We start from the raw sequence: 121,896 nt of genomic DNA on the forward strand, positions 1-121,896 counted from the left end.
GAATCTGACTTTGTGCAGCTTCCTGCAACCCCGTGTCCCAGACTATCCCACCGACACTGGCTTATTACTTCTGCAATTCTCTTCCAAAAACCTTTTTGCTTTGCAATCTTTCCGCCGTGAGAATAGTCCTTAAGATCCATCTCTTTTACCATGCCTTCGGTTCCCTACATCCACCGTTTCCTCTTTTTAAGAGCCTCGACACACTTAATTACATGGAGAGCAGTGAGTGCAAGTTGTTATTGATTAGAGGGGGATATGGGAACAGCAGGAGCATCCTGTAACTCTGGATCAGTGGCTTGGAATCATGGAATCTGTCAGTAATTCATGGAATTCCTTTTGTACGAGCACTAGGGATGCTTTAAAATAAATATTATTACTGTTTCAATTGAGGTTAAAAAACTGTTGTTTAGTGCACAGTACCATCCTTGTGTTGTCATGGTGCTGTGCAGATGTTACCATGTGTAACCATTCCCATATGGGAATCAGCATCTGCCTTTTGAAATCAGCCTCAGTGAAATCTGTTGGGTTTTCTCAATGACTGCGGTTCCCACAAACACTGACATTCACTTCGGACATGTAACTTGGAGCGTCTCGAGCACAAAACACGCTTCGGTTCCAGACAGACACATCCCATTAAGGATAAACACCCCTTCCTATAACATCGTTCCAACATCTGGGGAGGCTGCTTTATCCACACTTCTTGACGGGATTCAACAAAAAGCTTGTCGTCTGATAAACAATCGTCCTCTTATCTCTGGTCCCGATCTTTCTCTCTCTTGTACCCCTTTTTTCTCTTTTTTTCCTACCAATATCACCATGGCCATTGGTCCTCTGAGTGTTATTGTCTTGAGTCTGTTCGGCATCATGACTCTTGGGAGAGGCAAGAATCCGAGGCCAATTCAGGGAGGGGGGGGGGGGAGGGAAGGAATACTGGGGAAGCCCTCCCCGACCCCTGAACCCAGGAAAGCATAAGCCCCAAAGGTTAACAACGACCCCTGAGGTTGATCATCCAATGCGGGTATCTAGTGCAGTGATGATGCTGCCTCAATGTCAACACAGGGGTCATGAGTTCATCTGCAGTACGTTTTGAAAATGAATGTCATAAAATCTGGGCTGGTGCCAGAAAAATCAACAATTAAAGTCGTAAAAACTCAAATACTTGGTCTTTAGCCTTCGTGTGACTCTAGTGGTTGACTCTTAGTGCTGGTACAAACTGGGAATAGGCGATAAATGCAGCTCTGCTCCTGTCCCGAGAACAAATTAAAAATATGTACAGACTTTTAAAACCCAATCACTTAACCAGTTGTTCTTAATTTATCTCATATTGCCTCCACATTTCAACTGGGTTTCTCAATCAATAAAATCCACTTCTTAAATCACTCCCAGACCCTTTCTTAATTTCAACCTCGGTGGATGCCCTCTGACCCCCTCCCTGTGGAATTTTGCCTTTAGTTCTCTATCATCTTTGACGAGTCTCTTTTTTTTTGTTGTAAAATGGATCTGGTTTTAATTAGGTTCTGCTGCAAGTTCCTTTCGATCAGTAAAAGTCATGGAGAAAACCAGAATGGAATCAGGGCAAGGCTTCCGATAGAATGAATGCCTTTTGGAACTGATCATAGCCTTCGTCCTGTTGACCAAACTTTGTGTTATCATCTACTCCTTACTTAAAGCCAGAAAGGACTGAATACTTGAGCGAGGCAGGGATTATATCCCTGAGCGCTCTCTTGAAGAAACACTTAAAAAAATTGCAAATTGCTGGGCTGGTACCATTTGGATTCACCCAGTTTCTGTCGTAAGATGGTGAAAATTGGTGGACAATTTATCGGTCCCTGCTGGAGAATTGAACAAAAGGACAGAAATTGCAAGAGTCTGAGCACTAAGAGTGTTGGACTTTTAAAGAATAATTTTGGGGGTCTGTGGGCAGACCCAGCAGGATGTGGGCATGAGGGGGATTTGGGGGGGGGTGGGGTGGAAGGGGGTTGGTGGGGACAGCACCCTTAAAGAACTGTTGACAAGGGGGTCAAGAATTGTGTTCGCTTTAAAAAGGCTGTAAGGGTTTTTAATGCATATTTGAACCGTTTGAAAGGCAGTTTGGGATGCACCAGCTGCTGGCGATACTCAATGGCTGACACAGTTAATGTGGAGGCAGAATCCAAGCCTGTGGGCTTAGAGAAGGATCAGCACAACATTCAAACCTTTGTTTGCTGGTTGGTGAAGTAAAGATGCTGTTGTGTGAAAGGAAGAAAGGCTTGCAACTTATATAGCACCTTTCATGACCTCAGGACACCCCAAAGTGTTTTACAGCCAATGAAGACCTTTGAAGTGTAATCACTGTTGTAATATGGAGACGTGACGGCCAATTTGCGCACAGCAAGATCCCACAAACAGCAATGAAATTAATGGCCAGATGTGATGGGATAAATATTGGCCAGGACACCGAACTCCCCTGCTCTTCTTCCGATAATGCCTTGGGATCTTTTACGTCCACCTGAGGGGGCAGACAGGGCCTCGGTTTAATGTCTCATGCGAGAGGTGGCACTTGCGACAGTGCAGCACTCCCTCAGTGCTGCACTGCAAGTGTCAGCCTCGAATTTGTGCTCAAGTCTCTGGAGTGGGACTTGAACCCACGACCTTCTGACTCAGAGGGGAGAGTGCTGCTAATTGAGACCCAGGACGGGCGGACGCCTGCCACTGTGAACCTGCTCCTTCAAGTTATAACATGTCGAGACTCCTTCCTAGCTTGCACAACAAGATGGCACCTAATACAAGGGAATCGGACATAATCGGAAGGGAGCTCAGAAATTACCAGCCGTTGGAGGAGGCAAGCTGCCTATAAGAGCTTTGAAGGGGTAAGAGATTGTGAAACTAATGCCCTCCGCCCAGCTATGGATTAGTTCCATCCGGTTCTTACGTCTTGTCCCTACTTCTCACTCCCATACAGGCGTGCACAGGAACAGCATGTGCGTTTAATATCTTATAATGTAGGCTCTGTCCAAAGATGTTTCTTGCATTGTAACATTCGTCACTTTGCATGCCATGTTTTACCTGGACTACCAACCGACCAGTGAGCCAGAAAAAGACACCTCACGATACTGGGCTTTGCCCCCTCACCAAACTTTAAAGAATCAGAAGCTGAGACTTTGATTAGATTTCGAAGACATTTAAAATAAGCCTGATTTAAATTCGGATTATTTTCTCTTCACCTGAAGGTGCCCATTCTTGCTGGGGCATGAGTCTCAACGGTTGATATTGGCAAGCTGTTCCACAATGGAGGGCAGCACACATGAACCCTGTTGCTGGGGGGAAGGTAAGATTTCCTTTGTGCAGCAAGACCATAAACTAGTCCTTTATAAACACTGCATCTAGCACACAGAGAAAAACTCCCCCCAGTGTCCATAAGTGCGGTTAAAAATTGAGAAAGTAACTCCATTAACGTAGTGCCTTATCATATCTCTCACCTGTGTCCCAAACCACTTCACATACAATGAGTTACTTGTGCAGTTACTGTGGTTATGTGGGTAAATGCAGAAGCCGTCATGTGCACAGCAAGATCCCACAGTGAGGTGAATGACCAGTTAATCATTTGATGTTATTTGTTTTAAGGAGGAATGTTGCTAATGCAACTTGGATATAAATCATAATTTGGATCTATGTTGGTGTAAAAGTGCATCTATATCCTCAAAGAGTTAAGCCCGTCTAAATTGTTTGGATCTCAATTCACACATTGGCTGCTTTTCAGCTGAAACCACTTATCACAGTTCTTTCTATTAATTCACTGGTACTTAAACCCACAAAAAGCTTTTTACATATCCCCTCTAATGCGTTCTCTGCATAGTGTGAGGACACTTCAATAAGCTAGGATGAGGCAAATCACCACAAGAAAAAGGCTATCTAGGTCACGCAAGCTCTCGCTCCTGCAAGTGCACGCAAACAGGGCCTGCGTTTTCCACTGTTGTTTTTTTTCACAGTATATGTTGTTCTCCTACTTTCTGACCTACCGGTTTTCTCCCCTCCCTCCTCCTTTTTTTGAAAGGCTTTAGCTCAATTTCTCGATCATGGGCACCATCTGCCCACTCGTTCTTCACCCAAGTGGCCGTCCCTCAGACAGTGAGTGTGCGCAGGCTACTCCAGCGAACTGGAGGACTCATGACCAAGCTCCAGGCCGGGGTGGGGGCGCCGTTCCCGTCCTTGCTATCTTAGGCGAGGAAGCGTTTGCCACGATGTCAGGAGAAAGTGCCAACACACAACTTGCTGCAGTGAGCATCCATAAAAAAAAGTAGCTGAATGAGCTACAGAAAGTGAAAGGCCATTTCTTATTTGTTAACGGCCATGTGTCATCCCACAGCTGCATGGTCAAAACTGATTGAAAGTTTCTGCAGGTCACCCGAGTGAGTGAGACCAAGAAACGGGAAGATTTCAGCAGTGAGAGAAGTCAACACTGCTGTTAGTGAAATCTCTGGCTGTAACGGCCAAACAAACAAACAAAATGGCCAACTCCTGAGCTGTGACACAAAAGTTGACAATTGTAAACAATTTTACAACACCAAGTTATAGTCCAACGATTTTTATTTGAAATCTAACAATTTTACAACACCAAGTTATAGTCCAACGATTTTTAAATAAAAATCGTTGGACTATAACTTGGTGTTGTAAAATTGTTTACAATTGTCAACCCCAGTCCATCACCGGCATCTCCACACAAAAGTTGAGCGCAGTAGTGACCAACAATAGAATGGAGCAGGAGGATAAGGGTGGCCTGGAAGGGTAGAGCGCCAAAGAGGAGCATGAACCAGGCTGCAGGTCCACCTCAGCAGAATCAGCCAGCTCCCTGGGATGCTGGTGGAATAATAAAAGAAAGAACATGCATTTCTACAGCACCTTTCATGACCTCAGGACGTCCCAAAGCGCTTTACAGCCGATGAAGTACTTTTTGAAGTGAGGTCTCTGTTGTAATGTATGAAATGCAGCAGCCAATTTGTACACAGCAAGCTCCCACAAACAACAACGAGATACATGACCAGATAATCAGAAGTGACTGATAACAGCCTCAGTTGGTAGATTGTCATTATATATTTGGTCAGAGTACTGATGACTCCGACTTAATGTCGTCAACAAGCCATGCAGTAGCTCCACTGTACAATTCAGCTTTTATTATTTGTTCTTGGGACATGCGTGACACCTGGTAAGACTATTTATTGACCATTCCTAGTTGCGCTGTTAATCATATAGTGAGGGTCTGAAGTCACATGCAGGTCAGACCGAGTAGGGATATTAGGTTTCCTCCCGTGCAGGGACGTGAATGAACTGTTTCCTACATTACAACACTGACCACACTTCGAAAGCGTTTCATTGGCTGTGAAGCACCTTCGGACGTCCTGAGTTGTGAAAGACGCTGCATAAATGCAAGTTGTTGCTGTAGTTGGGTTTTTTTCCAACAAGCTGGGCAGCTGCGTGGTCACTTCTGGTCCCAGCCCACAGATCGGCAAATTTATCGAACTCACTTTCACAACTTGTTGTGGTGGGATTGCGAGCTCGCAGTCTCTGGGTTGCCCCGTCCATTACCATGATCGTTAGCCTACCGCATCCTATCAGAACAAGTCAAAAATCATTCGCAGGAATTAGATTTTACTTTGCGTTGATGGTCACACTCGGAGCGGAGCTGAGCTGAGCTCAATATTTTGGGAAATGGAGAGGTTGGCAGCGAAACACTGGACAGTGATCATTGTAAATATCAGTGGAACTGTGTGATCTCTAGAAAGTTACCAAAGAGCGAAAGAAAGAACTTGCGTTTATGTACTGAGCAGAAGACTGTTGCGTCCGTCCATTGAGAAGCAACAAATACAGGACCATCTGACACACTTTTTAGCAGTGGAGATACATGCAATTTGATCTATTGAATCATGAATTATGCCACTCATATAAAACCTTTTATCTGCATTTTTGCAGCCCTGCTGCACAGTCTCTGACCCATGCAGAGTGCTTTCTCCTCTCTCCCAAAAAAAGAACCTTTTAAAAGAGTCTCATGCTCCATGTCTGTAACAATCATCGTCCATTAGTTTCGAGGATAATTACCGGCAACCACAAAAGTGGCACCTCACAAGTAGCTGAAAATAAAGAAATTACACTAACTGCTTTGTGAAGATAAATGTCCTGATAAAAATGCAGAGTGCTCTCAAAGTTCTCTGAAATGACAGTAATTCTGATTGACGCAAGTATAGATCATAATGACAGCGACAACTGCACAGGGAGAGATGTGTGCGTAATCAGTCCCTGCCCAGACAGCTCTCCAAAAAAAAAGGCAGAGATTTAGATACTGATATGTTTTTAACAATTTTTGTTTTTAGTTCAGATGTGATGTCTCTTGCATGCAAATTTCCTCATCCAGGTGATAATGAGATCAAAGTGAGTCCCACTTTGGCAACCATTCACAGTTTTGAGCTCTTGCTATTCTGCTGTCGTACGGGCGAGGTGGAGTCCAAGGAGCCTTTTGTTTTATATATATTATTGACTTCAGTGGAAATAAAAATGGGGAAAGATGTAAAACGAGCTGCGGACTCGCTTTCACCCGTTTTACACCATCGCACAAAGTCACAAGCTACTCTGATATTTCCCAGAAATAGGGCAAATAAGGGAGAAAAAAAAACAGACAATTGCCAGGTTGGTCCAATTTGTCCCAAAAACTAGGGATTTCCCTCAAGGCCAATGGAAACTCAAGTGAGATTTCCTGACCTGACTTCACTTCGAGGATCGTCATTGATCATTGCTGATTAGAGATCAGTATCAGAACTATCCGAACTGAATTCGAGGTCAGCAAAATTAACCACTGTCACATTTTCAACACTCATGCAAGACATTTAAAGTTGTAATCGCACAAAACACTCAGCACTCATGTCAATTTAACAGAGACCTTTAGTTCAGTGACTTTGCTGTGAAGTGATCTCATTCTGAACCAGAGGTACAATAGATTTGTTTCCTGCTCCGAGGAGGTGGAGTGATTCAGGGATCAGTGACTGGAGGCAATCTCCTGTGTTGCTCATTTAACTTTCTATTCAAGGTGACGCATTTGGTTGGTTGGGCCTCACGAGTGCAGAGTAAATCACTTTCAGATTTATTCCCCAATTCCACAGAGATTGTGTTTAAGGGAAGCTATCAGATTTATGCATCAGAATACACTGTGAATATCAAATAGATTTCTCAGCCTCAACATTTATATTCCTTTCAATTCACTAAACACCTCAGAAGCCTTCTCCACAAATTATGCTTCAAGATTATTTATTTTCAATTTCTCTCCTTTGCTGAAAGCACGGAATCGCCCGGGATATTGTCCCACAGACACGACAGATCCGCAGTGCTTTGTTGGAGCTGCCATTTTTTTCGTGGATGAGCCCAGACAGTGAATGCCAGCAGGCTATTCAACCACTCAATGAATCACAGCTAAGCCCGATCCTTTCTTCGCCTGGGCATCCACACAAGCGCACTTTCCAACTGTACATTTTTGTTGCTGCCTGTGGAAGGGAAGGGAAGGGAAGGGAAAGGAAGGAAAGGGAAGGGAAGGGAAAGGAAGGGAAGGGAAGGGAAAGGAAGGGAAGGGAAAGGCTTCTCTGCTGAAATGAGTGATGGAAGTAAAAAAAAAATCAATCAAATTCCCAAAAAGATTCAGCACCTTCAGCAAAGAAGGAGAAAAATTTTGAAAGAAATAATAATGTTGAAGCAATGATATGAAATATCGACCCATCCAGGTCGGGGTAGTGAGGAGCCCTCACTGCCAGATTTTGCTTCATCCTTCACCACTGCCAAGCCTTATTTTGGTTAGAATCTCAGAGGAGAATCCAGCCCTCAGTGTCCATATGTCAGTATCCTGTGGTGTATTCCAGGCTCTGCTTTCAAACCGGTGCCTGCCTAGAGCAAAATAATGCCTGTCTACAGCAAACTGGTGCCTGTCTAGAGCAAACTGGTGCCTGTCTAGAGCAAACTGGTACCTGTCTAGAGGGCTGGCAGATCCGAGTTATACTCTCACCTGCACTGGCCATGGAAAACAAAGTTTTGTCTGTGCACGTGCTTTTGATGTGTGTGTGAACGGGTATGCATGTGTGCATACTAACCCCTGGACGTAATCTTTTATCTCTTGGCTAAATTTGATTTGGGAGACTTCGCACCTCAATGACGCTACATAGTTTACATCGTTGCGAGCTGAAAGCGCCTCGCACCAGCACATACTCTGTAATTGGTGGTTCTCCGCTTTAGGATTCTGTGCATTTTTTTTCATTCATTCATGGGATGTGGGCGTCGCTGGCGAGGCCGGCATTTATTGCCCATCCCTAATTGCCCTTGAGAAGGTGGTGGTGAGCCGCCTTCTTGAACCGCTGCAGTCCGTGAAGGTTCTCCCACAGTGTTGTTCGGAAGGGAGTTCCAGGATTTTGACCCAGCGACGATGAAGGAACTGCGATATATTTCCAAGTCGGGATGGTGTGTGACTTGGAGGGGAACGTGCAGGTGGTGTTGTTCCCATGTACCTGCTGCCCTTGTCCTTCTAGGTGGTAGAGGTCACGGGTTTGGGAGGTGCTGTCGAAGAAGCCTTGGCGAGTTGCTGCAGTGCATCCTGTGGATGGTACACACTGCAGCCACTGTGCGCCGTTGGTGAAGGGAGTGAATGTTTAGGGTGGTGGATGGGGTGCCAATCAAGCGGGCTGCTTTGTCCTGGATGGTGTCGAGCTTCTTGAGTGTTGTTGGAGCTGCACTCATCCATTTCAGAGCAAAATTACAGGTCATTGTGATCATGGGCTATATTAAAAATTCAATAGTTTGATGGAGGATGGGGTGATGGATGTGCAGAAAATTAGCATAAGAGCAGGAGAAAATTAACTGAGAAGAAAATAGAAGGATCATGTCTCTACCTTTGTCACTATTGCTATATTTTTATTTAGTCGTGACATGAGATTATTTTATTCTCCATTTTAAAAAAAAACTTTTCTTTCCCCCGTGTGCCAACTGTTTAAAGTCAATTATCTGCGTGGGAATGAGGGAAGGAGAATGTTAACGTGGTTGCCGTTCTCTTTAGCAGGAGAATCTCAGCACCACTCAGCAATCCCCTGTAAGTAGAACCCTGTTGTTGTGCTGTTCAAAGTAAGCGTTTACATCAGTGACATTAACGAGAGTCGCTGTGTGTGGGCATTGTTGTATAGTTCTGTTCCAACAAGGAAAGGGAACTCATGTCGGATTTTGTGTTGCCCCTGAAGAGATTCAAATAGATTTATTCAATGATTCGAGATCGGAGGCATTGAAGCAAACCCTTTAGAAAATGATACAAGATGATGTCAGATCATTGAATCTTTTAAATAAATACTCACCAGATGATTGCTGTGTAAAATTGATCAAGAATATTTAATTATTCGTGTTTTTATGTATAAAAGTGTTCCCCCAGTATCCTCCCCTCCTCTGACCTGTGCAGGAATACTGTTCCTTTCAGTAGCTCAATCAAGTGATCATTCCATAGGTGTGATCCCAGATACATGTATGAATAGGGTGGCAGCTGTGGGTCAGTGGTGGCTCTCTTACCTCTGAATTAAGAAGGTTGTGGGTTCAACTCCCACTCCTGAGACTTGAGCACATAATCTAGGCTCACACTCCAGTGCAATACTGAAGGAATGCTACACTGTCGGAGATGCTGTCTCTCAGATGAGATATCAAACCGAGGCCCCATCTGGCCTCTCAGGTGGATGTAAAAGGTCTCATGGCACTGTTTCAAAGAAGAGCATGGGAATTCTCCCAGTGTCCTGGACAATATTTATCCCTTCACCAACACCAAAAAAACAGATGATCTGGTCACGTTGCCGTTTGAGGGAGCTTGCTGCATACAATTTGGCTGCTGCGTTTCCGACTTTACAACAGCGACTGTACCTCATTGGCTGTAAAGTGCATTTTTGGGACATGTTGAAAGGTGAATGCAAGTCTTACTTTTCTTTTACTGAATCGGGGGGATTGGAGAATCACAACCAAACACAATCCTCTCCGTAACCGCACACCGCCCTGCAGGGGTCAGTGGACAGTAATCAGGAGCATACAGGGTTTCCAGTCCTGCAAGTGTTCATTTTGGTTAAATCACAGGTTCAACCAAAGGAACACTTGGATTATTTGTTGCGATGGACGGGATACCATTCTATCAGCCTGATTATGGGATGTTTGCTGGTGGCGCTGTTTTATAAACCGTGCAGCACCTGAGTCCATGGTGGGATGGGGACTCACATAAAGAGTTGTTCAACAACAGCAACTTGCATTTATATAGCGCCTTTAACGTAGTAAAACGTCCCAAGGCGCTTCACAGGAGCGTAATGAGACACAACACCGAGCCACATAAGGAGATATCAGGAAAGGCGACTAAAAGCTTGGTCAAAGAGGTAGGTTTTAAGGAGCGGATTAAAGGAGGAGAGAGAGGCGGAGAGGTTTAGGGAGGGAATTCCAGAGCTTAGGGCCCAGGCAGCTGAGGGCACGGCCTCCAATGGTGGAGTGAAGGAAATCGGGGATGTGCAAGAGGCCAGAATTGGAGGAGCGTAGAGATCTCAGAGGGTTGTAGGGCTGGAGGAGGTGACAGAGATAGGAGGGGTGAGGCCACGGAGGGATTTGAAAACAAGGATGAGAATTTTAAATTTGAAAGAGCTGCAGGACTGGAAGCCAATGTAGGTCCGCGAGCATCGGGGTGATGGGTGAGCGGGACTTGGTGCGAGTTAGGATACTGAAGGCAAAGCACTGACAGAAAACATCAGCATCTTTTTTTTATTCGTTCATGGGATGTGGGCGTCGCTGGCGAGGCTGGCATTTATTGCCCATCCCTAATTGCCCTCGAGAAGGTGGTGGTGAGCCGCCTTCTTGAACCGCTGCAGTCCGTGTGGTGAAGGTTCTCCCACAGTGCTGTTAGGAAGGGAGTTCCAGGATTTTGACCCAGCGACGATGAAGGAACGGCGATATATTTCCAAGTCGGGATGGTGTGTGATTTGGAGGGGAACGTGCAGGTGGTGTTGTTCCCATGTGCCTGCTGCTCTTGTCCTTCTAGGTGGTAGAGGTCGCGGGTTTGGGAGGTGCTGTCGAAGAAGCCTTGGCGAGTTGCTGCAGTGCATCCTGTGGATGGTACACACTGCAGCCACAGTGCGCCTCCAAGCAACCATTCTATGCACTCAACTCTTGGCAATCTGAGGCATATTCTAGTGCGGGGCACAGCGGGATCACAGCCGAGCTCCATTCTCTCCTCATCTCACATCCACCCAAATTTCCTGGCACGTGATCACTGAAGAGTGACCAGGAGTTAGAACTCAGGCTGATTTTTCTGACTGTACTGAGAGGCACTGAGACCAACTGTAGCACCCACCACCAACCTTCCAACTGAGACCAGATAACTTAATACCAAATGTGGATCAAACAAGCACCTTCCTGGTTTGAATGGTTGATGCTACACCATCCAATGCACTCTCCCACTGACTGATGAGGGGAGCTCTGAGCTTTTACTATCCCAATGGAAATTACCGGAAGGCTGGTCAATGCTCATGAGCAGCCTCTTGGTGTCTCCAGACCTCATAGACCGGAATGATACTGCAGAGAAGGAGGCCATTCGGCCCATCGTGTCTGAGCCGGCTGAGGCACCGGGGCTGAAATTTCTTTAAAATTCAGCTTCCAACAACTCGTCATGACAAAATGAGCTCCTACGAACCTTCTGATAAGAGACAATGAGATACGTCACTGTGAAAGGATTCTTTATTTTGCCACAAATGTGATCTCTGACCAAACTATTATCATGAGAACTTGCAGAGGTTTAAGCCTTTGACCTGCTCCATGAATTAAGCTGTTACCCTGGAGGGGGGTGGCCACAGGTTGTGGAGCTGTCCAGGGAGCCAGCACTCCCCTGCTTACTACCTTCAGTAATTGACCCTGATGTTCAGGCCTGGCTTTCTGTTCCCACTGAACCGGCATGTCAATCAGCTCTATGAAGCCCTGGTGATGCTGAACGCATTCCGATCCGCCATTATCTCGAAGGCAGAGGATGGAGCATGTTCTTTATTGGAACCGAAGGCCTTTGCCTGTCGGGGGCTGTGCTACAGACTCCCATTGGTGTTGTCACATGTTCCATGGTGGACTACAGTGCACTGATTGCATCCTTCCCCCTCTCTACAGACACGGCCTGCTCCTTCTCCGCAGTGGCCTTCAGCTGTCACGGGTTGATGGGCACAATTTCCACTGACTATCGCCCGTCTGTACGAGCAGGTCCTGTGAGCTCGGGCATCGCTTGGCTCCTCAACTGAGAGAAACGAGAGCCGGCTCTTCACACAGCGGGTTCCTGCTCCTCCTCTGACTCCGCCACCAACTCCTGCTCACCTTCACTGCTGTCACTAAGGAAACTCCCCCAGGTGCGTGTGCCTGTTCTGGTGCTTGGGGGAGTGCTGCCGGCTGCTGTGAAGTATTTGCGGGGTATGTTCAGGGTGAAATTGCCCCTTTTCTATACCTAGAGAAAGAAACAATATATTACAACAGTTGGATCACATGGAAAACAAGTAATTAAGTTCTATGAACATTTATGACAATTCATTCTACTGTATGAGTACCTGTATTAGTGGCAGTAAGGTTTCCTCACCTCCTGTGTGGGTCTGTTGTAGACTAATGGATAGAAATTGATTGCTATGATTAGTCAATAACTCTATTATCATTATAACTACCAGGGTGTGAGAAGGTGAACTAGATGGACTGCGGTCTTTCTTCATCTGGCAATTCCTATGTTCCTAATGGGATCAGTGAAAAAAAAGAGGGGGATGAATGTGATACCAGCCCTCAACTTTCATCTACATTATGTCAAGTAGCCCGAGCGCTTTGGCTTCAAAGGAAGTGTGGAGCAGGCGATTGCGTAGCCCTCCTGCTGTACGGCTCTGTTCTCGTCCTGCAAGGAGAGGAGCAGAGGTGAGAAGATTACATCGTTGGGAGGATATATTGTCATAAGTCAAAGGCAACAGTTGGTATGATTACATGGACATGCGTCACGCAACGACATTGGTGAAGGCAGCATTGTATGCACCTGACCTTTGAGGCTGTCACGGTGTCCTGTGGTGAAATTGTCACTCAATGTAAACATTGCTCTGAGTGAAAGACAGTGTGAGGTGATGAAAGAGTAGAATGTGCCATGGGTTCCTTGGTGTCCTAGTTAAGAGATTGTTTGTGGACTTTGGACCCACCTTAGCAGACCAACAGAGGCCTCTGAACTTCCTATGCCCTTGAAGTCACATCCCTTGGGAGTTGCTCTGTGCTTTGACATGGGCCGCCATAACACTCTGGGTCACTCGTCAATAGGACCTGTGACCATGGAAGCCAAAGATAACTTCCCACCTGAGACAATCTAGTAAATCTCCTCTGCACCCTCTCCAATGCTGACATCGAAGAACCTTTAGGCCCTTAGTGGCACTCCTTCACCTTCTGCAGTTTTGCAACCTGAGTCACATCTCCACAAACCCTTCCCTCTTTTCAAAGCCTGAAGCACACTAAGATTGCCTGCTCACAAAGTCACGAGCTCCCAACATGGGCGTTACACTCACTGGAAGCTCACTTGCCTAATTTTAATGACACAGGCTTCAGAAGTCTGAATGGGGCCCATCTCCAACCAAATCATTGGGCCTGTAACACCTTGTGCCTGCTTCACCTCCAGTCCATGCCCAGATTGAAAGGATCTCCCCAACTTTGTTCAATCCTCGTTCGTACCTCAGCCGCTGAAAATAATTAGACACTCTGCTGGAACCCTGGGCCTGGAAGCATTTCGACAATGAAATAAAACCAGAAAATGCCGGAGATTCAAGGCAGGGCTGGTCAGCACCCAAATAAAAAAATAACGGGTTACGATCCAGGTGTGACCAGCGGAGCTCTCCTGCTTTCTTTCCTCTTCCAGATGTGCACAGGCCTGTTGGACATTTCTGGCAACGTTGATTTGTATTTCACATTTCCAATATTCTTTTGATGTTGATGCAAAGGGAATCGTATTCGGAATGAGGAAGGGGCCCAATAAGGGCCAAAGGAGGGGTGGAGAGTCAATCCAAATTAAAAATAGGGCTCAACAAAAAAAATAATAGAAAAGATGAATTGTGATGAGTTTAAACGCCATTTTGCAGCCACAGCTGGCGGAGTGTCACTTTGGTCCCTGTCATGTCCACTGACAAAATGATCAAAGCAATTTCAGAACAGCTGTCAGAGACGAACCCTTTGGTATTCAGGCTGGAAGCACAGGTCGATTAATCACTGTGTGGGCAAAATGAAATCGAAAAATAATAATAGACAAATGAACAATACAAAAACAGACAAGAAAGGGTTCATAAAGCAATTTACTCGCAACAAATCAATGTTTGTAGCTGTATGAAAAATAAAATGAATCACATGGCACTGAAACAATGAGGGCATCCTGCCAAAAAAATGTAATCAATTAAATTGGATATTTGCTCAGCTGTTTTAGCAAATCCAGAGAATATTGGCTACTTTTCTGTCACTACTAACATGTGCCAATTATTAGCCAAGAGCCAGGGGAGCAGCGAAAAAGAAGACGTCTTGCATTTATATAGCGCCTTTCACAACCTCAGGACGTCTCAAAGCGCTTCACAGCCAATCAAGTACCTTTGAAGTGCAGTCACTGCTGCAATGTAGGAAACGCAGCAGCCAATTTGCACACAGCAAGATCCCACGATGTTACCAGATCATCTGTTTTTTAGGTGTTGGTTGAGGTGATAAATGTTGGCCAGTACACCGGGGAGAACTCCCCTGCTCTTTTTCGAATAGTGGCCGTGGGATCTTTAACGTCCACCTGAGAGGGGCAGACGGGGCGTCGGTTTGACGTCTCATCCGAAAGACGGCCCCTCCGACAGTGCGGCACTCCCTCAGTACTGGCACTGGGCGTGTCAGCCTGGATTATGTGCTCCAGGCTGTGGATTGGGACTTAACCCATGACCTTCTGACTCAGAGGCGAGAGTGCGACTCACTGAGCCATGGCTGACACCAGTGAAGCAAGCAGCTGTCCTGGAAAGAGCCTCAGAACAGCAACAATGGACAAGTCGGGAAAGTGGAAGGGAGCAGGACTCCCAGGCAGCGGCAGCCCAAACTATGTTTTGTGGGGCCCGGAGAAGCAGTTCTGATCCACTGATGTTTTTAGTCACCGTGGAGGCGCCTCCACTTCTGGTCACACAACTTCAACTGAGCAGAGTGACCACAGCGGACACTCCAATCCCAGTAGGTCGCGAAATGGCTTCAGCGTCTCCTCTAGGTAATAGAGCCTCGATTAGCATAAACTCATTAGGCTCCCGCCTGAGTCAGGCAGGGACCTGGCTTTAAGATATCCGCAGGCCGAGAAACGATTTTAACTCCCGTACTGCCTGGTTTCCGCCAGGTAGACGGAGTTAAAATATCCCCTGAAGAGTTTATATTTGCAAAAGACAAGGCTGAAGCGTTTGCAACCATCTTCAGCCAGAAGTGCCGAGTGGATGATCCATCTCGGCCTCCTCCTGAAATCCCCACCATCACAGAAGCCAGTCTTCAGCCAATTTGATTCACTCCACGTGATATCAAGAAACGGCTGAGTGCACTGGATACAGCAAAGGCTATGGGGCCCGACAACATCCCAGCTGTAGTGCTGAAGACTTGTGCTCCAGAACTAGCTGCCCCTCTAGCCAAGCTGTTCCAGGACAGCTACAAAACTGGCATCTACCCGACAATGTGGAAAATTGTCCAGGTATGTCCTGTCCACAAAAAGCAGGACAAATCCAATCCGGCCAATTACCGCCCCATCAGCCTACTCTCAATCATCAGCAAAGTGATGGAAGGTGTCGTCGACAGTGCTATCAAGCGGCACTTACTCACCAATAACTTGCTCACCGATGCTCAGTTTGGGTTCCGCCAGGACCACTCAGCTTCAGACCTCATTACAGCCTTGGTCCAAACATGGACAAAAGAGCTGAATTCCAGAGGTGAGGTGAGAGTGACTGCCCTTGACATCAAGGCAGCATTTGACCGAGTGTGGCACCAAGGAGCCCTCGTAAAATTGAAGTCAATGGGAATCAGGGGGAAAACTCTCCAGTGGCTGGAGTCATACCTAGCACAAAGGAAGATGGCAGTGGTTGTTGGAGGCCAATCATCTCAGCCCCAGGACATTGCTGCAGGAGTTCCTTAGGGCAGCATCCTAGGCCCAACCATCTTCAGCTGCTTCATCGATGACCTTCCCTCCATCATAAGGTCAGAAATGGGGATGTTTGCTGATGATTGCACAGTGTTCTGTTCCATTCGCAACCCCTCAAATAATGAAGCAGTCCGAGCCCGCATGCAGCAAGACCTGGACAACATCCAGGCTTGGGCTCATAAGTGGCAAGTAACATTCGCGCCAGACAAGTGCCAGGCAATGACCATCTCCAACAAGAGAGAGTCTAACCACCTCCCCTTGACATTCAACGGCATTACCATCGCCGAATCCCCCACCATCAACATCCTGGGGGTCACCATTGACCAGAAACTTAACTGGACCAGCCATATAAATACTGTGGCTACGAGAGCAGGTCAGAGGCTGGGTATTCTGCGGCGAGTGACTCACCTCCTGACTCCCCAAAGCCTTTCCACCATCTACAAGGCACAAGTCAGGAGTGTGATGGAATACTCTCCACTTGCTTGGATGAGTGCAGCTCCAACAACACTCAAGAAGCTCGACACCATCCAAGATAAAGCAGCCCGCTTGATTGGCACCCCATCCACCACCCTAAACATTCACTCCCTTCACCACCGGTGCACAGTGGCTGCAGTGTTTACCATCCACATGATGCACTGCAGCAACTCGCCAAGGCTTCTTCGACAGCACCTCCCAAACCCGCGACCTCTACCACCTAGAAGGACAAGAGCAGCAGACACATGGGAACAACACCACCTGCACGTCCCCCTCCAAGTCACACACCATCCCGACTTGGAAATATATCGCCGTTCCTTCATCGTCGCTGGGTCAAAATCCTGGAACTCCCTTCCTAACAGCACAGTGGGAGAACCTTCACCACACGGACTGCAGCGGTTCAAGAAGGCGGCTCACCACCACCTTCTCAAGGGCAATTAGGGATGGGCAATAAATGCTGGCCTCGCCAGCGACGCCCACATCCCATGAACGAATAAAAAAATATATAATGTACAGAATAGATAGTAATATTTAATGTACATAATATATAGTAACATTTAATGGATAATATATAGCAACGTTTAATGTGTAGCATATATAGCAATATTCAATTGATATAAGAAATAGTAACATTTAATATGTAGAATGTATATTATTAGTCAAATGCTCACCCTTCTTCAAAGACCAACACCTACTGAAACTTTATTCTCCGCCCCCTCCCCATGTTCTCTGCTCATCTCTCGATCAATGACTGACACTGGGACATGATTGAAAGGCTGACAGTCATATGGGGCCTGGCATAAGTGGCCACATTTCATTTGTGAGCCTGGACAGTGAGTGTCAGTAAACTGCTCAACCGCAGAGGATCACCACGGCCGAGCCTGAACTCTCCCCTCACCTGTCCGTCGGGTGTCACGAAATTACAATCAGGAATGATGAACCCTGGTTGATTTTTTTATCCGCCTCTGGTTGAGGGGCACTGAAGCAGATTGTTGTGTTCCCACCAGCTCAGCTTTAGTTTAGAAAGAGGTTCACAGAAAAGGATTAAGGGCGGAGGATTTTCGGTTTCGGTTCTTTGAGCGTTTCCGTGTTTTCGTTTTATCGGCAACTCAGCCCGTTTCCTTCCCAGCTTCACAGTTACGACCTGTCCCGGAGAGATTATGATGGTAATGGAAAACGTGTAATCGGGATGCAAGCTGGCAGCACAACGTTCTGACTGCCCATTAAATTAGTCCGATGCTTGCTGTGGGGCACCGCTGCATAAAAGTAACTGTGATTATATCGTGATTCTGCGTCAAACATATTAAATTCTTGCTGTGTTTGCAACTCATGGGGTGAACAAGATCAATAGGCAGCCAGGCGAGCGGGGTCATCAAACAAATTGACTCCAAGTCAGAAACCCCAAATACTAAATTAGTTGCCTCCAGTTGGGTGATTTTTGCTTTTAATCAGTTTGTTTCACCTTTCATTTCCCCCCCGCCACTCCACCTCCACTCCCAGCTCCTTTCCTGAGGTAACAACTATCCTGACCACCAGCACCCCTCCAGTATATTGACTGTTGGCGGGCTATTCTACAGAGGAAGGCATCACAGTTCCATTCGCACTCTCTGTGTGTGTACGCGTGTGCGCTTTCTGGCAACGGTGGTGGGGCAGTAATCAGGAACAGGAACCCTGCCCAACTTTTCCGCTGCCAATGTCCTGGCAGATATCACCAAACTGAGCACAGTCCAGGAATAAAACCTAGGATTAAAAGTAAATAAAATTCAACCACTCAAACGCAATTAATGGAACCATTGAGTTCCATTTGCACTGACACTTGAACCTCTCTCTGCTACTGACCGAAGATACCACAAACAAAAAAATGTTCACTGGATTCTTATCGAATGTCTCTTGAACCTGATTGAATAACCTTACATTAACAGCATTTGTTGAGCAAGCTTAAGATGTTAGTCCTGTCATTTTTTATCAAAAGGAATAACCCACTGAGCGAATCGAACTGAACTGTTCCCTGACCCTGCTTCCAATTATAGCACTCAAAACTAAAAGTGATTCTTCCCATGTACTTGAGCTGAGTGCTATGGGTTTGATATTTGAACATAAGCTACCTGTAAAATCATACCCAGTGTGAGTCCGTGTGCATGCACCGACACGTGCATGGATGGGTAGTCGTGCGTGCATGGTGCGCATCTGTATTGCTTATTCATTTTTTTAAAAAAGAGACTGGAATTCGTGGAGCATTTTATTCTGACCTGTTCAGCTGGATTTTAACCTGTTCTCTCCGATTACGTTTTCATGCAACATGTAAGTTACCTGTGCAGCAGCCAGAGGAGGATGCAGCAGTCCCAGAACATTCTTGAAGTGACATTATTAATCGGGCACGTTAACGTGAATTGCGATGCAAAGGAAGCGCCTTGATCTGTGTCACCCACCTGACAAATACATTTTTGTAACGCTGAATAAATCGCTTCACTGCTTTATAATTTCCCGAGATTAATACATTATTATGAGAATCATAGAATCGTACAGCAGGAGGCTATTCAGCCCATCGTGCCTGTGCCGGCTCTTTGAAAGAGCTATCCAATTGGTCTCACTTCCCCCCGCTCTTTCCCCATCGCCCTGCAAAATTTTCCTTTTCAAGTATCTAATTCCCTTTTGAAAGTTACCATTGAATCTGCTTCCACCGCCCTTTCAGGCAGCGCGTTCCAGATCATCACAACTCGCTGTGTAAAAAAAAAATTCTCATCTCCCCCCTGGCTCTTTCGCCCATTATCTTAAATCTGTGCCCTCTGGTTACCGACCCTCCTGTCAGCGGAAACGGTTTCTCCCTATCTATCAAAATCCCTCAATTTTGAACACCTCTATTAAATCTCCCCCTTAACTTTCTCTGCTGTACGGAGAACAATCCCAGCTTATAAATAGTTTATATGATTCTTGATGCCTTGGCATGAGACCACAGAAATGATATCGCATTGTTTTTTTTTTGGAGTGTACAGTGTACAGTTTTGAAGTATAGGGGTGTACATCTAAATAATGGCAGTGCAACCTCCCATTAAAATTTCCAGATAATGCTGCATAAATAACAGTAATTCATCACTCCATTAGCGACCGGCAGTGGCTAGGGGCCACTTAAAGCAATTTGCTATTTTACAGCGATAATCCATTTGTAACCATGGCAATGGAGTGAGCATTCAAGTTCAATGTTTTGTTTTGGTCATTTAAAAAAATGAATAAATAAAGGATTAATTAGAACATTTCTGCCCTGGAAAATGATAATGAAGCTGGTCACTGCAGTAAGTTTCATGAATTTCACTGATATGTTACCGGCAGATAGACAGTCGGGAGTTCAATTTGAGGTTTTGGATGACATCATCAACAACAAGGGCTCATTACAGTTTTTGTACATCAACTTAACACAGTGACTTGTGTTTCTATCTTCAGTTGAATCATACTTTAAAGAAAAATGCAATTTTCTTTCCATCTGTTCAATTTGGGAACTTTTCCCGAAAGTTCCACAGCTTGATTTTTTTTTTAGGTTTATTTTTGCCCATTGGTCATCTCTTCCCATCAAACATTCGGCTGATGTACGGCAGACGGTGCGTAAAGACCTTTGGTCTGCGCCGACGGAGCTGATCTGAGCCACGGTGGTGTCAGAAATGATACAGCTGGCTTCAGCTCTGCTGGGTAGGGAGCGGAGAAAGGCGAGCTCGGCTCGAGTGCTCTTTCAGTGAGCCCCACTGAAAAGTGGATGTGCATGAACACGAGGTGAGAACGGAATCGGGCTCAGGTGTGAAGACAACTGCATCAGATATTCTGCTTACACATGAAGACTCACCCGATGGGTATAGGACTGGATAGCACCCGGTGCCTGTGGGGTCGCACCCCAGAATTGGTCTCGGACTTCAGGAAAGAAGGAGGGGAGAAATTTGGTGACAGAAGTCTAAAGAGACAGTTTGGCAAGTTGGGTCGAAATCTAAAGCAGTTTGCATTCCATATCATAAACCTGGGGATTTCACACGTGTAATTTGTGGTTTAGTTGTTAAGTTTTCTGTACTGTATTAGTGGCCGGTGATCTCGTGTTTTAAGTATCGGTCATACGGTGTAGCAAGGGCTGATTTTTGTACTTGTTTTATAAATTTTGCAGAAGTTTACACAATTTCTCAGGACATGGTCTGATACAGTACTTCCTATTGTGCAGATTTCACAATAATTGCAGATATATTATCATACTTGTGAGTTTCTGTCCCAATTTTTGCATGGCTTCATGTGCGAGCCTGGACGGTGAGTGTCGACAACCGCGTGTGTTAATGGGGAAGAGGGTTAACGGAGTGTCATCACAGCCAAGACTGATCCTGGCCTTATCCAAGCTGCAGTGTCCCAACTGAGGTCAGTTCACCCAACCAGGGGTTGTAAAGTGGATGGCAATCACTGTCTAGGCCCAGTTGGGTGAGGTGCTCGAGAGCTCCAGGAGCTTTTACAGTCCTACGTCTCATCAGCTTTTTTTGGAAGTCGGGGAGGGGGGGGGGAATGATAAGTTCCAGATTTCCACTGCCCTTTGTGTGAAGAAGTGCTTCCTGACATCACCCCCTGAACTGCCTAGCTCTAATTTTAAGGTTATGCCCCCCTGTTCTGGACTCTCCCACCAGAGGAAATAGTTTCTCTCTATCTACCCTATCAAATCCTTTAATCATCTTATACACCCCAATTAGATCACCCCTTAATCTTCTATACTCATGGGAATATAACCCTAGTCTATGCAACTTGTCCTCATAAGTTAACCCTTTTACCCCGGTATCATTCTGGTGAATCTACACTGCACCCCCTCCAAGGCCAATATATCCTTCCTGAGGTGCAGTGCCCAGAACTGAACACAGTGCTCCAGATGTACCGGCCTATTAGATTTTAATGATCTCCATACATGGACCCCTAAATCTCTTGGCTCCTCCACAGGTCCTAGCTTCTTACCATTTAGGAAATACTCTGATCTATCTTTCTTAGGTCCAAACTGGACGAGAGAGGAAATTTTAAAAATCTGAGGGTAAAGTACGCAAACTTGTTTTTGGGCAAATTGGACAATGTGATAGTTTGCAGAAAGTTACTAAGAGGCAGTCAGGAATGCTTAAAAAGGATATCATTTTTTAAATTTGGCAACGGGATTTCAAACAATTCAGCACATTTTCACAGAAAACAGTGCACAATTTGCAAACAATTTCAATTACATTTAAAAGGAGTTTTCTAAAATGTCCCAAAGAGCAACACAAAGACAACTTTAGCAATCCCTGACAATACATACTGCTGTGGAAGGTGGAATGATTCCTACTGCTCAGTGACATGGATTCAGCAAAGTTCATCTCGGGCAACTCACTCCTTGTACCCCCTTAAACCCCTAACCTCCCATTACTTACTAGAAAGGAGCTGTCTCATAGAATCATAGAAGTTACAACATGGAAACAGGCCCTTCGGCCCAACAGGTCCATGTCGCCCAGTTTATACCACTAAGCTAGTCCCAATTGCATGCACTTGGCCCATATCCCTCTATACCCATCTTACCCATGTCCAAATGCTTTTTAAAAGACAAAATTGTACCCGCCTCTACGACTGCCTCTGGCAGCTCGTTCCAGACACTCACCACCGTTTGAGTGAAAAAATTGCCCCTCTGGACCCTTTTGTATCTCTCCCCTCTCACCTTAAATCTATGCCCCCTCGTTATAGACTCCCCTGCCTTTGGGAAAAGATTTTGACTATCTCAGTCACCCCATGTTACCATATTTTTTTTTGTTGATTGACTCATTCAATTAAATTTCTATTTTATATTTGCCTTTTGATTCTTTCCCTCCACCGCAGTGCTAGCTGATGTTTCTGTAATCTCTCTGTTTCTGAGGCCTTATTTGTGATCCTCCTTCCACTGGATGGAGCTCCTTGCCACATCAGAATTCCCATTCTTGCTTTCTTCTGAAGGATCCTGAGCCAAAATACTAACCAGCCTTTTCTCTTTGAATTAAAGCCAGTAGCAATCATTCCCCTCAAACCCAACCCAAGCTGAGTTGTACCTCATGCTCCATGTAGCACTTGTCTAAAAGGGACACTTAAAGGTCATGCACACCTCCCTGAATTTCCTTATAATCCAATGTGTTGCCTACGTGATCTATTGCCTCTTGTTGCTAAGTTCTATGGCTTGATGTGTACAGAATTTAACAGTGACTTAGTGTTAGTTATTGAATTATCTTTAAAAATAAATAAAATGGTTAATGGGCCAAATACCTCTTTCTCACCTGTGGCAATCTATTATTTGCTTAATGTATGTGGTGTTGACATTAAAATTTCTCTCAATGCAACAAGAAAAGCATCATTGTTTTTCCTCTGATATATTACACATGTCTTTTATGTTCACAATCTACCATAGGTGAAGAAGCCAACATGCTTGAAAGGAAGGAGGGATGTAATTTTAAAGACTAAAATATGATGCTGCAGGTAGGTGTCCAGCATCATAGAATCGTAGAATTTTACAGCAGAAGGAGGCCATTCAGCCCGTCATCCCTGTGCCGGGTCTTTGAAAGAGTCCAATTTGGTCCCATAACTCATTTTTGCCTAAGGCGCTCTGAAGTTATGCTGTTAGTAAAGGAGGAAATCAATGCAATAGTGAGAAAGGATATTGGCTCGGAAAATCACGATGTGGAATCTGTATGGGTGGAGCAAAGAAACACCAAGGGGCAGAAAACGTTGGTGGGGGTTGTCTATAGGCCCCCAAACAGTGGTGGAGTTGAAGGGGAGGGCATTAAACAGGAAATTAGAGATGCATGCACGAAGGGTACAACTATAATCATGGGTGACTTTAACATACATATAGATTGGTCAAACCAAATTGGCAATAATACTGTGGGGGAGGAATTCCTGGAGTGTGTACGTGATGGTTTTCTAGACCAATACATTGAGGAACCAACTAGAGAACAGGAGATCCTAGACTGGGTATTGTGCAATGAGGAACGATTAATTAACAATCTTTTTGTGCGGGGTCCCTTAGGGAAGAGTGATCATAACATGATAGAATTCCTCATTAAGATGGAGAGTGAAGTAGTTGAATCCGAAACTAGAGTCCTGAATCTAAACAAAGGAAACTATGAAAGTATGAGGTGCGAGTTGGCGATGATAGATTGGGGAACTTTACTAAAAGGGATGACGGTGGATAGGCAATGGCTAGTATTTAAAGAACGTGTGCAGGAATTACAACAATTATTCATTCCTGTCTGGCACAAAAATAAAACAGGAAAGGTGGCTCAACAGTGGCTTACAAAAGAAATTAGGGATAGTATTAGATCCAAAGAGGAGGCATTAAAATTGCCAGAAAAAGCGGCAAGCCTGAGGATTGGGAGCAGTTCAGAATTCAGCAAAGGAGGACAAAGAGATTGATTAAGAGGAGAAAAATAGAGTATGAGAGTAAACTAGCAGGGAACATAAAAACTGACTGTAAAAGCTTCTATAAATATGTCAAGAGATAAAGATTAGTGAAGACAAATGTAGGTCCCTTACAGTCAGAAATTGGGGAAATTATAATGGGGAACAAAGAAATGGCAGAACAATTAAACACATACTTTGGTTCTGTCTTCACAAAGGAGGACACAAATAACCTGCCAGAAATGTTGGGGAACCAAGGGTCTAGTGAGAGGGAGGAACTGAAGGAAACCAGTATCAGTAAAAAAATAGTGCTTGGGAAATTAATGGGGCTAAAGGCTGACAAATCCCCAGGGCCTGATAATCTACATCCCAGAGTACTAAAGGAAGTGGCCCTGGAAATAGTGGATGCATTGGTGATCATCTTCCAAAATTCTATAGACTCTGGAACAGTTCCTACAGATTGGAGGGTGGCAAATGTAACCCCACTATTTAAAAAAGGAGGGAGAGAAAAAACAGGGAATTACAGACCAGTTAGCCTAACATCAGTAGTGGGGAAAATGCTAGAGTCTATTATAAAAGATGTGATAACAGAACACTTGGAGGACATTAACGGGATTGGACAAAGTCAGCATGGGTTTATGAAAGGGAAATCATGCTTAACAAATCTACTGGAGTTTTTTGAGGATGTAACTAGTAGAATAGATAGGGGAGAACCAGTGGATGTGGTGTATTTGGATTTCCAGAAGGCTTTTGATAAGGTCACACACAAGAGGTTAGTGTGCAAAATTAAAGCACATGGGGTTGGGGGGAATTAACTGGCATGGATTGAGAATTGGTTGACAGACAGGAAACAGAGAGTAGGAATAAATGGGTCTTTCTCAAGGTGGCAGGCAGTGACTGGTGGGGTACCGCAGGGATCAGTGCTTGGGCCCCAGCTATTCACAATATATATCAATGATTTGGATGAGGGAACTAAATGTTACATTTCCAAGTTTGCAGATGACACAAAGCTGGGGTGGAATGTGAGCTGTGAGGAGGATGCAAAGAGGCTCCAATGTGATTTAGACAAGTTGGGTGAGTGGGCAAGAACATGGCAGATGCAGTATAACGTGGATAAATGTGAGGTTATCCAACTTGGTTGTAAAAACAGAAAGGCAGATTATTATCTGAATGGTGATGGATTGGGAAAAGGGGAGGTGCAACGAGACCTGGGTGTCCTTGTACACCAGTCGCTGAAAGCGAGCATTCAGGTGCAGCAAGCAGTTAGGAAGGCGAATGGTATGTTGACCTTCATTGAAGAGGATTTGAGTACAGGAGCAGGGATGTCTTACTGCAGTTATACAGGGCCTTGGTGAGACCACATCTGGAGTATTGTGTGCAGTTTTGGTCTCCTTATCTGAGGAAGGATGAACTTGCCATGGAGGGAGTGCAATGAAGGTTTACCAGACTGATTCCTGGGATGGCAGGACTGACGTATGAGGGGAGATTGGGTCGATTAGGCCTATATTCACTAGAGTTTAGAAGAATGAGAGATGATCTCATCGAAACATATAAAATTCTAACAGGACTAGACAGACTAGATGCAGGGAGGATGTTCCCGATGGCTGGGGAGTCGAGAACCAGGGGTCACAGTCTCAGGATACGGGGTATGCCATTTAGAACCGAGATGAGGAGAAATTTCTTCACTCCGAGGGTGGTGAACCTGTGGAATTCTCTACCACAGAAGGCAGTGGAGGCCAAGTCATTAAATGTATTCAAGAAGGAGATAGATATATTTCTTAATGCTAAAGGGATCAAGGGATATGGGGAAAAAGCGGGAACAGGGTACTGAGTTAGACGATCAGTCATAATCATTTTGAATGGCGGAGCAGGCCCAAAGGGCCGATTGGCCTACTCTTGCTCCTATTTTCTATGTTTCTATGGTTGCCACCTTGTGGCTTATTTTGTGTTGAACACCAGTCTTCCCAGTGCATCTTCCAATTATACAATGGGACGACAGGTTATAGGGAGCCTCTGGACAATCAAACAAAAAGTCTGTTTGCTTCCCAATTGGTGTGGGAAGGCAGTGTGCCGCGAAGATGGTGTGTCAGGTGGGAGCGTCGGGGCGGGCGGTCATGTGATGAAATCTCCCAGGGTACGTCCAGCCAGAGCTGAGAACCCTAAGTAGAGACCCTCCTGCTCTGACACCAGTGCACTCTATTCCAGTGATGATATGACCAGGGAGCGCTGCCCACAGCCCTACCATTCCCATTGATGGCATCACTGGGTCAGAGCGGCAGAAGGTGAGACGAAGAAGATCCCTCACAAATAGGTTTGTGCCCTGGTTAAGTCTATTACTCAGTTTAAAAGCATAAAGCAATGGTAACAAGAGGTATCTGAGTCATGGTGTTAGCCTTGGCTCAGTGGGTAACACTCTCACCTCTGAGTCAGAAAGTAGTGGTTTCAAGTCCCACTCCAGGGACTCGAGTACAAAATCTGGACCGACACTCCAGTGCAGTACTGAGGGAGTGCTGCACTGTCGGAGGTGCCGTCTTTTGGACGAGACGTGAAACTGAATTATCATATTTATCAAAAATAATAAATTAGTAACCCACAAGGAACATCTAATTGGAAGATTGGGACGAGTTCCTCTGTTAGGGTTTTGTAGTGAAATTGGAAATGCAAGGTGTGAGGAAAATATTCAAGGTTAAAACAGTGAATGGAGAATCTTCCCCCTCTGAGTTGTGACTGATCTTAAGAGGTGATAAATGTTCTTATCATTTAAAAATAATCAAAGTGCTTCCATTACAAAGCAGTGGAAGAGATGCATGCAACCTTTCTGCTTGGGTCTATACCCCCTGAATGCTGTCAAGTGAACTGCACAGGAACAGGAGGAGGCCATTCTGCTCCTCAAGCCTGTTCCACCATTTCCACATCGTTCACCTGAGGAAGGAGGTAGCCTCCGAAAGCTTGTGAATTTAAAATAAAATTGCTGGACTATAACTTGGTGTTGTAAAATTGTTTACAACCATTCAATTAGGTCATGGCTGATCTGTATCTTAACTCCATTTACCCCTCTTGGTTCATATCCCTTAACACCCTTACCCAACAAAAATCTATCAATCTCAGTTTTGAAATTTTCAATTGACCCCCAGCTTTTGAGGGGGAGAGAGTTCCAGATTTCCGCTACTCTTTGTGTGAAGAAGTGCTTCCTGACATCACCCTTGAACGGCCTGGCTCTAATTTTAAGGTTACGCCCTCTTGTTACTCTCTTATTGGCGTCTCAGTCATTCCATGTTACCGTGTTTTCGTACTTCGGAACTACTGATTGAGGGCAGCTGTGAGACAAGAGCTTTTGTGCGGATTTCACTCCCGATGTGACAGGAGAGGGATTTGTTCCAGTGAACTCATCAGCAGGGAATGCTGCCCATAGCCCCACCATTCCCATTAATGAGGTTACTGCACAAACAGGCCTCATATGACACCAGGGCGAGTCTGCACAAAATGTCTGTCCCCAGGCTGCCTTTATCCAGCAGCGTTTAAGCGTTAAAACATGGCAACACGGAGCTTCTGACACACCATTAGGTGAGTGCGCACAACGTCAAGGTAACTTCCAGTGAATTTGCTGGAAATTCTATGGACCGAACAAACTCGAAATCTAATGGGGCGACAGAAGATGACCAGAAATGGTCAAATAAATAAACCCATTAAGGGAGCTTTGCAATCAAATATCTCCATTTATAATTAGAATTATAAGTAACTGGATTGATTTTTAATAACAACAAGGGAGATGAGGAGAATTTCTTTATCGCAGCAAGTTTTTACGATCTGGAATGCGCTGCCTGAAAGGGCGGTGGAAGCAGATTCAATAATAACTTTCAAAAGGGCATTGGATAAATACTTGAAAAGGAAAAAATTTCAGGGATATGGGGAAAGAGCAGGGGAGTGGGACCAATTGGACAGCACCAGACTGGTGTCACTGCAAATCTTTACCCAGTCAGACTCATCCAAAATCGACAACAATCTTGAAACAATCTCATAATGCCCTCAAAATTCAAGCCAAAACTTTCAAAAAATAAATCCGGGAAAGCTCCAAATGACGTGAATGGGTGACAACAACTTGCTTTTATTTAGCGCTCCTCACACACAAGAGTGTCTCAGGGGGCGTTCTGAGGGATGGGGATACCAAACAGGAATTTGGCAGTGAGAAGGGAAGACCACAGACATGGCCAAAGGGACAGATGCTCAGCAGGCTTTGGAAGACCAGGGCAAACTGGCTTGAGGAAGAGAACTTCAGGGGGCAATGAGAGGACAATCAACCTCCAATTCCTCCCAGCTAGTCCGATAATTCAAACGGGTCCTGATGGTAACAATCCCTTCATTAACTCAGCTATTTAACGAGCACTAACTGGGAGAAGTACACTCCCCATGGCACGAACACAATCATTGACTACTGAAGAATTAACTTCAGTGATATTAGTGACTAAACACACATTGACAAGATAGTTTCCAATATGACAACAGCGACTACACTTCAAAAAAAGTACTCAATTGGCTGTGATGCGCTTTGGGACATCCTGAGATCGTGAATGGCATTATATAAATGCACGTCTGTCTTTCTTCTTGATGCTGTGATCCAGACTCCCTGAGTAACTCTTTGAGGTGCCAGTTGTGAATTTGTAGTCTATTCAAACAAAGCAAACCAACAGAAAGCCAGAAATACGCAAGTACGCAAAAAGTAATCATAATCCTTTGCAACTGACTTTTAAAAGTTCTGAATACACTCATCCTTAATTCAAATACAGTGGGAAATAAATCTCAATTTAAAGCTCTTGAAAATGCCATTTGTACAAGTGGGAAAAAAACAAACTAGTAACTTTTATAACCTCCAAATGGAAGTGAGTTTGGACAAATTCTCAGGAGTCACAAGGATACTGAAGGCTGCCCAAGAGTCTGAAGAGATTCTTTTATCATTCCCTGTATACAATGCATAACACACTGCTGGATGTATTGTGTATTACTGTGTTACAACAATGCTGTGTACCATGATTGGGGTCCCCAGCTCGCCGGTTTTATGAAGATGAGGCCCGAGGCCCAATTTCCAGCAAGCTTCGGGCGAATGTCTTCGATGCCCGTTCCGGTCACAACGCCCGTTTTGTGCCACCTGCCGGCGCTACGCCGATTTCTCCCCCAAAGTCTTTTTTCTCAGCTCTGAGAGCACTTTTAAAATGAACGAGTAATGTTAATGCAAAGGGCCCAACCTCATCAGACACAATCACATGGGAGACAGAGATTGTCTTGGACCCCACCAATTGCCATCAAGTCTTCACTTACGACAAGAAGCAGAGAGCGAAGGTTCCCTCCATTTTAGCCACATAGATGACAGGTTCCTGGACTCCAAGGGCGCTCGATTGGAGCAATGGGGGGGGGGGTGCAGTGCCAGGTAAATGCCTCATGTCCCTGTATAAACAGCCCTCACCCAACACCTCTAATTTAGTCAAAGTGCCTGTGACGCCCAATGTGATTTGAGTTTGGGCCATTGCAAGTCAATTTTTTTTTGACAGGCATGAGTTTGGTGCATAAATAATGCTTCACAAATTGGCCTTAAATTGACAGTCTAAATCAGAGAGGCTGCAAAGATGGCTACCATCGAAACTGGAAATGCTGCAGGGGACACTCATTTCAAGTTGACATCAAGGAATATCATTGGGCACATGCAGCAGGTTCTCCACTCTGCAGCAAGAGCATTGTCCACTTGATCCAGGAGTTCTCCATGACAACACTCGGACAGTGTCCCACTTTTTATTCACGATGTCCCTGAATTATGGACAGATTTCCATCTGCTTGGGACTGCACCAGATTAATATCCAGTAAGAACCCTTACAAGCCAAGGAAGCAAACTTTCATCTCCAGAGGCGAGGCTGAAGTCCGCCGCCCGGGTCTTGCATCTGCAATTTTCATCCCTCCAGCAACCAGTAAGAGTCAGGCAATGGATCCAAGCAACTGCTCTCCAATTATCTCAATAGTCCAGAAGAGGCAATTCATCCAATTGTCCCTCCTGTGCTCCTCAGGGGTTCTTCAGCTTCCATCTAGAAACAGAAATACGAAAGAGTTGAAATTATTTCTTCATCCTTTGGAAATATATAAACAAAAATCCATAAACTGACCTGGGAGCTGCACTGAATGTTTTTATTGTCAATCGTGAGAAAAATGGGGACAGAATAAAATTGTCCACTGGATCTTCCGAGGGGATGGGCTGCAAGGGAGTTCTAAAGTGTTGATGGCCAATCCAATCTGTGCGCAAATGAAATTAATTGTATTGCAATCCTTGCAACTATAATAGCTCGTGCAAGAGGCTCCTATTGTTTTGCAAACAGACAATTATTTTACTTCACAGTTTGCACAATACAGTTGCAAAATAGCATCTGGAAAAATAAATTGTCAAATTTGATATTTTGATAGCTTTATGAAATATTCCTACACTGCGGCTTCCCATTGCCAATGAACAGGAAGAATTCACAAACTAACAAAGGCTGACTCCATTCAGAATTCAGCGGGTGTAAGCATTTTTTAAAAAATCTATCTACTGGCACAGAATATCTCAATAAGAATCAGAAGAAAATGGATGAGTGAAGAAAAATGTTATTGAGGACTGTAAAATTAGCTTGGCTATTGGCAGCAGTTACTCGGGGCTCAATTTTCGGACGTCCGAGCCGGCGGGTTCGTGGCTGGGGGGGGGGGCTCCGAAAATCGGGGATTCCCGGGGCGGGTCCGGAGCCCGGCTCCAACCCGCCCACTTCCGGGTTCCCCAGTGACGCACTTAGATGCGCGCGCAGCCCCCGCATGCGGGACTCCCGCCGGCAATTAAAGTCGTTTGCAGACCTGATTGACATGATATTTTAGGAGGGGTGGGATTTTCAACTAAACTGAGACTGTTTCCCGTACTGGGGGAAACACTCCCAGTTCAAATGGACGTGTTGCAGCCATCAGTCTGTGGCAGCTGCAAAGGTCCATTTGACAGGTGGTGGGGGAGACCCTCACTCATTGCAGGAGGCCACTCCGTCACTTGGGACAAAGTTTGGCCTCCACCACCCTCCTCCTAACAATAAAATTCACAAACCTGCAACCTGAACCCCGGTGTCCAGACACATTTACCTACCTTGCGGACCCCCTCAAACGTACATCTTCCGGATGGGGGCCGCCGTAGCTGCAGTCATGACCTCCTCGGAGGGCGAACAGCATCACCAGCCTCGCCAGCCACGCCGTCCACCTCTGACACGTGGAGCTCCACAACACAGTGCTGTGACACATCCACCTGCACAGCAGGAGGGAGGGCAACCACAGAGAGAGATGCGTCGCAGAGGGCACTACCCTCGCCACAGGGTCTACAGACCGAGGCTCAGCTTCCTGAACCTCTCTGAGCAGCAGTGCACACGGAGGCTCAGAGTCACTCGACATGTAGTCGTGGACATCTGCAGCCTCCTTCATGCCGAGCTGCTCCCGGCTGGCCCGAGCACCATCTTCTCACCTGTCGCTGTCAAAGTCACCACTGCCCTCAACAACTTCTCCTCCACATCCTTCCAGGGTGCAACCGGGGACATCGCCAACGGCTCTCAGTCGTTTGCACAAAAGAGCCCTGCAAATACACCTATATCCAATCCGCAGTGACACAATGGGTGGCATCAGTTGTGGGTCTTCATTGTGATTCTCAGGAAAGGGCATTATTGCGCAAACCAGACAAGATTTTCAAAGACGTGGCAGTAGTGGTGATAACAATTTTTTATGATTTTTTGCAAAACAAAGGAAAATAAATGAAAAACATGACGTTTCATCTTTCACCCCTGTGCATCCCCTTTGTGCTCACAAAACCTTCGCCATACGTTTACGGGAACCCCTACGTGGTGCTACCCTTGTGGCTTCAGCAGAGATAGTGGCAGGTTGCTCTTGTCCATGCCCTGACCAATGAGATGCTTTGCACGAACGCCCTCTGGGTTTCGGTGCCCGTGAGGGCCCCTCCAAAGACTGCTCCACCTGCACCTGTGCAGGGGCAGACTCGGCCACCTGGAGAGGGGGCAGCATTGCGGGTACTGGTTGAGAGGGGGGCAACGGGTGAGACGTGGGGGCACTATGAGTGGCGTCCCCACTTCTATGTCCCCTTTCACCATCATCCCTCTCCTGGCCCAGGCCCACATCACTCCTTCCACCCTGCTGGACGACAGTTTGGGGGACCTGTGTGAGGCCTTGGAAGGCCAGTTATAATGTATCTGTCAGCCTGTTTAAGGCGGCAGAATGTTGCTCACCCTGAATCCGAACGGCCGTTGTCAGGGATCGAATGGACTCATTGTTGAGCTGTGCTTGACACTCGATGGAGGCTAGCCTTTCCTCCATCGCAGACATTCCCACACCGACCCGCGACACTATCTCAGAGATGCCTTCATGTCCCTGTGACAGTATTTCACTCATGCAGGAGTTGGACTCCTCCATCCTCTGCGCGATTGTGGAGAGTGCACGTGGCACCTGTTCCAGCACCTCGGCAATGTGCTGCTGCCCCTCGACGACTCTCCTTTTCACGGCTGGCCCCCAGGGTTCAGCATCTGGGTCCAGCTGAGCAGAGCCTGGAGAAGAGTGCTCCCACCGACGCGGACTCTCCACGGCTGCCCCTGCCACCAGGGTCTGCTTGTGCTCACATGTGCGTGGTGACTCACCATGTGCAAGCCCAACTAAGGGGGGACGGGGACCCACCAAGGTGTGTGTATCTGCGCTGGTGGATGCATGGCTCGGATGTGACGATGGACCCTCAGAGAGCGACAGGTCCTCTGAGGAATCGCCCTCCACGGTCACGGTGCTCGCAGATGGGCCTGCAAGAGAACAGAAAGCAATATTAGGCACGTGGACAGATGTTGAGGTGCTGCAGGTGCCAAGTGATGGTAAGATCATTCGCTATCACGAGTGCTGAGTGTTAGCTTTCTGTCACCAGCCGCTTGTGCAATCCCTGTCTCGGCGTCTGTCATGGACAGGCTCTCCAGTGTCTGGCTTATTTCGAGTGCCTGCTGCTCCGCATCTGTTAATGCCATCTGGTGTGGCGGGCCCCCTCCGGTCCTTGCCCTCTCCCGGGCGTTCTGGTATCTCTTCTCCTATCAAGGCAAAACACAGAAGCGTAATTGAGTGACGGTTGCATGGTGAGCCGCTGCATGCATTGGTGTGGGTGGGGGTGACCGTGAGGGAGATGCATGGGAAGGTGCGTATGAGACAGAGCCATGAGATGGTATGAAGATTGGGTTGCATGGTAGTGTTCGAATGGGGACAGGGGCGGTGAGTACGTGCAGGCACGGTGAGGATGATCGTTGAGTGGATGTGAGGAGCGATGCGAGAGCGTTGTGGTGGCAGTGCAGAAGGAGTTGATGTGGAAGACAGAGTGTGCGAGAATGCGTAAGTATACTCACTTTGGCTGACCTGGTTAGGTCATCAAATCTCTTCCTGCACTGCACCCAGGTTCTGGACACATTGCTGGTGACCTTCTCGGCCACCTCCAGCCAGGCCTTCTTGGTGGTGGAGGGAGGGCACCTCCTCCCATCCGATGGGAAAAAAATTTCCCTCCTCCTCCTCCTGACCCCATCGAGCAGCACCCGGAGTGAGGAGTCCAAAAACCTTGGAGCAGCCTTGCCTCTGGCCTGCTCCATGCTCCTAAATTGGTTGTTTGCTGCAGGAAGAGCTTTGGAGGACTGCCCCTTTAAATAGGGCTCCTCCTGCTGACAGCTTGTGGTGCGGGTGCGCAGTGCGCCCGCTGCGCAGGTCTGCAACGGGAAACCCGGAAGCCGCGGTAAGTGCCTTCAATTAGGCTGCGAACGGGTGCGGAGCACCCCGAATTCACTGGGTGCGTGACCCACGCGCCCTGTCGACCCCCCCCCCCCCGCTGCCAACCCACCTCCCTCCTAAAATCGAGGCCTCGATGTCAATTGTGTCTGTTTACGCTCCTGTGAAGCCCCTTGGGACGTTTTGCGACGTGAAAGGCGCTCTATAAATGTAAGTTGCTGTTGTCCGACATTCTGCTCCCGCCCATCGGCCAGCTGTCGCTTTGCCACCAGTTTTAGGCAAGAGACTGATGCGGACCTTGCAGATGAGGTCGGGACTGTTTGCTGCCTGCCTCGCATGGAGTCAAGACCTTCGGCAGAGGAGCAGGGGAAGCGGGTATTCCCTGAACCGCTGCACCAAGCAGCCGCCCCCACCCAAAAATGTATTTAAGTGGCATTCATCGGCAAGGGGAGTGAACTCTTATTCCGTCCGATCGTTCCAGAGATGCTGAGGTGATGTGAGCTCCAAATCGCTGTTTGTACATTTTTGACAGGCATAACTTCACAGGAGACAGTCTTCAATTTTTCGATGGAAAAAAAATCGAACAGACCCTGCTGTCTGAACACAAGCTCTAAGGAATTTACTGATCTACAAAAAAAAAATCAAGATCTTGAAAGTCTTCTGTCAGATTGTGAGAACAGAAAGATATGCGGAGTCAATAGAAATGATCAAAGCAAGATGCAACCAGGACCCAACTGATGCAAGAGTGAACCTGACAAATTGGGAGCAGGGGGTTGGGAAATTAAACATTATTTTTGGACAAAGGTTGCAACAAAAAAAAGATTCATGGTACGAGATCGCTGAAAAGAGAGTGACGTAGTTCATGTTAGAAAAACATCCCTGCCCATCTTGACAACAATTGATTTGTTTTTAACGCAGGCAATGGCATCGTGAGCTGAAATTTGCACCCATGCAGCCTCAAGAAATAATCCTCATATAAAGAAAAAATGTTAATGCCCTGTAACACTCAAATATCCGCTTTCCTCTCCTCTCTTCTCTGCTGTGCCTTTGAACTCATAATGCTTAGACATGGCCTTTTATCAGACAATCAGGTGCATTCGAAACCCCACCTGCTTTATAATTTTTCACCGATACGCGGCAACTATATTTGCAAATGGTGTATTAACGGAACATATTTTTCATATCTTGCATTCATTCTCAATGATCCTCTGAAGCTGAGCTATTGTAAACTGCAGCCTGATGTCAATTAAGCACAAACTCTTATGACAACCACTGCAACTGTCCAATTAAATTCCTCATACTCACAGTCCTCTCTGTTCACTGTACTGCTGCCAGTGCATTGAGATCCTCTTCATTCCTCTTCTCGCTCCTTGGTTCAGAGGTCGGAATTCCGGTTTGATCTTCCGCTGGGGCTGCTCTGGCCGATGGTTCATTCTCTTCCTCCACTGGGTCCCGACTGCTCTCCGCAGTGCCAACGATCGCCACCTTGCTGAAATCTTTACAGTTCTCTCACATCGTTCTCGTCACTGCTACCGTTACGCCTCCTGATAAATCAACTGAGTTTAATCCAGCAAAAGACAAATGCCCGTTACCCTGCTCCCATTCAAACTCACCCACCTTCCAATCCACATTCCTCTGTTTAACTGCACAGAGGGTGCAGCATGTTTTATATATAACGGTGAATTAATTAGTACCATTGATTCTGTCAACATGTGCACATTGAATGGTGTCAGTGAAATCGAAAATTTAGATCATCCGGATATTTACCTGTGATCTGGTACAGTGTGTATCTGTTCAACTATATCCAATCAGGCTCCAGTTCCCATCTACCCCCTGACATTGCCGCACTGTTTTCTGAATATGTTAAATTCCCAGTGCTTGCATTTCGCTGAGCAATTGGATATTAATTATACTATAATATAATAAATTATAGCTTGGAACAGCTTACCACCGGCCACTGGCCGCTTGTCAGACATCCCACGTATATTACCAGGGTGTCTGCCTGTGATCTAATTAGAACCTGCCAGTGAATCAGAAATGTATGTTCTCCGGATATTCATTGACTATCCGGATTGATATTTCCATCTTTGAATATATTCCACATGATTCCCCATCAACAGATTTCTCAGCTTCGTTGTTTATTGAACCTCAGCGTTCAGCTGCTGTGAACTCAGGGTTGTCCCATAAACTCGGAGTGTGCCCACCCACTCGAATACAGCAACCATCTGAAAATCTGTCTCCGACTCACAGTCACCGTCTTCGTTCCGGCAGTGATGCCCGTGTCGGAGATGAAAGCAGGATCTGGAAGGCGAGGCTCCCGGTTTATCAGCAGGACTCAATCTTGCATTAATTTCAAATCCTTAACGGACGGTTACAGCTCTTTCAGATCAGGCAACTGGTGCCTGTCTGTGGGGTGGATCCTCTCCTCCGTGCCGCTGCCCTGCTCACTGCTGCCCCTCGCTGCTCTCCTCTGCACCTGATAAGACCAGAATACACGCCTGCTATCTGGGTCTACGGTGCACACCACACAGGATCAGCTGAAATCTAAAATACACATTATCCAGATATTCCCCTACTATCCGGTACAGTGTGTGACGGTTTAACCCATTCCAATCAGGCTCCAGATCCCATCCACCCCCTTGCAATGTAGCACTGTTTCCAGAACACGTTACATCCCCAGTGCTTGCTTATGGTGAGCCATTGTATCGTCTTTATATTATTACACAATAAATTCAGGCTGGACACAAAGTTCCACTGCCCACGAGCTGCTTGCCGTACATCCCATCTATATTACCGGGGTGTGTGCCTGCTCTCAGGGCTATAGATGCACGTTGATAGTGTCAGTGAAATCTAAAGTTCCCAATATCCGGATATTCACTTACTGTCCGGTACAGATTATATCTGTTTGGGCAAATCCTGACAGACCCCAGTTCCCACCTACCCCCTAACACTGTCATAAGAACATAAGAACATAAGAAATTGGAGCAGGAGTAGGCCAATCGGCCCCTCGAGCCTGCTCCGCCATTCAATAAGATCATGGCTGATCTGATCCCAACCACAAATCTAAAGAACACAAGAAGTCGGAGCAGGACCCAGCCACATAGCCCCTGGGCCCTCTCCGCCACCCACAGGGCATTGACCGATCCGAACTCAGCTTCATGTCCAATTTCCTGCCCGCTCCCCATAACCCCTAATTCCCTTTACTTCTAGGAAACTGTCTATTTCTGTTTTAAATTTATCTAATGATGTAGCTTCCACAGCTTCCTGGGGCAGCAAATTCCACAGACCTACCACCCTCTGAGTGAAGAAGTTTCTCCTCATCTCAGTTTTGAAAGAGCAGCCCCTTATTCTAAGATTATGCCCCCTAGTTCTAGTTTCACCCATCTTTGGGAACATCCTTACTGCATCCACCCGATCAAGACCCTTCACAATCTTATATGTTTCAATAAGATCGCCTCTCATTCTTCTGAACTCCAATGAGTAGAGTCCCAATCTACTCAACCTCTCCTCATATGTCCGCCCCCTCATCCCCGGGATTAACCGAGTGAACCTTCTTTGTACTGCCTCGAGAGCAAGTATGTCTTTTCTTAAGTATGGAGACCAAAACTGTATGCAGTATTCCAGGTGCGGTCTCACCAATACCTTATATAACTGCAGCAATACCTCCTTGTTTTTATATTCTATCCCCCTAGCAATAAAAGCCAACATTCCGTTGGCTTTCTTGATCACCTGCTGCACCTGCATACCAACTTTTTGATTTTCTTGCACTAGGACCCCCAGATCCCTTTGTACTGCAGTACTTTCCAGTCTCTCGCCATTAAGAAAATAACTTGCTCTCTGATTTTTCCTGCCAAAGTGCATAACCTCACATTTTCCAATATTATATTGCATCTGCCAAATCTCCGCCCACTCACCCAGCCTGTCTATATCCCCTTGCAGGTTTTTTATGTCCTCCTCACTCTCTACTTTCCCTCCCATCTTTGTATCATCTGCAAATTTTGATATGTTGCACTCGGTCCCCTCCTCCAAATCGTTAATATAGATTGTAAAGAGTTGGGGACCCAGCACCGACCCCTGTGGAACACCACTGGTTACTGGTTGCCAGTCCGAAAATGAACCATTTATCCCAACTCTCTGCTTCCTGTTCGATAACCAATCCTCCACCCATGCCAGAATATTACCCCCAATCCCGTGATTTTTTATCTTAAGTAATAATCTTTTATGTGGCACCTTGTCGAATGCCTTCTGGAAGTCTAAATACACTACGTCCACTGGTTCCCCTTTATCCACCCTATACGTTATATCCTCGAAGAACTCAAGCAAATTTGTCAGACATGACTTCCCCTTCATAAAGCCATGCTGACTTTGTCCTATTAAATTATGCTTATCTAAATGTTCCGTTACTGTCTCCTTAATAATAGACTCCAAAATTTTACCCACCACAGATGTTAAGCTAACTGGCCTATAATTTCCAGCCTTCTGCCTACTACCCTTTTTAAATAACGGTGTTACATTAGCAGTTTTCCAATCTGCCGGGACCTCTCCTGAGTCCAGGGAATTTTGGAAAACTATCACCAAAGCATCCACAATCCCTACTGCCACTTCCCTCAAGACCCTAGGATGGAAGCCATCAGGTCCAGGGGATTTATCCGCCTTGAGTCCCATTATTTTACTGAGTACCATCTCCTGAGTGATTTTAATCGTATTTAGCTCCTCCCCCCCGAGAGTCCCCTGTTTGTCCAGTGTTGGGATATTCTTAGTGTCCTCTACCGTAAAGACTGAAACAAAATATTTGTTCAGCATTTTTGCCATCTCCATGTTTCCCACCATTAATTTCCCGGTCTCATCCTCTAAGGGACCTATGTTTGCCTTAGCCACCCTTTTTCTTTTTATATAACTATAGAAACTCTTGCTATTTGTTTTTATATTTTTTGCTAATTTCTTTTCATAATCTAACTTCCCTTTCTTAATCAATCCTTTAGTTACTTTTTGCTGTCTTTTGAAGAATTCCCAATCTTCTATCCTCCCACTAAGTTTGGCTACCTTATATGTCCTTGTTTTTAGTCACACTGTTTTCAGAATATGTCACATTCCCAGTGCTTGCTTATTGCTGAGCAATTATACATGTCCTAAATCTAGGCCACTGGCTGTTTCCAGAACACGTTACACCCCCCCAATCCTTGCTTATGGTGAGCCATTGACTATTCTTTATACTATCACACAATAAATTCAGGCTGTATACCATACTACTGCCCACAAGCTGCTTGCGATACATCCCATCTCTATTATCAGGGTGTGCCTGCTATCAGGGCTATCGATAGTGCCAGTGAAATCGAAACTTCACATCATCCGGATACTCACTTACTGTCCGGTACAGATTATATCTGTTTAGGCAAATCCTGACAGACCCCAGTTCCCCCCTACCCCCTGACACTGTCGCACTGTTTTCAGAATATGTTAAATCCTCAGTGCTTGCTTATGGTGAGCGATTATATATTAATTATACTATTATATAATTAATGCAGACTGTACACAACTTACTACTGGCCACGAGCTGCTTGTCAGGCATCCCGTCTACATTATCGGGGTGTGTGCCTGCTGTCAGGGCGATAGATGTACATCGATAGTGCCAGTGAAATCTAAACTTCCCAATATCCGGATATTCACCTGCTATCCAGATTCATTCATCTCTTTAAATAATTTCTCATGAATCAGTTACCATTACTGACAATCTGTGAACTTGTTTTTCATTCCGTGTTACAGATCAGATTCCGTTGCAGATCAGATTCCGTTGCAGATCAGATTCCGTTACAGATCAGATTCCGTTACAGCCTTTGATTCTGTCTGCATTGAACAGTGTCAGTGAAATCTGACATTTCCATATCCGGATACTCACTGACTATCCGGTGGATTATATCTGTTTAGGCAAATCCTGACAGACCCCAGTTCCCACCTACCCTCTGACACTGTCGCACTGTTTTCAGAATATGTTAAACTCCCAGTGCTTGCTAATCGCTGAACGATTATATATTAATTTTTTTTCTTTTTATTCGTTCATGGGATGTGGGCGTCGCTGGCGAGGCCGGCATTTATTGCCCATCCCTAATTGCCCCTTGAGAAGGTGGTGGTGAGCCGCCTTCTTGAACCGCTGCAGTCCGTGTGGTGACGGTTCTCCCACAGTGCTGTTAGGAAGGGAATTCCAGGATTATACTATTATGTCATAAATTAAGGCTGTGGTTCCTTTGTGTGTGATGGGCAATGAGTGGTCGCCCGGGAGCAGCTCTGCGTGAAGGAGTGTGCGTATTTCTGCGACCACCTGGCGTCTCAATCTGAGCTTGTGTCGGCATTGCTCCCCAGGAGGTCCAGGTAGCTCAGCCTCTGCCCGTACACCCTCTCACGTGGGGAGTGCCTCCTGTGACATTGGCCCCTCCGTTGATCTTCTGCAGGTCCTTGTGGCCTCTGTCTTGTGTACTTGCGACTCCCAGAGCTGCACGCCATGCCTGCCGCAGATGGTGACGTGCCTCCTCCTCAGACGGACTGTTGAAAAGATCCATTGCGCCCCACCCCTCCCCCCCGTATCTTGATGTTGTCAGTTTGAGGGGGTCCAAAATGTCGGAAAATTTGTCTGAACACAAGAATTCTGAGTGTGAACAAAGAAATCTCAGTCTAAACACAAAGAACTCCCAGCCGAAGGTTTGCCTGAGAGAACCGATTGCCCTGCTGCAAAAACTCACCTTTTATTCACGTGTCAATCACTGGTCCAAAGGTCCTAATGAGGGTCGGCTGCAACTCGCCTCCGTTTCGAAGGCGTGTTTCAGAGGCCACGGGAGACACGCTCAGGAGAAGTTAAAATGGTTCGTGTAACTCAATACGCAAAAAGGTTACTCGCGTTAAGTGGTTTAAATACCTAAGTTGTCCCTTTAAATATCGGCCCGCTGGCTTTAAGTGCCTGGGTCAAACCCAGAAACAGGAGCATTGGAGCCAGGATGGGGTCCCGCTCCGAGAACGGTGCATTTTCACCGCCCACTCGCCCCCAACCCACCTGTTCTTGAGGGTTAAAATTTACCGCTGGGCTCCCAGTTGCCTCTGTTTAATGTCTTTGCAGGGACTTTGGCGGCACCGTTCAACTCTTGCGCGCCGAGGGACGTCGACCCCTGTCTGCCGGCCGTTGCCTCACCCGCCGCACCGATTTCCTCCTCGGTGCTGACTCACGCCCGTCCGTGCTCAGCCCTCACCGCTCTCCTTTACGCCTGTCCAGTCCCGCCACCTGGTCATGAAATGTGGGGTTGATCTGATGGTTGCACTGAAGCCGATGGCCTGTCCGTAAAACGGTTTGTGAGGAATCAAATGGAACCACAAGTTTTAAAAGCTTCGTGAAAAGTGTGTCTGGAATTGGCAGCTGTTACTGAGGGAGGTACACACTTATTCTTGTCTCATTACGTTGAGCTTCCTGTTGCAGCTGCTGGCCGGAGGTAAGGGGGCTGCCGCTCTCTTCTGTGGAGCCCCGTCCCGTATCTTTCGATCTTGATCCAGTGGCAGCGTGTACAGAGAGTGCAGCCCACCGCCCCACGATATCCATTCACAACGTTACCGGAGTAGAGCTACACATGGGAGGGGAGAGAGAAATACCCACCAAACATCTGCCACCGGGCAGCCCATAACCAATGGTTTCAAAGCATGAACCAACTCGTGAGGGATGGGTGAGAATCACCAGCAAAAAAAGTAGTCACAACTTTGTGCACCCCCGAAATTGTCTTCCGCTTTTTCACCTCTCAACAATCCCCATTTTTCATTATTGTGAACTTGTAATTAATTTATTAATTTCAATCTGAGACTGGCCAATCTCATGTGGTGTTCCCTCTGACATACAAGGCATTGGACCAGCACCATAGCCCCCACAAAGGATCACAGAAACAGCATTCTGCATTCTTGGGATCAACTGTCTTTACTTTGATAATTGATAATCGCTCCTGTGAAGCGCCTTGGGTCGTCTTACTATGTTAAAGGTGCTTTATAAATGCATGTTGCTGTTAATTTCTCTGTGGGTCAGTCCAGATCCTGCAGGTAATCTTTGACCAAGGTTGCTCCAATATCCTGTTGGAACTTTTGATCATAGCTGTGATGTGCACAGAGTGTATGTGGCTGATGGGACCTCTTCACTCAACGAGAATCATCTCGATTTAGTTACACTGGAGGTAAAACATATCGATATCGATTCATCCACCCATTATACATCTCCCGATTTTCCTTGAAGCCAGTAGAAATGGAAATCGGGAGAGATGTGTCATGGGCGGATGAATCAATATCGTCCGATTTACACTATCGCCCAAAGTGAAAATTACCCTCACTGTGTTCAACGGACATTCAGGCTGTAGGGTGCAGATTTATTTAACTGTGTCGTATTTATTTATTATTTTACGACGGGTTTTGATGTTGAGATGTTTTTGAGAATATGGGGAGTCAGTCAGTTCTGATGATTCCTGAAGACATTCATTGGGTCTACCTTGATGTGGTTCCACTTTGCTCAGCACCTACCCATCAAAGAATGCTCTCAAACTCTGCAACAATGAAAGGAAATACCAAACAATCACATGCGGAAATCCTACAACAAGCCAAGGTACCACAACTCACTCAACTCACGGCAAACAAGCTCTCGCGAGCTCTATCTGCAGGCAGCAGAAATACTCAGACAAATGATCACATGCGATGCGCAAAGGGAAAAAAAAACCTCAGACACAAATCACCGCAGACCTGAACACCGCACATTCTCAGGATGTCCTCAAACCACTGAACAACCAGCTCACAAATGTCCTGTTCGCAATCTAAATGATTTCTTCCCAAGACCTCCTCACTGCCAGCCCGGCACTGATGGCCCACATCAGTGCGAAAACATGAACAGAAAGAGCCACCGTCCTATCCTCCACCTCGGGCACGCAAGTAGAGTTTGGGGAAATTCCTTGAAGAGTTGATCTGTGTGAAGTGAAATCACATCGTGGGAGACCCTTCGTGTCTTCAGGAAGAGAGTGAACTGTTCAGAGTCCCGTTCCTGCACTGGCAGCGAACCACCTCGGGCAAAAAGCCTAGTTTGTCAGTAGAAGGACAAATTGGAACTCCTTGCAACCAAATGGTAAACTCAGATGGTTACTGAAAAATTGCACAAGGAACATCAGTCACGGGATACACAGATCGCAGCGACCGTGTATAACTGCTCATCGTAAGTTTTAGTTCAACTTCCAACACAGTGCAACAAATATCATGTACAGGATCTGAACTGACCAACAATACACACGCAGAGGACGTGTCGACACTACCCCAGGTACCCAAGAGCCCTGAGATGTCTGACGCAACGTACGGCATCTTGCCCTGAGATTTCTGGAAAGCCTTGAGTTTTTTTTTTGAGTGGGCTGTCCAAAAGTTAACCCGATACCAGTAAAGTCTTAAAGCCCATTTTTTTTTGTCTCTCTTTGCGTCTAATGATGTGGAGGCACTGAGGTTATCGAATTTTCAATCACTCATCGGAAAAGCAAATCTCACAACTCAAGCCCTGATTCTCTCCCCGCCTCGGCAAAAGACAGCAACCTCAGACTGTGACCCCAGCGGAGGTTTGGAACACTTGCTGATCAATGAAATAAAGACTGAAATCTTACCTTTGAAGACATCAAACATGCCCGTTAACTCACGGCAACGTGTGATCACTTTACCTCCTGTGAACATTCTGAGCAGACTCGGCATTGGCGTCACCAGCCGTAATTTTGGACGACCGTCACCTGTGAAACAGTCGTGGCATTACATTTAAAGACACTGAGATCAATGGTTTAACACCTTAACTACCAACAATCATCTCATGAGTCCTCATTGCCTGAACTTCCTCTCCCAAACTGACCAGGAATCAAAGAAAGATTTGCATTTATATAACACATTTCATGACCTCAGGACGTCCCAAAGCGTTTTACAGCCAATGATGTATTTTTGAAGTGTAATCACTGTTGTAATGTGGGAAACGCGGCAGCCAATTTGCGCACAGCAAGATCCCACAAACAGCAGTGTGATAATGACCAGATCATCTGGTTTTGGTGGTGTTGGTTGAGGGAGAAATATCGGCCAGGACACCGGGGAGAACTCCCCTGCTCCTCTTCGAAATAGTGCCTGGGGATCTTTTAGGTCCTCTGGTGAAACAGTCCAGAGCAAGTGGGGCACAAGCTTGAAATGAAAGCTAGAGGCCGTTCAGGGGTGATGTCAGGAAGCACTTCTTCACACAAAGGGTAGTGGAAATCTGGAACTCTCTCCCCCAAAAAGCTGTTGAGGCCGGGGGTCAATTGAAAATTGGGACAAAGGCAGGTAAATGGAGTTACAGTGCAGATCAGCCATGATCTAATTGAATGGTGGACTAGGCTCGAGGGGCTGAATGGCCTGCTCCCGTTCCTATGTTCCTGATGTCTGTCCCAAATCTGCCCCTCACAACCCTGGACCTGGGCCCCACTCTGGTGCTTCTGAGGCCATGGGTCTGGTTTTACAATCCGTTACACTCTTTGGCTAAATATCTTATTCTCAGGGTGCTGGACTTTAACTTGAGAAGGTGAAGGACCGAGATAAAGGGAGAGACAAGTGTGAGAAAAATGACCAAAGTCAGGAAGAGGCGACGAGGTGACACCAAGCTTGGATTTTACACATCCATCGACTGTCGTCTTGGACGACCAATTTCCTCCAGTTAAACACGGAAAGGACATCGTGTGACATCCTGTGGGCAGGTTTTGTATTACACTCACTGAATTCTTCCACACATTGTGAAGAAATCTTTTCTGGAGATTGTGATTTCGCCCCCTCGCCCCCCCCGAATTTTCTTCTCTCCTGAAGATGCTGACTCCCTTACTGAGCTCCAGTTCTAAAGACAGCAGTCACTTGCGTATTGCCCAAGTGGCCTTTATTCGTGTATCAGCCTCGGCAGTGAGAGTCAGCAGCTGTCCAGCTGTGGAGGATATCACAGCCGAACTTGCCACTGTCCTCCCCCGACACGCAAGCACGTGCACCGTCCGGCCGGGGTCAACGGATCGCAATCGGGAGTGAGCACCCGGGCTGGTGTTGCATTCCTCGACTCGGGCAGAGCATCGGAACAGGAGCAGGCCATTCAGCCCCTCCAGCCTGTTCCACCACTCAATTAGATCAGGGCTGATCTGCACCTCAACCCCAGTTACCGGCCGTTCCTCCATATCCCTTGATACCCTTAAAAATCTATCGGTCTCAGTCTTGAAAGACTTAGCACCCCCAGCCTTTTGGAACCTGTACCCCACTACCTGAGGAACCTGTACCCCATCACCCGAGGAGCCTGTACCCCACTACCTGAGGAACCTGTACCCCATCACCCAATGAACCTGTACCCCACTACCTGAGGAACCTGTACCCCATCACCCGAGGAGCCTGGACCCCACTACCTGAGGAACCCGTACCCCATCACCCAATGAACCTGTACCCCACTACCTGAGGAACCTGTACCCCAGCATTTGAGGAATCTGTACCCCATCATTTGAGGAATCTGTACCCCATCATTTGAGGAATCTGTACCCCATCATTAGAGGGACCTGTACCCCATCACCCGAGGAGCCTGGACCCCACTACCTGAGGAACCCGTACCCCATCACCCAATGAACCTGTACCCCACTACCTGAGGAACCTGTACCCCAGCATTTGAGGAATCTGTACCCCATCACCCGAGGAATCTGTACCCCATCATTAGAGGAACCTGTACCCCATCTCCCGAGGAGCCTGTACCCCACTATCTGGTTACCCGTACCCCATCACCCGAGGAATCTGTACCCCATCACCCGAGGAATCTGTACCCCATCATTAGAGGAATCTGTACCCCATCATTAGAGGAACCTGTACCCCATCACCCGAGGAATCTGTACCTCATCATTTGAGGAATCTGTACCCCATCATTCGAGGAACCTGTACCCCATCACCCGAGGAATCTGTACCCCATCATTAGAGGAACCTGTACCCCATCACCCGAGGAATCTGTACCCCATCATTAGAGGAACCTGTACCCCATCACCCGAGGAGCCTGTACCCCACTATCTGGTTACCCGTACCCCATCACCCGAGGAATCTGTACCCCATCACCCGAGGAATCTGTACCCCATCATTAGAGGAATCTGTACCCCATCATTAGAGGAACCTGTACCCCATCACCCGAGGAATCTGTACCCCATCATTAGAGGAACCTGTACCCCATCACCCGAGGAATCTGTACCCCATCATTAGAGGAACCTGTACCCCATCACCCGAGGAATCTGTACCCCATCATTAGAGGAACCTGTACCCCATCACCCGAGGAATCTGTACCCCATCACCCGAGGAATCTGTACCCCATCACCCGAGGAATCTGTACCCCATCATTAGAGGGACCTGTACCCCATCATTAGAGGAACCTGTACCCCATCACCCGAGGAATCTGTACCCCATCACCCGAGGAATCTGTACCCCATCACCCGAGGAATCTGTACCCCATCACCCGAGGAATCTGTACCCCATCATTAGAGGAACCTGTACCCCATCACCCGAGGAATCTGTACCCCATCATTAGAGGAACCTGTACCCCATCATTAGAGGAACCTGTACCCCATCACCCGAGGAATCTGTACCCCATCATTAGAGGAACCTGTACCCCATCACCCGAGGAATCTGTACCCCATCACCCGAGGAATCTGTACCCCATCACCCGAGGAATCTGTACCCCATCATTAGAGGAACCTGTACCACATCACCCGAGGAATCTGTACCCCATCACCCGAGGAATCTGTACCCCATCATTAGAGGAACCTGTACCACATCACCCGAGGAATCTGTACCCCATCACCCGAGGAATCTGTACCCCATCACCCGAAGAATCTGTACCCCATCACCCGAGGAGCCTGTACCCCATCACCCGAGGAATCTGTACCCCATCATTAGAGGAATCTGTACCCCATCATTAGAGGAACCTGTACCCCACTACCTGAGTAACCCGTACCCCATCACCCGAGGAGCCAAAGAAATACGGACCATCAGGAGTGGGCAGAAATTTAATTTTAAAAAACACGTTTGTTCGAATTGGAAAATATAATTTCTTTTCAAAAAGTGAAGAGATCGACTTGTTGTTCCACCTCCGGATCACTGGAGGGCGCCACAGGCGGCGCCCGGCCGGCTCGTCACTCGGTGCCCTCCTGCCCTCAGCCCACCCTCCTTGTCCGGTGAACGGTGCGAGGGTCGGGCGGGAGTCCACGAGTGGAGAGGCCGAGGCCCAGACCCAGGCCTGTGGGAGCAGAGCGATGTCGGGCGCCGAGACCCAGCAGCGGCGGCTGCAGAATGCGGTGGACGGGATGGTGCAGGGCCTGGAGAGGGAGCAGATCCGCAAGATGCAGGTAGAGGGGTCACCGGGGGAGAGGGGTCAACGGGGTCACCGGGGGAGAGGGGTCACCGGGGGAGAGGGGTCACTGGGTCAATGGGGGAGAGGGGTCACTGGGGCAACGGGGTCACCGGGGGAGAGGGGTCACCGGGTCACCCGGGCAACGGGGTCACCGTGGGAGAGGGGTCACCGGGCAACGGGGGAGAGGGGTCACCGGGCAACGGGGGAGAGGGGTCACCGGGTCAATGGGGGAGAGGGGTCACCGGGTCAATGGGGGAGAGGGGTCACCGGGTCAATGGGGGAGAGGGGTCACCGGGTCAATGGGGAGAGGGGTCACCGGGCAACGGGGGAGAGAGGTCACCGGGTCAATGGGGGAGAGGGGTCACCGGGTCAATGGGGGAGAGGGGTCACCGGGTCAATGGGGAGAGGGGTCACCGGGCAACGGGGGAGAGGAGTCACCGGGTCAATGGGGGAGAGGGGTCACCGGGCAACGGGGGAGAGGGGTCACCGGGTCAATGGGGGAGAGGGGTCACCGGGCAACGGGGGAGAGGGGTCACCGGGTCAATGGGGGAGAGGGGTCACCGGGCAACGGGGGAGAGGGGTCACCGGGTCAATGGGGGAGAGGGGTCACCGGGCAACGGGGGAGAGGGGTCACCGGGCAACGGGGTCAGGTAAGGACTGAGGGTCAAGGACTGGGGGGCGGGGATTGGAGGGGTTATGGGGTCGGGTAGGGATTTGGGGGGAGGGGGGGTTATGGGTTGACGGTGACCCCACTCTTGGTAACAGTTCAGGGGCCACGGGCTCCGCATATTATTTACTTACTCGAGGTGAAAGGTCGGGGGGCACAGTGCAGGACCCCGGGGTTGGGGGGACCCGGGGTGATCAGCTCAGGTTTAAACAGCCTGTGAGGAAGGGGAGCACGGGCCGGGGGAGAACGGGCAAGATCGAGCTCTTGGCAGGAAGAGAAGTTAAAAGACACTTCAGGAGGGTCTTTTTCAAAAAGAGAATTTTAAAATATATTTATATATATTCTATATCAGCAGTGGGTGGAATGAGGCCATTCTGCCCATTTAATGCGTGGCTGCTTCTGTCCCTCAACTCCATTTTCTTTGATTCCCTGACTCAACAAAAATCTACCAGTCTCTGTCTTGAATTCTCTAATTAACCCCCCCCCCACATCCAAAGCTTTTTGGAGGAGAGAGTTACAGATTTCAACTATCCTTTATAATCAAAAAGTGCTCCCTGATTTCACTCCTAAATGGCGTGACTCTAATTTTAAGATTGTGCCCCCTTGCTCTGGATTGAAGTGACCGTGTAATATTGGACTTGGATTTATCGTCTCGAATCAAATCAAAGAACGAACTACCGTCCGCAATTGATGCGCTGACATGACGTGGAGCCACTGATCTGAGGTCTGTGTTTGCTCTTCTTCCCGAGCTCCCTCTTTCCCACCAGCCTGGGGTCAAATTTACAGAATGCAAAAACGTGATGTGTGTCCAGTGTCATGTTATCTCATTGCAGGAGCAACGGTCAATCCTGAGGAATGGCCAATTCCCTGAATCAACAACGTTGTCCACTTGGCCCTGAAGTCTCGATTTTTTTTTTAAAAAGTACAGAAAGGGCACTGATAGGGGGGAGGCGGCTTCCTATACCTCAAGTGTACAGCCCAGGGATCTCATGGGTTCCACACCTGCTCTGTGCTATCTGTCAGATAGGAGATACAAGGACCGGCACCAATGTCCCCGGTCCGAGATTGATTCCTGGGATGAGAGGGTTGTCCCATGAGGAGAGATTGAGTAAAATGAGAGGTGATCTCATTGAAACATACAAGATGCTGAGAGGCTGTTTCCCCTGGCTGGAGAGTCGAGAACTAGAGGGCATGGTCTCAGGCCATTTAAGACTGAGATGAGGAGGAATTTCTTCACTCAGAGGGTTGTGAATCTTTGGAATTCTTTACCCCAGAGGGCTGTGGATGCTCAGTCATTGAGTATATTCAAGGCTTGAGATCGATAGATTTTTGGACTCTAAAGGATATGGGGATCGGGCGGGAAAGTGGAGTTGAGGTTGAAGATCAGCCATGATCTGATTGAATGGCGGAGCAGGCTCGATGGGGGGGGGGGGCGTTGCGGGAGGTGGGAGTGGAGGTGGGAGTGGGGCGGGGGAGAGGTGGGAGTGGGGGGGGGGGGTTGGGGGAGGTGGGAGTGGGGCGGGGGGGGTGGGAGTGGGGCGGGGGGGGGTGGGAGTGGGGCGGGGGGGGGGTGGGAGTGGGGCGGGGGGAGGTGGGAGTGGGGCAGGGGGGTTGGTGGAGGTGGGGGGGGTTGGTGGAGGTGGGGGGGGGGGTTGGGGGAGGTGGGAGTGGGGCGGGGGGGGTGGGAGTGGGGCGGGGGGAGGTGGGAGTGGGGCGGGGGGAGGTGGGAGTGGGGCGGGGGTGTGGGGGGGGTTGGTGGAGGTGGGGGGGGGTTGGTGGAGGTGGGGGGGGGTTGGTGGAGGTGGGGGGGGGTTGGGGGAGGTGGGAGTGGGGCGGGGGGGGTGGGAGTGGGAGCGCGGGGGTGGGAGTGGGGCGCGCGGGGAGGTGGGAGTGGGGCGGGGGTGTGGGGGGGGTTGGTGGGAGTGGGGGGGGGGAGTGGGAGGTGTAGGGGGCGAGTGGGAGTTGTAGGGGGCGGAGTGTTTGTCACCCAGAGAACTGTACCCAGCAAGAGCCAGTGTCTTTGGGCGGAGGGGGGGGGGCGAGGTGGGTGAGCGGAATATCCGTTTTCGGCTGCATTACATTTAAATGGTACGGTGTGGAAAATGAGTGCATCTTATTGCTGTGTGTTTAACCCGCTTCCCCAGGGAAGAATGTTCCGGTGCAGCGCGGACTGCTGTGACAATGGTAATTCTTCGATGGAGGAGGTCCATCAGTGTATCGAGCGGTGCCACACGCCCCTAGCGAAGGCACAGGCTGCGGTCACCGGGGAGCTCGAGAGGTTCCAGGTGAGGAGCAATCTGCAATGGCTTCAGTCCTTCAAATCGCTGTGGGGTTTTTATTTTACTACAACATTCATTGGAAGAGGGAGTGACCTCAGTCTGCCCTCGTGTGTTGTGGTCGGTTTGGGTAAAATAAAATACTACAAATCGGGGAAAGTTGGGTGATGTGGAAGAGCAGAAGGCTTTGAACATAAGAAATAGGAGCAGGAGTAGGCCAATCGGCCCCTCGAGCCTGCTCCGCCATTCAATAAGATCATGGCTGATCTGATCCTAACCTCAAATCTAAATTCATGTCCAATTTCCTGCCCGCTCCCCGTAACCCCTAATTCCCTTTACTTCTAGGAAACTGTCTATTTCTGTTTTAAATTTATTTAATGATGTAGCTTCCACAGCTTCCTGGGGCAGCAAATTCCACAGACCTACTACCCTCTGAGTGAAGAAGTTTCTCCTCATCTCAGTTTTGGAAGAGCAGCCCCTTATTCTAAGATTATGCCCCCTAGTTCTAGTTTCATCCATCCTTGGGAACATCCTTACCGCATCCACCCGATCAAGCCCCTTCACAATCTTATATGTTTCAATAAGATCGCCTCTCATTCTTCTGAACTCCAATGAGTAGAGTCCCAATCTACTCAACCTCTCCTCATATGTCCGCCCCCTCATCCCCGGGATTAACCGAGTGAACCTTCTTTGTACTGCCTCGAGAGCAAGTATGTCTTTTCTTAAGTATGGAGACCAAAACTGTATGCAGTATTCCAGGTGCGGTCTCACCAATATATAACTGCAGCAATACCTCCTTTGGGGCTTCAGATTGACAAGACAATAAAAGCAGCACCTCCAGTAGAAAAGACCATTCTTAAAAAAAAAAAGCTAATGGATACTGGGCCACAGACGCAAGAGATTCGGACCATTGCTTGTATAAACACTAGCACGGACTTGCTGGGCCGAACGGCCTGTTTCCATGTAATTTTTCTGATCTGTGGGACTTGGGGTTTGAAACCAGCCCCGACTGAGGGGGGTGAAAGTCTCCTCGATCTGCTGGCTGCGTGGTGCTTTCGCCAGTCTCAATCCGATTCCCAGTGGTCACGGGCCCGTAGCACAAAGTGACTCCTACGTTTACAGTCTCACTCAACGAGGCCGTAAGATCCAACTGATGTCGCAAATTAAAGATGGTCACCCTTGTGTGGGGGTGGGGGGGGTGATCCTTCTGAGGTGGAGGCAGGACGGAGATAGTTTTACTCAACATCTGTATCTAATCTGGGAGTGAGGGATGGCAGCATTGGTTGCCCAAATGGAAGATGTTCCATTTCTCAGCACGAAACACCCCTCACCTTGATGAGCACAAAAACTGACAAAAAAAAGGATTTGGGGGCGGAGGAAAATGTTTCAGACTGATGTGTTGCTTTATCGTTACAGAATCGGCTGCAACGCTGCATGCTGGATTGCAATGACAAAGCGAAGGATGCCTTCGATTCAGGAGCGAAAGAGCAGGATGTCAAACACAAGGTTGAATCGTGCGTCACTAAATGTGTGGATGATCACGCTCGCCTAATCCCGAGCATGACGAAAACCCTGAAGGAATCATTAACGTCCATAGCGAAATAAGGCAGCACCTCGTGTACAAAATATAATTTTTTTTTTAGAAAAAAAGAGAAAAGGTGCAGCACCAAAGCTGAGACGTCACGACGAACCAAACCACATGGAAAGATTCCAGTGCCGTCCACTCGACTGAAATACGGCTGATTGTCCAGAGCTTGCACACCTGCGGGGACCCTAGACTTTAGAGCAAAGGTGATGAGAACTGAGCACAGCGCTGCCTCGGCTGGTGCCTGGAGACAGGTAGCAAAGATCAACAGCACCGTCTGCGCGACACATTCCACGACACAATCAAACCCGTCTTGCGTTCGCTGTGCGGTGAAACTCAATCCAGTAAAAGGGACTAAAATTAATCGCTTAAGAAACTTCATTTCTTCCTCCCCGACCCCCCCGTCTCCCACTCCTCTTCTCCTATCCTGAAGGCACTGTCTCTTGCTGAAGTACAGTTACAAGAGCTACACCCAGCTGGCCACCCGCCATGGTTTGATGGATATCGCAGCCAACCCTGATCATGTTCTCACCCGTTTAGCAGGAAACATCGGGTGGTGATCAGAAGCAGCAGCTCTGGCTGATTCATCCTCCCCCTCTCCCCCACATCTGCAGCCCTGCCTGATTCCTCTCCTCTCCCCTCCCCCCCCCCCCCCCCCCTCCTCCCGGATGAGATGAGAAAACTCGGCAAATTCAATCCTGGTCTGTATGACTTCATGCCACACTTCACACGTCAGAGTCACCGCGGGAGCTGACTCAAGCAACTTGTGATCCTTTCATTGCAGCACTGTGACTTTGCTGTGCTTTCGATAATTACTATTACTCAGCTGTTTAACTGCCCAACAGAGTTTTGCCTTACTGTTGTGAAAGAGTCTGTACCCTGTTTCATCTGTTAACTAACGCAGAATAGTTCCGTGAAGGCAGATACTTAAAATCCAACCTTCTCCCCAGTAACTCAATTTTTTTTGTTGAATGCTCTCTTGGCTTTGAAGAGAGATGTTAATTAAGTATCATGTGGCAGGAGAAAATCAGCATTTTGCATTCCAATTCCTGCTCTGTTGATGTCAGATGCTGAAATCAGTGTGTGCCAGATCTAGAAGTACAGGGACCAGCAACCTTTTCCTCTCCGGGTTCCACTCGATTGAAATCTGGAAACGTAAAGGGTGCTGATCACTGTCCTTGAAGTGTTTCATCTCGTTCAAGAAATCACCTGACACAAAATCAGTGCCTCCGTGGAATGTATTGGGCCACTACGGGGATTCAGCACTGAACATGTCTTCCCCAACAGGTCAAGGAGTCTTGGTTCAAAGTTGACACAGTAAACGGTTCCCTGATGCTGTCTCAGGAACAATCCGACAGATATACTTTTGTTTTTTAAGAATTTGCTTAATCTGCCAACAGAAACGGTTCAGCTGCATTTGTAGTAAAAACAAAATGAAGTAGGAAGCTGGCAGCAAGTTCTGACAACTTTGAGAAACTCCAGTGATCGTGGAACGTCGACAGAACTGAACGACTGAGTTACAGCATTAAAACGCGCAGATGCTCATTCCAACTGTCGTCACACACGCGCATGTATTGATCTACTTACTGCGGTGTGATGCACAAGAAGCATGATGTAGGTGATACGGTGACTGTTCTGATGCGGAGCCTGACTCTGAAGGGCATCACGTGACTGATGCTGTACCGATAACAGGTTTCCTGTAAGACATTGAATGGTAGACAGGAAGTGTTACTGCATTTCAGTAATAATTTGATTTGCACCTGTGTTTGGGCTGTTCTTGGACTGGACTGGACTGGACCTTTCTCTAGCCCGGGTCAGACGGGGGATGTCGCACAAATTTATTTCTTTCAGCTGCTTAAGGACCCACTGTGTTTTTGTAAAGACTTTCTCATTTGTCCATTCACAGTTTCTTTTTATTTCAGTGATGTGCATCCCCCTGAATGATAGTGTGGCTGGTACCAGGCAGCAGGAGTGCTGTTTGTCGAACACTGAACGAATATGTTGCAGGGGAGGCAGTCGCTGTGCCCCTCCCGCCCTCCGTGTGGGAGGCTCCAGAGGCTGCATTTGTTCCGACTTCCAGTGCTCCCCTCCATCTGTGATGTTTCTCATCCTCGAGTAAAACCCGAGATTGTCTTTTGTACTTAACTGGCCTCAAATCTTCAATTTGAATTCTGATGACCAAATGTTGAGTTTTATTTGTTGGGTATACTTAGAATATTTACAATGTTTCCAACGCACTGTAAACGGGACACAACCCTGGGGCCACAACTTCGGGGGTGTAATAAACGCATTTTTGATTTGTGAAATGCTGCAGCTGGTACTGTCCACGCCTCAGCCTTAGGTTTCCATTCCTCCACCCGCCCCCAGAAATAAAGGCTCATTACAATTTTTGGATGGAAGGGGTTCATTTTTTCCAGCGACTGTGATATTCCCGATTCTGAAAGGGGCATACTTCTGCAATTTAAATTTTGTACCATTTTAAAAAGCCAAAACACATCGTGTATGTGGTTTGTTTTTTTGCGTTGCTCAAGTCCCGTTAAATGAGCGAGTGGGATGGTCCTCGACGGATCTGCATTGCGACTGCTGGCCACGATCGCTCCATGTCACGTCCGGCCCGACTCCACGTGAAGTAAGTGTGTAGGTGTTTACAGACTGATTAAAATATTCTCCCGCAACAAGAGACTAAAAAAGACGATTGTTTTTCTTGGAGTGTAACTAAAGATGCACGTGGGTCCTTACGTGAATTTATGTTATGAAAAAGTGATGTGCGATTAAGCCTTTTCACTGCTTGTTTATTTTCTGTCTGGACTTGGTTTAACTGTGAAGTTTTCCTGGGCGGGTGTGTGTGCAATGTCAAATTAAAGAAGGATCTTAACAATTTTCATTTACTGCTGCTTGTTTTTAATGCACATTTTATAAATAGTCTACATGGGTTTAAAGGGCATAATTTCAAAGATTGCAGATGATACAAAACTCGTCAATGTCGCAATGTAAACTAAATGGTACAATTCTAAAGGGGGTGCAGGAACAGACAGACCTGGGGGTGCACATACACAAATCTTTGAAGGTGGCAGGACAAGTTGAGAAGGCTGTTTTTTAAAAAAGAAAAGCATACAGGATCCTGGGTTTTATTTCTAGAGGCGCAGAGTACAAAAGCAAGAAAGTCATGCTAATCCTTTATAAATCACGAGTATTGTGTCCAATTCTGGACACCACAATTTAGGAAGGATGTCAAGGCCTTGGAGAGGGTGCAGAGGAGATTTACCAGAATGATACCAGGGACGAGGGACTTCAGTTATGTGGAGAGACTGGAGAAGCTGGGATTGTTCTCCTTAGAGCAGAGAGGTTAAGAGGAGATTTGACAGAGGTGTTTAAATTCATGAGGGGTTTTGATGGAGTAAATAAGGAGAAACAGTTTCCAGTGGCAGGAGGGTCGGTAACCAGAGGACACAGATTTAAGGTAACTGGCAAAAGAACCAGGGGAGAGATGAGAATTTATTTTTTTACGCAGCGAGTTGTGATGATCTGGAATGCGCTGCCTGAAAGGGCGGTGGAGGCAGATTCAACAATAACTTTCAAAAGGGAATTGGATAAGTACTTAAAAAGTTTGCAGGGCTAGAGGGAAAGTAGGGGTGCGGGATTAATTGGATAGCTCTTTCAAAGATCAGGCACAGGTACGTACAACAGGCCGAATGCACTGGATTATAGTGGGGAGGGTGGATTTCGTGAAATGAGCCGCTGAGGGCTTCGAGCAATTTCTTTATTCCCATCCACACCTGATTCTTACCTCCCTTCATCCCTCCCTCGAACCAACCCATTTATTCCTCACTCAATTCCTCACTGAACACTGCTCTTGTCCCACAAGGACAACCCAGGTGCCTGCCTCTTCCTCGTTTGCTTTCTCCCACGCCACAGGACATGTCAAAGGCAGAAAAATATTTTAACAACCGAATACATTCACAGAGTAAAACAGCAAACATTAAAATCACAGCCTCAGGATATCCTAAAGCTCTTCACAGCCAATGAAGTACTTTGTGAAGTGTAGCTACTGCTGTAATGCAGGAAATGCGGCGGCCAATTTGCGCACAGCAAGCTCCCACAGACAGCAATGAAATAATGACTGCATAATCTGTTTTAGCCATGTTCATTGAGGGATAAATATTGGTCAGGATACTGGGTGGAACTCCCCTGCTCTTCAAATAGTCCCATTGGATCTTTCATGTCCACCTGAGAGGCCAGATGGGGCCTCAGTTGAACGTCTTAGCGGAAAAGCAGCACTCTCAGTACTGCATTGAAGTGCCGGCTCAGATTATGTGCTCAAGTCTCAAGAGCGAGGCTTGAACCCTTGACCATCTGAATCTGAGGCACGGCTGACACCAAGACAGACGAGAGATTTTAATAATCTACCAAAGTGTTGCTCAGCATTGCCAAGATGTGCGATTCACAAAAATGAGGTGAATCACACCCCTTAAAATGACAGCACAAAAACAATAAGCAGTGAGTTCTTGCAATGTCAATCGTACAACACAAGGCACACATGAGGAATTTACACATGCCCTTTCAGGGTCCCATAAAAAGTGGATTTTTTTTTTAGTTAAGCGTCGCTGAATCTGCCCGATTAAGCTACTGTGAGCAGCAAAATGGACACAGGTTTGTAGTGGGGGTTGAGGTGGAGGCCGAGGGAGTGGGTTAGTAGTTGCAGCTTGACAGGCATATTTTCATGAGCTGCCTATTCTATGAGATAATGGAAAATTTACAATATAAACTAACTGCACCTTGTACCTTCAATGTTCATTTCACCCATCCCACCCCCAGAAAAAAAATAACCTGAGTTTGTGTTCTAACCTTAAAACTTTTTGTAACAAATGCTCTTTCCATTCATGTCCAAACCCTAGCATGTGTAAAGTCAGTGGCAAAACTACTCAATGATACAGCAAACCGCAGGACACCAAGGGACCGTCGTTAAATTAGAGCACAACTTTTGATTAAAAACACACATTTCCTTCGGAAGACAGATTATCTTTGTCAAAATTCCCTTGGTTAGCAGTGGATTATTTGTATCTTGTTTTAATTTTAATAAAGTTCAGCCCAACTTGAGAGGGGGTTGCGGAGGCGATGAAATTTCAGTTTAGGAAACTATATATTTTGGCACGGTGCCTCAGATGAGCAATACTTTTCAGTGTTGTATATGTCAAAATGAGTTCAATTCTTCCGGCCACAGCCTCAGTGCAGTTGCATTTAGCTGGAAGCACATGTGCAAACCTCAGCAGCCACTTTCTGCAAAGATCCAGTGATGATATTTCACTGTCATCTCCAAGTGAAATTCTGCTAACATTCATCTCTCTCGTTAAAAGTTTGTTTAATTTATTTTTCTCCAACCACGTGTGGGTTTAGCTGCGCCTTCTGAAATTTCAGTGATTCCTCACAGCATGGAGTAAAATTATACTCGACGTTTATGGGAAACAACACCTGCCAATAATGATTTTATTCGGATGAGAGTGTGCCCTAGTTATTTTTTTTTTTCGCTCTCATTTCCTCCCCGCTTTGATCATTTGCTCGGATTGGGGTTTTTTTTTTGGCCCAGTTAACGGGCGAAATGTCTTTCTTCAGTTTCATGAAACTTTTTAAACTGGGTCCCGAAAAGAAAAAGGCGAAACAGTACGAGCACGTGAAGAGAGACCTGGACCCCAAAGATGTGTGGAGGGTCATCGGAGAGCTGGGGGATGGAGCCTTTGGCAAAGTGTTCAAGGTAAGAATGCCAAGCAGCACGATGACAAAGCCGTTTCTCTCTGCACGCCATACTTAATGTTTGAACATAACGAGGTGATCATAGAATATAAACATCATCATTGCAGGGATTCTCAATAAGTTTTAAAGTGTAAGTGACGACAGTAAAAGTGACCCCAAAAAGTTCCTAATGACAAAGGTTTGTGTTTGGCTGTTTTTTTTTTGTTGCTGTAAATTTTGCTCTGCTTTTTCTTTGAGTGAGCGTGTGCGCGAGTTCCAACAGTTAAACTCAAGCCCTGAAGTAAGTGTTAGTGGTACGGTTATATGACGTCTGCTATTTTAAGAGATTATAAACCCATTTAAAATAAATGGGTTAACGCTTCCATTAAAATAGCAGAGGAAAGTCAAACATGTAAAGTATAATTTTTTTTTGGCTATGGGAGAGTTGGTTCACTTTTTTGATGTGATGTATTAAGATTTTAAATCTTTAAAACCATGATACGGGTTTATCTTGCTCTGCTTCTGAATTCTCATCCGTACACTTTCCTGTCACTCATTGTTGCTACGTTTCTAGCTTGGAAACTATTGGTCAGAGGCAACCTGAAGCAGTCCTTTGTGTGTCACTCTCTCTGATATAATATCATGATATTCTGCTCGAGAAATCATGAGTGGGGTACACTGCCCACATCCCCATTGTCCCCATGCACGATCTTTCAGCACGGGGAATTCCACACAATGAAGGTCGCAAAAATTGGGTCTGCTCCACAAAACATGACAACAAGAAAAATACTGACACATCAGTAAGTGTATCATAGAATCACAGAAAATTTACGGCACAGAAGGAGGCCATTCGGCCCGTCGTGTCCGCGCCGGCTGAGAAACGAGCCCCCCAGCCTCATCCCACTTTCCCCGCATTTGGTCCGTAGCCCTGCAGGTCACGGCTCTTCAGGTGCACATCCAGGTATTTTTTAAATGAGTTGAGGGTTTCTGCCTCTCCCACCCTCTCAGGCAGTGAGTTCCAGACCCCCACCACCCTCTGGGTGAAAACATTTTTTCACTTTAAATCTATGCCCCCTGGTTATTGACCCCTCCGCTAAGAGAAATAGATCCTTCCTATCCTCTCTGGGCCCATCATAATTTTGTATACCTCAATCAAATCCACCACTCAGCCTCCTCTGTTCCAAGGAAAACTCAGCCTATCCAATCTGTCATCATAGCTAAAATTCTCCAGTCCTGGCAACATCCTCATAAATCTCCTCTCACCCTCTTAACTGCAATTACATCCTTCCTGTAATGTGGTGACCAGAACTGTGCGCAGTACTTAAGCAGTGGCCTATTTAGTGTTTCACACAGTTCCAGCATAACCTCCCTGCTTTAATATTCGATTCGGCTAAGAAAGGAAAGCATCCCATATGCCTTCTTAACCATCTATCTACCTGTCCTGCTACCTTCAGGGATCTGTGGACATGCACTCCAAGGTCCCTCTCTTCCTCTACACCTGTAGAAATGCCTGAAACGTTTATGGATTATTGAGGGGATGGAAGGGAGGATCAGAGTGGGAGACTGCCGGGGGCTGTTCTCGTTCCCAATACAACTGACGATGGGAGAGCAATATTGGCTGAGGGTCAGGAGCGAGTCACTTTCACAAAATCACGGGCTAGGAAAAGTCTGTGGCAAAAACATGAGATTTTTTTTTAACATAAAGTGCGCGGACTGAACTAGACAAATTAATTATTTACAAAGGCAGTGCGTGTTCACACACTAATACTTGGTCAGTGTGATCACAATATCACTGTGCAATGGGAGGAGGTGTCTCCACACTTGCTGCTGTTTCCGGTTCCCCCATTATTGTGCTTTGCGTCTCACCATGTGGGACTATGAAGTTCCAGCCAGTTACGTCAGGAACAGGTTGCACTGCCCACAGCCCCACCGCTCCCACTCATCGCCTCTGAATCGGAACGTCATGGTATCACAGCAGGTGGAAATCCGCCCAAAGAGTCTGCCTTCAGTCTGCAACCAGTCGGGTCTGAACCACAAAACAGGGCAACGAGGAAATGATGGGAAACGCCAGCAGATGGACAGATAGCTCCCTATAAAAATCACTGAGGGATCAGATTGTTGAGCAACTTAATGCAACGTGATTCCCCTTTACTGGAAATCTCACCGAGGCGATGAATATCCGTGTTTGTGAGACACTCGGCGGGCCAAAAACAGTCAAAACACGTTTCACTTTCTTAATTTTAAAGTGGGCTAGATTTTACGATGTAGCCTTCCTGGCGCAGATGTTTGCAGGATTGGGATGTGTATTGGGGAATCTGGGGGTCAGCGCACCGTTATCGGGTTTTTGCTGATGGGTAATTTTGACTTTGGGCGATAGTGCAAAACGGGTGACAGCGAATCGGCCGCACGGTTTACATCTCTCCCCGTCTTTTTCCCAGTGACTTCAGTGGAGATAAAAATCAGGAGAGATATAAAACGGTTGACAACTCACCATGTCATAGTCAAGATCTACCCCACCAATTCATACAACCTGCCCCACTGTTTAAATATTCTTTCTACTTCTGACTCAAAGATTTAGAAATGTGATTTTTGGTCGTGTAATTTTCATCGGTGAATACCAAACTGGGATAAAACATTGAGTGCATTCAGCAGTAAATTATTTTATATTTGAAGGAACGAGGTGACGAGTCTCAATTTGTAGGTTTGCAAAAGACAAAGTGGGGTAGAAATCTGACCTGGGTGGTATCGGATGAGCTGTCTATTGTGAGCCCCGCTTGATAGTCACTCCTATCAAAGTCAGTGGGCTGAATATCGGGGCAGTGGAAGATACGATATCGTCCGCTTTGTGCTGCCGCCCGAGACAGGTTTCTACCCCAGGATGTCTTGTACCACAAACTATTCCTAGCCTGGAACGATGGGCAAATGACCCATTTCCAGGCCTCGTTGCTCTTGGTCTGGTCGCTGGAGTACGAGTAGGAGACCAGCCCCTGGCAGATTCCCACACAGATCCCCCGCCCCCCCCATTCCCCCCAGTACCCCAACCTCGTGCGGAGCACCCAGCCCCTGCCGTCTCTGAACAGAGACATTTCATCAGGTGGGAAGTGAAGCAGAGAAGTCCCGCTGACTTCAAGGAGATAAGATTGTTCACACTGTGATGTGTGATCATCTCCCAGTCTGACCTCAAAGGTGCTCAAATATGGCACAATTCTAAATGTTACAAAATAAGATAACTGCACAGCCAGAGCCCCAAGTGTGTAGATATCCCCCAGATGTGACACCATGACAGTCCGTTCCAGCGGGGATTCTGAATGAGGAGCACCACTCACAGCCCCACTGTTCCCATTCAGGAAGTCACTGGACTGGAATGAGTTGGACACAGGGAAATCACACAGCACGTTAATTGCCTCATCTCACTGACATCAGAGGAGTTTGGCCACTTCACTTTAGGACTGATGAAATGTCTGCGTTCAGAGCGGAGTGGAGGATGGATGTTCCCCATGGGGAGTTAGGTGGGGGAGAATCAGAGCAGGATTCTGTCCAGGACTGCTCTCAATCTCATCTCAGCAGCTGGACCAAGAGCAACACTAGCCGAGGCTGGGAGCAGGTCACGTGTCCTCCTGGGCTCCGAACTGTTGGGGGTGTAACTCAATTTCAGCAGGATTGCAAGACAAGGAAGTAGTACAGGAAAGTGATGGGGGTAATGATAAACAGAGTGCGTCAGGAAGGGACAGAGTGTACAAACATAAGAGTGCACTAGCAAATGGGGCCGGGGTAGGAAAGAATGGTAAAAAGCCAAAATTAAAGGTTCTTTATCTGAATGCACGCAGCATTCGTAATAAGATAGATGAATTGACGGCACAAATAGAAACAAATGGGTATGATCTCGTGGCCATTACAGAGACATGGTTGCAAGGTGACCAAGGTTGGGAGCTAAATATTCAGGGTTATTTAACATTTCGAAAGGATAGGAGAAAAGGTAAAGGTGGTGGGGTAGCTCTGTTAATAAAGGATGAAATTGGTATAATAGTGAGAAATGATCTTGGCTCAGAAGATCAAGATGTCGAATCAATTTGGGTGGAGGTAAGAAATAGCAAGGGAAAGAAATCACTGGTGGGAGTAGTATATAGGCCCCCTAACAGTAGCTACACTGTAGGGCAAAATATTAATCAGGAAATAAGGGGGGCTTGTAAAAAAGGTAATGCAATAATCATGGGCGATTTTAACTTTCACATAGATTGGACAAATCAAATTGGCAAAAATAGCCCTGAGGAGGAGTTCATAGAGTGTATTAGGGACTGTTTCTTAGACCAATACGTCAGGGAACCAACCAGGGAACAGGCCATTTTAGATCTGGTAATGGGTAACGAAACAGGATTAATTAATGATCTCAAAGTAAAGGATCCCTTGGGAAGCAGTGATCATAACATGATAGAATTTCACATCCAGTTTGAGAGTGACGATCTTGGGTCTGAAACTACTGTATTAAACTTAAATAAGGGCAATTATAAAGGAATGAGGGCGGAATTGGCTAAAGTGGACTGGGTAAACAGATTAGATGGGATGATGGTGGATAAGCAGTGGCAAACATTTAAAAAGATATTTTATGTCTCACAACAAAAATATATCCCTGTGAGGAGGAAAGACTCCACAAAAAGGGTGAACCAACCATGGCTAACTAAGGAAGTCAAGGATGGTATCAGGTTAAAAGAAAAAGCATACATCATGTCAAAGATTACTGGTAAGCCCGAAGATTGGGAAAACTTTAAAAACCAGCAAAGGATGACTAAAAGAATAATAAAGAGGGAGAAAATAAATTATGAGAGTAAACTTGCAAGAAATATAAAAACTGACAGTAAAAGCTTCTACAAGTATATAAAAAGGAAGAGGGTAGCTAAAGTAAACATTGGTCCCTTAGAGGATGAGACTGGGGAAATAATAATGGAAAACAAGGAAATGGCAGAGGAATTGAACAGATAATTTGTATCTGTCTTCACAGTAGAAGACACTAGTAATATACCAATAATCGTAGAAAATCAAGGGGCAAAGGGGAAGGAGGAACTCAAAACAATCACTATCACGAGAGAAAAAGTACTCGGTAAACTAATGGGTCTAAAGGCAGACAAGTCCCCTGGACCTGATGGCTTGCATCCGAGCGTCTTAAAGGAAGTGGCTACAGAGATAGTGGATGCATTGGTTGTAATCTTCCAGAATTCACTAGATTCTGGAAAGGTCCCAGCGGATTGGAAAACCGCAAAAGAACACCCCTATTCAAGAAGGGAGTGAGACAGAAAGCAGGTAACGATAGACCAGTTAGCCTAACATCTGTCATTGGGAAAATGCTAGAATCCATTATTAAGGAAGTAGTAGCAGGACATTTGGAGACTCATAATACAATCAAGGAGAGTCAACATGGTTTTATGAAGGAGAAATCGTGTCTGACAAATTTATTAGAGTTCTTTGAGGAAGTAACGGGCAGGGTGGATAAAGGGGAACCAATGGATGCAGTATATTTGGATTTCCAAAAGGCATTCGATAAGGTGCCACATAAAAGATGACTGCACAAGATAAGAGCTCATGGTGTTGGGGGTAATATACTGGCATGGATAGAGGATTGGCTAACTAACAGAAAACAAAGAGTCGGGATAAAAGGGTAAATTTCAAAATGGCAATCCGTAACTAGTGGGGTGCCGCAGGGATCAGTGCTGGGGCCTCAACTATTTACAATATATATCAATAACTTGGATAAAGGAACAGAGTGTCTTGTGGCCAAATTTGCTGATGATACAAAGATAGGTGGAAAAGCAAGTTGCGATGAGGACACAAAGTGTCTGCAAAGGGATATTGACAGGTTAAGCGAATGGGCAAAAATTTGGCAGATGGAATATAATGTGGGGAAAATGTGAAGTCATCCACTTTGGGAGGAAAAATAAAAAAGCAAAATATTATTTGAATGGAGAAATACTACAAAATGCTGCGGTACAGAGGGATCTGGGTGTCCTCGTACATGAAACACAAAAAGTCAACATACAGATGCAGCAGGTAATCCAGAAGGCAAACGGAATATTGGCCTTTATTTCGAGGGGGATGGAGTATAAAATCAAGGAAGTCATGCTCCAACTGTACAGGGTGCTGGTGAGACCACACCTGGAGTACTGCGTACAGTTCTGCTGCCCTTATTGAAGGAAGGACATACTTGCATTGGAGGCAGTTCAGAGAAGGTTCACTCGGTTGATTCCAGATATGGAAGGGTTGTCTTATGAGGAAAGATTGAACAGGTTGGGTCTATACTCATTGGAGTTCAGAAGAATGAGAGGAGATCTTATTGAAACATACAAGATTCTGAGGGGACTCGATAGGGTAGATGCTGAGAGGATGTTACCCCTCATGGGGGAATCTAAAACTAGGGGACATAGTCTCAGAATAAGGGGTCGCCCATTTAAGACGGAAATGAGGAGGAATTTCTTCTCTCAGAGGGTCGTGAATCTTTGGAATTCTTTACCCCAAAAAGCTGTGGAGGCTGAGTCATTGAATACATTCAAGGCTGAGTTTGACAAATTTTTGATCAGCAAGGGAGTCAAAGGATATGGGGAAAGGGCAGGAAAGTGGAGTTGAGGTAAAAATCAGATCAGCCATGATCTGATTGAATGGCGGAGCAGGCTCGAGGGGCCGAATGGCCTACTCCTGCTCCTATCTCTTATGGTCTTATGCTTTGGCTGCTCATTATGCACACAGCCCAATTTCCCTGTTCATTGAATGACGGACGGCCCATCCGCTACTGCCTGTTTCACGTCCCTGCCGCAGGACAATTGCGCCGTCTTTGAGGTAAAAGTTCATCCTGAGCGGTCGTGCAAAAATGGCCGAAATTGCATCGCCTGCCAATTATGTGCCTCGCCCCGATATTCAGTTCCAGTTTGTGCTACCGACCAAGACGGATTTCTACCCCCAGAATTTGTCTCAAACACGTAAAATCTGAAATGCATTATGCAGTTACACTAGGAACTTACAGATGAAAATAACATTTTATAAGTTGCTTTATATATTTTGGAGACATTTCAATTATTATTCAAAATTGCTAAAAACTGAGGTACATTTATTGGGTTTTAAGACACAAATAAACAGAGTGGTCGACAGTGTAAAATGAACGATATCGGATCAGATGCCCTTTGTACATTTCTCCCGATTTTCATTTCCACTGAAATCAATCAATCGGGACAGATGTAAAACAGGCGGCTGAATCGATATCGCCAGTTCGATATCTCACATTCTACGGACCATACCTGTTCACTGTCACCTTGTGGCCAACTTTTAACGCATGCAATACAGCAGCAAGAACTGACAGATACCAACACATGCAAAATTTATTCCTTTGTAACCGTTTGTATCATGGACAAATACTGGTCCCTTCAGCTTTCTAGTTCGACTGGCACTTCCATTTCAATGGGTACCAGTATTGGCCATTTGAAATTGACTCCTGAGCATAATATCTCAAAATGGTGCAGCAACCACTGTCCAGGAAATAATGTCACACCTGCTTCTGACTCACACGGGAAATTTACGGGCAGGAGAAGACCAACTGGTCCATCAAGTCAGCATCACACTCATAATGGTTATGACACTTCCCAAACCTACCCACCCTGCTCCACCCCACAGCCACGAAATCTCCCAAGAGAGAGAGGCAAAAAAACAGAGAAAAATCCAGGGCCAATAAGGGAATAAAATATGCTGGAAAATTTCTCTCTGACACCCTGAGGCAATTGAAACCAGTCCAGGAGATCACATGGACCAAGTTTTGTTTGTAAAACCACTTACCATCTACATGGTACGATCTCTGATGCACGAGGCGTAGTGTAACTCCATCCCGCTACAGGGCTGCATTTCCTGGTGGATCTCCTGGGAATTTTAAACTTATTTTTAAGTTATCAAATTATCACTCCTGCCCATATTTACAACTTAAAATTTTCCAATATGGGTGTGTGTGTATCCAAACATGCACGCAATGTCACTGACCTTATGGCGAGGCACCTTCGTTGGTTGAGGGATAAATATTGTCCAGGACACCGTGAACAACTCCCCTGCTCTTCTTCGATTAGTGCCATGGGATCTTATACGTCCATCTGAGAGGGCAGATGGGGCCTCGGTTAAACATCTTATCCGAAAGACGGCAGGTTTGACAGTGCAGCACTCCCTCAGTACTGCACTGAAGTGTCAGCCTAGATTTTGTGCTCAAGTCTCTGGAGTGGGCCTCAGGCCCACAATATTCAGAGGCAAGAGTACTACCACTGAGCCAAGGCTGACGCCTAAAATGTAGATAGTATTGGAGAAGACAGGATCAAAGAGAAACTTCATAACCTAAAACTAACACAAACAACAGTGATGGTACGATGCGCTCCTGTCATTGGAACACATCCAATAACATTTGGGTGCAATGTCTCAGAAATTCAATGTAAAAGTCAAAAGCAGCTACCTTGTTTGCATTTACATATACAGAAAATTACATAGAGTTTACAGCACAGAAACAGGCCATTCAGCCCAACTGGTCTATGCCGGCGTTTATACATCTGAATTATGAAAAAATATACTAAGAATGGTCGAGACATTGAGCTCATTGCGTTTTATGTCATTTACTGAGCATATACCTTCCCTTTACATGAATTCTACATTCAACTTAGAGAGAATAATGGAAACCTTGGAGGGGTTACAAGGCAGTAATTGCATTGAGCGTTTCGTGGCAGTGCAAACAACGAGTATTTACCGTTAACGGGGTACTCCTTCTCTCCAGCGGATTCAATTCACTACCCTGTTTACTTTCCTTATACTTTTGAGAGTCACCTTTCCCCCCCCACCCCGATTCTACCTTCCCCTCCCCCTTCAGCCCGCTAGGGTACCGCTTCAAGGACCTTGGGCGCCCTGTCCAAATCCAATCTTCGCGTATTAGTCTCGGCAATGAACCATCTCCTTTTCTCACCTGACATCCACACACAGGCAGGAATCAAATTGACAGGAATCCATTTACCGTACGGTTTTGTGCATGGGTCACAAAAGCATCCAAACCATGCTTACAATTTTTATGCCAGTCAATTGACACAAATCCCATCACGGCACCCTGTGCATGAATTGCATCTCAAGCTTGCAAGCCACGGTAACCTGCGTGAAGGTACAGCTCAGGCAGTAGGATTTACAGTAACTGCAGGTTCAAAGACAAGAAAAGCAACAGTGCCATGCATTCAATATGATCTTTTAAACAAGAAACCTGCCTTTCATTCAGTCAAGTGTTTGCCAGAAAGAACAAAACCACAGCCACTTCCGATTTAAAGCAGTGCTATCAAGCCCATTCTGCAGCCAACGCCTGTGTGCATTCAGCACTTTGCACTCCTGACGTGCACGGCTCGTAGGTTTTCATATTCTGGCACCAAAACTCAATCTTAGCAAGTTAGCAAATACAAATCTGATCAATAAATCATGGGGATAATGGCTTCTTTGCAAAAAAAAAATCAATTGGACTCTCCTGATTGTTTTGTGTCTGAACACCTGTTCATTTTGATAAGTCTCTTGCTTCCAGTTTGCACCTGCTCTCCTTCAGATTATCTATTTCGACTGCTCATTCCAGCACTCTCTCAGCCTATAATACTTGCATTTATAATGTGCCTTCTCACATCAAAACACCTTAGAGTTCACTGACCTGGCTGCAGTTAGCTTTGCAAGAGTATTAGGAACCAGAGTCAAAAGTAGACGTTTGTTGCAGATTGTTGTTTCTGTGCCTCTAACCCTGGTTAGTTTGCAGGTGCAGCAGGTGATCAAGAAGGCCAACGGAATGTTGGCTTTTATTGCTCGGGGGATAGAATATAAAAACAGGGAGGTATTGCTGCAGTTATATAAGGTATTGGTGAGACCGCACCTGGAATACTGCATACAGTTTTGGTGTCCACACTTAAGAAAAGACATACTTGCTCTCGAGGCAGTACAAAGAAGGTTCACTCGGTTAATCCCGGGGATGAGGGGGTGGACATATGAGGAGAGGTTGAGTAGATTGCGACTCTACTCATTGGAGTTCAGAAGAATGAGAGGCGATCTTATTGAAACATATAAGATTGTGAAGGGGCTTGATCGGGTGGATGCGGTAAGGATGTTCCCAAGGATGGGTGAAACTAGAACTAGGGGACATAATCTTAGAATAAGGGGCTGCTCTTCCAAAACTGAGATGAGGAGAAACTTCTTCACTCAGAGGGTAGTAGGTCTGTGGAATTTGCTGCCCCAGGAAGCTGTGGAAGCTACATCATTAAATAAATTTAAAACAGAAATAGACAGTTTCCTAGAAGTAAAGGGAATTAGGGGTAACCGGGAGCGGGCAGGAAATTGGACATGAATTTAGATTTGAGGTTAGGATCAGATCAGCCATGATCTTATTGAATGGCGGAGCAGGCTCGAGGGGCCGATTGGCCGACTCCTGCTCCTATTTCTTATGTTCTTATGTTCTTATGGTACAGGAAGCAACAGTCCAGCATACAGTCCCACCTAAAGTGTCCAACTCACTCACAAACAATGGAAGCAAAGGGAATCCTTTGGCAGCCTCAGTGGGGAAAAGATTATTTTATTATGTTCTAGCCTGGCTCAAGTGTTAACTGCTGTATATCATTTTTGATTGTTTCCTGTTTAATTATTGTAAGCAGTATGCTCTACATTTATTAGTGTTTTGTTGAACGTAGGCGACTCTCCACGGAAACCAGACTGTATGCTTGGGCTCCAACAGCCCCCACTGTCTGTGAATTCCTACAGCAGTGCTTCCTGCGCTATTTATTCTAATTACGAGATTTAGTTAGAAAAATCTTTATTCAGGGCTAAATGATTTCCGAGAACTGGGTACTGGGGACAATACAGTAAATTTACTGCAACTCAAACCTTTTATGTGATGACAGCAAGCTTCCTGCTCCCGTCATTATTAATAAACACTGGGCATCTGCGCGGGTCCCTTGGAATCCCCAGTTTATAACTTCACATCTTTCATAATATAAAAAATGATATTTAATCAGTTAATAACACACGTGACTTTACACTGGACTTTAATATTTAATGTTCAGGAGAGAAAAAAAATTATCTTTTCTGCCACATACTCTACACAGGCAAAAAAAATAACACCCGTTCCCAGGATACTGTCAATTACATTCCTGGTACTGGGTAGTGAATGGAAGCAGATCCAGGCAGATCTCGCCTTGGAGTTCCCCCATCTCCTCACCTCCCCGTCCTGAAATACTCAACCTCAACTTGGCACTGAAAACATGCAATTAATTAGACTGAAACTGAAGTGGGTCCAGTTTACTGACATCAAGGGGATTTGGCCATTAGTTTTCTCTGTGAAACCTTTCTGCCTGATTTCAGTGGGAAATGTATTCTGCTGAATTGTTGCAGAATCTAAAATGTTACAGGGAGATTACTTTACGTTCACCAGTGTGTCAAAGTCACCCTTTATTACTCTGCTTCATACTTGAAAACTGCTGATTAGCGGCAGCCTTGGAACAGGCAACTTGCTCCTAGATGGGACTTTATGAAGATCCAGCTCATGAATGGGTTAAGTGGGGCTGTGGGCAGTGCTCCCTCTTCAGAAATGGAACTACATGACATCGCACAGCAGGAGTTCCACACAATCTACCTCTTCCCAGGAACCAGCAGTTTTCAAGCATGAAAGCAGCAACAGATCATTAGGAGGAGATGTTGTCAAGTGTACAGTTATCCCCCCTTGCAACATTCAGGATTCTGTGACAACAAGGTAATAAACTCCTTGACACTGACTATGAAATTGTCACACAGCAAGCCAACGGTCTCAGAGCTCGCCCACTTCACTTTCAGCCCTTAAATCTTTTTGTGTTCACAGCAGTGGGGATTGGACACTCACCAACCCCCTCCCCCCACGTACTCATGGAAGATGGGGAGAATCAGAGCGGGAGTCTGAATGGGGCGTCTGTCATTCACAACTTGGCAGATGGACCAGCTGCAATGTTGGCAGATGGCTCTCCTGGGCCGGGAATATTTCGTGGGACAGGTTCATTTTTTCCCCTTTAAAACATGCAAATTAAAATGCACTGTGGTCACACCAGTTAAAAAAAACGGGTTAAAAATTACTGTAGATTTGCTTTTAATTTTCCCAAATCAATGTTTAGAAACCTTTCATTTATGCATGTTTGAGACAGAATTCACAGTAAAAATGAGAAAGGAGAATGTGGACTCATTCTGTGTTGTTCCCATTAAAGGAGAAATATTCTAATAAATTGTGAAATAATTCCTCCGAGTATTGAAAGGAGGCGGATACTGATCTCAGTCACTCGTTGTTGTCATGTTTTATGCTTTTGGGCCTACTGGTTGGAGGAAGCCCGAGGTGGACATTTTGTATGTTCCATTCAAGAGACAGCACGAATGGGGAGCAGCGAGTCTGTGGGCAGTGCACTCCATTCGCGATGTGACTGGAGCAGAACTTCACAGCAACTCTGCACAAAGTTTTTCCTCCGTGCTGCATGTAATATCCATAAAGAAGACATGATTTTCTTACAAATAAAACATAAAGCCCTTTACCTAAAGGGTCCTGCATTCAGGCTGCCTCCCCCGACAGAGAGATCAGAACGTTCAACACTGAACAAGGGGCAAATGAGACACACTAACCAGTATCAAGATACGTCCTTCTATTATAGTTGGGGATTATTGTGCAACTCAGAGAAAATCATGCCCTATTTATCTATTAAAAACACACAAAGCATGGTTTTACTGCTTTCATAATTCTGGAAGTTTCTGCTCATCTGCATCTTGGAAAAACAGGTCTAGCTTTGAAAATTTTGCTTCTGAGTTTAAAATTACTTAAATTGTAAAATCAGGTTGAGTTTAGCATTAGTTGGTAACTGGAATAACCACAAACATTTCAATTTGCACCTTTACGAAGGAAATTGCCACAACCAGTTCCCAGCCCAGGAAGCTCCAAGTCATCTGCTCCCAGCCCTCTTGCTGCTGATGTTCCTATCTGCCTGCTGGATTGTGAATGAGAGCAGTCCCGGGCAGATATTCACCTTCCCTCCCTGTAGGGCAGCGTGCAGCCTCCACTTAACTCTCATCAAGAACATTTCATCAGACTGAACATGAAGTGGACAAACTTCTCTGATCTCAAGGAGATAAGACAGTTAACATGCTGAATGATAATCTCTCTGCCCGACTTGAAGTGTGTTGCTCTGAGTTGCCAAAGAATCTTGAACATCACAGTGAGATAACAACACTGATCAACATCTCTAAACCACCCCTTATTGCAGTGTTCAATGCTTCAAAACTACTGGTTAGGTACAGCCTGGGGACAGGAGATTTGCATAGAATTTACCCAGACTTGACGTTATGAGATTCCAGTCCAGTAATTTGGTGAATGGAACAGTGGGGCAGTGGGCAGAGCTCCCCATTCAACATCTCACTGGAATGGAACGTCATGGTGTCACATCAGTCGGTGTTCCACACAATCTACCTGTAACTGGATCATCCCATAACCAGCAGTTTTAAAGCATGAAACAGTAACAAAGGGATGGGGAGGCGGCGTTAGTGAGTGTAGTGTTTCCTTCCCAACAACATTCGAGATTCAGCAACTCTTATCTGAAGATGAAAGTTTACCGATTGCACTTGCAGTCTAATGACACGTTGCTGCTCGGAGACGAGTAGAGACTGGGTGCTCCATTGCAGGGAGGGAGGGAGAATCGGAGTGGGTCCTGCCCAGAGCTGCTCTTATTCACACCCCAGCAGCTGGACCAAGATCAGCACTGGCAGCTGATCAGTTGGCCTGGGAGCTGATCAGTTCCTTGCTGCCCTGAGCTGGCAACAGTTAGTGGCAGAAAATACAACCTTTTTCTTACTTCTTAATAATGCAAATTAAAATGCAGTTTGTTTACAGCATTTAAAACAGGTAAACAGATTAAACATTACAACAGAGTGAGTGAGAATCACCAGCAAGTGAAACCTCCTTCTATTACAGTCATTGTGCAAAATCAGTAAAATACACAGGAAGTAGTTTTAATGCGATAACATGGGGCTGTTTAAAAAGTTGTGTTCATTTGTATTTTTTAAGATCAACAGACTCGAGTTTGGTTTTGCAAATTTTGATTTGAGTTGCTAAAAACTTTAGTTGGCATTCGAGCCAGGCTCTTTAACAGTTTATTCCTGATGCAGCAACCCAGTCTATTCCAATATGTACATTTAATAAGCAAATCTTAACTTTCTGTCACAAACTTTTCCCAGCCCATGCGGCGAACCAAGTGACCTTCTCCCAGGCCGTGTTGCTCTGCGGCCCGATGCTGGATTGTGAACGAGAGCAGTCCCGGGCAGGGTTTCACCTTCCCTCCCTGTAGGGCAGCGTGCAGCCTCCACTTAACTCTCAACAAGAACATTTCATCAGACTGAACATGAAGTGGACAAACTCCTCTGATCTCAAGGAGATAAGACAGTTAACATGCTGAATGATAACCTCTCTGCCCGACTTGAAGTGTGTTGCTCTGAGTTGCCAAAGAATCTTGAACATTACAGTGAGATAACTACAGTGTAGTTATCTCATCTCATAACAACCCCTCATTGCTGTGTTCAATGCTTCAAAATTGCTGGTTAGGGACAGCCTGGGCACAGGAGATTTGCATAGAATTTACCCAGACGTGACGTTATGAGATTCCAGTCCAGTAATTTGGTGAATGGAACAGTGGGGCAGTGGGCAGAGCTCCCCATTCAACATCTCACTGGAATGGAACGTCATGGTGTCACATCAGTAGGTGTTCCACACAATCTACCTGTACCCAGATCATCCCATAACCAGCAGTTTTAAAGCATGAAACAGTAACAAAGGGATGGGGAGGCGGCGTTAGTGAGTGTAGTGTTTACTTCCCAACAACATTCGAGATTCGGGAACAATTTGCTTTGCCTTAAACTGTCATAAAAGGGAGATTGTCATGTTGCATATAAATATTCTTTTCTGAAGATGAAAGTTTACCGATTGCACTTCCAGTCTGATGAAGTGTTGTTGCTCGGAGATGAGTAGAGACTGGGGGCTCCCAGGGAGGGAGAATCAGAGTGGGTCCTGCCCAGGGCCACTCTTATTCACACCCCAGCAGCTGGACCAAGAGCAATGCTGGCAGAGGCCTGGGAGCTGGTCAGTTCCTTGCTGCCCTGAGCTGTCAACAGTTAGTGGCAGAAAATACAACCTTTTTTTTACTTTTGAAACATGCAAATTGAAATACATCGTTTGGTCACACCAAATTAAACAGGTTACAGATTAAACATTAAAAACCGAGTGAATAAGAGTCACCCCCGGCAAGCGATACCTCCATCAATTAGTTATTGTGCAAAATCAGTGAAACACACACCCTACTGTCATATTATAAAAGACACACCCCACATCTTAGTGCTGGTAGAGCTAACTAGTGTACACCAGTTTGCGCCTTTAATAAGGAAATCTTAACTTTCTATCACAAAGTGGTCCCAGCCCATGCGGGAAACCGAACGACCTTCTCCCACACTGATGTTGCTCCCTGGCTGGTTGCAGAGAGAGCAGTCCCGGGCAAACTCTCAATTCTGTTTCTGTCCTCACCCCTCCCTGTGGGGCAGTATCCAGCCCCCGCTCAGCCCTCAACATTTCATCAGACCAAGGGTTAAGCGGACAAACTTGGCGAATGTTAAGGAGATAAAACCGTTAACCATTAACGTGCCATGTGATAATCCCCTTGCTTGTCTTGCAGTGTATTGCACTGAAAGGTCACAAAATCTTTAAAATGTTACAGGGAGGTAACTATACACTCACCAGTGTGTCATAACCCCACCTGTTGCTGTGTGTTGAGCTTCCTTATTGAAACTTCCTTAATGAGAACAGTGGGCTGTGGGCAGTGCTCCCCATTCAGGAATAGGATTTCATGACATCTGCCAGCAGGGGTTCCACACAAAATACCCATCCCCATGTTGCCCCAGCCAGCAAATAAAGCACAAGGGGATGACATGGAGACACTGACAATTGGACAGACATTTCCCTGACAACATTCAGGATTCTGTGTTAGTTCAATGGAATGCTTTGAAAGTTTGATAGTGAGATTGGCCCAGAACACCGGATGACAGAGCCCAACACAAAGCAGTGACACTTGAATAGATCAAATTTTTTTTTAAATGGCGACACAAGACTCACGCAAGGGGAGCGAGCAGCAAGTCCATCTTTTTCTGCAAAAACCAGCCTTTGTCATGAAATTAAATTTATTTTAATACCGAAATCACGTGCAGAAATATTTGTCGGCAGCATTCACATTAAAATTAAACATAATTCCAATCAAAATGTTGCTTTACAACAACATGCATTTATAGCCAGCCTTTAATGTGGAAAAATATCCAAAGAAGCATAATCAAACGAAAATAGGCACTGAGGCAGAAAAGGAGATGTTAGATGGGGGTGACTAATAGCTTGGCCAATGAGGCGGGTTCAAAGGAGGGTGAGAAGTTTATTGCAAGTTGCACTGTGTTTTAAAAGTTTTGTTTCCTGGAATTTCCAGCCGACTTGCCATGAGTGGCATCCACTTTCAGAATATAGGACAGAGTGTATTTACTGTATCTATTTTTGGTCTTGTAATTCCCTCCAGGTCCACAATTCACCTAAACCAGTTCAGGAATTTTTTCCCCAAATCTATTCTTCAACATTAAGCTGTTATTAGGTACAAGTTAACACTTTCTCCATATCGTTCTTCTCAGTATAAGCACTGGTTGGGCAGTCTCAATAATACATTTTCTCTGCATAATATACTTTCATTAAAATTCATCACTGAAGCAGAAAGTTGGGTGAATTTCCAGTTCATACTCATGGAGCTGTGCTCAAGGCACCAAACAATTTTCACAGATTGTCAGACAAAAATGAAAACATTCTGGTATTTACACAACTTTTCATATTCAAGTTAAACGATGCAATTTTAATACATCATGATTATAATGACTTATTTTGACATTTTTTGCATAACAATATACATCCTAAATATTAAGATAGCACATTGGATACTTTTAAACATACATTCATGTTACTGGATGAACGATTAGGAATTGCATATTTCTCATTGTTAAATTATGACGGCTTTTTAGAAAAACCATCGTCGGCTCTGCAATTTCCAGCCAGCAGTAAGTTCAAATAAACTGGGATCCACCTGACTGTTCTCCGTCATAAACATACTCTGCAGACACATCCTGCCTCATCAAAACAATCTGACAATATCCCAAGCCTCAAAGCATTGTTAAAAAAAGGGTTGACCGACCTGATCTGAAGGAATGTTGATCTATCAATGGTTGTCCTGCCTGATCTGAAGGAATGTTGATCAATCGATGGTTGACATCCTGATCTGAAGGAATGCTGATCTATCGATCGTTGACATCCTGATCTGAAGGAATGCTGATCTATCGATCGTTGACATCCTGATCTGAAGGAATGTTGATCAATCGATGGTTGACATCCTGATCTGAAGGAATGCTGATCTATCGATCGTTGACATCCTGATCTGAAGGAATGTTGATCAATCAATGGTTGACATCCTGATCTGAAGGAATGTTGATCAATCGATGGTTGACATCCTGATCTGAAGGAATGTTGATCAATCGATGGTTGACATCCTGATCTGAAGGAATGTTGATCTATCGATAGTTGTCCTACCTGATCTGAAGGAATGTTGATCTATCGATGGTTGACCTACCTGATCTGAAGGAATGTTGATGAATCGATGGTTGTCCTACCTGATCTGAAGGAATGTTGATCTATCGATAGTTGTCCTACCTGATCTGAAGGAATGTTGATCTATCGATGGTTGACCTACCTGATCAGAAGGAATGTTGATCAATCGATGGTTGACCTACCTGATCTGAAGGAATGTTGATGAATCGATGGTTGTCCTACCTGATCTGAAGGAATGTTGATCAATCGATGGTTGACATCCTGATCTGAAGGAATGTTGATCTATCGATGGTTGACCTACCTGATCTGAAGGAATGTTGATCTATCGATGGTTGTCCTACCTGATCTGAAGGAATGTTGATCTATCGATGGTTGACCTACCTGATCTGAAGGAATGTTGATCTATCGATGGTTGACCTACCTGATCTGAAGGAATGTTGATCTATCGATGGTTGACCTACCTGATCTGAAGGAATGTTGATTAGTCGATGATTGACCTACCTGATCTGAAGGAATGTTGATCAATCGATGGTTGTCCTACCTGATCTGAAGGAATGTTGATCAATCGATGGTTGACCTACCTGATCTGAAGGAATGTTGATCTATCGATGGTTAACCTACCTGATCTGAAGGAATGTTGATCGATCGATGGTTGACCTACCTGATCTGAAGGAACGTTGATCTATCGATGGTTGGCCTACCTGATCTGAAGGAATGTTGATCTATCGATGGTTGACCTACCTGATCTGAAGGAATGTTGATCTATCGATGGTTGACATCCTGATCTGAAAGAATGTTGATCAATCGATGGTTGTCCAACCTGATCTGAAGGAATGTTGATCTATCGATGGTTGTCCTACCTGATCTGAAGGAATGTTGATCTATCGATGGTTGACATCCCGATAAGAAGGAATGTTGATCTATCGATGGTTGACACCTGATCTGAAGGAATGTTGATCAATCGATGGTTGTCCTACCTGATCTGAAGGAATGGTGATCTATCGATGGTTGACCTACCTGATCTGAAGGAATGTTGATCTATCGATGGTTGATATCCTGATCTGAAGGAATGTTGATCAATCGATGGTTGACATCCTGATCTGAAGGAATGTTGATCAATCGATGGTTGTCCTACCTGATCTGAAGGAATGTTGATCTATCGATGGTTGACATCCTGATCTGAAGGAATGTTGATCTATCGATGGTTGACCTACCTCATCTGAAGGAATGTTGATCAATCGATCGTTGACCTACCTGATCTGAAGGAATGTTGATCAATCGATGGTTGTCCTACCTGATGTGAAGGAATGTTGATCTATCGATGGTTGACCGACCTGATCTGAAGGAATGTTGATCAATCTAAGGTTGACCTACCTGATCTGAAGGAATGTTGATCAATCGATGGTTGACATCGTGATCTGAAGGAATGTTGATCTGTCGATGGTTGACCTACCTGATCTGAAGGAATGTTGATCTATCGATGGTTGACCTACCTGATCTGAAGGAATGTTGATCAATCGAAGGTTGACCTACCTGATCTGAAGGAATGTTGATCAATCGAAGGTTGACCTACCTGATCTGAAGGAATGTTGATCAATCGATGGTTGACATCCTGATCTGAAGGAATGTTGATCAATCGATGGTTGTCCACCTGATCTGAAGGAATGTTGATCAATCGATGGTTGACATCCTGATCTGAAGGAATGTTGATCGATCGATGGTTGTCCTACCTGATCTGAAGGAATGTTGATCAATCGATGGTTGACCTACCTGATCTGAAGGAATGTTGATCAATCGATGGTTGACATCCTGATCTGAAGGAATGTTGATCTATCGAGTGTTGTCCACCTGATCTGAAGGAATGTTGATCAATCGAGGGTTGACATCCTGATCTGAAGGAATGTTGATCAATCAATGGTTGACATCCTGATCTGAAGGAATGTTGATCTATCGATCGTTGACATCCTGATCTGAAGGAATGTTGATCTCTCGATGGTTGACATCCTGATCTGAAGGAATGTTGATCAATCGATGGTTGTCCTACCTGATCTGAAGGAATGTTGATCTATCGATGGTTGACATCCTGCTCTGAAGGAATGTTGATCTATCAATGAAACATCCTGATCTGAAGGAATGTTGATCAATCGATGGTTGCAATCCTGATCTGAAGGAATGTTGATCAATCAATGGTTGACATCATGATCTGAAGGAATGTTGATCACTCGATGGTTGACCTACCTGATCTGAAGGAATGTTGATCTATCGATGGTTGACATCGTGATCTGAAGGAATGTTGATCACTCGATGGTTGACCTACCTGATCTGAAGGTATGTTGATCTATCGATGGTTGACATCGTGATCTGAAGGAATGTTGATCAATCGATGGTTGACATCCTGATCTGAAGAAATTTTGATCTATCGATGGTTGACATCCTGATCTGAAGGAATGTTGATCTCTCGATGGTTGACCTACCTGATCTGATGGAATGTTGATCAATCAATGGTTGTCCTATCTGATCTGAAGGAATGTTGATCAATCGATGGTTGACATCCTGATCTGAAGGAATGTTGATCAATCGATGGTTGACATCCTGATCTGAAGGAATGTTGATCAATCGATGGTTGACATCCTGATCTGAAGGAATGTTGATCAATCGATGGTTGACATCCTGATCTGAAGGAATGTTGATCAATCGATGGTTGACATCCTGATCTGAAAGAATGTTGATCAATCGAAGGTTGACCTACCTGATCTGAAGGAATGTTGATCAATCGATGGTTGACATCCTGATCTGAAGGAATGTTGATCAATCAATGGTTGTCCTATCTGATCTGAAGGAATGTTGATCAATCAATGGTTGACATCCTGATCTGAAGGAATGTTGATCAATCGATGGTTGACATCCTGATCTGAAGGAATGTTGATCAATCGATGGTTGACATCCTGATCTGAAGGAATGTTGATCTATCGATAGTTGTCCTACCTGATCTGAAGGAATGTTGATCTATCGATGGTTGACCTACCTGATCTGAAGGAATGTTGATGAATCGATGGTTGTCCTACCTGATCTGAAGGAATGTTGATCTATCGATAGTTGTCCTACCTGATCTGAAGGAATGTTGATCTATCGATGGTTGACCTACCTGATCAGAAGGAATGTTGATCAATCGATGGTTGACCTACCTGATCTGAAGGAATGTTGATGAATCGATGGTTGTCCTACCTGATCTGAAGGAATGTTGATCAATCGATGGTTGACATCCTGATCTGAAGGAATGTTGATCTATCGATGGTTGACCTACCTGATCTGAAGGAATGTTGATCTATCGATGGTTGTCCTACCTGATCTGAAGGAATGTTGATCTATCGATGGTTGACCTACCTGATCTGAAGGAATGTTGATCAGTCGATGATTGACCTACCTGATCTGAAGGAATGTTGATCAATCGATGGTTGTCCTACCTGATCTGAAGGAATGTTGATCAATCGATGGTTGACCTACCTGATCTGAAGGAATGTTGATCTATCGATGGTTGACCTACCTGATCTGAAGGAATGTTGATCGATCGATGGTTGACCTACCTGATCTGAAGGAACGTTGATCTATCGATGGTTGGCCTACCTGATCTGAAGGAATGTTGATCTATCGATGGTTGACCTACCTGATCTGAAGGAATGTTGATCTATCGATGGTTGACATCCTGATCTGAAAGAATGTTGATCAATCGATGGTTGTCCTACCTGATCTGAAGGAATGTTGATCTATCGATGGTTGTCCTACCTGATCTGAAGGAATGTTGATCTATCGATGGTTGACATCCCGATAAGAAGGAATGTTGATCTATCGATGGTTGACACCTGATCTGAAGGAATGTTGATCAATCGATGGTTGTCCTACCTGATCTGAAGGAATGGTGATCTATCGATGGTTGACCTACCTGATCTGAAGGAATGTTGATCTATCGATGGTTGATATCCTGATCTGAAGGAATGTTGATCAATCGATGGTTGTCCTACCTGATCTGAAGGAATGTTGATCTATCGATGGTTGACATCCTGATCTGAAGGAATGTTGATCTATCGATGGTTGACCTACCTCATCTGAAGGAATGTTGATCAATCGATCGTTGACCTACCTGATCTGAAGGAATGTTGATCAATCGATGGTTGTCCTACCTGATGTGAAGGAATGTTGATCTATCGATGGTTGACCGACCTGATCTGAAGGAATGTTGATCAATCTAAGGTTGACCTACCTGATCTGAAGGAATGTTGATCAATCAATGGTTGACATCGTGATCTGAAGGAATGTTGATCTGTCGATGGTTGACCTACATGATCTGAAGGAATGTTGATCTATCGATGGTTGACCTACCTGATCTGAAGGAATGTTGATCAATCGAAGGTTGACCTACCTGATCTGAAGGAATGTTGATCAATCGAAGGTTGACCTACCTGATCTGAAGGAATGTTGATCAATCGATGGTTGACATCCTGATCTGAAGGAATGTTGATCAATCGATGGTTGTCCACCTGATCTGAAGGAATGTTGATCAATCGATGGTTGACATCCTGATCTGAAGGAATGTTGATCGATCGATGGTTGTCCTACCTGATCTGAAGGAATGTTGATCAATCGATGGTTGACCTACCTGATCTGAAGGAATGTTGATCAATCGATGGTTGACTTCCTGATCTGAAGGAATGTTGATCTATCGAGTGTTGTCCACCTGATCTGAAGGAATGTTGATCAATCGAAGGTTGACATCCTGATCTGAAGGAATGTTGATCAGTCGATGGTTGACATCCTGATCTGAAGGAATGTTGATCTATCGATGGTTGACATCCTGATCTGAAGGAATGTTGATCAATCGATGGTTGACATCCTGATCTGAAGGAATGTTGATCAATCGATGGTTGACATCCTGATCTGAAGGAATGTTGATCTATCGATCGTTGACATCCTGATCTGAAGGAATGTTGATCTCTCGATGGTTGACATCCTGATCTGAAGGAATGTTGATCAATCGATGGTTGTCCTACCTGATCTGAAGGAATGTTGATCTATCGATGGTTGACATCCTGCTCTGAAGGAATGTTGATCTATCAATGAAACATCCTGATCTGAAGGAATGTTGATCTATCAATGAAACATCCTGATCTGAAGGAATGTTGATCAATCGATGGTTGCAATCCTGATCTGAAGGAATGTTGATCAATCGATGGTTGACATCATGATCTGAAGGAATGTTGATCACTCGATGGTTGACCTACCTGATCTGAAGGAATGTTGATCTATCGATGGTTGACATCGTGATCTGAAGGAATGTTGATCACTCGATGGTTGACCTACCTGATCTGAAGGAATGTTGATCTATCGATGGTTGACATCGTGATCTGAAGGAATGTTGATCAATCGATGGTTGACATCCTGATCTGAAGAAATTTTGATCTATCGATGGTTGACATCCTGATCTGAAGGAATGTTGATCTCTCGATGGTTGACCTACCTGATCTGATGGAATGTTGATCAATCGATGGTTGTCCTTCCTTTTTTGAAGGAATGTTGATCAATCGATGGTTGACATCCTGATCTGAAGGAATGTTGATCAATCGATGGTAGTCCTACCTGATCTGAAGGAATGTTGATCAATCGATGGTTGTCCACCTGATCTGAAGGAATGTTGATCAATCGATGGTTGACATCCTGATCTGAAGGAATGTTGATCGATCGATGGTTGACCTACCTGATCTGAAGGAATGTTGATCAATCGATGGTTGACATCCTGATCTGAAGGAATGTTGATCTATCGAGGGTTGTCCACCTGATCTGAAGGAATGTTGATCAATCGAGGGTTGACATCCTGATCTGAAGGAATGTTGATCAATCGATGGTTGACATCCTGATCTGAAGGAATGTTGATCTATCGAGGGTTGACATCCTGATCTGAAGGAATGTTGATCAATCGATGGTTGACATCCTGATCTGAAGGAATGTTGATCAATCGATGGTTGACATCCTGATCTGAAGGAATGTTGATCTATCGATCGTTGACATCCTGATCTGAAGGAATGTTGATCTCTCGATGATTGACATCCTGATCTGAAGGAATGTTGATCAATCGATGGTTGTCCTACCTGATCTGAAGGAATGTTGATCTATCGATGGTTGACATCCTGCTCTGAAGGAATGTTGATCTATCAATGAAACATCCTGATCTGAAGGAATGTTGATCTATCAATGAAACATCCTGATCTGAAGGAATGTTGATCTCTCGATGGTTGACCTACCTGATCTGATGGAATGTTGATCAATCGATGGTTGACATCCTGATCTGAAGGAATGTTGATCAATCGATGGTTAACATCCTGATCTGAAGGAATGTTGATCAATCGATGGTTGACATCCTGATCTGAAGGAATGTTGATCTGGTGATGGTTGACCTACCTGATCTGAAGGAATATTGATCAATCGATGCTTGACATCCTGATCTGAAGGAATATTGATCTATTGATGGTTGACCTACCTGATCTGAAGGAATGATGATCAATCGATGGTTGTCCTACCTTTTTTGAAGGAATGTTGATCAATCGATGGTTGACATCCTGATCTGAAGGAATGTTGATCAATCGATGGTTGACCTACCTGATCTGAAGGAATGTTGATCAATCGATGGTTGACATCCTGATCTGAAGGAATGTTGATCGATCGATGGTTGACCTACCTGATCTGAAGGAATGTTGATCAATCGATGGTTGACATCCTGATCTGAAGGAATGTTGATCTATCGAGGGTTGTCCACCTGATCTGAAGGAATGTTGATCAATCGAGGGTTGACATCCTGATCTGAAGGAATGTTGATCAATCGATGGTTGACATCCTGATCTGAAGGAATGTTGATCTATCGAGGGTTGACATCCTGATCTGAAGGAATGTTGATCAAGCGATGGTTGACATCCTGATCTGAAGGAATGTGATCAATCGATGGTTGACATCCTGATCTGAAGGAATGTTGATCTATCGATCGTTGACATCCTGATCTGAAGGAATGTTGATCTCTCGATGATTGACATCCTGATCTGAAGGAATGTTGATCAATCGATGGTTGTCCTACCTGATCTGAAGGAATGTTGATCTATCGATGGTTGACATCCTGCTCTGAAGGAAAGTTGATCTATCAATGAAACATCCTGATCTGAAGGAATGTTGATCTATCAATGAAACATCCTGATCTGAAGGAATGTTGATCTCTCGATGGTTGACCTACCTGATCTGAAGGAATGTTGATCAATCGATGGTTGACATCCTGCTCTGAAGGAATGTTGATCTATCAATGAAACATCCTGATCTGAAGGAATGTTGATCTATCAATGAAACATCCTGATCTGAAGGAATGTTGATCTATCGAGGGTTGACATCCTGATCTGAAGGAATGTTGATCAATCGATGGTTGACATCCTGATCTGAAGGAATGTGATCAATCGATGGTTGACATCCTGATCTGAAGGAATGTTGATCTATCGATCGTTGACATCCTGATCTGAAGGAATGTTGATCTCTCGATGATTGACATCCTGATCTGAAGGAATGTTGATCAATCGATGGTTGTCCTACCTGATCTGAAGGAATGTTGATCTATCGATGGTTGACATCCTGCTCTGAAGGAATGTTGATCTATCAATGAAACATCCTGATCTGAAGGAATGTTGATCTATCAATGAAACATCCTGATCTGAAGGAATGTTGATCTATCAATGAAACATCCTGATCTGAAGGAATGTTGATCTCTCGATGGTTGACCTACCTGATCTGAAGGAATGTTGATCAATCGATGGTTGACATCCTGCTCTGAAGGAATGTTGATCTATCAATGAAACATCCTGATCTGAAGGAATGTTGATCTATCAATGAAACATCCTGATCTGAAGGAATGTTGATCAATCGATGGTTCACCTACCTGATCTGAAGGAATGTTGATCAATCGATGGTTGACATCCTGATCTGAAGGAATGTTGATCAATCGATGGTTGACATCCTGATCTGAAGGAATGTTGATCAATCGATGGTTGACCTACCTGATCTGAAGTAATGTTGATCAATTGATGGTTGACATCCTGATCTGAAGGAATGTTGATCAAGTGATGGTTGACATCCTGATCTGAAGGAATGTTGATCTATCGATGGTTGACATCCTGATCTGAAGGAATGTTGATCTATCGATGGTTGACCTACCTGATCTGAAGGAATATTGATCAATCGATGCTTGACATCCTGATCTGAAGGAATGTTGATCTATTGATGGTTGACCTACCTGATCTGAAGGAATGATGATCAATCGATGGTTGTCCTACCTTTTTTGAAGGAATGTTGATCAATCGATGGTTGACATCCTGATCTGAAGGAATGTTGATCAATCGATGGTTGACCTACCTGATCTGAAGGAATGTTGATCAATCAAAGGGTGACCTACCTGATCTGAAGGAATGTTGATCAATCGATGGTTGACATCCTGATCTGAAGGAATGTTGATCAATCGATGGTTGACATCCTGATCTGAAGGAATGTTGATCAATCGATGGTTGTCCTATCTGATCTGAAGGAATGTTGATCAATCGATGGTTGACATCCTGATCTGAAGGAATGTTGATCAATCGATGGTTGTCCTATCTGATCTGAAGGAATGTTGATCAATCGATGGTTGACATCCTGATCTGAAGGAATGTTGATCAATCGATGGTTGACATCCTGATCTGAAGGAATGTTGATCAATCGATGGATGTCCGACCTGATCTGAAGGAATGTTGATCAATCGATGGTTGACATCCTGATCTGAAGGAATGTTGATCAATCGATGGTTGTCCTATCTGATCTGAAGGAATGTTGATCAATCGATGGTTGACATCCTGATCTGAAGGAATGTTGATCAATCGATGGTTGACATCCTGATCTGAAGGAATGTTGATCAATCGATGGTTGACATCCTGATCTGAAGGAATGTTGATCAATCGATGGTTGACATCCTGATCTGAAGGAATGTTGATCAATCGATGGTTGACATCCTGATCTGAAGGAATGTTGATCAATCGATGGTTGACATCCTGATCTGAAGGAATGTTGATCAATCGATGGTTGACCGACCTGATCTGAAAGAATGTTGATCAATCGAAGGTTGACCTACCTGATCTGAAGGAATGTTGATCAATCGATGGTTGACATCCTGATCTGAAGGAATGTTGATCGATCGATGGTTGTCCTATCTGATCTGAAGGAATGTTGATCAATCGATCGTTGACATCCTGATCTGAAGGAATGTTGATCAATCGATGGTTGACATCCTGATCTGAAGGAATGTTGATCAATCGATGGTTGTCCGATCTGTTCTGAAGGAATGTTGATCAATCGATGGTTGACATCCTGATCTGAAGGAATGTTGATCAATCGATGGTTGACCTACCTGATCTGAAGTAATGTTGATCAATTGATGGTTGACATCCTGATCTGAAGGAATGTTGATCAAGTGATGGTTGACATCCTGATCTGAAGGAATGTTGATCAATCGATGGTTGACATCCTGATCTGAAGGAATGTTGATCTATCGATGGTTATCCTATCTGATCTGAAGGAATGTTGATCAATCGATGGTTGACATGCTGATCTGAAGGAATGTTGATCTATCGATGGTTGACCTACCTGATCTGAAGGAATGTTGATCAATCGATGGTTGACATCCTGATCTGAAGGAATGTTGATCAATCGATGGTTGACATGCTGATCTGAAGGAATGTTGATCTATCGATGGTTGACCTACCTGATCTGAAGGAATGTTGATCAATCGATGGTTGACATCCTGATCTGAAGGAATGTTGATCAATCGATGGTTGACCTACCTGATCTGAAGAAATGTTGATCAATTGATGGTTGACATCCTGATCTGAAAGAATGTTGATCTATTGATGGTTGACCTACCTGATCTGAAGGAATGTTGATCAATCGATGGTTGACATCCTGATCTGAAGGAATGTTGATCTATCGATGGTTGACCTACCTGATCTGAAGGAATGTTGATCAATTGATGGTTGACATCCTGATCTGAAGGAATGTTGATCTATCGATGGTTGACCTACCTGATCTGAAGTAATGTCGATCAATTGATGGTTGACATCCTGATCTGAAGGAATGTTGATCAAGTGATGGTTGACATCCTGATCTGAAGGAATGTTGATCTATCGATGGTTGACATCCTGATCTGAAGGAATGTTGATCAATCGATGGTTGTCCTATCTGATCTGAAGGAATGTTGATCAATCGATGGTTGACATCCTGATCTGAAGGAATGTTGATCAATCGATGGTTGACATCCTGATCTGAAGGAATGTTGATCAATCGATGGTTGACATCCTGATCTGAAGGAATATTGATCAATCGATGGTTGACATCCTGATCTGAAGGAATGTTGATCAATCGAAGGTTGACCTACCTGATCTGAAGGAATGTTGATCAATCGATGGTTGACATCCTGATCTGAAGGAATGTTCATCAATCGATGGTTGACATCCTGATCTGAAGGAATGTTGATCAATCGATGGTTGTCCTATCTGATCTGAAGGAATGTTGATCAATCGATGGTTGACATCCTGATCTGAAGGAATGTTGATCAATCGATGGTTGACATCCTGATCTGAAGGAATGTTGATCAATCGATGGTAGTCCTACCTGATCTGAAGGAATGTTGATCAATCGATGGTTGTCCACCTGATCTGAAGGAATGTTGATCAATCGATGGTTGACATCCTGATCTGAAGGAATGTTGATCGATCGATGGTTGACCTACCTGATCTGAAGGAATGTTGATCAATCGATGGTTGACATCCTGATCTGAAGGAATGTTGATCTATCGAGGGTTGTCCACCTGATCTGAAGGAATGTTGATCAATCGAGGGTTGACATCCTGATCTGAAGGAATGTTGATCAATCGATGGTTGACATCCTGATCTGAAGGAATGTTGATCTATCGAGGGTTGACATCCTGATCTGAAGGAATGTTGATCAATCGATGGTTGACATCCTGATCTGAAGGAATGTGATCAATCGATGGTTGACATCCTGATCTGAAGGAATGTTGATCGATCGATCGTTGACATCCTGATCTGAAGGAATGTTGATCTCTCGATGATTGACATCCTGATCTGAAGGAATGTTGATCAATCGATGGTTGTCCTACCTGATCTGAAGGAATGTTGATCTATCGATGGTTGACATCCTGCTCTGAAGGAATGTTGATCTATCAATGAAACATCCTGATCTGAAGGAATGTTGATCTATCAATGAAACATCCTGATCTGAAGGAATGTTGATCTCTCGATGGTTGACCTACCTGATCTGAAGGAATGTTGATCAATCGATGGTTGACATCCTGCTCTGAAGGAATGTTGATCTATCAATGAAACATCCTGATCTGAAGGAATGTTGATCTATCAATGAAACATCCTGATCTGAAGGAATGTTGATCTATCGAGGGTTGACATCCTGATCTGAAGGAATGTTGATCAATCGATGGTTGACATCCTGATCTGAAGGAATGTGATCAATCGATGGTTGACATCCTGATCTGAAGGAATGTTGATCTATCGATCGTTGACATCCTGATCTGAAGGAATGTTGATCTCTCGATGATTGACATCCTGATCTGAAGGAATGTTGATCAATCGATGGTTGTCCTACCTGATCTGAAGGAATGTTGATCTATCGATGGTTGCATCCTGCTCTGAAGGAATGTTGATCTATCAATGAAACATCCTGATCTGAAGGAATGTTGATCTATCAATGAAACATCCTGATCTGAAGGAATGTTGATCTATCAATGAAACATCCTGATCTGAAGGAATGTTGATCTCTCGATGGTTGACCTACCTGATCTGAAGGAATGTTGATCAATCGATGGTTGACATCCTGCTCTGAAGGAATGTTGATCTATCAATGAAACATCCTGATCTCAGGAATGTTGATCTATCAATGAAACATCCTGATCTGAAGGAATGTTGATCAATCGATGGTTGACATCCTGATCTGAAGGAATGTTGATCAATCGATGGTTCACCTACCTGATCTGAAGGAATGTTGATCAATCGATGGTTGACATCCTGATCTGAAGGAATGTTGATCAATCGATGGTTGACATCCTGATCTGAAGGAATGTTGATCAATCGATGGTTGACCTACCTGATCTGAAGTAATGTTGATCAATTGATGGTTGACATCCTGATCTGAAGGAATGTTGATCAAGTGATGGTTGACATCCTGATCTGAAGGAATGTTGATCTATCGATGGTTGACATCCTGATCTGAAGGAATGTTGATCTATCGATGGTTGACCTACCTGATCTGAAGGAATGTTGATCAATCGATGGTTGACATGCTGATCTGAAGGAATGTTGATCTATCGATGGTTGACCTACCTGATCTGAAGGAATGTTGATCAATCGATGGTTGACATCCTGATCTGAAGGAATGTTGATCAATCGATGGTTGACATGCTGATCTGAAGGAATGTTGATCTATCGATGGTTGACCTACCTGATCTGAAGGAATGTTGATCAATCGATGGTTGACATCCTGATCTGAAGGAATGTTGATCAATCGATGGTTGACCTACCTGATCTGAAGAAATGTTGATCAATTGATGGTTGACATCCTGATCTGAAAGAATGTTGATCTATTGATGGTTGACCTACCTGATCTGAAGGAATGTTGATCAATCGATGGTTGACATCCTGATCTGAAGGAATGTTGATCTATCGATGGTTGACCTACCTGATCTGAAGGAATGTTGATCAATTGATGGTTGACATCCTGATCTGAAGGAATGTTGATCTATCGATGGTTGACCTACCTGATCTGAAGGAATGTTGATCAATCGATGGTTGACCTACCTGATCTGAAGGAATGTTGTTCAATTGATGGTTGACATCCTGATCTGAAGGAATGTTGATCTATTGATGGTTGACCTACCTGATCTGAAGGAATGTTGATCAATCGATGGTTGACATCCTGATCTGAAGGAATGTCGATCTATCGATGGTTGTCCTACCTGATCTGAAGGAATGTTGATCTATCGATGGTTGACCTACCTGATCTGAAGGAATGTTGATCTATTGATGGTTGATCTACCTGATCTGAAGGAATGTTGATCTATCGATGGTTGACCTACCTGTTCTGAAGGAGTGTTGATCTATCGATGGTTGACCTACCTGTTCTGAAGGAATGTTGATCAATCGATGGTTGACCTCCCTGATCTGAAGGAATGTTGATCTATTGATGGTTGACATCCTGATCTGAAGGAATGTTGATCAATCGATGGTTGACATCCTGATCTGAAGGAATGTTGATCAATCGATGGTTGACATCCTGATCTGAAGGAATGTTGATCAATCGATGGTTGACATCCTGATCTGAAGGAATGTTGATCAATCGATGGTTGACCTACCTGATCTGAAGGAATGTTGATCAATCGAAGGTTGACCTACCTGATCTGAAGGAATGTTGATCAATCGATGGTTGACATCCTGATCTGAAGGAATGTTCATCAATCGATGGTTGACATCCTGATCTGAAGGAATGTTGATCAATCGATGGTTGTCCTATCTGATCTGAAGGAATGTTGATCAATCGATGGTTGACATCCTGATCTGAAGGAATGTTGATCAATCGATGGTTAACATCCTGATCTGAAGGAATGTTGATCAATCGATGGTTGTCCTATCTGATCTGAAGGAATGTTGATCAATCGATGGTTGACATCCTGATCTGAAGGAATGTTGATCAATCGATGGTTGTCCTATCTGATCTGAAGGAATGTTGATCAATCGATGGTTGTCCTATCTGATCTGAAGGAATGTTGATCAATCGATGGTTGACATCCTGATCTGAAGGAATGTTGATCAATCGATGGTTGACATCCTGATCTGAAGGAATGTTGATCAATCGATGGTTGACATCCTGATCTGAAGGAATGTTGATCAATCGATGGTTGACATCCTGATCTGAAGGAATGTTGATCAATCGATGGTTGACATCCTGATCTGAAGGAATGTTGATCAATCAATGGTTGACATCCTGATCTGAAGGAATGTTGATCAATCGATGGATGACATCCTGATCTGAAGGAATGTTGATCAATCGATGGTTGACATCCTGATCTGAAGGAATGTTGATCAATCGATGGTTGACCTACCTGATCTGAAGGAATGTTGATCAATCCATGGTTGACATCCTGATCTGAAGGAATGTTGATCAATCGATGGATGACATCCTGATCTGAAGGAATGTTGATCAATCGATGGTTGACATCCTGATCTGAAGGAATGTTGATCAATCGATGGTTGACATCCTGATCTGAAGGAATGTTGATCAATCGATGGTTGACCTACCTGATCTGAAGGAATGTTGATCAATCGATGGTTGACATCCTGCTCTGAAGGAATGTTGATCTATCAATGAAACATCCTGATCTGAAGGAATGTTGATCTATCAATGAAACATCCTGATCTGAAGGAATGTTGATCAATCGATGGTTGACATCCTGATCTGAAGGAATGTTGATCAATCGATGGTTGTCCTACCTGATCTGAAGGAATGTTGATCAATCGATGGTTGACATCCTGATCTGAAGGAATGTTGATCAATCGATGGTTGACATCCTGATCTGAAGGAATGTTGATCAATCGATGGTTGACCTACCTGATCTGAAGTAATGTTGATCAATTGATGGTTGACATCCTGATCTGAAGGAATGTTGATCAAGTGATGGTTGACATCCTGATCTGAAGGAATGTTGATCTATCGAGGGTTGACATCCTGATCTGAAGGAATGTTGATCAATCGATGGTTGACCTACCTGATCTGAAGGAATGTTGATCAATCGATGGTTGACATCCTGATCTGAAGGAATGTTGATCTATCGATGGTTGACCTACCTGATCTGAAGGAATGTTGATCAATCGATGGTTGACATCCTGATCTGAAGGAATGTTGATCAATCGATGGTTGACCTACCTGATCTGAAGGAATGTTGATCAATTGATGGTTGACATCCTGATCTGAAGGAATGTTGATCGACCTACCTGATCTGAAGAAATGTTGATCAATCGATGGTTGACATCCTGATCTGAAGGAATGTTGATCTATCGATGGTTGACCTACCTGATCTGAAGGAATGTTGATCAATTGATGGTTGACATCCTGATCTGAAGGAATGTTGATCTATCTAGGGTTGACCTACCTGATCTGAAGGAATGTTGATCTATCGATGGTTGACCTACCTGATCTGAAGGAATGTTGATCAATCGATGGTTGACCTACCTGATCTGAAGGAATGTTGTTCAATTGATGGTTGACATCCTGATCTGAAGGAATGTTGATCTATTGATGGTTGACCTACCTGATCTGAAGGAATGTTGATCAATCGATGGTTGACATCCTGATCTGAAGGAATGTTGATCTATCGATGGTTGTCCTACCTGATCTGAAGGAATGTTGATCTATCGATGGTTGACCTACCTGATCTGAAGGAATATTGATCTATTGATGGTTGACCTACCTGATCTGAAGGAATGTTGATCTATCGATGGTTGACATCCTGATCTGACGGAATGTTGATCAATCGATGGTTGACATCCTGATCTGAAGGAATGTTGATCAATCGATGTTTGACATCCTGATCTGAAGGAATGTTGATCAATCGATGGTTGACATCCTGATCTGAAGGAATGTTGATCAATCGATGGTTGACCTACCTGATCTGAAGGAATGTTGATCAATCGAAGGTTGACCTACCTGATCTGAAGGAATGTTGATCAATCGATGGTTGACATCCTGATCTGAAGGAATGTTCATCAATCGATGGTTGACATCCTGATCTGAAGGAATGTTGATCAATCGATGGTTGTCCTATCTGATCTGAAGGAATGTTGATCAATCGATGGTTGACATCCTGATCTGAAGGAATGTTGATCAATCGATGGTTAACATCCTGATCTGAAGGAATGTTGATCAATCGATGGTTGTCCTATCTGATCTGAAGGAATGTTGATCAATCGATGGTTGACATCCTGATCTGAAGGAATGTTGATCAATCGATGGTTGTCCTATCTGATCTGAAGGAATGTTGATCAATCGATGGTTGTCCTATCTGATCTGAAGGAATGTTGATCAATCGATGGTTGACATCCTGATCTGAAGGAATGTTGATCAATCGATGGTTGACATCCTGATCTGAAGGAATGTTGATCAATCGATGGTTGACATCCTGATCTGAAGGAATGTTGATCAATCGATGGTTGACATCCTGATCTGAAGGAATGTTGATCAATCGATGGTTGACATCCTGATCTGAAGGAATGTTGATCAATCGATGGTTGACATCCTGATCTGAAGGAATGTTGATCAATCGATGGATGACATCCTGATCTGAAGGAATGTTGATCAATCGATGGTTGACATCCTGATCTGAAGGAATGTTGATCAATCGATGGTTGACCTACCTGATCTGAAGGAATGTTGATCAATCCATGGTTGACATCCTGATCTGAAGGAATGTTGATCAATCGATGGATGACATCCTGATCTGAAGGAATGTTGATCAATCGATGGTTGACATCCTGATCTGAAGGAATGTTGATCAATCGATGGTTGACATCCTGATCTGAAGGAATGTTGATCACTCGATGGTTGACCTACCTGATCTGAAGGAATGTTGATCTATTGATGGTTGACCTACCTGATCTGAAGGAATGTTGATCAATCGATGGTTGACATCCTGATCTGAAGGAATGTTGATCTATCGATGGTTGACCTCCCTGATCTGAAGGAATGTTGATCAATTGATGGTTGACATCCTGATCTGAAGGAATGTTGATCTGTTGATGGTTGACCTACCTGATCTGAAGGAATGTTGATCAATCGATGGTTGACATCCTGATCTGAAGGAATGTTGATCTATCGATGGTTGTCCTACCTGATCTGAAGGAATGTTGATCTATCGATGGTTGACCTACCTGATCTGAAGGAATATTGATCTATTGATGGTTGACCTACCTGATCTGAAGGAATGTTGATCTATCGATGGTTGACCTACCTGTTCTGAAGGAATGTTGATCAATCGATGGTTGACATCGTGATCTGAAGGAATGTTGATCAATCGATGGTTGACATCCTGATCTGAAGGAATGTTGATCAATCGATGGTTGACATCCTGATCTGAAGGAATGTTGATCAATCGATGGTTGACATCCTGATCTGAAGGAATGTTGATCTATTTTAATTCCAGGAGTTATTTTGCATAAAGTTCCAGCTGCATGTCTAACATTGTGAGTGTTTCCCTGTAATATATATGTAAAATGTGAAAAATACATCATCTTCAGCACAAAAACACTCACGTTCAAAACTCAAAGACTATTTTTCTGCAATGTCCGTTATTACAAGTTATCCGTCGTTGTGTCTTTAATTCCTTCACCAACCGCCCAAATTGAAGAGGTTTCAGAAAAATAGAACCAGAACAGTCCGAGCTCAGCGTCACTCAGGTGTTCTGTCCCCGGGCCCTTTAAAGGGAATGTCATCTATTTCTCTCCCTCCACCTCAGCCCGACAGTGCGCTGGAAGAGCAGGTGAGAGGTTTACCTGCAGACACTCACCGGGCGCTTCCCCCTCAATCAATTGAACTCATGCTCCCAATGGGAAAAAGAGTCGCCGGGCGACCTGAATGGGAATAGCTCGGCCAATCGGAGCGCTTCCCGCCCAAAGTCCGGGTGGGGCGCGGGAGAAGCGGGGAACAACGGTCTGAGTCTGAGGATCAAATCTTCATCAAACGGGACAGTGTCCGACTCGGAGAGACCTCCTCACTCTCCACAAACTCCGCACCGACTTATTTTTGGCTCAGTTTCGTCGTGAGGCGAATCTCTTTTCAGGCGCAAATATTTAGAAAGGAAAGACTCGTTTTTATTACATTTCCCGTCAAAGTAAATTACAAAAAGGGCAGGGAGATTTGAATCCAGGGATTATACTTTGTAAAATGTACATCGTTTCTGACAGAAAACAAATCCTGTCGCATGAAGTAACTTATTTTTCTTCACTAAACATTGCATTAAAATTTATGTATGAAAACCCCCTTTATTTCCTTCTGCCTCGGTCAGTCAGACACAAACATCAATTATCCAAAGGGAACAGATATTAGAGACACAAAGGAAAAAATCACCCGAGAGACAATTCTGTAAAGTGAGTAAAACCGCAATTATATTTTCAGTTGGTTATAAAAGTCTCCCCTCTCCATGGTTTCTGTGCAAATAGAAATTTGGGGGATTGTGATTCTCCACAAAAATTGTACTAACTGTAAACCCGAATAGAGTTTCGCTGCTTAAAAACATTTTTGGACAGTAAAAGTTATTTTATTGCAGCAGTTGGAACGGTGCAGAAATAGGAACAATTACACATCGTCCGTGAGAGAGAGAGAATATCCCATCAGTTTGAAGCCGATTCACATCAATAACCGGGACGCTGTCCCTCAAATATCACAAAGTATTGCGCTGATTTACCTTTTGTTCCAATCGATCGCTTCTCGGACGCTGAGAGACGGAGGTCGGAATTCCCCAAAGAGGCATGAAAATACCGGAAGAGAACAGAATGGGGATGTGGTTCCTGAATTAAATGTCAATGTTTTATTATTTTCTTTAATGTTATTTTATTTCACCGAGAGGAGCGAGTGACCGTCTGACCCGCCCCTCGGACACCCGGTGGCGCGGGGGGGGGAGGGGGGGAGGGGGGGGGGAAAGCGCCCGACAGCCAATCACAGCCCTGGGAGATGGGTTGCCGGGCCACGTGACTGGACGGTTTTTTTTCCCCCGCGCTGAGCTCGGCCAATCGCAGCGCTTCCCGCCCAAAGTCCGGGTAGGGCGCGGGAGAAGCGGGGAACAACGGTCTGAGTCTGAGGATCAAATCTTCATCAAACGGGACAGTGTCCGACTCGGAGAGACCTCCTCACTCTCCACAAACTCCGCACCGACTTATTTTTGGCTCAGTTTCGTCGTGAGGCGAATCTCTTTTCAGGCTCAAATATTTAGAAAGGAAAGACTCGTTTTTATTGCATTTCCCGTCAAAGTAAATTCCAAAAAGGGCAGGGAGATTTGAATCCAGGGATTATACTTTGTAAAATGTACATCGTTTCTGACTGAAAACAAATCCTGTCGCATGAAGTAACTTTTGTTTCTTCACTAAACATTACATTTAAATTTATGTATCAAAACCCCCTTTATTTCCTTCTGCCTTGGTCAGTCAGACACAAACATCAATTATCCAAAGGGAACAGATATTAGAGACACAAAGGAAAAAATCACCCGAAAGACAATTCTGTGAAGTGAGTTAAACCGCCATTATATTTTCAGTTGCTTATAAAAGTCTCCCCTCTCCATGCTTTCTATGCAAATAGAAATTTGGGGATTGTGATTCTCCACAAAAATTGTACTAACTGTAAACCCGAATAGAGTTTCGGTATTTAAAAACATTTTGGACAGTAACAGTTATTTTATTGCAGCAGTTGGAACGGTGCAGAAATTGGAACAATTACACATCGTCCGTGAGAGAAAATATCCCATCAGTTTGAAGTCAATTAACCTGAGTAACTTGGATACTGTTTCTTAAAAGCTAAATATAAAACCTTTTATTTCAAGGCTTCTCTTCTATAATTGTTAGACGCGGGTAGGAATTGCCCAAAGTGAAGAAGAGGCATCAAAATAGAATGTCAGGCAACAAATAATTTGTTTACACTGAAAAGCTCCTAAATGTGATTTCCTCAATTAAATGTAACTGCGACTTTATTCTGTTACATTGCTGCCCAGAGGAGCAGGTGACGGGCTGGTGGTCCCCGGCTGGGGGTCCCAGGGGGCAGTCCCCAGGCTGGGGGTCCCCGGACTGGGAGTCCCAGGGGGTGGTACCTGGGCTGGTGTTTAAAATAACAGGGCGATTCTATAAGGTAGATATCGCAAATCTATTTCCTCTGGTGGGGGAATCCCGAACAAGGGGGCAAAATCTTAAAGAGGCTGAAAGGCGACTTAAAGGCGACTCCAATGATGCGCAGATGCGGGACTCCTCCGGTCCAAAAAGGTAATTTGCTGCTCAGGCCCTTCAAACTCTGCCAGTCTTAAAATTAGAACTAGGCCATTTAGGAGTGAAATCAGGAAGCACTTTTTCACACAAAGGGGAATGGAAACACGGAACTCTCTCCCCCAAAAGGCTGTCAATGCTGGGGATCAATTGAAATTTTCAAGACTGGGAAAGATAGATTTTTGTTAGGGAAGGGTATCAAGGGATCAGGAGCAAAGGCGGGCAAATGGAGTTGTGGCGCCTCCCATGGTTGAGTAGCCTACCACGAGGTTCACAGCTGAAAAGACCTACCTGTGGGCTGCCAATATCAGCAGAGTCATAACCTAGCACCTGCCGGCACAACAGGAAGGGAGGAAATTATATACAAATGATCAAGAAAGGAGCTTGTTATTTTTGACCTCAATGATGCTAAGGAATGGTCGAGGGGTTCCTTTTTGTCTTTGGATGAGAAATGTTGGCTTTGTACAATGTGGCAAAACATGTTGTGATGTTTCTTGTAATTTATTTTCTGCTTTAAAGGCACAGAACAAGGAGACTGGGGCGGTTGCAGCTGCCAAGGTGATAAGTTCATTGGATGAGGATGAGCTGGAAGATTACATGGTGGAAATTGATATTCTGGGCTCATGTGATCATCCCAACATTGTGAAACTGCTCGATGCTTTCTACTATGAAAAGAGCCTGTGGGTGAGTCATGAAAGGAAGAGGAAACCAAAAGTAAAAGGGACTGTTCCCTCAACTTCACAAAATAGAGAAACTCTAATATTCAAAGCAGCTGTTACAGCATAAGAAATATTCTAACACAGGAGAATGGCCTTAAACAGTCCAAGGTGACTGTTACATTCTGTCTTTTAATTTTCAAATTTAATTCTGATTAGCAGATGTATGAATACTAAATTATCATTCCTTGCTTCTGCCCATGAATCATCGAATCATACAGCACAGAAGAAGGCCATTTGGCCCATCGTGCCTGTGCTGGCTCTTTGAAAGAGCTTTCCAAATAGCCCCACTCCCCTGCTCTTTCCCCATAGCCCTGCAAATTTTTTCCTTTTCAAGTGTTCATCAATTCCCTTTTGAAAGTTCCTCTTGAATCTGTAAACCTGTGTAATAAGGCAGGGTCTTGCGCATGGCTTTGTCCCTCAAAAATTCTGGTGGATCATCAGATAATTGAAGTGAGGATAATGAAAGTTACGTCGAATTATGTTGAATCTACAATGCAGAAACAGTCCATTCAGCCCAACTGGTCAATGCCATTGTTTATACTCCACATGAGCATCCTCCCTCTCCAATTTCCTTTTCCCACCCTGCCCCCATGTCCCTCTATTCCTTTCTCCCCCACGTATGCATCAGGCCTCCAGTAAAAAAGGGACAATGCGAACTGCTTCAAAGACTCCATGTGGCAGCGAGATCCACATCCTCACCACTCTCTGTATAAAGGTTACACTATATTTTGAAAATGCAAAGGACATTGAGCACTCCAAGATCTTAATCCCTTTCTTTTTCTTTACAGATTCTACTTGAGTTTTGTCCTGGTGGTGCGGTAGATGCTATAATGTTAGGTAAGTAAAATTAGAAATGGAATGAAAGCAGCTGAATTTATTTAATCCTCCCCTCCCCCCACCTCCAATGTGTTGCTGACTTGCTGGGGGACAGTTCCATGGGCTCTGGGTGTTTAATAAAGGACCTGCAAACACAGTGGTATGATTGGTAGTTCAGTGGCATTGTCATGGTCACCAATCAGGGCTGCCCAATGGATAAACAGTGCGTGAATACTGCCCATCTGTATCCAATCCCATCCATCAGCTTGCATGTGACCTGGTGCCTTGGCCAATTGGCATTCTTCATTGGTGAATCCAGGGAGTGTCTGCGAGCTATTCAACTACTGAGGGCACCACAGCTGAGTTTGATTCTGTTTTCAGTCAGCACCCACACACACTCACCTCACGGTACCGGTCGCTGGATATCGACTGGGAGCAGGAACCCTGGTGGATTTTCCCCCTCCCTATCCCAGGGGTGTCAAGGCCTCGTGTCCCACTACTCTAGCTGAGATCAGCTCACTCAGCACAAACCCTGTTGATCTGTGTGGCTCAGCATCCCACTAAACCTTTGGGGGAACCAGAGTTTATTTAATTTAAAAAAAAGAAATTAAGATCTACATTTGTCTTATCTTGGTTTGGTTGTGTCACAGAGCTGGAGAGAGGATTGGCAGAACCACAGATCCGTGTAATTTGCCGACAGATGCTCGAAGCGCTCAATTACCTGCACAACAACAAGATAATACACCGGGACCTCAAAGCCGGGAATGTCCTTCTGACGCTGGAGGGAGACATTAAACTCGGTAAGAAAGAGGAGCAGGAGAGGCAGAGTGGGAGAGGAGGAAGGCAGAGTAAGTGAGGAACAAAGAGTAATCCCAGTGGCACATCTTACACCCTTTGCCTTTTCCAACTGATTGTTATATCTAAGTACAGTATTATTTGCTTGAGTTGCACTCGTTCAAGTTAAGTTGCACTCCAGTTTAGCAGGAGATGTCAAAAGGGTTCAAACAGCAGGAGATACAAACTAAATATTGGAAAGTCACGAGGAGGAAGGAAGTCCCGAGGAAGTCCTTGATTCAAAGGGGATTCAGGAAGTGGAATAGTTTACCAGGGAAGGTCATTGAAGCAGACAGTGTAAATGGGTTGAGGAGGCGATTGATTCTGTTCTGGGAAAGAAGGGATTGAGACACATGGTGAGAAGATGGATTTGATCCATCAAAAGGTGTAAGGCTTGTTAGACATCAATAAATCACCTGGGTTCAGTTGGTAGCACACTTACCCCTGAGTCAGAATATTGTCAAAAGCCCCGAAGAAGCTCCAGTGTCGGTATATTTTATATGTTTAATTACATCCTCCTAATGTGACACCATTATGTCAACATGTTCTAACTATGTCTGGTTAATCTCCCTTCAACGAGCCTGCACAATAACATGTTTCTTATTCATTGTGTTCACTAATAAGAAACAATGGGTATCAGTTATGGCATTCTTTCTTATCTCTTCCCAGTCGATCCATAACACGAGTCTATTCATGTCGCTGCCTCCTTACAGTCTCCTTGACTGATTTACTATATTTCTTATCTCTTTCCATGGACGGTTAATGAGGTAATGTCTCCACTGCTCCAGGCCTGACCATTGTAAAATGAGTACTAATATGTGGATATATTTTTTAAAATTTACTATGGGTATTCTGCCTGGTACACCTACACTTACACCACCCTGGAATATTTACATGAAAAATAGAAAAGTGACACAGAGACAAGTCGAGTCAGTTAAGGGATGCACACATGGCAGAAATTGTAGCATTTGTGTGCAGACATAATAAGTGCATCTCAAAGGTTCTCAGTACAAACACAATGTGATTGTTTTGTTTTATCAAAAGTTTCAGATTAATCTTCAGTTAAAAACCAGATCAATATAAATGGGAAATATTTCGGTCAGTAGTTTGATCCGATCAGTACATCCATTGCGCCACTCCTGACTTGGTTATTTATGGTGAATTATTCAGTCAGCCTCACTTGTGATGATATTTGGATCATCTCACATGGTTAAGATGAGTAATAAGAACTGAGGGAAAAGGCTAAAACAGTGTAGCAGTAGGATGAGTAAAGAACTCAATGTGGCAATCAGGTGTGGGCAGAGTGATGATTACTTCAAATTGTTGCTCTGGTTTTCCCTGAGTTTGAGGGTGTTTCTCCTCGTTCCTTGTGACAGTCGCAGGACCATCGCAGCATCTCTGAGTTATCGACCATTCTCCAAATTGGTTGCATTGTTCTCATCGGATCAATTACCCGTGTGGCCAAGGCAGCACCACAGGGATCCAGAGTGTGGTCATCCGAAACAAAAATGAAGACAAAAACAATTGACATTCCATTCGTAATTTCTTGCCCAGTTGCAGTATCGGTTTTAATGGGTCTATTGTTAATCACAGATAACATGCGTTTTAAGTGTTGGGCCAATAATCCAATTCTCTTTCTCTCTTCTAGCTGATTTTGGAGTGTCTGCGAAGAACACCCGGACCATCCAGCGGAGAACATCGTTTATTGGGACACCCTATTGGTAAGTTTTATTCCTTTTCCAGAAAGCATGAGATCTATTTCACCCCCTTGTAATGTATTTTTAAAAATTTTCCCTCTAATAATTTCTTTCCATCCCCTTTTCTCCTGAAGACGTTGCGCCCTTCTTGGAATGCAGTCCGTCTCCTGGCCCGAGTGGCCACCCTTCATGTGTAAACCTAAGCAGTGAGCGTCAGCAGGCTATTTGACTGTAGAGGGCATCACAGCTGACCACTTTTCAGCTTGCTTGCTGGATAGTGACCAAGAGCACTGTTTGTTTTCCACTTTCTAACCCAGGGCACAGAAGATAATTATAGCTACCATCCTGGCTGAGAACAGCTACCTCGGCACAGACTGGGGATCAAATTTAGGACCTTCCCGGCCTGTATGGCTCTACTCACTGCCTTCCCCTCCATAAGCGCTTTGCACCGGCAAAAAGCTAGACTGGCATTCTACCCTCCCTAGATTAAGTATCAGCCGTGGCTCAGTGGTAGCACACTTGCCTTTGAATCATAGAGGTTGCGGATTCAAGTCCCACTCCAGAGACCTGAGCACATAATCCAGGTTAACACTGCCAGTGCTGCACTGTTGGAGGTGTCGCTCTCAGATGAGATATTAAACCAAGGCCCCATCTGCCCTCTCAGGTAGACGTAAAAGATTCCATGGTGCTATTTCAAAGAAGTGCACGGGAGTTTACCTGGTGTCCTGGTCTATACTCATCCCATATCACTGAAACAGATTATCTGGTCATTATCTGTTTGTGGGACCTTGTTGTGTGCATATTGGCTGCTACATTTCCTATGTGGCTGCAGTTGAAAAAGTATTCAATTGGCTGTGAAGTGCTTTGTGGATGTCCTGAGGTTGTGAATGGTGTGATATAAATGCAAATTGGATTATTAATCTCTGCCACTACTGCTTTTCAGCTGGCCACCAGAAGTGAGCGACATTGGGTCCATGATAAGACCCCCCTCCTTATTTTCTTCCCACCCCCGCCCTCTGTTGGCCCCCTCCTTAAAGAAATTTGTTGAAACCAGCATACCAACAGATAAGGGGGACCAAGCTCCTATTGATATTCCAGGCTTTTCCAAGCCATGTGAGAACTCTGGCCAGTCAAACTCCCAAGAAACACTGCTGTAACATTTAGCATTCCACCATGAGGGAGTTTGGTTTATACGTCCAAACCCTAAATCGAGATTGGGATTCGATTACAGGGATTTTCTGTTTGTTGCATGTCCTTTTTTTCGTTAGCTGGTTACGACCTTCCCAGGTTTGTAACGGTGTTGCAGTAACAAAGGATTCTGAGGACAGAATTGAATAGATTGAACAGGTCGGCAATTATGAACATGAGCAGCACACTGCTCTCTCGATTTTCCCTTCTCTCCTTTAGGATGGCCCCTGAAGTTGTCCAGTGTGAAACGATGAAAGATGCACCGTACGACTACAAGGCTGACATCTGGTCTCTTGGAATCACACTTATTGAGCTGGCCGAGATGGAACCTCCCCACCATGAACTCAACCCGATGAGGGTCCTTCTGAAAATCACAAAGACCCCACCTCCAACTCTGGTCCAACCCTCCCGATGGTAACGGACAAAACTACAATTTAAATTTCGATCTTTCTTATTTTAACAATCCCGCGGAGCTGGGCTGTGGGCAGGTTGAGTTATGGCTCCTCCCACCCTCGGAAGGGGAAAAAGTTGGGTCAATAAGGGAGGGGAGGGGTAATTTTGACTTTGGGTGACAGTCTAAAACAGGCAACATTGATTCAGCTTGAAGTCAATATCAATAAATAACAAACATCTCAAATATTGAATTTACAGGTCAGCAGATTTTAAAGACTTCTTAAAAAAGGCTTTGGAAAAAAATGTAGATGCTCGGTGGTGCGTGAAGCAGCTTCTTCAGGTGATCATTATTTTATTCTAAGTTTCTCCTTTCCTCTCCTGGAGGGGCTGACTCTCATTAGGGACCAGTTTCTCTCCAGTTCTTCACTCGGGGGTGAGCCTGGACGGTGAGTGTCGGCAGGCTGTTCTACCATGGAGGGCATCACAGTCTGGTGTTCACGGGATAGCGATTAGGAACAGGAGCCCTGTCCCCAACCGTTGGTTTTCCCCATCCTTAGCCCAGCGGTGCTGAGAAACTTAGGGGGTAATTTTCAACCGCGCTGCCAGGGCCGTTAACCTGGAGGAGCGGATCAGCCACCCGTCATACAAGCCGCTGGCAACTTGATTTTGTTTTGTGAAGTAAATGAGAGAAAGAAAGAAAGAAAGACTTGCATTTATTACATAGAATTTTACAGCTTAGAAACAGGCCATTCGGCCCAACTGATCTGTGCCAGTGTCCATGCTCCACACAAGCCTCCTCCCTCCCTACTTCATCTAACCCTATCAGCATATCCTTCTATTCCTTTGTGCCTCACGTACTTATTTAGCTTCCTATTAAATGCATCTATGAATTGTTGTTTAACCAAAGGTTTCCTTTGCTTTCTAAAGAGTTAAAAATGGCTTCTACCTCACTCTCTAGCGCCTTTCATGACCTCAGGGCGTCCCAAAGTGCTTTACAGCCAATTAAATACTTTTTTGAAGTGTAATGAGATAGGTGAACACAAAAGTATTTACAGAGCGCACATACAGAAACAAAAATAAACGGAAAGAGGGGCAGAGATAGTGTCTGAAACAGAAAGGAACAGATAGAAAAGCACACATACACATCCCTGGACACGCACAAATGCACACGAGAAGAAAGAGATACAAATGGACCACTTTGCTCAATAACTGTTGAACTTTGCAAACAGAAGTGTTTCTCTGTATAGTTCAGGGTAGCATTGAGCGAATATAACTGCGTTGACATTTGGGCTAAAAATTGCTCTGGATCAAATGCTTCTCAAATGCTTCCTTGTGTGGAAGTTCCATGGCTGTGTAGCTTGCTGAGAAAGGCACAGGTGCTCAGACTTTTATTTTCTTAATCACTGTCAAAGATTCGATGAAGGGCAATGAGATGTTTTTGTCGATAATTCTTTGTTGTTCTTTCTCTCAGCACCCATTCGTGGCTTGTGTTGCAAGTAACAAACCAATCAGAGATCTGATTGCTGAAGCGAAGGCAGAAGTTATGGAGGAGATTGAAGAAGGGAAGGAGGATGAACGGGAGGTACTGTCGATGAGTAGCTATTGTTAATTAGAGTTACCTTCTCCGCCTTCTGAGGCCACATGCCATCAACAACCAGGAAGGCACTGGGGAGACCTATTCTCAGGTTTCAGCACTGCTTGATACCCGGATGCTAAGAGGTGTCCAAGAGTGGTCAATGGTTGGACCTGCTCTCTAATTTTCTTTCTCGCTGTGGGCCAGTGCTGGTCTTCCACACTAAGGCCATGGCTGTGAGCAGGAACGCATGGCACGATGGGCTGAATGGCCGTGTGTGTGTGTGTTTCTAACACGAGGGCAAAACACAGCCACAAACCTGCACCTCCAACAGAGCTAAAAGCGATTCACTTTATTTGGTTCGATATGGACTTATCATTAAACTGCTCCTCACACTATGAACACCATTGCTCCTTTTTTCCCTTCTAAAAGCATAAACTAAGAAAACGTGAAAAGTTTGAAGCCCAAGAGCAATGGGAGATTTGCGAAGTGACTAAATAGGGTTGTAATAAACAACACCCGCCAAAATGATTGGATTGTCTTTCTCTTTCAGATTCTGATGGACTTACTGTGCATTTTGGTTTCGATAACTTCAAGTGATATATTGTTTTTATTTTTCTACCAGCCTCTCACATATCATCAGCGTTCCGTTAGTACGCCCAGTGCTGAGGAGGAGCAGCCAATGAAATTCACCAAGGTTTCACCAGAGGAAGAGCCACAATCTGATGAGCCTGTCGACAACGGTCAAGCTAACTCAGCCATGAGCAACAATGAAGAAGATAAAACCAACACTACTGAATCAATGGAGTATTTGACCAGTGGTGAGGAGACGGAAATAGTTATGGACACATGTGAAAGTAAAACATCTGAAAGTGAGCGACTTACAGTGGTTGATGGTAATACAAACAATGCCGAGGGGGTACATTTGGAAACCTCGGCTGCAAGATCTAGTCTCATGGCCAATGTTAATCAAGATGAAGAAACCACAGATGGTGAGCTTCTGATAAGGTCACAAGGGTCAACAGAATTACGACTGAAGATAAATGATGTCATCATAAGTGAAAAGGAACAAACATATGATAAACCAAATAATCTCACCAATGAATCTGAGCCTGTGAAGGAAAAAGAGCCGGCACCTGATTTCAAAGAGCTGACACACCCAGTATGTGAAGACTCTAGTTGTGCTGAGCCCACGGTGACACAGGAAGATGAAGAGTCAAGAGTGAACAATGAGAAGTTAAGGAGAGAATCCACTGGTTCATCGCCTTTGAGAGAAGACCTTGCAGAAACAGAGAAAGCTGTGCCATTATTTGAAAAGACGGAAAGTGAGGTGTCAAGGATGTTGGAGGACCCATTAACAGAAAACACTGAATCAATTGCAAAGCACATAGAAATGGAAGATACTGCAATACCAGAAAAAAATACTGTAACACCAGAGAGGAGCCCAGCAGAAACCAGTGAAACACTGACTGAACAAACCAACTTGGAGTCAACAGAGGAAGAGATTGCCACTTGTTCCCTTGGACGTGAGAAAGCTGACACAAGTGCAGTGAAAGAGCAGAGCGTTTGTGATATGAAATATGAAACCTTTTCAGATGTAGAAATAACGCAGATCACCCAAGACTTCAAAGAAAATGACCAGGATCTAAAGGAAGACAAGTCAATTTCTCAACCTCAGTCGACCAATAGCGATTGTCCCCATTATAAGGACGCTGTACAGCTATCTGACAATATTGAAAAGACTGATGCAGACTCTGAGCTTTTACCATCTGTGAGTGTGGAGCCTGTAACTGGGGAGGGGGGAGAGACAAAGGAAGAAGGATCTGATTTAGAGAATGCAAGTGACAAAATAGGTAATTCTATCGAGGAAGAGTCAGAAAACTTGACTGGGGAACTTGCTTCAGAGGTAATGCACTCGGGAGATGGCAGTGAAGATTCAGTTAAACTAATGCAGTGTGAAGAGGCAGAAAATCACTTGATAAAGTTGCCTGAACTGATAAACACCAAGTCTTCGATTGAGAGGTCAGAGGTTGCACATGTAAATGAAGAAACCATCATGATTGAAGAAACTAAACAGTCAGAGTGTGAAGACTTTGCAATGCCACAAACTGCAGAGAATACAACAAACATAGACACTAACCAAACAGTCAGCAAGGAAAATGCAAAGCAGGAACTTGACTATTTAGTAGAAGAAAAGAAAGACGTATCAGAGTGCAGTGACGATGTTGCCATCGCAACCTGCATTGTAAATGAACTGATAGGCCTGATAGTCGCAGATGAAAGTGAACATGAGGTGAATAACTCGAAAGAGACTGAGCAAGAGGTCACACCATGCCCACTGGAAGCTGAAGGTCCCCTCAGCGGAGAAGGTTTTGTTCAGGTTGTTGGAGAGGTCAACAGTTCACCTGATGAAGTGCTGAAACCTCCAAATGAGTCCGCTGAGCAAGTACAGGAAGAAGGACTTACAAACGGCGATGTGGGGAAGGAGAAAGAAGAACCAAATGACAACCAGAGAGAACAAGAAGAGCAGGAACAAGAAGGAAAGACTGGGGTTGTTGAAGTCACGGAAACGCCTCTGGAAGATACTTCATGTAACCAGGAAAATGAAACATCTCCAGAGTCTCAGAATAAGGTAGAGTTTACAAGTTAATGAAAGAAGCAGCTTTTAAGGTTGTCCTCACTGCTTTGAAAGAAAAAAAGGGAAAGACTGACATTTCTATCGCGCCTTTCATGACCTCAAGGTGTCCCAAAGCTTTTTTGAAGTGTAGTCACTGTTTGTAATGTAGGAAATGTGGCAGCCAATTTGCACACAGCAAGATCCCACAAACAGCAATGAGATAAATGACCAGATAATCTGTTTTAGTGATAAATTTTAAGCCAGGACACCAGTGAGAAATCCCCTGCTCTTCTTCCAAATAGTACCATGGGATCTTTTACATCCACCACAGAGGCTAGACAGGGCCTTAGTTTAATGTCTCATCTGAAAGACAGCACCAACTGATAGATGCAGCACTCCCTCAGTACTACACTAGAGTATCAGCCTGGATTTTATGCTCAAGTCTCTGGAGTGGGACTTGAACCCACAACCTTCAGATTCAGAGGCAGAGTGCTGCCCACTGAGCCATGGCTGACACAGTTTAACACACTTGGTGATCCATTTCACATCTCAGACCTCCAACCTCTGTCTCACCCTTTCTTCTTTCTGCCGCCTCTCTCTCTATTTTATCAATATTACTTTGATGATTGGCTACTCTGATCTCATTCTATGCTACAAATTTGCCATTCTCCGTGTCCTTTCCCTCCCCGCGTCCTCACTGGATCGAAACGGAGACCCATTGCAAAATCTCCCTTTCTGGCTCTTCTCCGAGACTTCATTCTGGAGCTGCCTATCACCCTCATCCTTCCCTGCCTCCAACCATCTCTCTGCTCATTTCAGCCATGGCAGTGCCCTCAAATATGATACCTTGGCCTTTCACTTAAGTTTATCAATGAAAAGACAAGTTATCGAGCAACCTTTGCAGAAACCTGGATCAGGTCGCGTCCTCCCCCTTCCCCTGCATGGGTGTAGCGCGCAGCACGAGGGAACCAACAAGTGTGGAAGGGAGGAAAACTTCCACAAAAAATCCTTTGGTTTAATTTTTTTTTAAGATTACGGAGTCAGACGTTTCCGAGGAAACCATTCGGCTGGAAGCAAATGGTCCAACCACAGTGGAGAGAGAGACATCACTTCCTCCCGATGTTGAGCATTCACCGGAGGATGAGATCGGAGAGAGGAGAGTTTCCCACCTGTACGGCATTGGAGAAATTGAGTCAGACAGAGTCCACCCTTGCACGCGAGAGGTACTTTGCAAACGGGCGTTTCAATCTGACAAACGTTCTCCCTCTTTAAAATTTTGTAATGTTGCACTGCTTTTTTTCCGCCATCTTTGCAACAATCTGAATGGCTCTCTGTTTGCTCTTTGTCTCCTTTCCAGAGGTATTTTGAAGAGTTTGAAGAAGGAGTAAGTAATTTTTTTCCTGATTTAATCTAATGTTTCACTCGTGTCGTTGCATAGATCATTGCAGAACACCAGTCACGTTGCTCAGATTCAGTGATTTCTATAAGAGGATTTGGTGTCTGTTACAGTGAGGGGCTTATATAAAGTCACATGAGCAAATAAAGCAATCCCAAAGAACCTACCCCCACATCCCAAGCTGGAGGAAGGCACAAGGGAGGGGAGGAAGGCACAAGGGAGGGGAGTAAGGCACAAGGGAGGGGAGTAAGGCACAAGGGAGGGGAGTAAGGCACAAGGGAGGGGAGTAAGGCACAAGGGAGGGGAGCAAGCGGCCCATGAGGGGAAAGTAAATATGCAAGGGGGGCAACGAGCTAATTACCTGGTGGAAATAATTTAGAAAATTAGCACCTGATACGTTTACTTCTTGTAAATTTCACCACAGGGCCAGTGACCTTCCCATAGGGTTTATAAAAATACTGCCTGTTTTTCCAGAATAGGCCCCCCCAGAGAAAGACACTGAAGAAAACTCGGAAATTTATGGTGGATGGAGTGGAAGTGAGTGTCACAACGTCAAAAGTTGTCAGTGAGGATGACAAGAAGGACCAAGACATGCGGTCAGCCAGGTAAGAGCACACCGCAGCCCGCATTCAGGCCCCTTCGTTGTCACCAGAGGCTTAGAATCATGGAATCCGGAAGGAGGCCATTTGGCCCATCACTCCTGTCCTATCCAGTGCCAGACACTGGAAAGTGGACGTGGGTGAGGACAGGATTGGGCTTGGTTATTAAGCTTTCCACGATCCAGTAGCCCTCCATAACTCAGTGTCTAGGCTCACACGCGGTGAGGTACTGGATGGCTCCTGGTGTCGGTGGAACAATCGCTCATAATCTTAATATTACAGCTGGGCCGTTTAGGAGTGAAATCAGGAAGCACTTCGTCACACAAAAAGTAGCGGAAATCTGGAACTCTCTCCCCCCAAAAAGCTGCAGCTGCTGAGGGCCAGTTGGAGCTTTCAAGACTGAGATCGATAGGGTTTTGTTGGGTAAGGGTATCGAGGGTTAAGGTGCTACGGCGGGTAAATGGAGTTGAGGTACACATCAAAGATGATCTAATTGAATGGCAGACCAGGCTTGAGGGGCTGAACGGCCTCCTCCTGTTCCTACGAGCCATTGGTCTGTCTCTTAATGATCTGGCGGTGTTAGTTTTTTGAGTTTATTCAGATTTTGATGAATTTTTCATCAGCAAAGCAAATGTCAGAACTGAAGCCATGATCCCACTCTTATCCTGCCACCTATCTGGTTTTTGGACTTGCTGAAAGATGCGCGAGCCTACACAAGACCCCCGTCCCCCTCCGCCCCGCCAAGCACAGGTGAGGGTGTGTGATGTGTAACAGTGCGAGGCCTGAATGAGCCGACTGATTTCCCGCAGGCGTCAGGAGCTCCGGGAACTTCGACTGCTGCAGAAAGAGGAGCAGCGGATGCAAGCACAGCTCGACCTGAAACTGCAGCAACAGCGAGAGCAAATGTTCCGGCAAATCGAGCAGGAAATGATGGTAAGGAGATGACAAGGGGATGAAGGGATTTGGGGACAAGGTAGGTGAATGTGATTGGAACTATTTACTCGTGTGGGGGATGAATGCCAACACGGAATGGTTGGGTCCAATAGTCTGTATCCATGTTGTAACTTCTCTGTATGTTTTGTTGTATTTCTCTGTGCATCTCAAGTGTGTCGAAACCAAGACTCATCACTCTTGTCTTACCTCTTTCGCAGGACCTCAAATGTATCGTATCTTCACCTTCCCCAAGTCTTTCCTCAGTCCTCCCTTCTTCCTACAATCTTCAAGCTCTTAAAACCCGAGCTTTGCACCATCTAACCACACGTTCTTCTTTTATCTGAGCTTCCTTCCTATTCTTTTCAATCTCCTTGGCTCAAACACTGTTGCCCTTAGTCCTTCACCTAAATTCCTCAAAAATATTACAGAGTAAACATTGAAAAATTAGTCTTTTTCTTGTTTCCACTAATTTCTGGAAGCCTTACACTCGGACTTTCACAGATCAGTGAGGCTGCGCTGCAGTTTTGTTGTCAAAGTATAATCCTGTACATTTTTGATATTTAGGTTTGGCACTTCATAGAGTTCAGGACAAACAGGGTCTTCTGTTGTGGGACTCTCAGGTGCCAGATAAGTGATCGGGAAGCACTGACACTCCAATTGTAAACAGTGGAACCAGGCATAGTAAATGCATCAGACATTGTGTCAGCTGGAGTAAAAATGAGGAACTGGTTGGTGCACTGGGTTAGACTCTGGCCTTTCACCTCTGGATTAAAATCCAGCCCAGCATCCAAATCCAGATCCGACTCGGCAAAAAACTACCTGTAATTCGTCAGTAAATGGCAAAGTCATTTAGATAAGGTAGTTGATGTGATGGGACAGTGCAGAGGGAGCTTTACTCTGTATCGAACCCTGTACCTGCCCTGGGAGTGTTTGATGGGACAGTATAGACGGAGCTTTACTCTGTATCTAACCCGTGCTGTACCTGCCCTGGGAGTGTTTGATGGGTCAGTGTAGAGGGAGCTTTACTCTGTATCTAACCCTGTACCTGCCCTGGGAGTGTTTGATGGGACAGTGTAGAGGGAGCTTTACTCTGTATCTAACCCTGTACCTGCCCTGGGAGTGTTTGATGGGATAGTGCAGAGGGAGCTTTACTCTGTATCTAACCCGTGCTGTACCTGCCCTGGGAGTGTTTGACGGGACAGTGTAGAGGGAGCTTTACTCTGTATCTAACCCTGTACCTGCCCTGCAAGTGTTTGATGGGACAGTGTAGAGGGAGCTTTACTCTGTATCTAACCCATGCTGTACCTGCCCTGGGAGTGTTTGATGGGACAGTGTAGAGGGACCTTTACTCTGTATCTAACCTGTTCAAGTAACCTCCGTAAGTTACCTCTGTCGTTGATACCTGAGTAGAACAAGAAACGTTACTATGACCAGGAGATCGAGTACCTGGAGCGAAACTGGAGACAGACTATTGATCGACTGGAGCAGGAATATACGAACCGACTGCGCGATGAGGCAAAACGGCTGAAAGCACAACAAGAGAAAGAGTTAGCAAAACAACGTCAATCACTGAAGGACAAAAAGCAAGTAAGAGCTTCTTATTACTGTTACTTTTCTGTTTTGTGAATTTCAGCATCCAGTGTCAGCATCAAACACTCCCAGGGCAGGTACAGCACGGGTTAGATACAGAGTAAAGCTCCCTCTACACTGTCCCATCAAACATTCCCAGACCAGGTACAGCACGGGTTAGATACAGAGTAAAGCTCCCTCTACACTGTCCCATCAAACACTCCCAGGACAGGGACAGCATGGGTTAGATACAGAGTAAAGCTCCCTCTGCACTGTCCCATCAAACACTCCCAGGGCAGGTACAGGGTTAGATACAGAGTAAAGCTCCCTCTACACTGTCCCATCAAACACTCCCAGGGCAGGTACAGCACGGGTTAGATACAGAGTAAAGCTCCCTCTACACTGTCCCATCAAACACTCCCAGGGCAGGTACAGCACGGGTTAGATACAGAGTAAAGCTCCCTCTACACTGTCCCGTCAAACACTCCCAGGGCAGGTACAGCACGGGTTAGATACAGAGTAAAGCTCCCTCTACACTGTCCCATCATCCACTCCCAGGGCAGGTACAGGGTTCGATACAGAGTAAAGCTCCCTCTACACTGTCCCATCAAACACTCGCAGGGCAGGTACAGCACGGGTTAGATACAGAGTAAAGCTCCCTCTACACTGTCCCATCAAACATTCTCAGACCAGGTGCAGCATGGGTTAGATGCAGAGTAAAGCTCCCTCTACACTGTCCCATCAAACACTCCCAGGTTAGCTACAGCACAGTGCTGCTTTATAGCTGTTCTACATTCTTGCTGTACAATTTGCTAACGCACTCTCTGGTCCAGCCTCCCGAGCTCCACCCGACATAAACTCCAACTCATTCTAAACGCTGCTGCCTGCATCGTATCCTACGCTAAATCCCATTCATCCATCACCACATTTCTCACCAACCTGTATTGGCTCTCTGGCACCCAACACATAAAAGTCAAATTCCACACCCTTGTTGACAAATTCCTCCATATCCTCACCCTTTCCTACTCTGTAACCTCCGACCATCCCACATGCCAGCACGTACTCTCTGCTCTTCCAGTTCGCCACCTCCTGGGCATTCCTTCCTCTAACTCCGCCTTTCAGCTCCATTCTCTGGAATTCCCTTGCTAAACTCCTGTCACTTGCTGCCTCTCCTCACTTTCAAAATCCTTCTCAAAACCTCTCTGCAACCTGACTGTTCATTGTTCATTATTTCTTGTGTGGAATCTTTCTAAGATGAGATACATTAAATACATTAAATAGATTGCATTTTACATTAAAATGAATGAACCTTTCTACCCTGGTTCAATGAGGAGTGGAGAAGAGCATGCCAGGAGCAGCACCAGGCATACCTAAAAATGAGGTGCCAACCTGGTGAAGCTACAACACAGGACTACATGCATGCTAGACAGCGGAAGCAACATGCTATAGACAGAGCTAAGCAAAGGGTGGATAGAGAGAAACTAATTCTGCTGGTTGGGGATTCTAGGAGTAGGGGACACAGTCTAAAAATTAGAGCCAGACCTTTCAGGAGTGAGATTAGAAAACATTTCTGCACACAAAGGGTGGTAGAAGTTTGGAACTCTCTTCCGCAAACGGCAATTGATACGAGCTCAATTGCTAAATTTAAATCTGAGATAGATAGCTTTTTGGCAACCAAAGGTATTAAGGGATATGGGCCAAAGGCAGATATATGGAGTTAGATCACAGATCAGCCATGATCTTATCAAATGGCGGAGCAGACACGAGGGGCTGAATGGCCTACGCCTGTTCTTTTTTCCAATGTTCCTATGTTCCTATTCCACAACCAACGGATCAGATCAAAGCTCTGCAGTCCTGCCACATCCAGTGGTGGTGGACAATTAAACAACTAACGGGAGGAGGAGGCTCTGCAAACATCCCCATTCTCAATGATGACGGAGTCCAGCACGTGAGTGGTGAATGCAAAAGACAAGGCTGAAGCGTTTGCAACCATCTTCAGCCAGAAGTGCCGAGTGGATGATCCATCTCGGCCTCCTCCCGATATTCCCACCATCACAGAAGCCAGTCTTCAGCCAATTCGATTCACTCCACGTGATATCAAGAAACGGCTGAGTGCACTGGATACAGCAAAGGCTATGGGCCCCGACAACATCCCGGCTGTAGTGCTGAAGACTTGTGCTCCAGAACTAGCTGCGCCTCTAGCCAAGCTATTCCAGTACAGCTGCAACACTGGCATCTACCCGACAATGTGGAAAATTGTCCAGGTATGTCCTGTCCACAAAAAGCAGGACAAATCCAATCCGGCCAATTACCGCCCCATCAGTCTACTCTCAATCATCAGCAAAGTGATGGAAGGTGTCGTCGACAGTGCTATCAAGCGGCACTTACTCACCAATAACCTGCTCACCGATGCTCAGTTTGGGTTCCGCCAGGACCACTCGGCTCCAGACCTCATTACAGCCTTGGTCCAAACATGGACAAAGGAGCTGAATTCCAGAGGTGAGGTGAGAGTGACTGCCCTTGACATCAAGGCAGCATTTGACCAAGAGTGGCACCAAGGAGCCCTAGTAAAATTGAAGTCAATGGGAATCAGGGGGAAAACTCTCCAGTGGCTGGAGTCATACCTAGCACAAAGGAAGACAGTAATGGTTGTTGGAGGCCAATCATCTCAGCCCCAGGGCATTGCTGCAGGAGTTCCTCAGGGTAATGTCCTCGGCCCAACCATCTTCAGCTGCTTCATCAGTGACCTTCCCTCCATCATAAGGTCAGAAATGGGGATGTTCGCTGATGATTGCACAGTGTTCAGTTCCATTCGCAACCCCTCAAATAATGAAGCAGTCCGAGCCCGCAGTCAGGAGGTGAATCACTCGCTGCAGAATACCCAGTCAGAGACTGGGTATTCTGCAGCGAGTGATTCACCTCCTGACTCCCCAGAGGCTTTCCACCATCTACAAGGCACGAGTCAGGAGTGTGATGGAATACTCTCCACTTGCCTGGATGAGTGCAGCTCCAACAAGACTCAAGAAGCTCGACACCATCCAGGACAAAGCAGCCCGCTTGATTGGCACCCCATCCACCACCCTAAACATTCACTCCCTTCACCACTGGTGCACCGTGGCTGCAGTGTGTACCATCCACAGGATGCACTGCAGCAACTCGCCAAGGCTTCTTCGACAGCACCTCCCAAACCTGCGACCTCTACCACCTCGAAGGACAAGAGCAGCAGGCACATGGGAACAACACCACCTGCACGTTCCCCTCCAAGTCACATACCATCCCAACTTGGAAATATATCGCCGTTCCTTCATCGTCACTGGGTCAAAATCCTGGAACTCCCTTCCTAACAGCACTGTGGGAGAACCTTCACCACACGGACTGCAGCGGTTCAAGAAGGCGGCTCACCACCACCTTCTCAAGGGGCAATTAGGGATGGGCAATAAATGCTGGCCTCGCCAGCGATGCCCACATCCCATGAACGAATAAAAAAAATCTGTGAAGTTGTTTGAGGTGGGCTCTGGGTGTGACCCTAGTTTCTAATTTTCCCTCTTACCCTCTGTAGAATGATCTCTCTTCTGTTAAGTGCCCACCCGGGGTGCATGTCGCACTCCCATTGCTGATAATCCCAGGTGTGAAATTTGGCAGTTGTCCAATTTCTTCCATGATCCAAAAATCACAACCAACACTAACTCCATCCGCTATCAAATCCTCCGTCATATTTAATGGAGCAAAGCAGTAGTTATCATTCATGTCCGATGGGTTTTGTTCTGATCAATTGTTTATTGGGACCTGGTTCCAGTGGCTCCATTGATGCACCAGATCAGTTGTGGACTGCTCCTGTTCGATCCAGGATGAGGGCCACTGGATTTTGTTTACAGCCTGGTCTCCATCGGTGAACGTATTTTATTTCGCAGAATCAGGGTTGAATCTTGCAGCAAGGGACTCGTTCTGGACTGGCGTTCTGTCACTTTGCCCTGCACAAGGCTGAGCTGAGGCTGGCACGGCCTCCAGAGCACGAATAGTTGTTCCAGGTTGCGATTCAAACTCAGGACTCCAATTTGACACCTCAACGTTCTCCCGCTGTCACTGGCAGGACTTAAACTGTGCACCCTCCAATGATGAGTCTGGTGCACTTTGTGTCTCACTAATTCCCTAAAAGACAACAGTGACTACACTTCAAAAAAAAGTACTTAATTGACTGTAAAGCCCTTTGGGGTGTCCTGAGGCTGTGAAAGGCGCTATATAAATGCAGGTTCTTTCTTTCTTTCTTTCTCACCAGGAGCAAGAATTCATCCAGAAACAACAGCAAGGGCTGAATGAGACTCTGCAAAAGATTGTTCAGGAGCGGAAGACAAAAATATCTTCCATTGATTTTGACCAGCTGATGAAAGCACAACAGCTCAAGAGAGGTACGGACTCAAGTCAAGTGATATTCAGGCCACACATCAATCCACATCACTCGTTGAGTGTCAGATGCTTTCGTATCTTTACGCAGACATAAATCAGTGGCAAATCTGACTCTGAAAACATTGCTGGTTTCCGAGGGCAGTGTTTGAACGATGTCAGATGAGAGTTGCATGATTGAGGTTCAGGTCATGAGACCAGCAGAGTTTTTGTGTTGTCAACCTTCCTTCGAGCCGGGGGCACATTGACCGAGATTGGTGGCCATGTTTGGGATCGTGGGCTCGCAGAGACAATCTGTAAAACGTCACTTGATCCTCATCGTTGGTTTGGCTTTGATTCCAGTGGGTTCTCTGAGAATAAAAGAGAATCTTCCGCCGGTCAATACCCTGGGGTAAAAATCTCAGCGTCAGGCACCTTTTACAGTTTTCAAAAGACTGGTCAGCAGCTTCTAAATTGGTGTGATCTTTAATTGGCCACCTTCTCGTGCCACATGAATTGGTATCAAATAGCCAGTCAGTCTCAAAGACCCGCTGAGATGATTTCGCAATACCCTGACGAGCAGGCAGCCGTCACACTGTTTGAAAATCTCACATCTTCTAAGCTATGCTGAGTCTCAAGCCCCCAGTTGTCCCCCTCCCCATCCTCTCCTGGGTGATTTCACAGGTAACAGCAGGTCCTCAGTCCATCACACAAATGCCCATTCTTCATGTGTAGGTCTGGAGAATGAACCTCAATCAGGGAAGGACTCTCAGCCGAACCCGATCCCATCCGCACCCAATACCTGCACACACGCACTTGGTCATTGGATAACCATCGTAAGCAGAAACCCTGGCAGACCCTCCTTTGCCCAGAGATGCTATTACATCCTCACTGTTGGTTTGTGAGTTTTATCAACACCATCGCTAAATGTTCCAGATGTCCACATCTGGCATAGGCACTGTTTAACTGTCTGGTTATCTCGTGTTGTGTCTCCTTGTCCTGTGTCTCTACGTTAGACCGTGAGTCAGTGGTCTGGGACGTTGAACAACGACATCTACAAGAAAAGTATCATCTGTTCAAGCAGCAGGTGAAGGAACAGTTCTCGCTGCAGAGGCAGCTGCTGATGAAACGGCATGAGAAGGTGAGTGAGCATCACCTACAAATTGTACATGTACGTGCACGTGGACACGTGTGTGTGTGTGTCTGAGCCTGTGTGTCTATGCGTGTATGTGCATCTGCATGTGGGTGTGTGTATGTCTGTCTGTGCGTTTCTGTCTGCACGCGTGTGTGTGTGTGTTTATATATGTGTGTGTTTGTCCTTGTGTATGTGAAGTTTTGATTAAGGAATAAATTGTGTTAATTGAAGAAAATTAAAAATTTGTAAGAGTCAGTCCATGATTAAATTATCGGGATTTGATAGACCCACCTATTGATTTACCGAAATCTGAGTGGCTGCCTCGGTAGTGGCTGCCTGTCTGTCAAGGTGTTGGGCTTATCTTGATGCGTTCCAGCCATCTGCTTTGTGACCATGAAGCCGTCACATCCGGTGAGGTTCGGGTGTCCCTGTTTTCAGCTGGCTCCTTGGAGTTGCACCAGTCCAGCTCTTGGATGTCTTCATCCAGCTGGATCCAGTGGGGAGGTGCCCAGTGTCTCAGTACCTCACGATGCCCTTCACCAATGATGTGCTACCCCTGTGTCACTTCATTCTCTTGGGGCTGTGCAACCATTGAACGTTAGACATTGCAGAGTGACTATCTGATGGTTAGGTTCACCTCTGTACACTGATCTGATCACCACAATCTGATAAGGAACCTCTTCTCCCTTCCCTTGTAATTCCCTACCTAGTGAGCTCACCGAATTGATAATCCTGCAGGGACGGCAGAGAAGAATGTCAATCTTCAATGATCTCATGACCAGATCAAAAGCAGGATTGAGAAGTGGGATGTGCTGTCTTTCCCACCCGGGTGGGAAATATTATGGGAACCCCCGCAGAGAATCCAAAGCGTTGAAGAAATCAACTTGCAAAATAGAGAGATTTTTTTCCAAACCTCTCTTAATTGTCGTAACGTGAGATTCCTTCTGTATTAAAAAAATGCTGCCTTCCGTACCCCTCTCGCAGGAGAAGGACCGGATGACCTGTGATCACAACTGCCTCATTGAGGATTTGAAGAGCCAGCAAGCACAGGAGCGGACCCGCAAGCCAAAAACACAACGCAACGAGAGCAAGACCAGACTGAACATCTTCAAACAGAGCCTGAAGATCAAGGCAGTCGGGTCAATGGAGCAGAGGGAGCTCATCAAACAGGTTAGTCGTTCCATTCCGCATTCTATTTTTTTTTTCAAAAAATATACTTTATTCATAAAATTTGCAGCAAAACATACAATACAATTGTCACATCACATATCAAACGTACACAATACAGATTATACAATTTGCAGGTTACATCAAGTACAGTTCAATCAACACATTGTGCATAATTACAGTTCATGACACTCTGGGGTGTCTCATTGCATTATATTCAATACAGATTATTGATTACAGATTCATTACAGGTACATTACAGATTCATTACAGGTACATTACAGCAATTTGAATTTTACATTCTGCCCGGGGGGCGGGGGTGGGTTTCCCTAATTGCAGCCCCTTCTTTGTGCCATTAATACAAAGCCACAGTGGCTGTGTAGCGTGGGACATGTCGTCAGTGCCGTTGCTCCATTGAGGTAAATGCACCGTTAACTCATGTTGGTGGGTTTTTTCCTCTCAGTTCCTGGCCCAGGAAGAAGCTCGACAGAAAGCCGAGAGACGACAGCAGCAGCAGAAACAAGAAGCCCACCTCAAGGAGGTGCAGAAACAATGCAATAACAACACTGTGGAGCTGCAGCATCTGCAGGTACTGCGCTGCCTCACTGAAGGATATCCATCCCCACTGCACATCCCGTCAGGAGCTCACCGTGCTTTCAACATGTACTTCTCTTCCTGCTTCTCACCTTCAGACACAAAGAGAGACTGAGTCAGTGGTGTGGAGAGAGACGGGATAGGGGGGAGAAAAAGATGCAGAGAGAGACAAATGGATAACGAGCGTGTCACTCTGGGACCACTCTCCTGAACACTCTGGTGACAGAGCAGCTGGTGTTCTGTGTGCTTCCTTCACTGTCGCTGGGTCAAAATCCTGGAACTCCCTTCCTTACAGCACTGTGGGAGAACCTTCACCACACGGACTGCACCGGTTCAAGAAGGCGGCTCACCACCACCTTCTCAAGGGCAATTAGGGATGGGCAATAAATGCCGGCCTCGCCAGCGACGCCCACATCCCCAGAAAAGCATTGGCTGCTTTTGGTTCAGAGAGATTCTGTGTTTCAATATTTGAAATGTAAGTTGGAATTTACTGAATCCCACAATAGTTTCCAGTTCCCGTGTTGTTAGCATTTGGGTCTCTGCAGTATTTGAAGTCTGATGGGAATCCTGGAATCTGTCGTGGGATCCAGCCCGACAGGTAAACAGGGAGAGGAGAACAAACAAAAGATCCAACTTACTCCCAAACTTCTCAGAAAAGTGAAGCGGGCGTTTAAATAAAAGTTCAAACCAAAGGAGTTTGGCACTGAGGTGACACAATTCTTTGTCTCTTCCCAGAACGAGAAATTGCACCTCCTGGTGGATCGTGAGAAAAAAAAACTGAAGACACTTGATGAAGAGCACACGATGGAGTTGAAGGAATGGAAGGATCGTCTTGTGTCACGCAAAGAGGTGAATGTTTAACAGAGCGAGGTCGACTCTAACTTCTGGGGATCTCACTGTCCACCCTCCAGAAACTTCAGCTCATCCAAAACTCTGCTGCCCCGTATCCTAACTCGCACCAAGTCCCGTTCACCCATCATTGGCTCCCGGTCCGGGAACACTTCAAATTTAAAATTCTCATCCTTGTTTTCAAATCCCTCCGTGGCCTCGCCCCCCTCCCTATCTCTGTAACCTCCTCCAGCCCTACAAGCCTCCGAGATCTCTGCGCTCCTCCAATTCTGGCCTCTTGTGCATCCCCGATTTTAATCGCTCCACCATTGGCGGCCGTGCCTTCAGCTGCCTGGGCCCTAAGCTCTGGAATTCCCTCCCTGAACCCTCTCCGCCTCTCTCTCTCTCCTCCTTTAAGAAGCTCCTTAAAACCTACCTCTTTGACCAAGCTTTTGGTCACCTGTCCTAATATCTCCTTATGTGGCCCGGTATCAAATTATGTCCGATCATCGCTCCTGTGAAGCGCCTTGGGACGTTTTACAACGTTAAAGGTGCTATATAAATGCAGGTTGTTGGTGTTGTTTAAGTATTGTTGTGAAAGTCCATTCTGAGAGAAGTCACGTTCTGTCCACTGACAGCACAGCAGAGTTGGTGCAGCCCAAGAATGACACTCGAACACAGACCTCCCTCTCTCTCTCTCTGCTGAAGGGCAATTCCTCATGGGGACTCCCTGCTCAAGAAGGGTCCTGATGGTGAGGGAATTAATCTTTAGACAGGGATTCCTAAAAGAAAAGAACTGCATTTCTCTAGCGCCTTTCAGGGCCTCAGGACATCCCAAAGCGCTTTACAGCCAATGAAGTACTTTTGAAGTGTAGTCACTGTTGTAATGTAGGAAACACGGCAGCCAATTTGCGCACAGCAAGATCCCATGAACAGCAGTGTGATAAATGATCAGATAATCTGTTTTAGTGATGTTGGTTGAGGGCTAAATATTGACCACTGGGGAGAATTCCCCTGCTCTTCTTGGAAATAGTGGCCGTGGGATCTTTTACATCCACCTGAGAGGGTAGACGGGGCCTCGGTTTAACGTCTCACCTGAAAGACGGCACCTCCGACAGTGCAGCGCTCCCTCAGTGCTGCACTAGAGTGCCAGCCTGGATTATGTTCCCACTTCAAAGACTTGAGCCTGGGCTGACACTTCAGTGCAGTACTGTGCTGTTGGAGGTGCCGTCTTTCAAACTGAGGCCCTGCCTGTCCTCGCAGGTGGATGTAAAAGATCCCATGGCCACTATTCAAACAAGAGCGGGGGAGTTCTTCCAGTGTCCTGGACAACATTTTGCCTTAATCAACACCTAAAACAGATGATCTGGTCATTTTCTCATTGCTGTTTGTGGGATCTTGCTGTGCACAAATTGGCTGCTGCGTTTCCCACATCACAACAGTGACTGCACTTCATACAAGTACTTCATTGGCTGTGAGGCTTTTGGGAAGTCCTGAGGTGGTGAAAATCACGATATAAATGCAATTCTTTGTCTGAAAGGAATCCCAATGGTGCAAGAGTTCTCTCTTCAAAAGGGGCCCCAAAAGTCTGAGAGTCCCTCTTTTGACAGATTGACTTCCTCTTTAAAAGCGATCCGAATGACACAAGAGTTCCCTCTTTAAAAAGGGTTCCAAACGTACGAGACTTGCTCTTCGGATGGGAGTGATGGGTGATGCCTCCTTTAAACAGAGACCCACTGAGACGAGGCAAAGGGAATAAGGCGGGAGGAAATATTTTTGTTGTCGGTGAAAGCCAGATTGCGATGCAGGTTTGGTTTCTGAGGAATCCTGATCAAGCCTTGGCTTTGACTTGAGCTGCATGTGGTTATTGTGTTTTGTGCAGATCCTGGAGGAAGAGCTCGCTCGCAAACGGCAGCAGCAGGACGTCCCGTACAGGCGGGGCAGCGATCCCGACGCCTCCAAATCCTCGCTGCACAGGATATCGAGGTTCTTCCCACTGCCCAGCTTCCCGTCGTAGGCACTGCCCCCTCACTGGCCCCCCCTCCCCCCCCCGGCACTGGAGATCATGCCGCTGCTCAGGGCAGGTTCGAGTCAGATCCCAAGTGAAACGTCATCAACATCTCTCCTCGTCCACGCCCAGAACCAACACCTGGTGCTGATTTTAAACAAGGTGCAAAGACTGAGCGGGAAACATTGTGTGGTGTCACACTGTGGCGAGATACTGGTTTGTCTCTGTAATTCCTCACTAAATTCCAGATCCCGGCTGCACCGTTGGGAGAAGCTGCGACTATCAAAGTGGGAGGGGCGGGCGGGGTGGAAATGAAAGGGTTAATTGTCGGAGGGCGTTCTCGTTCACCTGTTGGCACCTGGTGCAGTCAATGCTACAAGCCGGGGAGCGGCGAGCAGTGTTGGGAGGATTGGAACCGAGGGGGTGAAAGGTCAGACGAATCTCCTGGCCAGATGGGGAGTGGGGTCGGAGGGGTCTGTGCCCCGGCCCATTATCGATCTCCGGTCTGTGCTGAATTTACAGATCAACAACAAGCAAGTGGTTCACTGTAATTGGCCTCAGCACCAGGGGTGGTGATGGTGATGGTGGGGAGGGGGCCGACGCAGCCAGGGGTTCCCGCTGGGATCACGAACCAGTCACCCATGCTGGATCGGCACCCAGTGAGTCCAGGACAGGGCCGGGCTGTGATGCTACACCAAGTAGAATAGCCCGCCACGGGTCACATGGGAAGAACGATTCCCTTGGGCAAATTGCTGTAACTGTAGCCCAGGGTGAATCAGTGAGTTCGGGAGGGAAGGAGGATAAGGAGCAAACGTCAAACTCCTACAGGGATTGAAAATTAATTTGATGAATATTTAATTTTAGAAAAGCAATTGCTAAAACGATTATTCTAACTGTAGTTTTGGAGAGTGGAACGACCCTGCCATTGTGAGGGATCTAATTAAACCGCCCAGTTTTACTTTCCAAAAACAGCCACTCTGCCAACCCCCCCCCCCGCCCACTTCCAGCATTTTCTGCCGGAAGTGACATTGGACGAATGGTATTTCCATCCCAAAAGTGGGCAGGCATATTATAATTAGATGCAAATGATGGGACCGCATCACATGGCATATTTCTCGTTGTTTGACCCACAGCGACTCTGACGCACCAGTGCGTTCCTGGTATCCGGCGTTCCTATGGGCAATGGGGGAGTGGGGGCGGCGATTAAAAATTTATGGGTCAGAAAACGCGTACGATCGATCGCAGCCCCGAGACACTCGCAGGCGGTGGCTGGAGAGTCTGACAAAGTTATCCCAGAAACTCCTGTGGGATGAGGAGGGTACCTTCACAGAGAGAGTAATTCCCACCCTGGCTCAGTCTCTCCCCTCACTGAATACTGAATACAGCTACTGAATACTGACAATTTATCCAACAGTGTTTTTCATGATAAAGTATTCTGTATCTTTGTAAAATGTCTTTCCACATTGTAAAACATTGTCTGCAAATATGTAAATAAAATGCACTTGGCCTCTTGTCTGTACAGAATGTACATTATCTTGTATTTGTTTGAGGTTAGTGCAGTTTTATACACAGGGCCTCAATAAACGAAGGATTCTCTGTTGCACACTCACGCTCAGTGTGATTTTTTTCCCCTAATTCTGGTACATCTCTTCCTTGATTGGTTTAATATCCACTTCCTCCATCCCCTCCCATCCTGACCTGGACATATATCGGCCGTTCCTTCATCACTGTAGGGGGAGTATTCTGGAGCTCCCTTCCTAACAGCACTGTGGGAGAACCTTCACCACACGGACTGCAGCGGTTCAAGAAGGCGGCTCACCACCACCTTCTCGAGGGCAATTAGGGATGGGCAATAAATGCCGGCCTCGCCAGCGACGCCCACATCCTGATAATGATAAAAAGATAACTTTATTCCGCAATTCTGCTCACGCATCTTGTGGTGCCCATCAGATACGGCACAGGCTTAAACTGAGAGCTCTCAGCCACTCTGTGATGCACCATTTGAAGCATTCCACATCACCACTGCCCTGTTGCACAAGCTCTCGCTGCGCATAAGCTACAGGTTTTACTCTTCTTCAAGTTCGAGGTGGCAGCAGAGGATCAGCGAACAGATGCTCAAAAG

General features: G+C 45.6%; 2 protein-coding genes across 4 annotated transcripts; both read left to right on the forward strand.

The window, feature by feature from the left end:
• The first annotated feature begins 47,054 nt into the window (after positions 1-47,054).
• Positions 47,055-54,645, forward strand: fam136a (family with sequence similarity 136 member A). Its single transcript, XM_068001353.1, has 3 exons — positions 47,055-47,232; positions 50,049-50,189; positions 51,597-54,645. The coding sequence occupies exons 1-3, from the start codon at positions 47,140-47,142 to the stop codon at positions 51,783-51,785; spliced, it is 423 nt and encodes a 140-aa protein (XP_067857454.1). The 5' UTR covers positions 47,055-47,139; the 3' UTR covers positions 51,786-54,645.
• A 2,441-nt stretch (positions 54,646-57,086) lies between these two features.
• Positions 57,087-121,371, forward strand: LOC137335864 (STE20-like serine/threonine-protein kinase). Of its 3 annotated transcripts, XM_068001355.1 has the most exons (20): positions 57,092-57,514; positions 95,848-96,012; positions 96,836-96,884; positions 97,514-97,663; positions 99,346-99,418; positions 100,802-100,996; positions 101,234-101,315; positions 102,447-102,557; positions 103,174-105,180; positions 106,197-106,388; positions 106,523-106,549; positions 107,036-107,166; positions 107,970-108,093; positions 109,504-109,680; positions 113,939-114,068; positions 115,059-115,183; positions 116,162-116,347; positions 116,808-116,933; positions 117,674-117,787; positions 119,649-121,371. In XM_068001355.1, exons 1-20 carry the CDS (start codon positions 57,362-57,364, stop codon positions 119,781-119,783), a joined length of 4,452 nt encoding a protein of 1,483 aa, XP_067857456.1. In that variant the 5' UTR covers positions 57,092-57,361; the 3' UTR covers positions 119,784-121,371. The 3 variants fall into 3 exon arrangements, with proteins under 3 accessions (XP_067857458.1, XP_067857457.1, XP_067857456.1); XM_068001356.1 differs by lacking the exon at positions 109,504-109,680 and having other exon boundaries at positions 57,091-57,514; XM_068001357.1 differs by lacking the exons at positions 115,059-115,183; positions 116,162-116,347; positions 116,808-116,933; positions 117,674-117,787; positions 119,649-121,371 and having other exon boundaries at positions 57,087-57,514; positions 109,504-109,676; positions 113,939-114,062.
• The last annotated feature ends 525 nt before the right edge of the window (positions 121,372-121,896 follow it).

Source organism: Heptranchias perlo, chromosome 20 (assembly GCF_035084215.1).
Source record: "Heptranchias perlo isolate sHepPer1 chromosome 20, sHepPer1.hap1, whole genome shotgun sequence".
NCBI classification, from domain to species: Eukaryota; Metazoa; Chordata; class Chondrichthyes; order Hexanchiformes; family Hexanchidae; genus Heptranchias; species Heptranchias perlo.

Excerpts from the sequence above, each read along its gene's own strand:
- fam136a (XM_068001353.1), top strand. The coding sequence starts at position 47,140 with ATGTCGGGCGCCGAGACCCAGCAGCGGCGGCTGCAGAATGCGGTGGAC. Across the intron at positions 47,233-50,048 it reads AGCAGATCCGCAAGATGCAG|GGAAGAATGTTCCGGTGCAG; the intron begins GTAGAGGGGTCA and ends CCGCTTCCCCAG. Across the intron at positions 50,190-51,596 it reads GGGAGCTCGAGAGGTTCCAG|AATCGGCTGCAACGCTGCAT; the intron begins GTGAGGAGCAAT and ends TTATCGTTACAG.
- LOC137335864 (XM_068001355.1), top strand. The coding sequence starts at position 57,362 with ATGTCTTTCTTCAGTTTCATGAAACTTTTTAAACTGGGTCCCGAAAAG. Across the intron at positions 100,997-101,233 it reads CTGGTCCAACCCTCCCGATG|GTCAGCAGATTTTAAAGACT; the intron begins GTAACGGACAAA and ends TTGAATTTACAG. Across the intron at positions 106,550-107,035 it reads TTGAAGAGTTTGAAGAAGGA|AATAGGCCCCCCCAGAGAAA; the intron begins GTAAGTAATTTT and ends CTGTTTTTCCAG.